Genomic DNA, 142802 nt, shown 5'->3' with positions numbered 1-142802 from the left:
AAGGGGACCACATTTGGAGTGATGGGGCTTGTCTTCCCAAGTCACCATTATGTGTGATGGAGCCCTGCTCTCCTGGAGATGGCTGAACTTCTGCCTGCCCATTCCTTGTTCTGCTTTTCTTGTGTGTACAGCTTTCCCTATTAAACTGTCTTGATCTCAAGCCATGAGTTTTCCAGCTTTTACTCTTCTGATTCTCTCCCAGCCCTGCTGGTGGGGGAGTGAGTGAGTGGCTGCGGGGCTTGGCTGCTGGCTGGGGTTAAACCACGACAGTGAGCTGAAGTCAAAATCTATTAACCAAGTTCTCAGGTAGACTAAAGCCATTTTAAGTCACTATGGCAACAGAAAGGGCTTCATAATTACAGCAAATTATATTTATAGTCACTTCAGGGAAATGTTCTTAGACCTCTCTTCTCCAGTTAATTGATGGGCATTTAACTTTAAATATTGAACACCATTGCAAAGACTACAATAGATCTTCCTTCTTTGCATACTCACAGCTGCCAACTAAGCTGACATCTAGTTTTCTTATCTTCTGGGCCCTTAGATATTTTTCTGTGCGGTTACATTTAAGCTTCCTGAGAATGGACTTGCTCTTTTTAGCAGATCCTTCAGAGCTGCCTGGTGTTTACAGGCAGCAAAACATAGTTGTGGTGCAAAAAAGGAAAAGGTGGCAGTCTTCAGAGGGAAAGGCTAAAGAACACAAGCTTTTCAAGGATACCTTACACAGCAGAGGAACATGGTGTTGGTGTATTTATCCAAATTTATAATGTACTTTCTGTCAAGGTATCTAAGCATTACATAATGGGTTTAAAACAAAAGCAGTGGGACTGTCATTTAAAGCTACTTAGGTTTTGAAGGCTCAGCCTTACCCCGTCCCACTTTGGAGGAGATGAAGCAGTACAGTGTATGCAGTGCAGTGCAGGAGGTGAAGCAGGGATGTTGAAGTGGCATTAAAAAATCAAGGAGCCACTTCTGAGTCATTTGCAGCCAGACGCTGCCCCTGGTTTGCCAAAGCCAGGTTGGCTTGGTGCATGCAGCACCAAGTGGTCACCCCTTCAGCCAGCTAAAAACATCTGCATTTCCTTTGCACTGGTCTCAGGAATCTGCTCTCTGGTAAAGCAAGCCCCAAGTCCAATCCCAAACAGAAACATTAGGCTTTTCTTTTCCCATTCAGTGAAAAATCCTTTCAACATTTGCATCTCCTGAAGGCTCATGCACCACTCACCTCTCTCAATAACTGGAGGAGAAGAAGCTCTCTTTCCTCACAAAGTATCATCTCCAGCTGCTGGCCACGTGTTATTGTCCTTCTCTGGATTTTATCCAGCTTTTCAGCAGCCTTTAAAGAAACACAGGTTTGGGCCTGGCACACAAACTTCTCAGGGCCAGGCTCCTTGGCACAGCTGGGTGGCAATGTCCCTCTTCACCATCAGTCCCATCAATCCCCGTTTACTCTTCCTGGTCCTGTGTCCCTCACTAACACAGGGACCTGGAAAAAAGGCTTTTTTTTTTTTCCCTTCTGAAAATGCTTGCTGATCAAAATGACAGAGACCAAGATTGGAACCAGAGAAAACAGAACATTCTTGTGCAACTGAGAATTTAAGCAAGAAGCAGCTGCCCCTCACCCCAATTCCTCCACCTTTCTCCTTTCGTGTAAATAAAGTTGTATATGGTCTTTTGATTAATCTGAGCAAGAAATTATATTCTTCACGTATATGGTCTTTTGATTAATCTGAGCTTTTGATTAATCTGAGCAAGAAATTATATTCTTCACAAAGAGTGATGTATTCCATAATTCACACCCCCTTACATTATTTAGTTGGTAAAACCACAGCATGACTTTTGCCCATCCATGCCTTTAAGGCAGTTAAAAGAATTTGTGCAGGAGGGGGAATTGATCCTCCAGAAATGATGCTGAAATATTGTTTTTTTCTTTCCGCTTCATAATTAAATTAAACATTGCAGCATTAGCATTTCCTGCATGGTGGATATTGTCTGTCCATCCCTAATTAAAATGCACTTCCTTAAATGGGATATACTTACTGTGTAAGTTAACTAAGTGGCCCATCATTTTCATTAGGCACTCTATTATATGTTTATTATACACAGGTGTACCTAATTGTATGTAGCTCCTGGTAGGTTCCTGCTCATCTGAAGTTGTTATCAGCATTGATAACACCACTGATACTCATCACATTAGCCAGGTTTTAATTACTTTAGCACATGGTCTTTGTGCTCTGTCCTAAACCCACTCTCACACCAAAGCCTCATCACCCCCAGCTCAGCCAGCAGACACCCAGCCTGTTTCAATTTTGGGTTTCAGAGGCCAAATGCTTTTCAGAAGCTTATGCAGAAAAATATTTCAGAGTTGAAAAACTTACCTGAATAATAAAAAAAAAGTCATGAGCTTTGTTTGCCAGTTGTAGGTGCCTCTCCAAGCTGCCACAGCTGGGTGCAAAGGCTCTGAGTGCTTGCTTCGGCTTTTGCCACAGTAATAAAATAATTTTGTGGCATTAATAAAAATTTTCTATGAGAGCAGAGTTTTTTCAGGTGATAATGAACTGCCCTGTAGGAATCCCTCTGTTCACAGGTAGAAATGGAGCTCGCTTTGCTTCCTTGCTCCTTGGCTTTCCTAGCAGAATGGGGCTCGTGACCCTTGGGATCATAGAATCACAGAAGGCTTTGAGTTCAAAGGGAACTTTTAAATGCCATTCAGTCCAACCCCTGCAAGGAGCAGGAGTGTTTTCAACTCGATGTTGCAGTGAGTGTTCTGGCAGGAGTGTCCCCAGGAGCTTACTGCAGGAAAGGCTCCAGCTTTGTCCTGCAATGCCACCATGCTTGAAGTCACATCAAGAAAAGCTTTTCTTTCACTCAATTTTTTTCAGAAATGAATTTGCCAAGAACCAAGGGAAGTAGTTATATCTAATATGGAGAGCCCCCAGGAAGTGGAGGGGCCTTGGGAAATGGGCTCATACTGGGCTTAAATTCCAGCTCTTCCTTGAGAGCCTTTTTTAAAGTCAGCACTGCATTTCAGCCCTGTTCTCCTCTTCTGCTTCCCACCCTGCAGTGCAGCCTTGCTGATGGCACAGTGTCCTGACCTGGCATGTGCTGTGTGACCTGGGCCAGCCCAAGGCACCCTGAGGACAGAGTTTGCCCCATACTTGCCACGCCTCTCCTCTCCCACTGCCCACAGTGTGGTGCCCCAGGAGCTTTGTGCTGCTGGGATAGATCCATGGACCTTCTCTCTAGAGAAAGAAAAAGGTGTTTGGGATCACAATGAAAAAAGCAGAACTAACACAGAGGAAGGAATCAGAGTTCCACATCTGTTCTGCTGTGAACACTAATCAGTTTTAATATAAAGCATCAGTCATAGCCAAGCCCTGCTACACAAAATATTTCTGCATACAGCAACAATTCTTAAATCTTAACAAAGTCTTGCACAGGAAAGCTGTTCTCCTTCTGCCCAGCCAAGAGCAGGGAGGTGGAGATGAACTTTAGATGGCAAGCACCAATAAACTGGAATTTTTGTACAGTCATCCTGCATCAGGCAGGTACATGGCTGTAGCTAAGAGGCTTTCAGCAATCCCTGCACATTTAGAAAGCCTGGAGAAAAGTCAATGGATCCCAACTCAGATACTACTTCTCCCCCTGAATATATCCCTGAAAAATATTCTTTCTTGGATATTATTACAGTTGTGCCAAATATGCATAGCTGGGGGCTAAAATCCATTTTGTGCTTGGTGCTATGCAGATATAGCAGAGCCTCAAGGACCTTGCCTCAAGGAGACTGGGTCGTTTTGGGTACTTCTGTAGCAGGATGATGCCCAAGTAGAGCGAGTGCAGAAGGGCTGTAATTAATGTTAAAACAAAACATTCAGGGTTTTCTAGAGGGCACTCATATTCTGGGGCCTGAAGGACTCAGGCACAGAATCCATAAAGAGAAAACCAATGTTTTCCTACTTCTCCACTGCTCTTGCTTGGCTGCATCTCCATCCCCATGTCAGGGATCTTCCAGGGGCAGTGCTGGGGAGGGGCCCTGGAATTAGTGCAGTGGGAAGCTCTTTTCCACCAAGAGGAAAGAGGCTGATGGGTCTTTATCACAATGAAATGCTGTTTTCAGCCTTCTTTATCACTGATAGTGATTGCACAGGAAAGTCATGTGACAGGAAAGAACCTCTTTTGATCAGCCTGCTAAACTTCTTGGAAATGGCACATGGACACAAGGACTTCTCTATAGACTTTGGTTTTTTTAAAGGGCATCTCACAATGGCATGGCTTTTATGGGGAATATTTTTTTTCTCATTTCCAATTGTAACTTCTCTTTTTATCAACCCTGAAGTACTGAGGCAGCTGGACTAAATGATCATTGTAGGTCCCTTCCAACTGAAATCTCTCCTCTCCTCTCCTCTCCTCTCCTCTCCTCTCCTCTCCTCTCCTCTCCTCTCCTCTCCTCTCTTTTCACATTGATAAGACTTTTCAGACAGGAGAAATATGTCTGCTGCAAACCCCCTGCCATGACTCCTAGCCAGCACCTCATAGGCATCTGCAAGAATGATAATTTTTCTTTTGTGAAGAAATTGGGTTAATATGACCTTTTATGAGGAAAAAGTAAGCATTAAATAATTGTGATGAGAAATGTTTGCAGCGTGGTCAGGTCTGAAATGAGCAGAGCAGTGTGGGAGTCATGGCAAGTGAGTCTCTTCCATCAGTTTGAAACAGAGAAAAGAAGGAAGAGGGAATAGGCAGCACTGGATTCTCTCTGAGCTAAAGGAGTTATTGGTTCAGGTAGTATGATGGCCTAAATTAAAGAGATGATTCACCCCTCTTAGTTGTTTTAAAGTATTATTGGGACTTTGAAGCATTTTTAGAAACCAGATTACCAGCTGTGCCTCCCAGGGAGCTGGGTGAGCTGGAAGATGAATGGTGCTGAGAGATTCATGCACCAACTGGAATGAACTCTGTGCAGAAAGAAGAAATAAAATCACCAGTCATGAATACTGCACAGCAAACAGCATCACATCCCTTCAGGCATTCTCACACCTTCAATTGGCACATTTTGTAAAGCTCACTCAGGTGGAAAAAATTAATGTTTTTTTGTTCTCCACCCAAAGTCACAGTGACAAACTGAATTATCAGTCCTGGGAGCAGCAGGTGAAAAATCATCTTGATTCTTTTTCTGTCTTTGCTTTTGAAACCACCTGTTTCAAAACAATTGGAATTCTGTTCCCACTGGCCTGTGAGGAGCTTTAATGCTCCACTTGCCCTGAAAGAATGCGGCCTCTCTTCCTGTTGAAAGGAGCTGACTGCATCTTCCCAAACTTAGCCCTTAACCGCACTGCCATGGGGTAAAACAGAACTAGGAAATCTCTAGGGGGGAAAAAAAGATTGCTGTTTGAATACTGGTGGACCACTAAGGTTAATTTTAATGCCTTTGTGCCGTGTTTTGGAAGGTACCAGAACATGACAAGCTATGGCACTGAGCTGTTTACACAGCAACACCATGTAATTGTTCAAAAAAGACACAGTGTCAAGTTCCACAAGAATCTGCCCCTTTGTTTAGCAGTTGCTTTCAACAGCAGTATTTTATCTACTACTCTAAGATCAACAGCTAATTTCTCCTGGCCCTCTTAATCAGGATTGATGGGGTCAGGAGATATTTCTGTCAGTCTTCTCTCACCAAGTGTTTCACAAAGTCACGTGTCTTCTCCAGTAGTGTTTTATTTGGAGGGTGATCAGTTAAAAGAAAAAGAAAAATAAAAACCAACCACAACCCCACTCCATATACCAACAAACCACCCCCCCTCCCCCCGCCAAAAAAAAAAAAAACCGGGCAAAGGAGTATCCAATTCTTAACTATGATCCAAGACTGACCTTAGGTAAGTGGACTGAGAGAGGAAAAAACACTCACCTGTTCTGTTCCAGCAGGCTTGCTATTAAGATATTTTGGATATCAGCTTTCATAGTCTCAAAAAAATCCAAAACCACAACCCTCTTCTGGGGTTGACTTTGCAGTTCTGGCAAGTTTTATTTGCAGCCAACTTCAGACTAATTCCCAGGTCTCTTTCTACCCTAAGAGGGAAGTAAAGCTCAGGTGATGGATTGGATGACACAGGGTTTGAAGCTGTGACTTTAGGCTGATTTTAAGAGAGTGTGGATGCAGCTGAACTTGGGGACAGTGCAGCTGGAACCTGCCTGCTCTATCGGGATCCTTCCTGCCCAGATACTGCCCCTGCTCCTTGCTGGTGCTTCACATGGCCCCAAAGGCAGGCAGTAGAGAGCAGCTACCACAGAAATCCTGGTCCCCTTCACCTGGGGAGCAGACAGGCTGCCCTTCCCCACCAAAGGAAGGGAAAGCTTGGTGAAGTAGCCAGGAGCTGGCAGTGCTGGTTTTACACCTGACCTCCCAACCAAGAAGGGCAAGTTGGGAACAAAATATTTCCATTAATTCAGGCAGCACTGAATATATTGAAGGAATTGCACAGTATTCACAGCTTCTGTCAGCTGGGAAAGGGGTTGGATTCATGCAGCAAATTATTCTGAAGAAATTGTTTGCCAGACTCTCATTACGAGCTCTACAGAACAGAGGAGTTGATACATCAAATACAATTAACTTCATGTTATAAAACCCTTTTGGGATGTAAACACTAGACCCTACTGTATTGTAAGGGCCTGGTTGCTCATGATTTTTACAGGAACCTATATCTATTCCTCCTGTGTGTGTCTGCAGGGAGCAAACCCCTGTAAAACCTGGGAGATATTGTCCACTCTTTGTCTGAGGAACAGAGCAACACCCCAGCACAATGCAAGCAGAATCCAAATGTGACATTTGAGTATGACTAAGCATTCCTCCAAGCAGTCAGATATCAAGCTCCCAAGCATCAACACTGAAGAGGATTTTCAATTGTGTTGCAGCCAGCAGGATTTTGCTGAAGGCAAAGCTCCACCAACACCTGTCTGCTTTGTGAATCAGATCCCCAATTACAAGGTCTTTGCTCAGTGCAGTTAATAAATCTCTTCAGGACAGGACACTTACATTCTGCTCACCACAACACGGGGTCTGTGGCCAGAGCGGCAGTCCACAATCTGTGGGATGAAGAAAGTGTAATTGGTTCCCAAAAATGGGAAAGCAGCAAAGCAGATCCAGTTGACACCAAAATGTCCATGGAGTCTATGCTGTTTCACCAGATTGCTCACAGCAGCTCAGAAAATCTTACTCTTGCCTTTTTTAATGCACTATGTTGGACTTTTAATGCAAATTTATATTCTTGTCAACTTCTATTTTTCAGTCATTTTCCAGCTAAACTTCATTGGCCAATGTGAAATGTATTTTTAACTCATAGGGACCTCAGTTAAAAACAAAAATAGCAATGGAAATTGTTTCATTTTCTTAACAGCCAGGGAAATAAACATCAATTAGTTGCACTGCTCTGCACAGAAGCAATGGGAGAATAAAGAGAGATGAGTCCTGCAGCTGAGTGGAAAGCATTTCTTGAAGCAAATTGGAAGGTGAAGTTCATCATAAGTGCTCAGGGGCCAACACTGTGTGCTCCTAACAAAAATATATGTTGGGCTTTTTCAGTATCTATTGCTATCATTTATTCAGAAGGAAGTTTTTAGTGCTTTTAAGGTAAATGCTGATTTTAGAGTAGTGCCATTCAAATAACCGAACCCGAAATGCTGTTTGCATTAGCAACCAGCAAAAGACAGACTCAGATCACTGCCATCATTCCCCGAACTCTCACACAAAGGACACTTAATAACATATCACTTCCTGAGACAGAAAAGAAAAGAGCATTAAAGGAAAGAAAACCAAGAGGCACCCTGCTGAGAGAAGCATCATTCCTCTCAGACTTGCTTTCTTCCTTCCAGAGCAGCAGCTCTGATGGTGACCATTAGAATAACCACAGAGGTGGTTTGGTTGCCCAGCCTGTTAACAGCAGGGATCAGATTTGCTTCACATCTACACACATTGCAAAGAGGGGCAGATGTTCTGTAAAACGCTACTTATAACTATTGGTAATTCACAGCCATCATTTTGTGCTGCCACTGCAGGGCTGGCTCAAGAAATAGCTGAGATTTTGGCTGTGATGTGCCTGCTCAGGAAAAGGAAGGTTCCAAAAGGTATCACTGTGTTCTCTCAAATGTCAGAAGTGCCCAACGTAAGCAACTCATCGAAATAAGAAGTGGAGGGCCAAGCTAAAATAAGGAGAAGGTCAGGGTGCATCCCCAAGCTCTAATGTGATTTAGAATTATTATCAGTCATTAAGAAGCACCCAGTTCTTGCAGCTTTTACAAATGCAAACTTGTAATCACAGAAGCAGAAAGACCATGCAATTGTCAAACTTGAATTACTCACACCAAGTAAAAGCAAAGCAGGGAACAGTCTCCCTTATTGGGCAGGCTGAATAAGCAACTGGGCTTTTCATTTCTCTCATGGGCCAAAGTTCTCTTGCAAAGGAGCTCCTGTGGCTGTGCATGTGGGCTGGTGCATGTTTGGGCAGATATTGAAAAGAAGGCAGAAGAGGAAGTGCTGAAATCCACATCAAGAGGCGGAATAGTTTTGGAACAGGGTCAAAGTGAGCAAAAAAGAGAAAGAGAAATGCTCTGTGAATGCTGGAGAAGTTGAGAGTAGAGAACGTCAAGAATTAAGCTTTCCCCCTAAACTCACTGAGGTACCCTTTTCCCTGTGGGAAGTCACCGTGATACTTTTAAACTGAGAAAAGTGGCCATGGAAGCTTGGTGACTTGCAAGGAGATGCCTGGTGGTGGCAGCTTTTCCTGGGCCTCCTCCTCTCATGATGGCTCAGCTAAATTTAAATTAAGTGCAGTAAATTGAGTACAAGCCTGCACCAGGGTCAGGCAAATGAGCAAGGGAACAGATCCCACCATCCTCTCAGAGGCGCCTGGTGTCAGGCACGCATTAAAATCAGGAGGATGTTTGCTTTAACATCTGCAGAAGTCTTAACTGGCATTGCTATTTGAATCTGAAGGGTTGTTTGTTTTTTTTTTTTTTAATTCAACTAAGTTTAGCACAGAGATTTGCAGGAGAAAGCTGTTGCTTGGCCTTAACAAGTGGGAGGTGCGGTAAGAGCTGGAGTGCAGGTGAGGCAGCGGCTGGTGAGGCAGTGGGTGTCCCAGGAGCCTCACAGGTTCCTTTGCAGGATTTGAGGTCCAGAATTTGGCTCCTCAGTGTCTGTAATTCACTGTGTGGAGTCTCCATCCACATCAGCTTCAACCTGCCCATCAGGCTTGTGCCTTGCTACAAGGAAAGTGGAAGTTTTAAACCATAGTTCAGGTTTTCCAGCCATTCCCAACCTGTCCTAGGGGAAATAACACAGGAGATGGGACCTGTAGGGATTTTTGCCCAGGATAAATTGTGGCTCAAGAAAATGCATAACAGGAAAAGGCATTAAAGGAAAATGTTTGTCACTGTAAAACTCAAGTACCCATGATTTAGCAGGTACCAGATTTAATGCTGCCTGTGAGAACTTTACTCTCCCCCACCCCACAAAAGTGCTTGATTGCAATGTCATGAACTGCTTTTTTTTTCCTACAATGCTTATGTCTCTCTTACAGAGGAAATTTGATTTTCTAACTGCATAATATTTAACTATAATATATTGTTAATGTGAATTCCTTCTAAGCAGCCTGGATGGCAAATGCTGAGAATATGAAAGTGGCTGTGTAATGGTATTTGGGACACTTGAACTGCAAAGGTTTGTGTGCTGCCTAATTTTCTCTGCATGTAGCAGAGCACAGGAAGAAGTATTTACAGTATGGAGTACAGAGTTATTAAGAGAGAGAGAACTAATTCTGGACTGGAGTCTGTTTAAATCAGTGCCTTCAGCAAGGGAATCTGCAAGGGGTAGCCAGAACATGGCACAGCATCAGGATATTCCATGCACATTTCATCCAGAGCCCACCACAGGATGGGTCTGGCAGGTGCCAGAGGGGAAGTGCCAGTGCAGGCAGCTGCTTCCATCTCCTGCTCCAAACCCTGGGAGCATCTCTGCTCCCAAACCACCAGCACTGGGGCCTCAGAGAGGTGGGGATGTCAAGGTGGATGTACTGAAGCACTGAGTAAAGAGGAAATAGAAACTGTTTGAGGGTTACTAACTCTGAAGTTAAAGAATGGCAGCAGAGGCAGCCACAGTCATGAATCTGTCTTTGGACTGGGCCAAAGCACTTAAATCCAAAGCAGTCCCTCCATGTGGAGTGCACTATAAATATCCACTAATTGCCTTTAACATGAAAGAACGGGGACTTGTGGTGACCATCTGCAAAAGCAAAGAATCCTGTTTGGCTCTGTGGAAAAAGCAGCTGGGAAATGCAGAAGAAGGGGAGCTGGTGCTGCTGTCAGTCCCTGCTGTGAGCCTTCCACCCAGCACCGTGAACTTCCAGGCTGGATTGCCTCGTCACAGCGCTGCAGGAGTAGGCCAGGTCCAAGGAGGGCAAATCCTTCAGGTCCCACTTCTGACTGGAGCTGTTTGAAGTTAAACTGAAAAGAAAAAAACTCTGTGTTAAAAGGAAGATCAAATGACCCCACCACCCTTCTGCCAGAGGAGGCAGCGCTATGGAATATTTTTAGGTTTTTGAAATTTAATGGTTTGCACTTCATGATTTTCTGTGGAGAAGAGAGTGAAACGGGAAAAAAAATCTTCCTTAGGCTTTCATTCTCTTGTGTCATAGCAAGCCTCTTCCCATCCTTTGCATCACAGAATAGAGAATAATGTAGGTTGGCTCGGAGGAGTTCAAGTCTGACTCCCTGCTCCGAGCAGGTCCAATTACAAGGGTTTGCTCCAGGCCATGTTCAGCTGAGGTGTGAGTATCTGCAGGGATGGCAATCCCACAGTCACTCTGGTTCCTCTTCCAGCACATTTTGTGAAAAATCCAGTGCCCTGTTAAATGGAGAGTCACAGAAAAAAAGATTTTCGACCATGGTATTTTCCCATAAAAATACTGAATCCATATTTTCTCCCATGATGTCAGAATATTAAAAACAAAATCAAGAAATAACAGCAGATGCAATAAAATATTCCAAAATGAAGTGCAAAACATTTTCACTGTGTGTTTTTTGTCAGAACCACACAGTTCTCACAAGTTTTTTTCCAGCTTTGACAGAAAGGCATGTTCTTAGGGTTTGTTGCCTGGTCTAAATCTTCCCAGTCAGCTCTAACTAGAACTTTGGATAATGTTACTGCGTGATGGGGTCCTGGCATAGAGCCCAGAGCCTCCTCCTCTCTTGGGCTCTGGAATAAGAGCTGGTGATGACATGTTTGATTCTTTAACCCCTGACTGCCTCCTCTGCCACTGGAAGGTCTCTACCCAAACACACTGCTCTGGGAACCCCAGAACTGGGAGTTTGCTCCATGCACTGTGGTTTTCTCTGTTTTGGCAGGCACACATTGGATGTGCAATGCTGCTGTTTCCAGCTCGACATGCGCCATCGCCCTCTTCTTCCATTGTTACACACTTTGATTTTAGTGACTGCATGAAGTTTTCTGGTTTGCTTTCCTTGTTTCCAGGTCTTTCAAAGCGTCTTGGTATTGATTAAAAGATGGGTAAGCTACTTCAAAGGATTCTTAAAGACCTAAGCACAGGTTTTGAGCACCGGTGGAGCTCTGTGGTGAAACCACTGTGGCACATCTGAGCCCAGCTGTGCACAGAACCCCTCACAGGCTGAGGGGAAGGAAGATGCCTCTCCTGGGCATTTTGCAGGTTGTCCCTCTGTGAAAATGTTTTTTTGATCACAGGAAGAGCAAATCATGATGTCAAGGACCCTGATCTTCTTTTGGCCACTGATGTAAGCCTGCCCAAAAGTTCTCTTATGCAGGGCAGAAGTACAAATGCCATATAAATACCACCATAAAAGCACCACCATATAAACTGTACACCTCACCATTTATCTCCCCCTAATTTGGCAAGATTTAATACAGCAAGATGTCAGCTGGAGGAACCCACAGGAAGGGCAGCCTGAGAACTTCTTTTAGAGGCAGGGCAATCTACCAGCCCTCTGCATTCAGAACTTCTGAGCCTTGCCCCTGAAAGCTGGGTTATTTAAATCCTCACACAGATAGAGAGGCCTTCTGTTCTGCCTCCTGGCACTCATTTCACAGTTTCAAGCCTTTTCACTCCATTTCATTAAAGAAGAAGGAAAAGGAGGAGAAGGAGAAAGTGAAGGAGAAGGAGAACTGAGAAGGAGAATAGCAAAAGCTGAGATTCTGGTCCTGCACAGAATCCATTTATTTCTGCACGTCAATATGTGTATGTATGTATACATCCACATATATAAAAAATACACCTATTTGTACATAAATATAGGTACACAAATACATATTTATGTAGACAAATAAATATAGGTAGGTATAAATTCAAAAAAATATATATATAAATATACACATATGACTTAATTCCAAGAACAACTGTCCTTTTTTAAGCTGGTTTGTTTCCACAGAGCAGCTCCTGTACAATTCCAGCACCTGACTTTCTAGCACAGATGTCTGCTTTATAGATGAAGGAGCTGGCTCGACCACAAGTTTTGTCCTGCAGCTGAGAATAAACCTACTTTTTCCAAGTTGTCTCCCAGGGCGTTTTTCTGCTACTCAGCTCTGCCTCCTGGTGTGCTCTTGCTCTGACTTGAATGAACACAATGACACCAGCGTTCCTCTAGGTGGGAAGTAGCCTTGCTGAGGGCTGTCAGCCCCAGGGCTCTTGTTTAGATAGAGACACAAGTGCAAACAGATCAAGTTTTCCCATCTTTTCTCCTTCATGGCATTGGCATTTGGTCAGGACACAGCATCCTAGGCCATGCCTGTGCACATCTTTTACCCATATGGATTTTTCTACCAACAATAAAAATAATGCATCACTTAATGGCTTTACCATTTATTTATTAGGCAGACATTAATGGGTTTTTTCTAATACATGAATAATAAGTGATCAGTTCAGGTGAGATCTTTAATGGCTTTCAGCATTTGTTAGATACAAGTCTCTGGAGAAAAAGAGCTCACAGCTGCCAAATTCAGCTGTTCATGCCATTGGTAACCAAGGAAGCTGCAGGTCATCTCCTATTAAGCATTTATGTGGCTACACAAATGAGAAGAGCACAAAGTAGCAGAGGTCCAGAGTATCTCTAGGAATAAAGGTTATGCAGGAGCCATCCCATATAATTAACAGAATTTACATTTGTGGTTGAGCTGGTAAGGAAACCTGGTCTGACTCTGAGTGTGGGGGGTGTAGCTGAGAAGGGCCTTCAGTCCCAGCTCAGGTGGTGCAAGGGAGACTCCAGAGTGGCTCCTGCATGGTCTGATAGGGAAGTTTCATTAACATGAGAATGGCTCCATGGAGCCTCCAGCCCCTGACCCACAGCTGGGCTGGTGCCACCAGATCATGCCTTTGCCTGTGTCCTGGCAGCCTCCATGGCTGGCAGTCCCCATCTCTGTGGAGATCTGGGCTTGGCTATGCCAGCCTCCCAGGAAGATGCCAAACTGATCATCCCAAACACAAGAGCTGGCGCCTTGGTCAGCTCCTGCTGTCAGAAGAGGCATTTCTCCCCGGGGTCTAAATGGGCAGAGACAGTGGAGAGGTCACAGGACTGTGGCAAAACTCATGGTGAGGCACTGTAAAAGGGGGACAAAGCAGATGTTAAACCGTTTCTGGTTTCTGGAAAGACTCTCTTTCTGTTGCTCTCCCATTCTTCAGCACTCACAAGCATCTAGGCGTGGCTGTCCAGGGTTCCTTGTGGGGACACAGAAGATCAGAAACAACAGATTCCAAGTCTCCTGACAGCACCCATGACACTGTGTCACTGTTACTTGTACAACCCAAACCAGACCTCAGTTGACTTCAGCAACAGAGGGAGAAGTCACATCACTGGTGTTCCGGCACCAACATGCACCAGCAGTGCTCACAATCCCACCTGCTGCCAGCTCCCAGGAATGGTCTGTGCTCCATTCTGGATGGCACAGCTGCTCTCTTGACTTGCTGCATATCTGCCATTCCTTGACTTGTGCCCTGCTGCTTCTTCTGGCACTTCCACATATGTGCTCTCTCACAGGAAACTGTCAATTCCCTTGGCAACCCCCTTCAGGCCTGGAATGTTTTACTTACTTGGACAAGACAGCTCTTCTCTTATTAAAAAAAAAAAAAAAAAAAAAAAAAAAAGACAAAACCAAAAACCCAAGAGAGTCAGAGAAAGTTAAATTAGTGCACGAATCCAACAGACTTGCAGGAATTTGTATGAATGGTGATCCTACATACTGTCACTAGCCAGCTCTTCTCCTTGTTGGCATCTGTTGCACACCTGGAGGAAAATTTCTATGAGTCACAGGCAGAGCAAAGAAAACAAGACTTCTGCACTGGGCAGGAGGGATGAGAACAACTTGTTGTTCCTTTGTGGAACTGATGTTCTCTTTGTCACTTCAGGAGTGCCATGGAAATCCAGGTCCTGGGCTTGTACAGGTTGGTGGCTCAGGGGACAATCCAGGCTTCTCTTGGTTTTCCTCTGTGCTGTCACCTGCTGCAGGAACAGTGCTGGGAGAAAGCAGAAGATGAAGAACTCCCAGATGATATGAAGAACTCCCAGCATCACTTCCAAGGTGTCTGTTGTGAACTTTGGAGCCCTGCACTGTGCTGCTGGCTCACCCTGCACTAGGGGGTGCACAGCCCCTCTGCCTGTCCGTGGCTCTCCTTCTCTCCATAGGACTGATTATGGACACATTCTCATTCTTAATCTCCTTTCAGGTCATAACATTAGATCTGCCCTGACAAAGATTTGGCTGGCCTCAGTTTCTTTGCTGGTTTGGGTTTTTTCTCCAATCCATCTCTCCTTAAAAAAAAAAAAAAAAAAAAAAAAAAAAAAAGAAAAATCAGGTTATTATGAAGGGAACTGTGCCCAGAAGGCAAAATGCTTCAATAAGAGAAAAAAGGGAGAGAAAAATACTCTTCTCTTTAGGCTGGCAGAAGCCAGGAAGAGCTGCAAGTCTCCTGGGAAGTCTTGTTACTGAAGATCAAAGAGGCTCAGAGAAGAATTGCCTGGTTTGGAAAAAATCTCCAGAAAGCTCTTAGCTCCATCCACAAGCCACTTCCCATCCAGCAACTCAGCCAGTTAAATATCTTGTGAGCCTCCTTCAAAGCAGTGATCTAAAAACTGCAGCATGTAAAGTGGGATTTGATGGCCCCATGTATATTCACAAATATGTTTATGTCCTGAGCAGGCTGTAATTCCAAGGGCTGTTGCAAGACAGGGACAGAGGCATCCAGGGGAACAACAGAGTGGGCTGGGAGCATCCACAGCATTCCCTCACTCGTGAGCTATAGCAACCTGAGCAAAGAGTCATCAAGCAGAACGACCCCATAGCAAGAATGTTCATCAAGAGAAGGAGCAAATAGACCTGGCCACTATTGCTGAGCAAGTTAAGGCAAGATTTCCCCAGCACACAGGTGCTTATTTCTTTTTCAGCATAATTCTGCAATAAAAGCTCTCTTTCCCCCAGGCATTAGTGGCAGATGACAAGCTATAAGCATAATTGCACAGCTAAGATATTGCTCTTGCTGCAGCTAATGGTTTCTTTCCTCAATAAATGATACAGGCAAGAATGTTTGCACTTGGTCCTTCAAGTACGCTGAAAATCGGAAAAGACTGAAGCGTTTCCTGAGCTCAAAATAGAGTAATGTATTCACAAATTATATTCAGAACATTGGTACTTTATTCTGAATGAGGCAACAAATAGAGGGCAGACCAAGTACCCACCAGCCTGCTCAAGTGCTCAGCAGAAAGTGCTTCTGACTCTATTTGTAATGCAAGGCAGTCACTACATCGCTACAGTCAAAATATTTGACTTTGTTTATAGATGTCAAAAACAGCACTGAAATTCATCTTTCCCAAGTGACTGTGCTTCTTCCAAGCAAAGATAAACAAATGCTTCTCGCAGTGTTCTCAGATCCCTGAGTGCTCCAGGTTGTCTCAACTCATCACGGTACCCAAAGTCACTCTGAGGCAGCAGAAGACTCCCGGGGAGAGTTCTCAGAAGAAAACTGTCAGCACGCTGCCCTTCCCACCTGCCAGCCAGAGCCATGAACGAGGTGCAGCCCACTGCAGGCTCTGCCTGGGCAGGAGCTTGGCTTGGAGAGCTGCTGAAGTGACCCGAGGCACAGACAGGGACAACTGTGCTGTCCCAGGGAAGGCGTGCTATGGTTGTGTTCGAGGGTGCCAGGACGAGTGAAGAGATGAGAATCTTGACTCTATGTTTCAGAAGGCTGGTTTATTATATTATAATATTATATTAAAATGCTATATTAAAACTATACTAAAAGAATAGAAAGAAAAAATCTATTAGAAGGCTAGAAAAAATAAGAAAAGAATGAATAACAAAATCTTGTGACTCTCAGAGTCTGCCGCAGCTGCATCTTTGATTGGTTATTAAGTAGAAACAACTTACATGAACCAATCACTGATGCACTTGTTAATAAACAATGTTTAAACTACATTCTATAACTATCAGATAGTTAATTATTTACATTTCTGTTTTGAAGCTTCTCAGCTAAAATAAGAGAAAAATCTTAGTAAAAGGCTTTTCATAAAATATCATAACAACAGCATGCCTCGCACTGGGATGTACCACAGGCTTCCTTGCACCTGAGTAATCAATCAGCTGGTTCTTTGCTAATTGGAGCAGGTCAGCTGTGGGCTGGGGAGCTGGGTATGAGCTGTGTCCATTCCTCATGGAGGGGATGTAGGCCTGCTGGAGAGAGTCCCAGGGAAAGCCTGAGGTGGTTCCAGCTCTGCGACCTGGGAAAGGTGAGCTGTGACAGGAAGTGAAAAGGAGGGGTTGGCTTTATTTAACCTATCCTGGAAATTGTCACCACAGGGACTGGGCTTGCAGCCTGCCCAGGCGCTGCACGCTGGTGATAAGCATAAATATTTAACATTTCATGTTAATGAAACAGAGTCCCGTGTGCCCTAAAGATAATAGCTGGCGAGCTGTCACTCAGAACATTTGAGGTGCAAACAGCTGCATTTTCCCCTGCAGCAATTTTCCTCAGTAAGAATACTGATATTATTAAAGTTTGCCCAAAAAGCCTTTCAGCAGCTAATTAAACACAGCTGTGTATTCTGTGTAGCATTAAAGCAATTCACTTAGTAATTAACTAAATGTATGAGAAGACATTTTAACTAATATTGCTTTCCTCATGAGAGTGGTTTTTATTCATCTCAATCCAGTGCCCTCCCAGCTGATAACATGGCAGGGGGGGATCAACATCCAGACAGAATGGGGCATGTTGCCTGTGAAGCCACTGCATGGCCCTGGCAGACTTTTCCATCTCAGCACCTCAGGTCCTCCTGCAAATCAAGCATCTGCTCTGGAATTGACCCCCTTCTCTCTCTCCTGTCTTCACCCTACTCCTCCAGACAGCAATCTTGGGATTTCTTCACATTTTGCTCTCCCCTTTTGGACTTCTGTGTTTCTCCTCCCGTGTTCATAGGTACCAAGTATTTTCACCCTCTTTGCTGCTGCTGCTTCTCTCTTCATCAAGGGCCATTTGCAGCCCTGCGGGTTGACCTTTGTTCCACAGTGCCTCTTCCAGGTACCTTATCTGCAGAGCATCAAAGCCATAATTTCACTTCTGTTATTCATAAATGGTGATATGAATATTTTTTTTCCTAACAATTAATGTGACAGATGGCATCCATTGAAAAAATGAAGTATTTTGTTACACCATAATGTCCAATGCTCCTAAAGATATATGGGACACTCCCTAAATTTAAAAGGGACACACACCCCAACCTCAAGACAGAACTGACTATAATAATATTTTAGCAGCTTTCCTGTATGTTGCTTTGTAACCAGAGAATGGAAGTTAATTGGCATAAATCTTATTTTGGAATATTAGGCCTTGTCCTAGAGTAATTCAAAAAGTTTTGTTTTGTTGACTTCCACCAGTGCATGGTGTTTGTAAGGGAGATGGAAAACTCCTGAATCAATCCACTTTTCCTAACAAATAGTTTGCCATAGACTGGAACCTCTTTGTCTTGTTAGTACAAAACAGCGTGCAAAGCTCAGTGTTAGTCAGAAAACAGAGCAAGATGAGAAACTTGCCTCGTCTTCTGAGAATTTACTGCAAATTTGCTGCCAGGCTTCCCTCCCTGGGTAGGGGAATGGTGTTTTGCCTGTTGGTGATGAGCTGTAATGGGATCCCACAAGAGGTCCCCATTGTCACTACTTAATGTGCTGCTGAGCAGGAATCTGGGGGAACGCTGGTCATTATCTGCTCAGGCACTGGCAGCACCAGGCTGGAGAGAAGTACCACAGACATCACACTCTGAGGCAAAGTCTGACACCCACAAATGAACGGGGCGTTCACAGGATTTTCACTAGCAGCCTCCTTCTGCTACACAGCTAATTTAATTGTGATATAGTCAACAGGGAGCAGTTAAACTGGACTTATTAATAAACACATTTTTTCTTTTTCTTGCACAGTCCCCAAGGTATTATTTTTCCCTCTTGCTTAATGGTGCTGTGTATCTATGGAAACCTCCAAACTCTCTTCACTGAAGTTTGCAGGGGGCAGGGGGAAGCAGGGGCAGAGAAAATGGAGATGTTATTTCTTTGGCAGATTTCCTACAACTCCTAGATCCCACAAAAACAAGACACTCATTCTCTTAGGGGAAAGTATTCCTCTTGTTCTGTGAAATCTAATGATCATTTGAACACAGACAAATTTTCCATCTTGGTCTTTATGTCCTGGATTTTCCACTCATCTGGCTGAGCTCGGGGTTCAATTCCCGGGATGCTGCCCAGCTCATCATCCACGCAGGAAGGAAACAGAGGGAAGAGAATCAGGAAAGCCATGGAGACTTCTAGAAGCTCCCTCAGCCTTCCTGGTGAACTCAAAGCAGAGAAACAGGAATTAGTTTCCTGCTCATCCTCTTAGCCAATACAGCCCTTTGTTCATTCTTGTTTTCATGGAGCTTTTGGTCTTGCCCTGTCCTGGGAGAGTAGTGGGGACTGTGCAGTCCCTGCCTGCTCCTGGGGCAGAGGGGGTGCTGGGAGAAGGTGAGGATGACAGGATGGGCAGAACTTCTGTCCCATGGCAGGGGGAATCTGCCCCTGAAGACTGATCAGCAGTGCATGGAGAAAAGCCTCCCTTGGTTCAGGGGTAAATACTGCAGGTGTTAGTGAGAGCAGAAGTAAAACATCCTGAGAGTACCCCAGGGTCTGGGACATGCTAACACTTTGCACCCTGGTGAGTGTCTCCAGATACAGCAACAACCATGGAGACACCAAGAGGAGATGGGGGAACAGGCATGACATTAGTAATTGAGATTTTCTTTGGCTGAGGGGTGAGAGGCTTGCATGGCAGGCTCAGCCCACTGGGAGCACAGGGAAGGTCTGTGCAGCTCTTGTGCCAGACGTGAGTCAACTCGGCTGCACACCCTGGGTGGGTGAAGTGACACAAAAAAGCCCCAAGGCAGCTCAGTGAGGGTGTCACTTCTGCTCACCATGGGGCATTTACATCCCTCAGCAGCTGATCCAAGCCAGTCTCATGTAGCTGCTGAGACAGCCACAGCTTAAAAAAAAACCCTGAAGCAAAATGGGGAACCTCTGGGGGCTGACAGGGATTACTTACACTGAGTATTTGGGGCAGGAACCTGTTCCCCTTTGATAAGGCAGGGATCACTCCAAGAACTTCCCAAGCTACATGAGGACAGGTCTAGGCAGATGTATGCCCCATCTCTGCCTTGGAGATCCTCTAGGAAGGAGTGCTCAAACTCAAGCAAATCGATGTTACAACTGGACTCGTTTATAATTCTGTGATTCTATGTTGGTTTCAAAATGACAATGAGATGCAATATCTGAAACCTTCACAAAACCACAGACATGTCCTTACCTTTTGCTGGCTTTTGGCTGCAGTGGCAATAGTCTCCATTTCTTCCTGTGGCAACAGTTTAATCATCTAGTTCAAAGGATTTTGGAACAGGATGGTCTGTTTTCCTTACACTGCCCATCCCTGCCAGTTCATGCCTTTCCTCATGTTGTTCTGGGCTTTCATCAGCTTTACAAATGCTCTGCAGTTCTGCATGAGAGCCCTTTAGTTCAGGAGCTCCTTGTGAACCTGTTACAGGTCAACACGTGCCTTTCTCACAATGCCTGGAGCAGGTTTTTGCTAGCAGCTTGGATAACTCACTTTTCTACTCCTCATTGTTCTGGCTGGTCTGATGACTAACCCAGTCTTTAAAATGCATTATTTTCAGGATTTAAACAAAGCAATGGGTTTACCTTCTCAGCATTGTTCTTTTGTTTTTAGTATTACTTCACTCTGGTGATACAGCAGAAGGTGCACTGGTTTGAAGCCAGCAATAAATCTAAGCAACACTTGGAGTCTTCAAGGTTTTAAGTCTCCAGCATTAACATATTTCTGTGTGTTATTTTCTGTGGGTGGAGCAATGGATGTCTCATGTGACTGCCTCATTCAGAGGAATAAAAAGAAGATTCTTGAAACAATTGTCAAGATATATTTTTTGTTGATGGCCAGTAGGGTTGGGACACTTGGTTCCGTCTAAGACCTTTGAAACCTCCACAATCAATCCTGACCTCCACCTCCTGGTAATATTTGCCAGGGGAAAAGCTCAGTCTAAGGGTTTATCCTCTCCCACCCTGAGAGGGAACAGCTATTGCTGCATGTGCCTTTCATTCACGTGCTGAAGACAACATGAAAAAAGGGAAGGGAAGGGAAGGGAAGGCCATTGCTCTTAGTTTCCCTCAGTTTGTTTCCCTTGACAGAGAATTGCTATTTTCTGAAGTCAGGGGTTCAGCTTCATACTCTTGCAAGGATATATCTAAAAACTATATTTTCTCAATGGCCTTCCAAAAAGAGAGAATAAAGCCCCCAGTTGGCTTCTGTAGCATGACCATGCAATGACAAGAACCTTTTATCCATGGTTTCTTCTGGGGATCTTTAAAGATGTCCTGGAGATACAGACTGAGCAGATTTCTCTGCATGGATTTCCTACTGCTTGGAAATAGGATCTTTGGGGACACAATGTGCCTTCACCAAGAAAGACCTCTGTTCTTTGCTGAATGACTTTGTCCCACCATGGGTCATCTGGCATAAAGACCAAATTTTCTTACTAGAGTTTATTCTGCACTTCAGGCCCTGAAGCTCCCAAAATTTTAGCCTCAGTCCATGGTCTTGAACTACTCCATGGCACTTATGGGATTCTTTCCTTGTAAAATGGAGGGGTTTGCACACCCTGAGTGGTTTCAAAGGCCTGCACAGACTGCAGACCATGGACTGGATATATTGCACTTGGTTCAGTTATTAGTAGCTGAGTTCTTCTCTCTGAGGCTGAAGTATCCTTTGTTGGCAAAGCAGACAGGTTTTTCCCAAGGCAGGAGGAGGCAGGGGAAGCAGTGGGGTCAGTGTAACCCGTGGGATTAGTGGGGCTATGCCATTTCCCACCAGTGAAAGGTTTGGACCACTGTGCTAATAGCATTCCACAGGGTGTGTTCTGGAGCAGAGCACCCCAAACACACTGCTAAAAATAATCCCTTTCAATTGCTTACAAGCACTCAAGCAACTTTCTATGCAGTACTTTTTAAAAATTATTCACTGCACGTAATTTAAATGTCATTGCTTTACTTGGGGGGCAGGGAGAAGCTACTGTGAGTAGTTATTTTATTTGTGGCTACAAACACTGGCAAAACCCAGTAACTGAAGTTGGAGTTCAGTGAAATTTCTCAGCATGGAAATTAAACCTCTTTCTTAGGAGGCCATTCTTTTTTGGGCTTCCAAACAGTCTTGCTTTAATTTTTTTCCCAAAGCCCAGTACAAATAAAAGGTTTCTGCCTTGTTCTTTGCCTCTTTTATGTGCAAGAGAGCATTGGCCACAGCAATGATATGCTCCTGTGGGCATCCTTCCAGGTGTGCCCTTGGGAGCTGCTACTGCTGTTGGTGCAGCTGCCTGGACATCACTGTGCACTCCAGGGCCAGACATCAGCCTGACCTCTGGCCCTCAGCAGTGGGTTGGACTGTTCATAGGTCAGGATCTGCTCCAGGAATGCTGAGGAGCAGGACAGGACTTGACTTCAGGAAAATCTAGTGTCCCACATTGCTTTGGTTTCCTTTCCTTCAGCATGTTATCCCAGGCTTCTGCTGAGATCTTCATTTGTTGATGAAATATTTCAACAGCTTCTTTAGAAGGATGCCAAGCAAGCAGAAAGTCAAAACATGCATTATGCATGTGAAGATACTAGTTCTCAATTTTTGTACAATTGCTTAGATCAAATCTTGACAGGATGTGGCTGTGAAGTTGTTCCACTGATTTCCAGTCAGTCTGTAATTGCCTGGAGATCTCAGCCTGTGAAAACACATCACAGCATCAGCCAGGGCCCCTCCAGGGGTAGCCTTGTGCTGTGGGTAAACCAGTATTGGAGAGGAGAACACAGATAAGTAGGGAGCAATAAAAAGAAGGAGGAACATCTCACAGCCTGTGTTAGAAATGATGCAGCTGTCTGTCCCTGCTGTGAATCTTCCCCAGCCTGTTTCAGGTGCCTCATGGAAGCCTGTTCTCACCAGCCTCCCTTCCCAGGGCCACCTGCCAGGCTTTCTGACATCCCTCACAGAATCATTTGAGTTGATAAGCACCTTTTAAAGGTCATCTAGTCAATCCCCCTGCAACTCACAGGGACATCTTCAACTAGACCAGTTTGCTGAGGCCCCATCCAACCTGACCTTGAATGTTTTCAGGGATGGGACCTCCCTGGGCAACCTGTTCCAGCATTTTGTCATTCTCATTATAAAAAACTATATCTTATACTTGGCCTAAATCTACCCTCTTTTTGTTTTAAACCATTATCCCCCATTCTGTTGCAAATAAATAAATAATAAAAAATTGCTCTACTAACTGCTCTACAGTTTGCCCCTGTCTTTCTTCTAAGGCTCCTTTAAGTATTGAAAGGCCACAGTAAATTCTCCCTGGAGCCCCCTCCCTGCTCCAGGCTGAACAGCCCCAGCTCTCTCAGCCTTTCCTCATAGGCAGAGTAGTTTTTCACATCCTTTTTTGACAGTGTGCTCATGCTTACCTATCACACCCAAGAGAGAAGGGGTTGAGATTCCCCCTCAGTATGCTGGGATGTCTGAGGCAGAGTTCAGACCTGTCTGACAGCTATTCTGCCTTTGTTTGTTCTGTGTTTCAGACCCTGACACAAACCAGCTCAGCTGCCCTGGCCCAGGTCACCAGGGCACCAGCTCACAGAATTGGCAGACAGGGAGTTACTTTTTTTTTTTTTTTTTAATTTTTTGAGTGTTGCATTAATTTTAAATTTCTTTAATCTCTGACTTGTCAGGGAGGCAAAAAAGAAAATCTCATCACCTCTGTTCTAGAGATGTAGTTTAAAGAGGAGATGACAGTATGTTTTAATTTTTTTAAAGTTCTCTCAAGCAAAATGAACATTCATTTTGTGCCTGAAAGCATCTATTTTCTAAGCCATAACTCCTCATCTCTGTTATTCACAATGTACCCTTTGGCTTCTTGACATTCTCTAGAGATGTCCCAGTCCCTGGCAACATGTCACTCTTATTAGGACTGATTTCTAGGGACCTTGAGTGACTTCTGGGAAAACACTGGGCTCCTCCTCAGGAAGACAAGGCAGGCTGGTTCTCATTGTTGCTGGGAGAGAAGCAGTCCCCCAGTACCAGCTCTGAGCACTCCAGCCTCCTAATTTTGTGCTACTACTGCGGGCAACCAACATGAGATTTAACTTTTTGCTTGGTGCTTCACTGTATTTGCTATCTCATGAATAAGCCTTTGAGCTGGGTGTGGCTCAGACAAGTCATGCAGATGGGAAACAAGTGAATGTGAGGTGCTGGGCATGGGAAACAAGTGAATGTGAGGTGCTGGGCTGCCAGGGATCAGGACAGTCTGGGAGTGCAGTCCAAAAAAAGGTGAACTTTGTGGCAGGACCGTCCTTGCCACCAGCACAGGAGACAAGCAAACCCAAGTAAGTGCAGAACTGTTTAAGCTATCTTTTCCTGCCAGTTCTGAGTCACCTGAGTTCCCAGCACTGACTGCCGGAGCTTATTTAACAACCCAAGAATATGCACGAGAATGTTGTGCTGAGGGTCCTGTAGTCATTGCAAAAATTGAGATCCTGCAGGTCAATAAGTAACCTGTTATCCTGGCAGATAGCACATAGGTAAGAATTCCTCATGGAGTGACTCCATGACAAACACTGCTCTTATTTCACTCAGTACAAAGTTTTTAGAGAAGGAAAACAAAGACTCCCACACAGTCAAAGGAGAAATTCCAACTTAGAGGTTTGGAGGTTTCAACTTAGAGGTTCCAGCTTGTAGGTTTAGTGCTGGTAGGGAATGCCTTGGTCCTGTACAAAGTTTCTGCCTTCCTTTGTGGTAACTGGTATCCCTCAGGGTGGCCAGTTTCAAAGTATTCTCTTCTGTTTTTTGTTGTCTATACTCATGCTTCAGCCAGAGGCAGGGGTCTGAGCCTGCCAGCAACAGCTTGTAGCTGTATTTCCTGCTGCCATGTGACAGTGGCCCTGGCAAGGAGCCTTTGGAAGAGGAGGTTTGCAGACAGGAGTGTCCAGCCTAACTGCAGCAGCTGTTCCTGCAGGATTCCTCACTGTTCTGTGGGATTCCTGCACCCTCTATTTCACATCAGGTCCTGGGGAAGTCAAGTGTAGAATACCTGAAGCCTGGCGTGACAGACCCCTCTGATTTCCTGTTTTTGGGATCTGCTCATGCCAGCACAACAGTGACAAGGGGACTTGTACAGAGACCCTGGACTGGTCAGGTGTGCTGTCACTGCCACAGCAAGTGTCTGTGTGTCCCAGCTCTGCTGCCAGTGCAGAACTCAGCCAGAGCTTTTGGATGTGCCCACTGTACACCTGAGTGCACAGGTTTTTGGGGACAGCAGCCTTCTGCTCAGCAAATAATGTGTGTGAGACAGGTGGAGTATGGATTGTTCCTGCCAGCAATAGGATGGACAGCACACAAATAATGTGAAGAGCAGATCAGTTGCTTTTTTTACTGCTCCTGTGTGTCTGGCTGCTGCAATACAGAATCCAAGTACAAAGCATTTGGTGCCAGGTAACAATCATATTTACACCTCAGAGGAAATGTGTGGCCAAGCAGGGGTGAGATGAATGTTATCCTGAATGGGAGGTATCTTTGAGCATCCTGCCAGATCCTGCTTTGTTTATTGGTCTGTATAACTGATTGACTATTTTTCTGAGTGCACAGCCTTCAAAACAGGTTAACTGTTACGAGTGACTGATTTTCCTGCGTGACTCCCAGCACAAAGCAGCAGTTGCAAGGCCCAAGCTGACCAGCTGTGTATGAAAAGTGAAGGAGCAGCCAGGCACAGCAACCAGCAAGTGCTTTAGATATGAACATTGATATCATTTTTGGTATCATTTTTTATTGGGAAGAGGCAGCAAGGGTTTCACCTGATGCCACATCACACAGTGCTGTTGGGTGCAGCATCACTACAGCTGCTGCAACTCTGTCATGGATATCCCTGACAATGAAAACACCTGGGATTCACATGTCACCACCACCTCCATAAAACTGAGGCTTATGCTCAAATAATAAGAAAAGTCAAGTACCTGGAACTCCTGAAGAAAACAAGTGATCAGACAAATGTGAGACAAATGGACTGAAAAAAGAGGGGGAGAGACAGAGAGGGGGAGAAAGCACACTGACCAGGGCAGGAATGTTTCTGACCCCAAATCAATGAGCAGGTGTATTATTAAACACCCCCTGAAGATTCCCAATTACTGAAAGCTGCCTGCTTTCAGCAGTTGTACAGCACCTCTCGATTAGCAGAGATTTGTATTGGCTTTGCCACTCTCCTTGGCATCTGATCTTTGGTCCCAGAGATCTTACAGCAGCTCTTGTTGGCTGGGGTTAAACCATGACACAAACAGGCAGGAACTGTAGGGGTAGCATTTGCAAAGGGAATTTTGATTTTGCTGCCACAAAACAAAGGAATGACCACCTAGGAGATGGTGTGCCAGTCACTGCTGCCTGGCTGAGGAGAAACAGGTTTTTGGCAGAAACCCTAAAACCACTTTGGTACTAAAGGCATCTGCACTCTGGCAAGGCACACCCTCATGGCTGCTGTCGATGGCCTTGGTCTGGCATCTTTCATGACACCTCGTTGAAACAGGATTCAGTCATCAGCCCCCAAGATGTACAAAAGCAAATCCCAGGTTTCCATGGAGAATCTATTCTGCTTTCTCCCTGCATATCTGAAGTTCCTACCAAGGAGGAGCCAAAGCAGCGTGAGGCATTTGTTTGATACTGCTTTTATAACGGGAAAATGTACAGTAGGGAGTGACTTTAAAACATTAGAGAGTTACAAGCAATGAGCCAGGCAAAAAAACCCCCAGGGTTTTATGTTATCAGTTGTTTAAAATTATCAGTCTTGCAGATACAAATTAACTAGATTTAAACTTGGCTATTATTCAGAGATGGGGAAATCCCTAATCAAAACCACATCTCCTCTGGAATTTTTGTCTGCTAGCATTAGAGTGTACAATTCCTCCTTTATTGGAGCAGGAAACATGCCCTTGTATGGTCCATTATCAGCCTGCATTGTGCCCCTCCCAGTGGCAGCTGCACCGTTCACAAATCGATGACTAATCCTGATTCAAATCAGTTATCAGATATGATGGAATTGTTTTCTGTGCCATGAGACAGCAAAGAAATAGCTGTTAACATCACCTTGCTGAAAGCATTCCAGTACAGGGCAGACCTGATACGTGTCTCACAGGAGCACAGTGGGATACTAAATGCAGCTTTTGCTCCAAAATAGTTTAGAGCCTTTCAGAAATTCTTTCCTTAAAATGTAGCTTCATTTTTTAGAGGGGGTGGGAAGAAAATAAGTGCAGTATCTCTCAAGAAGGAGGAAATTCACCCTCTTTGAGTTAAATCTTTAAGCTGAACTTTAGGAACTGGCTTTCGGGACTGTGTATTATTTTTTCTCCATCTTTTTTATTCTATGCAGCATTCTGAGAGGCTAGTTAGTGCATAAAGCAATTCCCACTGGCACAAGACAAGAAAACTCAGCTCTGCTCACACTGCTGGCACTGAGCAGCTGTCCCAGTGTAACAAAGTACAGCGACTAAAGAGCCATTTCACTGCCTGGGTAACAAATTTGTACAAGGCAAATTCCTTCTCTTTGGTAAATGATGCGCAGAAAGTGGCATTTCCATTACATCGCCAAATGCATAAATATAAAAGAAGGTTTAATTCTCTACATGACACAATTACTTCCAAAAGGAAGAACTGGAAATAAAGACCTCAGTGAACATATCTGCAGGAATTTATGAGGGACTAATTGGTTTTACCCAGGGTGACACTGCAGGGTCACGTCCTGGCACATGTGATATCTTAACACTGCGACAATGGGCATATTTAAAGTGCCAGAAGGTAAGATAAAAACCCCATTTAAAAGATTATGTCTTGCATCAATTTTCTGCCAGCAGCTAATCTGCCAGAACACTACAGGAAATTCTTCTTTACATCTTCTGGGTGTATTTTTGTCCCATAAGGTACAAAGCAATCATTGTGTTGCATGTTGAATGTATGACAAATACTGAGGACACTGTAGGCTGTGTGCTCCTGCTCACTGATGCCAATGAAGCAATTTGTTTTCCTGTAGTCTTTAATTCTGAAACATCAGGAAGGAGATTGGTAATGCAGTATACGGACATGCCTATATTGTAGAAGATGCTGTTCAGACCAACAACTCCACTGCCTTTGCTGCACAGAAAGGAGAAAATAAGAAGGAAAAAAAAAAAAAAAAGCAAAGCCTGCTGTGAAGCCTCTCCAGAAACATCTTCCCTTCAGAAAAAGGATCTGAAAGAGCAAGAATTAATTTCCTAGCATCTGCCTTCTCATCCTTGGCAGGGTGATGGCCCACAGCCACAGTGGCAGGGACTGGGCAGAGACAGATCCCACTCCAAGAGGACTGCACCCAAGGGGACAAGGTGTGTGCAGCTGGACTGCCAGGCCACCTTCTCACCCTTGCTCTGAGGGACTTTAGGGTCCTGAGCAGCTCCTAAAGCACGTTTGGACTCCCACAGGTCTATGGGACTGGATGAGATCCATCCCAGGGCACTGAGGGGGCTGCTGGAAGGGCTCACCAAGGCACTCCCCATCATTCACCATCAGTCCTGGCTGACCACAGAGGTCCCAGGTGACTGGAGGTTGGTCAGTGTGACACCCATCCACAGGAGGGGTTGGAAGGAGGATCTGGGGAGCTCCAGGCCTGTCAGCCTGACCTCAGTGCCTGAGAAGGTAATGGAGCAGATCTTCAGTGTGATCACAGGGACACACAGGACAGCCAGGGATCAAGGACAGCCAGGATGGGTTTTAGGAAAGGCAGGTCCTGCCTGACCAGCCTGATCTCCTTCCATGACCAAATCACCTAACTAGTGGTTGGGAAAATGGGAAAAGCTGTGGATGTGTCCACCTGGACTTTAGCAAAGCCTTTGACACCATCTCCCACAGGATTCTCTGGGAAAAGCTGGCAGCCCACAGCTTGGGCAGGGTCTCTCTTTGCTGGGGTGAGAACTGCCTGGATGGCAGGGCCCAGGGTGTGGTAGGGAATGGGGAATTCTGCCTCCAGAATGTGTCTGGCCACCAGCAGTGTCCCCAGGACTCCTGCTGGGCCCAGTCCTGTTTAATATCTTTTATCAATGATCTGGATGAGGGGATTGAGAGCAGCCTCAGTAAATGTGTGGATGACACCCAGTTTGGTGGCAGTGTTGATTGCTGGAGGGCAGGAAGGCTCTGCAGAGGGACCAGGGCAGGCTGGATCCATGGGCTGAGGCCAGCTGGTCAGGTTCTACAGGGCCAGGTGCCAGCTCCTGCACTTTGGCCTCAAGAGCCCCGGCAGCAGCACAGGCTGGGGCAGAGGGCTGGGAAGGGGCCCAGGGAGGAGGAGCTGGGCGTGTTGGATGGCAGCACTGAATGGAGCCAGGTGTGCCCAGGGGGCAGGAAGGCCAGTGGCACCTGGCCTGGATCTGGAGTAGTGTGGGCAGCAGGAGCAGGGCAGGGATTGTCCCCTGTACTGGGCACTGGTGAGGGCACACCTCCAGTGCTGTATCCAGTGCTGGGCCCTCAGTTCAGGACAGACACCTCACCTACTATTTATCAATATTTCATGACAAAAACTTTATCTTCAACCCAACAAAAATACCCAAAATCAAAAAAAATTTACACTACAGAGATAACTCAAGGCAGCATCTAAACTAAAAAACATTTTAAAAACTTTTATTCCATTTTCAATCTCATATAAAAAATAAAACAATACAAATATTATAATTCACACCATTACAATCAAAAAACAACTATTTCCTAATTACAACACATTATAAACATTTCTTAGCTTATCAACTTTTACTGCACTATACTATAAATACTTTAAAGCTAATCATCTAAAATTACTCTTGACAAAATTACTCATCTCATTTACAAAACCATCCTTTAATTATTTCTAATTCTATTTCTCTCTCAACCATATCTAGCCTATTCCCTAACATTTCTAAATCAGTATTTCTGATCTCAGAATTTACATACAAATACATACCATATAAACCTTCTATCAGACTTGAAAAATTCTCTACAGACTCATTTCCCACAGGTGACAGCAGACTGAACGTGAGCCAGGGGGCCAGGAAGGCCAGTGGCACCTGGCCTGGATCTGGAGGAGTGCGGGCTGCAGGAGCAGGGCAGGGACTGTCCCCTGTACAGGGCACTGGTGAGGGCACACCTCCAGTGCTGTGTCCAGTGCTGGCTCCTCAGTTCAGGAAGGACAGGGAGGGGCTGGAAAGGCTCCAGAGGAGGACAATGGAGCTGCTGAAAGGTCTGGAGCACAAGTGCTGTGAGGAGCAGCTGAGGGAGCTGGGGGTTAACCTGGAGAAAAGGAGGCTCAGAGGTGACCTCAGCACTCTTCACAGCTTCTCATAGATACACATCATAATATTGGCTTTTTGCAAGAACTAAAATGGATTTTACATGTGTAGTGTTAAAGTAACATTGTTATATAGTTTTTCTTTCTTCTAACCAGGCTTGGGGAGAAGGATGTACCACTGATAGTGGACACAAAGAATGCAGAATTTGTGGGCCCCAGGGACACTGAGCAGAACTCCCAAGACAAGGAAGAAACCAATAAAGACAACTCAGTGACCGTGCTGAATCAGCCCTGCCTGGGTAAAAGGTAATTCCAGCAGGGACAGATCACAGCTATTGGTTTCTCTGGGTCTGCATTGGAGGCCCTTGAGACAGCAGCTCATGTTCAGACTCAGGTGTTTATTATTTCTTATCAGTAAAACAGTCTCACAACCATGAGTTCAGCAGCTTTTCATTAGAAGGCACAAAATGGCCAACAATCTCTTGTTACAAGGTCTTTTAAGACTAAACTGTCCAATTAAGAACTGACACCTAAATTATTTTCCCTTTCAACCCAATAACTGATCCCTGGAAGCCGACAATGCGGACTTTTCTGCCCAATTACAAAATGCCACCCAAACCCATGATGAGGAAGGAAAAAGAAGCATGAAGAACAAACCCAGGACGACACCCTGTGCCTTCCATCTTGCTTCCATCCACAACATACTAAAAATCCCCAAACTTAAATTTCTCACCAAGTGATACACCTGCACTGCTCTCTATAAACTATCTCACACCTTTGTGGATTCTGGTCTGTATGAAGTCTAGGAAACTTTCTCCATGAATGAGGGTCAAAGTCAGTGCTGCCCTGGGGTCAGGGCACGCCAGAGCAGGCAGAGAAATATTCCTGGTGTTCTGGTTTTCCACATCAACCACCAGCCGAGAGCCCACCTCAGAGCAAGGGAAAGCCTGAGCATGCCGACTAATCAGCATGAGAGGCGAGAGAAGTCATTAAACAATAGAGGATACTGATTAACAAGAGCACTGTGTAACTTGTAGCCAATGAACATTCATTCCTTGATTTCTGGAGTATCACCGAGTGCCCAGGTTTGTAAAGCTCTGGATTAAACAATGGATGTCTCTCTCGAGTGTGTACATATCGGCTTGTCCACCGATGTTGGTGGACAACAGCAGAACTGGAATGGGAGCAAAATCCTAAACGCCTCCCCAGTGCCAGTATTTATTGCAAGTATCGGGAAACGAAGCATTAACAGCTTCAAAGGTGTAGTTCGAACTATGAGGCACCAGTGCAGCTGCAACAGAAGCACCTAAAAAGAATCGCTTCCAAAAGAGGCTTCAGTGCCCACAGAACACAAACCCAGGCTCCGCACACACGGGCGGGCCCCGCCATGGCGGCACTGGGGACCTGCCGGGGCTTTCCCTCTGCGGCTGTTCACCGCTTGCCTGCCTGTGGGATTGCTAACGGTGCAGGGCAGAGCGCCAGCAGAGGCTCCACTAGCGCGGCACAAAGGCTCCAGCTGAGCGGCAGCCGCTGCCCTCCGCCTCCCGCCCCGCTTCATTCCCAGCCGCGCTCGCTCGCTGAGCTTTGCCGTCAGGCAGCGTGCGGGGCGCCTCACTACGGTGGCCGGGAGGGGTTGTGGGCCCGTCATGGCGGCGGCGGTGGTGGCGGCCGGGCGGGCGTGTGCCCGCGGCGCGCTGCGAGCGGCCTGGCGAGGTGATGGGGCTGCGAGGGGAGCCGGGGGAGCCTCCGCGGGGAGGGCAGCGGCCACCGGCCCGGGCAGGCCGCGGGAGGCGGGGGGATTCCCTGCAGGGCGAGGGGAGCGCGCTCAGGGTGCACAGCCGGACATCTGCCTATGGGCACACACAGGCATCCATGGGCACATCCGTGGGCACAACCAGGCATCCATGGGCACATCCGTGGGCACATCCATGGGCTCAGCCAGGCATCCATGGGCACAGCCAGGTATCTATGGGCACACACAGACATCCATGGGCACAGCCAGGCATCCATGGGCACACACAGACATCCATGGGCACAGCCAGGCATCCATGGGCACATGGATTGTCTTCAGTCACTTTTCGAAACTCAAATGTATTATTTTTTGAAGTGTACTTAGAAAGAAGGGAAAATGTCTTTGTCTTCTACAGTGCTCTGAAAACTTTCTTGCCTTTCCTTTCTGCAGCAGAATCGAAGCAGTCAATGAATTTCAGGTCTCTTTAGATCCTCAGGGCAATCTATAATGAAGGGGTGCCAAACTGTGATTAGAGCCTGAACATTAAGAAGGGCTGGTGGTTTTTTAAGGCTGGTGTTTTTTCCTTAGTGGAGGGTAACATTTCCACAGCTTAGTCACAAAAATATCCTTCAAAAACCCCAACCATTTCTTGCAGGTAAACCAGGAAAATTAAAAAGCTGCAACTACTTCTTAATAATGTATTAAAATCACTCTATCAGCAAGGTAGAGTGCCTTCTTCTCTTTGTGACATTTTGTGCTGCAAAATTTTCCCTCCCACATTCTGCTTTGCACTTTAAGACAAAAGGTGCAAGTCTGATTCCCTTTGAAAATCACTGACTTCTCTTCCCATGCATGTATTTGCAGAAAACACAGTTTTAAGGAAGGAAATGTGCTATCTATAAACACCTGTCTGTCTTTGTTCCCAGGGTTTGCTTCTGTGCCAGTGAAAGGGAGTTGCAGTTCCTACTCCAGCTTGGCATGGGCTTTCCAGACACGGTGCTCCCTCTGTGCCCCCTGGACTGGGACAGTGGAGCAGTGCAGGAAAAGCAGCTTCTTCAATACCTGTAAGTCCTGAGTTGGATAAAAATTATTAACTGTAACAGTCAGGAGAGGGAAAGAAAACACTGCTTTGGAGGGATACAGTCATGAAAATCTGAGTATACTGACTCTTTTGTGTCTCCTGGGCAGCTGCAGGTGTTGACAGAAGTGTGTGCACAAAATCAGTTTATCATCTTCTAACAGCAAAGAAGGGTTTGCTTTGTGTCACAGTGAATCCATCTAATTATGTCATTGGATGGGAGGAGTAAGCAGCTTCCCCTCTGTTTCCTAGGCCTTTATTCAGAGTATAAATTATGTGTCTATCTCCTAAATTATTTTTGAGCCACGGGCAAGGCCTGCTGTTCAAGCTGTGCTGCCCCAAAAGTGGAATTGCTGCAGTGCAAGAAGGAGTTACACAAAAACTGTTGGTAACAGCACTGCAGATTGTCTGCTCTGGTGCAGTGTTTTCCTCCTGCCCTGAGAGGAGCTTCACCCATGCTTACCACAGCTGAGGAATGATGCTGTTTAAATTGACACTCAGGGCTGTGAACTGAGGTAGCTGGGGGGCTTTTCCACCTGCTTTGTGCTTCCTTGTCCTGTCCCATAGGGGAAGAGAAGAAATGATAAGGATGCAATTTCTGCAGAGATAACTGCAGCAATTAGAGAGTCAAAACTTGATTGTTTCTATTCCATAGAATTTAAGAGCTCTGCAGAATCAGGCTCTCAGAACTGGTGGTCTCTTCCCATTCTCAACATCTGGGTGCAGAATACTGCATTTGTTTTCTTTACATCTGCTCAAAAAAAGGGGTTAAACAGTCAGGCTGGGCTTGCTGCTCATCTTATCCAGTAAATTTTGACCATTGACTGATTCCAAGTAATTGAGGGTGGAGAGTCTCCAAAGGCTTGGGGAAGGCTGCGGTGTGAGCTGCAGGCTCTGCATGGAAAAGGCTTTCTAAGGATGCCACCTGCAGGGAGAACTCGTTTAGACAAGCAGCAACCAGATGAGAATATGTAAGATGCCACCTTCTGTTGTTATTTTGTTTATCTTAAATTAAACGTGTAGCACCACAAGTGATTGCACTGTGATTAGGATTTGTAGGTTAGATTATTTCCTTAATTAGCCTTGTATTTGTATTCACAAGCTCTGGATGAGCTCTGTTTTACCAGGAGCTTTTCCAGACGTCTGGTTAAATGACTGAATTACAAATATTTGCTGTGATGGCATCCGTGTTGTTTAGTAAAATTTGCTACATTTAGGCAAACTACCTAAAACTATTGGCTTATTTAATGAGATGTAACAACCTGGAAAAATGAAAGTGTACCTCCTTTATGTATGAAGCAGAGACAGTAGCCATGAGATTCTGAAGACTCAGGTTTTGTATTTCAAAGTGCAATTATTCTAGGAATAATTGTATTTTGAAATACACTGAAATATACTTTCAATATAATTTGAAATATACTTTCTCTTACAGAAGTAAAAAGCAGAATCTTCACAATTTAAATGAAGTGGATACAAACAGAATACATCACTCAAATCCTTAGCAGTGCAGTTGCCTCAGAAGTGGCAACATTTAAAATGCAGATATGACCATTTTATGTGGAGCAGCTGTCAAGTGAAATGTCAGCCAAATGGCAGAGCTTTGTGCCTGAGAAGGGTGACTGGATTTTTCTCTCTCCTTAGTGAATGCTTAATGATCTTCCATCATTCCTTGGGCAATATTACTGTGCTCTTGTTGCTCTGTACCTTCAGCAGAACTGTTATTTTTAATGGTTTGACTGGTTTAAATAGAAGGAATTCATTTAAATAGGAGGAATTGCAATTACCCTAGGTATTTGTCTCTGATCCTTACCCCGGCAGCTCTCTCCTGCAGCTCTGACACAAAAACATACACAGGGATTTATTCCTGTCCTATGACATATTTCAGTGAGTTTTTAATGAAATAATGTAAACTTACCTTCTTATTCCAGGCTTATTCTTTCTCCTTTCCACCCTCCTGACCATGGGAAGCAGTTCAGTTTTCATTTACTGATTTGACTGTCTCCCAGCCTTAGGAATTATCTTTGACCCCAGGCATCCAAACCAAACCAACATGATTTTCTCAGCATCTGTTATGTATCCAAGTGCATGTGAGATAAAGAGCTTTTATTTGATACTGGGACTCTATAAAAATTAGACTGTCCTAGTCACAGGTCATTCCATTAGCCTTGGGAGCCAGTCATGGGATCATAGAAATGGTTTGGGTAGGAAGGACCTTAAAGAGCATCTTGTTCCAAAGGCACCTCTGTGGCCAGGGACACCTTCCAGTGCTCTTTGAGGCTGCTCCTTAATTACATTTTGTACCATGTTTTTGTAGTCTTATGTGAGTTTTCTTTGGGATAAAGTGTTCATTTTGACAGCCATGTCTAACTCCATGATCAGAATTTAAAAATACCTACTTTTTCAATTTACAAAGAATTTTTCTTGAAGTGTGAGCATTGCAGATAAATAATTACAGAGCTGCCTCTTGTCGTTGTCAGTGGTACCATAAGAAGAGTTTTGATATTTCAGCATTAAGGATGTAAAGAGTTACATCTGAACAACTGCTTTTTAATTTTTTTTTCCTTTTCAAGAGAGTTGTCTGTATGTTGAAAAATAGTTAGTTAATTGCTTTTAGTCAAAAGAAAGGGGACTGAATGCCTTATAGTTAATTGTACCTGGAGAGGTACAATTCTGTTGGGTTTTGATTTGATTAGGGTTTTTTACAGTATTGATTTTGATAGTTTTATGATACTACTTTTCAAAGGCATTTAGAAAGTATGCCTGATTTTCATTTTGTTTTGAGGAACTGAACCAAGCCAAAGGTGTTTAGTTTGCAGAAACCTCACTGAAATTTCTCTTCTCCATATCCATCTGGTGACACTGAGACATGATAGTTACTAAAAATAAAAAATGAAAGCTTTAATAATCAAAGCAACCTTCAAAAGACAGTAGCATTTACAACAACTTATACTAGCCACATTTAAGGTCCTTGGTTTTTCATAAAATGTTATAAAGAAAAAAAAAAAAATACAATTTCTCAGCTGCTGGAATTGTAGCTGGATTTATTCAGGGTTTGAATTGAGACTGACAATCAACCTGACAGTCCCACGTCTACATCTTCTGCTGACATTGTGACAAATTGCCAGTTTTAGAAACTGTGAAATTCTGATCTGAGTGCACTGTGGAAGTGTGCTCAGGGTTTGCAGTTAAGTGGAGTTATTCCCTGTGTCAGTGTAGCAGTGTGAATGCATCTTTTGGAATATTTTCCAGGTTTTATTTTACTATCAGGATGCAAGTTTTGTTTCTGGATTTTGAGGAATATGCCCAGAACTTTCTCCTTTCTATCTTGGGTGGAAAAAAAATTAATTAGACTATAGATGTCTTGCCAACAAATTTGCAGACCCACCTAAACAAAATTTTTATGCAATCCACATAATTGGACATTTGCATATTTAACAATGTTATTAAATTGCTGTGAATAGATAGGTAGCCCCAAGAGCTTCAGACTTGTGTTAACAAAATCAAACAGAGAAAGTTTGGTAGTAGATGAGGGTTTTTTCCTGTTTCACTCTTGTGGAAATCCCTCTAGCAGTGAGAAGTAGAACTGAGCTTAAGTTTTCAGTGGCAACATACCTTTGTATGTGCAGTTCTTATTTTTAATCTGTAAACTTTTATCTAAAACCATTTTTATATCTGTCCCATGGTCAGTGATCTCTTGGATGGCCTCATGTTGGTGTTTGTGGTGTTGCTGTAGCCCTTGTCCTGGTGAGACCTTTCCAGTGCCCAGGTTGTGGCAGTGAGCAGCTGGATTGCAGTTCATGCTGTGTGACTCGGTAGTGGCTGTCTAGACTGAACACTTCAGTCTGCAGGGCTTCCCAGGTTTGTGTAAATGCCCTGGAGAGCTCACAGATAATGCCCTCAGAAGATGACATCTGCAGGGGGTGGAGGCAGAATTGCAAAGAGGAGCATGTATTTTGCTTAAGCAGCCCTGGTATTTAATGGCCTCACCAGGGAGGGGGAGATTTTTGTCTTCTCATTACCTTCCAGCAGAACTCAATATCAGATATGCATCATATGCTGCCATTTAACAAGGCTGAGAGGTCTCTTTTGAGAAATAGTCTCTTTCTTTGAAGAAAACAATGTTTTTGAGTGTGGTGGCTTAACACACTTGAGAATAATCTGGCACTATATTTAATTTTTTATAGATCTTATAGATCCATGCTTTTCTGCTCATGGGCCAGGGTTAGACAGGAAATCAAGAACCTGATGTCCTGTGGTGGCAGACAGTTGCATTTCAGAGGTCAAGTGGTGGGAGCAGTTCTCATTTGGGATGAACACACTGATGTTGATGAATCTGCTGTAGAATCTCACATGTTAAAAGTGATCCCTCTGGTGGTAGAGTGCCATTGCTCCATTTTTTTCTCATTAATAAAATCTCTTTGTATTTTCATCTGCAGAATATTCCCTTCTGAATCATGGAGGAGAGGATTCAACCTAGAGGAGTTAAACATTTTCCATAAGTAACTTTACAAAGCCTGAGTAGGTCTTGGAATTAAAGACTTCCATGTTTAAAGCTAAGAGGAAAATATATTAGAAACATAACTTCTCAGGAATAACAGATGGTATGAACTGAGTTGACAGGTTTTGAGCAGTGTATGAGTTCAGCTGAAGATGATTAAGGTGTATAAAGTCAAACTCCATCTTTGTTTTGGATGGTTCACTGCTGTTGTTTTGGAACTGCTGTTGTTTTAATATAATTGTAAGAATGACTGCAGCCACTCATAAGAATTGAGCTTGAAGTTGAATGTTAATACATGCAATTGGAAATGACATCTAAATTATCTGAGTCATGTTCAGCCACTGTTGTAGATTTTGCTCTTAAGACAGCTGCTCTGTGTATGTTTTTTTTTCCTAGCACCTTTACCCTAAATGCTTTGTAGTTAAGGATATTGTTGTCAGGCACATTTTGTAAGATGGTGGAGAGAGAATCCTAATTTTTGGATCACTCCTTTTCCTAACCTAAGCTACTTAAATTGCAGTTCTTTGCCAAATCCTGGTTAGAGTGGTTGATGTGGCCTGCTCTGTGCCAGCCTCTGTCCTAGGAATCTTTGAAGTACATGAAAGGGAGCTGAAAGCAGAAAGTTATTTTTTGAAATGGTGTTTGTGAAACAACAGAGAGATGTACATTCCTGCAAAAAATGGGAGACCAAGATTGAAGTCCTTCAAATCAGCAAGTGTGTGGGTCTCCAGGTTCCGGATAAGTGTGTTAAACTTCTGGATTAAGTAAAAGGGGTAAGTTAATGAAGTAAAGGACTGCATCCAAGAAGAAATGTCTCACTGTGGTCATTAAGCAGCTGTGTATAGACTGTAATTTATCATTAAATTTGTAGTAGAATATGTAGCAGCACATTCTCTGCTCGTTCATATTCCATATGCACGAAGCATTTTTTTCTAAATCCTGTTTTTGTTTGGAGATGGTGGCAATTGGTGTTTTCTAAGATTTCATCTATTAATAAAAGTGTGTATTCCAGGCTGAAACGTGGGAGAGAATGTAAGTGATTGAAAAGACCTTACTGAGTTCCTTAGGTAGTACAGCTGCACAAATGTAATAGTGTTAGTGGATAACAGTGCACTGAGGCACTGTTTATTATAAGTAGAAGTACGATTATTATAACAAGTTCTTTAGTCTTTTTATTATGTCAATATTAATGTCTTTGTATCTCTGCTGCTGTGCTGCCACAAGCTATTTGTCACCAAAATCCTTAGGGAAAGATTACTAGTATTGGAAAGAAGTGAGCCTACTTAGCTGCTTTACAAAATTGATTCTTTCTTCTCCTTTTACTCCCTTCAGTTTTCCAGCTTACTGCTCTTTGTCTTTCTTTGTATGCTCAGCAAGCTGTGAACTCATCTTGCAGGAGACAAAGAAATCTGATTTTGATCTCAGTTAATGAGTACCTAGGATACTGGTTTCTGATGGGGCTTACAGCAAGTCTTTCAATACTTTTGGTTACTGAGGTGTGGCCAAATATTAATCTGATAATTACCTGTCTCATTCCTGATATTCAGGGATAACATAAAAATACAAAAACCCAAATCCTTTCCAGAGTATTACAAATACCTTTTGTGTAGATTAAGCAAAATGGAGTGATGTCACACAGACTTACTCTTGTTAGTGATCAGCTTGCATAAAGCATGCTTTCAGCTCAGTTCAGTAGTGGATCTTTTTCTAGTCTATAAAATAAAGTCTTAGAGATGACACTTCTTCCCCCCACTCAGTAGCTCTGCGCTTTTGGATAACTGACTAAAAATGTGTAGTGGCTTTTATGACTGGTTTTATTTTAGCTCTTGAGGAATGCATGCAACATCCTATTTTACAAAGGCAAAATAAAATAAGCCCATAAATCTCAAAGACACTGCATATCTGCTGTAGTGTCTTCATTCCAGAGCATCTGCACAAGTGTGAAAGCAGTGCTCTGGTCCTCCTTTCTGTCTGCAGTTACTTCCTCCAAATCAAGACGTTCCTCCTGCCTGCGTGTGTGCTCACTAATCACCTTGGTGCTTTGCTGCCAAGTCAGATTGACCTTTCTTACACACAGATTTTTATTTTCTCCAGTGGTGTCTGTCACAAGCAATGTCCCCACCACTGCAATCTTCCTGATGACAGCCTATCCCTTTCACATCCCATTCTTGTCACTTCATCTTAAAATCAGCGTGATACCTCCATCCTATAAAGAACTGAGCTCTGCAGCCTGCAGGCTTCTGATGTGTTCCATTAAATGCAGCTGCTTTCCAAACACATGATGGGATTATTATAGACTGATGAGATGAACTGCACTTTGGGACCAAATGTGATGTTTTCATCTGGTTCTAATTTTGTCAGAATTTGTGCAGTGCTTGAGGCCAAAGCTTGACTCGGCCTGACCTGTTCTTCATGGATGTGTTGGCATTGAATGTTCTCCTCTGGTGCAAGACAGTGTCCTTACTCTGTGACCTTTGCTACTTTCCTCTGTTGGAATTAAAGTGATCTGATTGTATGTGTATTTGGAGTGCAGCTCAAAGTGCAGGATTTTTTTGGCATATATTACCAGCTCCAGAGCTGGTCTTTTCTCTTAACTGCTCATTGCTGCCCCTCTGCAGCCTCCTTTGTAGCTGTTTGACCCTTTGTAGGGTCACCCAAACTGCAGATTGAAGGACTGTTCCAGCTTAAAAATAGCCTTGCAAAGAAAAATATAAGTACCTTTATTGTGATTCTATGTTTCCAGGCTAGCAGGATTATAATTTTTTAAAAAGAATTGCTGGTTACACAGTGTTTTCTGAATCAACTAAGAGTTAAATCCTTAACAGGATTGATGATCAGCCTTCTACCTAATGGAGCAGCCCCATAGTTCACTTAGCATGAATTTACTGAAAAACACATTAACTACTTTGCTTTTTTTCCCCCTAAAAAAAATTGCAGTAAGGAGGTAATGCATTTTTATATAAGTTTTTGTTAGTTTGGGTGGGGTTTGTTTGTTGGTTTTGTTTCCCCCACACATTTAGCTCACAGCTACATGCATTGGTGTGTTGTAATCAGCTGGAAGGTTTTTAGTGGCTGACAGTTCAGACACTGGTTTTAAGACATCTAATGCAGCTGCTGCTTGTGGGAATTTTTTTTAACTTCCAAACCTCTGGACATTGGGGTTCACTTGAGTGTCTAGAAAAGAGCATGTAATTTCAGACAAAAACTTCTTTTTTACAGGGACTAAAGCCTACCCAGAAGGCTTTTCAATTCTTACCTCACAGCATATAAGAAGTGGGATAAACTTTGGTGTTATCCATGGGCATTTGTGCTGGTCTGTAATACACAGATTTCCACTTGTCTGCAGTAGAGCCAAAATCCCTGTTACATGTTTTGCCTTGATGAGCTGTTCATACACCATGTTTTTTGGGTATGTGGCGACTTTGGAGGCCACTCTGCTCTTGGCTGTCTTGAGGTAATATTTTGTAGCTCCCTGGACTTGCAGAGTTGTGTGTCCTTCCTTGTGTCCTTGCTTTCCAATGTACTGAGCTTTGATTACTGGATTCAGGATTCTCAAAAAGGAACCAGTTATGCTTCCTACTTGGAAAAAGACATTTGAGTGAATAGATGTATGTCAAACTCTTGGAAAAACCACCTTGACACCTTAAACTTAGTGCAAAAATAAACCTGGGCACTTAGTGGCATCCTGGGTTGTTTCTGTCCCTCACTGTGTTGTCAGCATGGCAGAGCTTGCCCAGTTCCAAAACATTTTCCAGTCTGTGGGGCAGGATCTCTCAAGCACGTTATTCTGAAAATAATTAATTGCTGGTGGAAAGTGGAGAAGAGACCCTGAGAGGAACCTCACCAATGTCTGCCAGTGCCTGCAGGGAGGGGCCAGGGCATGGACCAGGCTCTGCTCAGCAGGGCTGGGCAACGGGACAAGAGGCAGTGGGACAATGGGGCAGGAGCTGAGGCTCAGGAAGTTCCTCCTGAGCATGAGGAAGAACTTCCCTGTGCAGTGCCCGAGCACTGGGACAGATTGCCCAGAGGTGGTGGAGTCTCCCTCACTGGGGATATTCAAGAACCATCTGGACACCCTCCTGTGCCATGTGCTCTGGGATGGCCCTGCCTGAGCAGGGAGGTTGGAGCAGATGACCCACGGTGGTCCCTTCCAGCCTGGCCCATCCTCTGGGATTCTGTGAAATATTATCTATGGTGTCTTTTCACATAATCAGTTTCTTTATGGTATAGTTTTTTCTTTTGTTTTTTGGGGGGGGTTTTTTGGTGTTTTGGGGTTTTTTTTTGTCTAAGCTGCTGTGGTGTCCTGTATTGCCATCAGCTGGGTGAGTAGGAGTTTGTAGGTAACTACTGAATGTGTTTCCTAAGTCTTGCTCTCCTGTGCTGGCTGAAGCACCAAGGCAGTCCTGGCCACAGCCACTGCCTGAGGAGGCCTGACAGAGCCAGAGCTCTGTGATGATGCTGTTAAAGTGTTTTGTATTCCTTCTCCTTACATTCCTTTCCACTTACACAGGCAGTAAGGGGGACATTATATTTTCAGAACTTGAGAAAAGCAGCAGGTTTATGTTTTGCTTAATTTTTTGTGTTTTGTGCATTTTAAAGCAGGGTAGCCCTTGGATATTTTTAGGGGTGATTCAAGTTGACTGTCACTGATCAGTGTCCTTGGAAAGTACTGCAAGGTATTGCTGCTCTGAGTTACTAATGAATGGTTTTCTTTTCATGACCTGGAAATGAATACCATACTGGTTACTTGTTAGGTATATTTGTCTTTAAATCGGTCTTGAAAAACCTTGTTAAAAACATGCCTTTGGCTGTGGGCCTCTCTCAGTGCAGTAATCAGGAGTACAAACACATCTTTGCACCAAATACAGATGCACAGAGTAAGAAATTACTTTCTTGGCAAGGCAGTAATGCTACAGTTTAAATTCCAGCAAAGCAAAGATCAAGCAGGTTTCAAGTTTGGTGTTATTTTTTGTTCAACTTCAGTTTCCAGTGTAAGCTGGACTTGAATATAACTTAAGGAAGTTGGTTTTTTTTTTTTTTATTTCAGTGACAGCTGATCAGCTGTGGAAGGGAGCTTTGGCAGAGACTGGCGTGGGAGTAAAGAAAGGAAGAGGAAAGAAAAAGAAGAAAAAGCTAAGGAAGAACCTCAATAGAGGCCAGGAGATTGGTGAAGGTAGATCACAAATACAAAGCTGAAGACATGTCTTGGTGTTTTTGTGTATAGTGTTTCTTGATTTCATAGTGGACAAATTCCTTTTCCTTTCTGTGATGCCAGGACTGCTTGAGATATTTTTGTCTTCAAACAAAAAAATCTTGATATGATTATTTAATGTTGGTTTTGCTTTTCCAGTTATAAATTCTGTATCATAGAATGCATTTGAAATATGTGAGAATTTTCCATTTTGTTGCATTTTTCCTGAGTGCAGAGTTGCAGTTCTACTTTGGAGCAAAGCATAATTTTTCTCTGTTATTTCTAAGGACGTTCTGGTTTCCTCTGGCCTGGTCTTAATGCTCCTGTGCTGCAAACCGGGAAAGTGCAGGAAGTTTCCCAACGAAAAAAAGAAGAGCGAGACAGAATTCAGTCTGAAATCATTCAGCAGAGAGATACATTTGAGAAGAAAAAGAAAATAAAAATTAAGAGAGAGGGAGGATGGAGTGGGAAGTGCTGGGGAGGTGTCATTCTGGATCCTCCTGACCCTGGTCCTAATGGAGGTAAGAAAAACAATTATCTTCTTCATCTCCCTTCAACTTTCTGAGGGGAGACCTGGAGAAAGTGAGATCCAGGCTTGTTCTGTGATTGACAATTGGTTTTGTGCTTTGTTCCAGGCCCACACACAAGCAAGCTAAATCAAAGAGCAGGTGCTGCTTACACCAATGAAATCTGTTAAAACACTGCTTTATTTCCTGCAGCTGTTAGACTGTTCTGTTACATTATAGACTGAATGATTTCATGTGTTACAGAGTACTCTGTTCTGTCACAGCTGCTACAAGTGTCTTGAAGGATGGAAATGTTCTTCTGTGTCCAGTATCAATTGTCTTGAAGTATAGTCATGGTTTTTTTTTAATAGTTTCTTAAAGGATCCTGTGGGATAAATCAATCTTGTTGAAATTCTAGTTCAAATAATGAAAGAGGGTTAAAGATTATGTAGTTTGAATGTAACTTTTAGAAGAAGCTGCAATAAATAACTGCCATAATAACTATAAAAGTTATTTTTTTATTTCCTAAGTAGTTCAATATAGTGAAGCTAGAGCTTTTACGTGTACAGCAGAGAGGTGACTTTTTTACAGTGCTGTTATTCAGACTACCAGAGATTCTATAGTAGCTTTAACATTTAGAAGCCTCATCTTTTTCAACTAATTAGACATAAAAAAGACTTGTCAGCTCCTGTTGGGCTGAGTTTTTGTTGTGAAACTCTGCTTATTGACATCTTTCTGTACACTTTTATAGTAAGGGGAGCTAAGAAACACAGGTGATATTTTCTAGCACTGTTGCGTTTCATTTTGTTTCCCTAAGAGTAAATATTCTGTGGAAGGCAGTGATGGGACAGTGGACTTGGCCGACTGTCACTGAATCTTTCAGTGTAAAAGTAGGAGATCTGAGAGATTAATTGCTCCAAATTCCCCATAAGTCAGTGGTGGAACATGGAGCAAGTCAAGGAAGTGCCATGGTTCTAGTTCCATACTCTGAACACGAAACTGTGTTGAGTGTATTCCACTAAAAGGAGTGACAGCTGTTGTAAACAGTGTTTATGCATTTGTGAACTTTACCTTCTGGTGTTTTCCTTGATTTTGCTTTTGGCTGGTACTGCTGATATGGATTACTTGCATTAAAGTTGGCAGTGTGGAGCCTGTTCTAGTCAGATCAAGTTCTGCCAAAAAGAGGAAAGGGCACTGCAATCAAAATAGGAGAATGAAGCTGTCAGCCTGTACTGTAAATGAGTTTGAGAAAAAGCAGTTTCTGATTAGCATGCGCTGATTTCCTTTTAATCTGCTAAAAACGTTGGGGATCTTCAGGCCCCCACAGTTCTTTCAGTTTCTTTCTTTTTATTCAGAGGATTAATGATTTTGCAGGGGAATTGGGACAATCCCTGTATGCAAAGCAATGTCAAGGTGATTGGAAGAGCAGACCTGAAACTGCCAAACACAATGAATCCTTTTGGCCTAAGATTGTGGCATGACTGGATTCCCTGGTGTCACTTACTGTGCTAGCTAGGAGTAGAGAAAGAACAGTATTTTCCACTTAGAAATCAAATGAGTTTTCTCCCAAGTTTGCAGTGTTTCTTTAGCAACCGAAGAGCTTCAGAGGGAGCAGAGTGCTGCTGGGATAATATCCTTACTGTCAGCTAGAAATCTGCTTTGTGCAGCCTGACACATCTCTAAACTGTGCCAAGATGATCATGTTTATAAACATCTTGGAGGTTTTGTGTAAATAATAAACCAATGTTTGGTCAAGGACTGAGGTCCCAGTTCTACATCATTACAGGCTTTTAAGCTTTCCTCCAAAATCTCACTGTAACTACACCAAGTAAAGGTTTTCTGTGCTGTACTGAAATGCTCTTGTTCATGGGGTAGAAAAATAGTTGGAAAACCAAGAAGTTGTAAGGACTATGTTTATTTGAAGTGGTCATATATTGTTTTGTTTCATGCTCCCCCTCACCTTTCTGGAATTTCACAAAAATGTGGGTAAAGAAGTACTTGCATTTCCATAGAATCATAGAATCAAAGAATAGGTTGAGTTGGAAGAGGCTTTTTACAGGTAATCTAGCCCAAACCCAAATGTCTTTGAATCCCTGTTAATTGTATGATAAAAGCTTCAGAATATTCTGAAAAATATTGGATAATACCTTAGTCATAATGGAAGTGACCCATCTGGTGATTTTAATAATTTACAGCTTTTGCTCTGTATATATGAAACTTGAGGTTTATTTGCACTTTTAGAGGAGTATTTAGGGAAGAAAACAGTTTACACTGCTGGTTCAAATTATTCTTATCTTACCTTTTCTACTTCTTGCTGGGACTGCTTTATAAATTACAGCTTCATAGAAATTGTGTCCTTCTTAATTTGTACACCTACAGGGGGGTGTGCTGATAGACAAATAACACAAGGAAATGTGACACCCTGTTTTTCTCCCTACAGAAACTTACGAAGATTTTGAAGCAAGAGTCATTGAGGTAAGCATTGCAAATCTTTCCAGGGACTTTGAAGAATTATCATTACTTTATATTGACCTTGGAATTATTTAACAAGTCTTTGCCAAGTCAGTATTATAGCAGTAGGAATTAGTCTGGTTTTCTGTTTCAGCTGCACAACCTATGAGAAAGTGATTTGTCTTGTCTCTTCATTTGAGAGAGAAGGGCTAAGAGAAACATTTTCTTAACAAAATAGCCTGATTCACAACAGCTCCTTGTCTGAAAGTTAAAAGAATAATCAGGCAAGTCAGAAGCTGAGCTACCTGACAGCTGTACTTCAGAAAAGCATCTGAGGCTTCTCTTCTGTTCTGGTAAATGTGCAAATGGGTTTCCTTGTCCTTGGTTATCTTTCTGCATTTTGTTGATGACCATCAATTGGAATTCTATCCAGTGGCTTGAGTGTTTTCTAAATAAATCCAAATCTTTGCTTGTGGCAGTGGGTTTGGTACCTCCTGAGACGTGGAAAACAATGATGCTGTATTGTAATCTCAGTCTGGGTAATTTAAAATCATGAGTTGGTTTCTATTTTTTTTTTTTAATCCTGCAGAGGGGAAAGATGTAAACTGTTTTAGATGTTTGCTGTAAGGATAAAAAGCAAAGGGTAAAAAGCAGTGGATATAAATAAAAAGCAAGGTAAATTTAGACATAAAGAATGACTTGCAAATGGGAATTTGGATACTGGAATGGATTGGGAGTATATGGAATGTCTGTCATTGGAGCTTTTTAAAAACAAGTTAGATAATCTGTCAGAAGGGATGGGGAAACAAAATCTGTGACCTGTTAACCCATTTTCATATCTCAGTGGGTTTTTGGAGTGGACTGGGCCACACTATGGGCTTTGACTGATACAGCAAAGACCATTTGGAGCACTTGGCCTTTAGCTGAGTCTGTGTTTGAAGGCCATTTGTAAAAATTGAATTGCACAGGAGCTGTTTCTGAAAGAAGTGATTTTTGTTCCCAAGCCCTGCAGCTGGCAGTGCCTTCTGCTGCCTGAAGGGGCAGATTGCAGAGCAGAGTGTTGGTCTGCTGCTGTGCCATGGCAGAGCTGGCTCTCACTTTGGGTGCCAGAGCAGGGGAGTTTGCCCTTCGCTGCTGGCTGAATTATTTACAAATAGCAAAGCTGAGTTGCTCTGCAGTGGTTCCATGTCCTGTAGAAATCTGTCTCAATGCTTTATTATATTTGAGTAATAAAAAAGCTTTTAGAAGCAGGTTGAGGCTCTGCTGTTGCATGGGATCGCCACGGACGTGAACTGAAAAAGTGGAGTGCTTTTGCAGAAAAATAGCAGCAGCAAAAATTCTCTGTTCAAAATCAGCAGTGAGCTCAAGATAATTGAGTCTTACAATTTTCTGATAACAAGTACGAGTTTTGAAATAAATAGATCATTTTAGCATTCCTGGCTTAAATAGGTGAGAGACATGCTGCTATTTCTGGATGTTTTCCATTCTCTTTACCTTCACAACAGTACAGGAGATTAAAATAACGTTTGCTGGGAAGTTGTGCTTCACAGCAAGAAACTCAGAGCCATTTTTAAAGGACTGCCTTATGAACAAAGGTATAATAGGCCCTTTCTGTTGTGATTATGCTACTGAAAAGGCTGTGCTGTTTTGCTAAACAAAGAAAGAAATTGCTTATTAAAGTGTTTTCTTATAGTGTAGAAACAGAATAGCTGTAATTTGATTTCTCCTGACTGAAAAAATAGAGTATAGACAAGCTCAGATTTTCGTGTCAACTAGAACTAAAGTTGTCAGAGGGAACTTGGGTTAACTGTTTCTTACTTTCCCTGCCAGCCTAAGGCAACGTTTCCTGTTCTGCTCATATATTAGAGATAAGAACAATCTCTTTAAATAGAACTGATGGTAATGCTTAACTGGTGTTCTAACATATATAATCACAGAGGTAATTAAAATCTACAGGTGCAGCTGACATGTGCCATTATTATTTTCACTGGAAGGCTTCATTTCATGTGTCATCAACCCGCAGATGAATTTTTCTTTTATTTTTCTCCAAAATGAACATGGTAACATAGGAAAAAAAAAGTAGCCTACATGACATCCTGTGCTGTAATAGTAATTGCCTTGTAGTGCAATTAAAATTAGAAAGTGAGACCTTGTGCTTAGTAGGGCCTGAAGGCACAGAGCATGAGGTTAGTGGCCCTTGGAGTCTCTCATTAAGGGGAGCTTTCTAAAGGAGAAGATAAAATTATAAATAAAGCCCTTTGCAAAAGACAGATCTCAAAAGGGTTTTGTCCAACACTGAAATTGCCTCCTAGCAGTTGTGAAAGCTGTGCTTGGTGATCACTTGCTGGTTTGTTCATGTTTTTTTGTTTCCATTGCCTGTTTCTGGTGAAGGCAACTTGAAGAATTTTGTGCAAGCACAGCTCCATTTTAGCAGGGTCAGTGCAAGTTTTCCAGTGTCAGAATAAATCCGGTTTTGAGCCAGATGGTTCAGGTGTGGTACTGTCCTTTTTAAATAAACCAACAAAAACACTCAGAGATTTGTGTTTATGAGTGTTGAACTACAGAATGCAAAGTAGCAATAGGTGTTCTTGTCTCAGTCCATTTGGATCATTCAGATTTGCAGAGCAACATAACCTGTAAATGAAAGTTCATTTCAGGAGCTTGCTAGGCAGGAAAACAACCAATGACTCAATCCCCTTTGTAATGACTCATCTAGACAGGAATTCACTAGTTCTTCATTTAATTCATGAGGTTTCTAACTCAACAGTTCCTAGTTCATAACTGATAACTGTGAGGAAAACAATTGCCAAACCAACAGTCAGAGTGTTCCTCCTTCCTCCTGTGTCGCAGTGCAGGTGTGGCACTGGGAGGCACCTCTGTCACTGATGTCATCCAGCTTGGAAATGTGATCTGTGCCATTGCCATCAGTTAGGGGACTCTGAGGAACTGCCAGACACACAGCATGGAAGGATGGTGGCTGCAGGGGACAGAAAGCTCTGGGTGGCAGTGGCTGCATAATGGATCCTATTCCTTCCTGGAAATCTTGTTTGCCTTGTTGCTGTCACTTTGACATGAGGAAGCTGCTTCCCTGCCTACATCAGGCCTCTTCTTGACTCATCTTGGTAGGCTTGCTGCTTGTGACAAAAACAATATTCTTTAATACACAGGCTAAACCCCTTTGTTTCTTTTTATAAGTCATTGGAAGTTGTTGTTGCAAAGAGTGCAAAAAAACAAAAAAAAAGGCTTGTGAAAAAGAAATGCTGCATGAATTACAGTGTCTGAGATCCATTGTTTGACAGCCTTGACTAAAAAATTATATGGTATAAAGGATACTCTTTGAGTAATGATTTACTTCTAATGAGATGTTGCCTCAGAAGTACTTTTGGGGTATTTGTAGGCTCTAGATTTTGCTTTTAGAATACAGGTAAGTCTTCTGTTCCCTAGATGATGCTGACAGTGTCTTTAGACTGGCAGTGAAAATTTCAGACAGTTTTTAACGTAGCACCTGAAGCTGCCTGTTACAGGAAAACATGAGAGGTCAGAGCTCTGCACTATTTCCAATATTCTTGGAGTACTCAAAAGATTTTGGCCTGCCCTACAAATAGAGTTTAGGAATGCTACCCTCAACTGGTTCTGTTTAATAAATACTTGATGATTTTTATCTCTTACCTATCAGGCTGTATGGAAGAAATAACTGGCATTTGGAACACCCAGAAGCTTTTGAGTGACTTCTAATTGGGCATAATTATGGCTCATCCTTTGAAAAGGAAATAAAGCCATTTCAGATGCAGAATGACTTTGAGGATGCAATACTGGGGGCTCAATCCAAAGGATCTGTACTCAGCTGGGAGCTGTAGTACAAGGCCACACTGAGAGAGGAGAGAGAGAGGAGCAGGACAAGGTTATTAGTGCTGCTTGTGTTTGTGTGAGTGTTGCTATTTCTGTTTGTGTTGGCTTGCAGGGCTCAGTGTGGGATTGCATCCCCATCTTTCTGTAAGGGTACTTGGATGGGGAGAGCATCTCCTCCTCTGAGGGTGCAAGGTTAAGAACCAATTCAATGTAAGCATTGCAGCTGGGAGGTGTTCTGCCATTGTGGTACCAATCTGCTCTACCCTTGGTGTACAGAATGCTGATGTAGCTACCATGGGTTTGGGTTTTGTTAGCAAAATTCTTTTAGGTAACTGGATTCCCAAACCTTTTAGCTGTGCCCCTGAGCCTGTCTAGGCTCATTGGCATGGAAGTGCTTTTCTTTCAGCACTGCACCCTGCTCTCATTTTATCTCATTTCCCCTTGTACCTTGGAGAACTACTGGCACCAGAGGCTCTTAGCCCATGAGGGGATCAGCCTGTGCAGACATTTCTCTGCATAACAGCAGCAAAAGAGTGGCAGTGTCAGGAGTGTGGCCTAGAGGTGACAGGTTCCTAGAAATCATGACTAGAATAGGATTTCTAGAAAGGAGGGATTCCCAAAGGCAATCAAGTTGGCCAGTCATTCATTTGGCTCCTACAGAAACAAAACCTTGCAGGAAGTGTTGGATTTTGACCCTTTTTTTAACCAAGTGCAACAGCTGAAAGCATAATAATGTTTAGCAGCCTTTCTTTGAGTGTAACTTGCTTCCACATTGTCATTTCTCTTCTTAATAGATGCTTGAGGTGGTTTCATTTTGGTTTTGAGGTGCTGCTCTTCCCTCAGTTCTAGAAAGAAAGCTGAGTTTGCAGCATTTCACCACTGGATGCTGGATACAAGGAGACAGTTAATTTGGGGTACACTGTGATTTAGGTTGAGCATGTGCTGCATCTGCTTTCAAAGTTTAAAACTTGGCTTTCAGTCTAACTTGAGTGGCAGTCTGATCATAGGGGTGGTTGTGCCTGGGTTTCAGTCACTTTTCAGAGGCTGTGCTCCTTGAAGAGTGGCACTGATGCTCCTTGCATGTGTCTTTATTGCCACATTCTGGAAAGGGAGAGGAATAATCCATGAGGAGATTTCTACAAAATCACATCCTTTATTTTTGGCGTGCTGACTCTATTTTTGTACAGACACCTGCTGAGATTGGCAGCAGAAGATAAAAGTGTGTGCAAAGCAAAAATAGTATTCTCTTGATGCTCCTGGGGAGATGACTCTGCTTCACTCTCTTCTCTTCCATTATTATTTTGCATTTTCTCTAAATAGCCCATTTACACAGGCACTTTCGTCTTATGGGGTGTGGTTTTTAGCTTGTTCTTGTCAGCAGTGAGTTTGAAGAAAAATAGCTCGGAATAAGCAATTGGCAAGGCTGATGTTTCTTCAAAGTGCCCTCTAGAATGTGTGAGCCCCTTGAATTAAGCAGCATCTTTATTGTAATGAAAGCAAGGTGAAATTTTTGAAACCCTAACCATAATCTATACCTACTGAAGACACTGGAATTTTGAGGAGGGTTGTTGGTTTCGGGTTGCTTTTTTTGGTTTGGATTTCTTATGGTGAATTTTAGTAAGAATGTTTAAACCATGACCATGTATTTTCTAATAATCTACTTTCAGATGCATAACACTACAAGCAGAGTAGCTTACTGAAGAATTGCATATAGGGAAAAGGATTTTCCTGTATTACATATAAACTGTATGTCTGTATTTAAATAAACATTTAGTTCAATATATAAACAAAACCAAGGAAACTAGAACAGATGGACAAAGGATCTCAGATTGTTGTCCAGAAATTGGGTTCTCTCACCCAGTGTGCAAGAAATCAATGCACACACAGTGGAGCTATTTGATTTATTTATAGTTCTGCTCCAACAGGAGTGCTGTGGGTAAAGCTAACACACTGAAAGCCAAAAATACAAACATATTTATACAGTTTGATTATTTACAGTTCTCCATCATGAATCTGCATCACTGCTCGGCTAAGCTGCTCCTTGCTTGGCTGTCTCTCACCTGGATTTAAGGGTACAGCACATTCTGAATTCCTGCTTGGTGTTGGGGGTCCCCACTCACAGGCAGGCAGCCTCAGCTTCAGAGCTGTGGTTTGCACATCAAAATGAGCCAGGTTCACCAAAGGACAAACTCTGAAGTATTTCTAAACCCCAGCAGACCAAAGCTGGTTTGGGCTGACATGTAACCGGTCTCTTCCCCTTATCTCATCATTTTAGTGACCTTTTGCCATATTCTGCATTCTCTAGGTCAGGTTGTCCTCCCTTTTCCCAGACCATGCTCTCCCTCCCACCTGTACATCTGTCTCTTGTCCACTCTGGGATGTTGTACACCATGTGTAAGGTGGGGGGCTGTAAGCAGTGACTTGCTGATGGAATCATGCAATATTCTGACTTGGAAGGGACCCTTCAGGATCACTGAGTCCAAGTTCTGGCCCTACAGAGAACAGCCCAAGGGTCACACCAAGTGCCCCAGGTTGTTTTCCAAACACTGCTTGCACTCTGTCAGGCTTGGTGCTGTGACCACTGCCCTGGGGAGCTTGTGCCAGTGCCCAAGCACTCTCTGGGAGAGAAGCTTTTTCCTGATATCCAACCTAAACCTCCCCTGACACAGCTTCAGGCTATTTCCTTCTTCTTCCCCCCTCTTAAATGGAATCTCCTTTTCAGCATCTGTCATCTCTGTAATGAGACTGCCTTCTGCAGCATGCAAGTAGATTTCAACCCTGAATTTTAATTCGTGTAGAGCAACAACAGACCTTGAGCAATTCCTGAGAGTGCTTCTAAATTAGGTTAAAATAAGAGGGGGAGCACTTCAATAATGGTGTCACTTTCTCAATATTAGCATTACTTTCCACTTTTTTCCCATGTTTTTTTCATCATGCTTGAAATCACACGTAAAGCTGGCAGCATTAGAGCATTATATGTTGTGCAGCTGAACACAACAGAGACGTTACTTTCATGAAAGGTAACTTTCATGAGGTAACTTTTTAACCTTTATGTATTTAATGCCTTGAAGCCAGTGTCCCACTGCAGATGCTACCCATTGACAAAGACAGTATAGATATTTTAAGTGTGTACTACAGAACTCTGATACCCTTTTTTTGCAAACTTGACTCTCTTAAAATAAAAAACAAAAGAAAGAAAAACTAACAAAACCCAACCCATTTGGACTGTGTGCAACAACAGGAAACTTTGTGTTGTTTTTTTCTTCAGGTGAGAAACGTGTTTTGTATGAAGGCAAAGGAAGGCAGAAAAAAATCAGTGCGTGCCTTGGTGGCTGTTGGGAATGGCAAAGGGGCTGCAGGTATGTACTGTGTGTATGTATTTATTGTATGTACAAGGTGACATATTTTGTGGCAGCTTTAATAAGACAGCTGTGTTCATGGTTAGCCAGAGTTTTGCTGAACTTTGCTTATGTGAAAGATTCAAGGCCTCGTGTGTTCCTCCAGCTGAATTTTGCTTGCACTTGGGAGTGGAGGCATATTTGTAAAGAGGGGAAGGTGTGGTTCTCTTGCAGAAAGATGTGTTACTCTGAAAAAAAATTCTTCCTGCCTCTTCTCTGAAAAGCTTATTCATGGAATGTGTTATCACTGTAATCCAGATGTCCTAAATGATGGAACTGAAGTTGTCCCAGACTTTTTTTCTTCATTCCCTTCTTTAGTTTTAAACACAGTGGACTATTTCTTTTGTCTGAACCAGTCACCACTATTCAGTTGTTTGAAACAAAGTTTGGTCAAACACAGAAAAACAGCTTAAGCCTTAATTTTTTTTTTCCTTTGACAACAAGCAGTTGGCATCCAGATGTTAGGTGTTCACAACTCCTAAACTGTTTGTCTGTGTGATTTTCTCTGAACCACTTTTTGAGTATGGCCTGTGCAGTGGAGTGGAAATTTAAATGCTAAACATGGCTGTGAAGTTCTTTGGGTTTTTCCAGTTTTCTTTGTGAAGATCATCTGCATCATCTGTGTCTCAGCAATAAAATGCCTCTTTCTGTCTTGCAGGTTTTGCCATAGGGAAGGCAGGTGACAGGACAAATGCTTTAAGGAAAGTATGTTGATTGAATTTTTTTTTAATTTGATGACAATTACAAATAATTCATACCTACACTTACAGGTTTTTCCCTAATAATCAGTATAATTTGTAGTCTTTGCAAAGAAGTAAGTCCATGCATTTGCTTTATCTGTCTTGATCCAGATAATCATAGAATGATTTAGGTTAGAAAAGCCCTTTAAGATCATTCAGTCCAGCTGTTGATCTAACACTGCCAAGTCCTCCACCAGCCTCAGTGCCCTGTCTGCACATCTTTCAAACACCTCCAGGGATGGTCACTGAGCCACTTCACTGGCAGCCTGGTCCAGTGCTTGGTAATGCTTGCAGGAGAGAAATGTTTCCCTGTAAACCTCCACTGGCACAGCCTGAGGCAATTTCCTCTCATCCTATCCCTTGCTACTTGGGAAAAGAGACCGACCCCCACCTCACGTGGGTCTCCTTTCAGGTATCTGTAGGGAGCAGCAAGGTCTCCCCTGAGCCTCCTCTTCTCCAGACCAAACATCTTCATTTCCACAGAGTTTAGGTGTGGCAAATCTGTTTTTCTAAGTTGTTTTTCTCTTTCTTTTTTTTATATCTAATTAACTGAATAATGGTAAATTGCAAATGCTTAGCAGAATAATTCAAGGAGAAAAATGTTTTCTGCTTTCATTCCCTAGGCAAAGAATAAAGCAATAAGCTCCTTACACTTTATAGAGCTGTATCAGAACCACACAAGTAAGTATTATTCTTTCAATGTAAGCACTGAATATGCCAGCAAGAACTGGTTGCAACTACTTGCAAAGCATAAAAAAATGTTAAATCAAGTTTTTCTGGTGTGATGCATTGTATTATAATTCTTGACAACCTGGTCTAGTTGAAGGTTTTCCTGCTCATTGTGGAGGAGTTGGACCAGCTGATCTTTAAAAGGTTCCTTTCAACCCAAACAATTCCATGGTTCTGTGCTTAAAATTTGGATACCTACTGCATACTATTTCAGGCTCTTAATAGCAAGATTAGATCTTTTCTGGCACAGTTTGAGTTAAGGGAGACAGATACTGTCAGGGCATTTTTTTTTTACAACTCCTGTGCTTTTCCCCTTACTGTGTCAGAGGAGATGATTCCCTGTGACTCAGCCCATGTGTGCTGACCCAGCAGCCAGGGAGAACCTGGGCTGGAGGGTCAGCCTGATGTTTCCTGGTAGTTTTTTTGTTAGTATTCTGTATGGAAAATCCAAGAATGCTGATGCCTGTGGGGAAATCTTAGGTTAAAAACTAGACTATTAAAAAAATATGAGTCAAATTGTGTCATGTGAGCTCAGTTCAGAACTAAATGAGGCTCACTGGAGGCACACCTACCTATTTTTCAATAGTAACATAGTATTCACAGGTATTTCAGCATTCATAATCTATTCCAGAAATCTAGCTAGACTAATCATCCTCCTTAAAGAAGTCAGGGGAGAGTAAAACCAACTTCACAGTTCAGAAAAAGAAAGGCACTAACTAAAGCTTTTCTAGAAGGAAGAATTTATCTGTAATGCCTTTTTTTCCCCCCTCCAGTTTACCATGACATTTCTGTGAAATTTAAAAGGACAAAAATCCGCATGAAGAAACAAAACAAAGGTAATTAAAGAAGTTTAAATTTTGAATTTTTCATAATTACTGACTGGTATTTATTTGATTAATTTAACTTATGTAGTGTCTAGTCTACCATGTTTTAAATGTTGAAAATCATCAGTCATTTTTCTTTAAAAATACCTACTGTTGCTGGCATGGCTTTGCTCTGGCAAATTGGGATTTGTCCCTTTTACACTGGTGGGAGCTCTCTCACTCTTCCCAAGTGTAATTCCTTCAGTTCTCAATTACCTAGGTGTGGAGCCTGGTCCTGCTCCAGCCACTGGTGGGTTTGTATAGAACTCCCAAGTTCTCACACCCCTCCCACTCCAGGTCTCCCTTTCTTTACAGCCTTGGTGGTGGTGAAGTCAGTTTGATCTTCCTGGAAGTGGCACCTGAAGTTTCATGAGAGCTCATCAGTTAGGGCAGGGTGGTTTTTTTCTTTTCCTTGTCTCTTCGGGTTTCTTTCAGATCTGTGTCTCTGTATATTTTGTTTCTGGTTTCTCCTTGCTCCCTCAGTTTCCTAATTGACAAGGTCTCCAATCAGATAGCCTCACTAAAATAAACATTCTAGCCCTTTTCTGCAGCTTTCCAGCTATTTGGTCCCCAGAATGTATTTCTTTTTTGTGTCCTTTACTCAGCAGCAGCAAGACTGTCCTGCAGTTTTTAAAGATCACTAGTGTAAGCCATGTGAAACAAACCTCTCTGGAACAAAAGTAGACTCTTCAAAAAAATATCTCCTCCATTAAAACCTGGCAAGTGTAAGAAACCATCTGCAATTAATGCCAGTGTAGTACAGTTATGCATTGGAGCTGATAAAATCTCCATCTCTGTGATGAGAGGGATGCAGGTGACACACAAACCTCTGTTGTGTTTGTGGATTTTGAAATATGTTTGTATGTCCTTCACTGTGTGGCACTAAAATGATGATAAAGTCTAACTCATTCCAACTGCTGGGCCAGGAAAAGGGAAGTGATCCCTCTGCACAGCCCCTGGAGCCATTTTCAACATCTAATGTGTTCTACCGTGCTGGGTAACAAAAACAACAAAGAAGAGATCTCAGTGCTCTCTTCTGAGTAAATTGTGTGCTTACAAATAATCACACAATGCTCATTTATGTTTTTTCCCCCCAGGGTATGGTCTGCACTGCCACCGAGCCATTATCACCATCTGCAGGCTAATTGGCATTAAGGACATGTATGCCAAGGTCACTGGATCCAAAAACTTGATTAACATCACCAGAGCTCTCTTTAGAGGCTTGACCCTGCAGGTGGGTGCACTCCCAGTCCCCATTAGGTATGGACAGGAGGGGATGGATACTGTGATAGTGCGTGGGCAAACAGTTTATATTCCAGGCTTAAAATGAAGTAATCTTACAAAGAGCAAACAAAATCAGCAAAGAGGGTCATTCCTCAGCAGTTTTATGGAGCTGTCCAGTCAGGAAGAGCTGTGTGTAATTCTGCCTGTTCCACAGCCAAGTGTCTGCAGGGGACATTTGAATTCCTTGGCTTTCATTTGGTGGGGTTTTGGTGATTATTGAAAAGTCCTGGGCAGAGGGAATTGTGGGCCAGGTTTGGTTACTGCTGCTTGTTTGTGCTCTAAGTTCTCATTGAGCAAGGACTGAAGCCCCAGCTGCTTCTATTGCTGCTGTAATTGAGATCTCTGAATTCAGTCAGGGAGGTGGTGCTGTTCCCTCCACCTCTAAGTGCTCACAGTGGAGATGTCTCTGTCTGAGCCAGCTGCCTGGAATTGATGGAAAAGCTCCAACATGCAGCATTTCATCCTACTTCCTTTGAACAGCAGCCTCAGGATGAGTCAGCCCTCTGGAAATTCCTGGTTATCTCCTTTGCTTGCAGTTTTGGTGGCTGCCAAGGTTTGGCTGCTTCCATTCCCAATACAGCCCTGCAGAGCTGTAGCTGTCAAGTCTGTCACCCTGTCCTGGCCAATGTCACCAGTTGAGCCTCAGGAGATGAGGGGGTTGTGATCCTCTTTGCCTGATGGGAGTCACAGATCTCCCAGCTTAGCAATACCTCAGGGCAGTCACACTTGGAGAAGTCTGGCATTGTATTTTCAATCAGTGTCTCTGAGAATCTTCCACAGAACAAACAGGAGAAAGGCCTGCTGTATAAATTATTGCTTTTGGAGTTATGCACTTGATAAGTTTTCTTCACTGCCCTGAAAACTTTCCTGTCACCTGTAAACGTTTACTCTGTAAAATCTGAGTGTTATCAAAACACCTTGTAGGCAAGGGACAGGTGTAATTGAAAATAATGTTACATTCATATCTTTATGAATGTATCTTTATGTTAGTTAATGCCACCTGTCTGGACACTAACAGGCACTTTTCTGTTATCAAAGCAAAATTTATATCCACATAAAGACATAAAAATGTTCCTGCCAGCAGGAACACTAACCTGCCAGCAAGCATGTTTATGAGCAGGGTATGTCTTTCCAGAAGGAAGTTCCTCTGGGATGACACTGTAGGGCTGATCAGTGTATCTGAGGTTTGGCTATCAGAATTTTTGCCTAGTAAGATAAGCCTGACAAGTCATTTCATTTACACAGTGCTTAAACTGTTTATTAGGAAATTACTTTTTGGGGCCTTTTTCCCCTGCCCCACATCCTCTGTAGATTTGGCCTGAAGTGAAGCCATCATGGTTTTTGGTTGTCCTTTCCCTGTCCTGCTCCCAGGAGACTCACCAGCAGCTGGCAAACCAGAAGAGCCTCTACGTGGTGGAGTTCCGGGAGGAGCAGGGCCCTCTGCCCATCGTGGTGGCCCTGCCCCAGGGGCCAGTCCGTGAGGAGCCTGAGCCTGAGGAAGAGGTTCCAAACACGAAGCTGGAGTGGAGGGAGGTGAAGGAAGCACAGGGAATGGTGAAATCCCCCTGGGCCAGTGTCAGACGGGCGGCGTGCTGACAGCTTCGGGCCCTCCGCGTCTCCAGCTCAGCGCAGCTGGGAAAGCCTGGCTCAAGGGGGTCTGGGCTTGAGTTTCAGGGGAGGGCAGCAGGAGCTCTCTCGTGCCATCCATGTCACTGCTGCCATCCAGGAGCACTGCTTGCTTTCCCACAATTCCCCTGAGCCTGTCCGAGTGGGAATGTTTAGATGGAAGCAGTCAGAGAATGAGTCTTCGGCTTCGAATGTGCATTTACTCCATTCCAGAGGGTGGTTTGTCCATGTTTCTTTCACAAGCTCGTGGGAAACTGTTGAAAATACAAGATTGTGAAAGCAATAAAGAACCATCAGAGTGGGTTTAATTTGGGTTTGTTTGGGTCTTTTTTTTTTTTTGTTTGTTGTTGTTGTTGCTACATGCTGGTGTCTGGGAGATGCTGAAGCAAGCAGCAGTGGTGGGAGCTCATGTGTGCATGAGCACCCTGTGTCTCACTGCCGGGGCTCAGGAGTTCAGTTCTGTGCCTCTCAGTTGAGAGTGCCTGTCATGGCATTTCCCCAAACGCCAAAAGATGCTTGGGCCACCTCTTTTGTTAGTGTGGGAGAAAATACCTTAGAAATCCTTCAAACCAGCCTGGGAATTTACATTTGGCGTTCTGATGTTAAAGACATTTTACAAGCAAGGTTTTACACTGATTTCAGTGCAGGTTTCTAAAGACAGCAGTTGTGTATATAGAGACAGGCAGGGTGAATTTATTTGAGTTTTATCTCACTCTTGCAATGAAAATTCTATTTCCAAGGCCATGCCTGCTGAGCAGTGGGATGAAGGTTATTTTCCCTGTTTGCTAGGAAAAAAATACCTTCAATACCTCAGTCAAAAGATACCTTCAATAGGGATTTCCAGGTGTTCAGGTTGCAAAGTTTCTTGTCCCAGCACATCAAGCTGCTGTTGGGGAATGTGTGCTCACCTTCAGCTGGCATCTCTGCTGTTGAGCTTAGGTCCCTACGTAAAATCAATCTTCCGTGGCTTTACTGTTCCCACAGGTTTGTTGATAGATGTTTTAGGGCTTGTGTAGATGTTTTACCCAGCACACAGATTGCTCATTGCTCACAGAAAAAGCTGGCTGTAAAATGGGAAATTCCTGCATTTTCCATGGAGCTGGTCATAATTTTCTGTTAAAAATCAAATTATTTTCCTGCAATTCAGAAGAAGATGGAGGTTCTCCTAACTCATTGCATTGCTGGAGGCAAGGTATCCAGTATGCAAATATTTGGAGAATAGTTAACAGGGTGGTTAAACCACTTAGTTAAGCAAGAGCAACCAAGATTACAATCTGGGCATAGTTAATGAATATGTCTGCAATCTTGTTTTTAATAGGAACTGAGGCTTTGCCTGCCTTCAGGTGCACAGATTGGTTTAACTAGGATGTAATTGCCTGCTCTCCAGAGCAGATGCCTGCAGACCTTGTCCTGCCGAGGAAGCTGGAGAAGAGCAGAGATGAGGATTCCACTTACACAATCAGATGAAAGCTGGTGGTGGCTGCAGGGGCACAATAGGCCCAGTGTTTCAACTGTGTGAATGGGTCTTGTAAATGCCCTGAAAAAAGCCCGATTTGTGGCTTTTTAAATGGGCTGCTCCATCCAGTTACATCTGCAAGGGAATCGAAGCGATGGAGGGATACCAGTCTTGAGGGATCTGGGAACTCCTGAGCAAGTACAGGGCATTTAATGTGGGATTTAGTTACTAATCCCCCATTAATGTGGGATTTTGGGCCAGGCTGGGAGCAGCTCTGCAGGCAGGGACTGCGATGTCTGTGTTGAACAAACTGCAGGGCCAGCCATCCCACCTCCTGGGGAGCCCTGCCAGAATGCCATTGGCCCCATGGAAGTGTCCCCAAGGGAAAAGGTTTGCTAGCCTAGTGTCCATCATGCCCCATGTTTCCAGCAGAGTGTCAGCAAATTCTGGGGTCAGTGCTGCCCTCAGGGCTCTCTGTGGGGAAGAGATGTGCTGCACATGTGGTCTGGAGATCCTGGGAGATTCTCTGAGCTCTGGGCAGCATCTTTCCCTTCAGGAAGTGCTGGGGGAGTGCCGTTTTCCAGACAGGTCCCTTGGGCTGCCCAGCTTCCAGGGCATGGATGGCAGTCTTTGGGGCTGTGTTGAGGTGACAGGAAAGCTGGGCACGATGAGCCTCTTTCATGTCATTTTCTTCCCACCTTGCAGGGAAGGTGCACATTGCTGCAGTTCAGCAGCAACGTCCCAGTGTCACTGTCCCATGCTGGCCCTGCAGCCCTGTGCCAAGCAGGGACCCCCCTTCCCCCTGCTCAGCTGCCTGGGGTTGAACTTGGGGTCACACCAGGAGGGTGTCAAAGTTCCAGCTCCATTTCCTGTGAGTGGTGGGGGGAAGTCTCTTCCATATGCCCAGCCCTCCCCAGGCAAAAGCTGGGCCCAGGTGACACTGGGGCCACAGAGCCTCCCTTGGTGTCCCTCCAGCCGCTGGACACTGCCATGGCAGCAGCACCTGGCTGCTTTTCCCTGCTGCTGGATTCCAGCAAGGCTGGGCTGATGCTGTGGGGGAGGCACTCAGCAAACAGGGTGGGACAGAAGGACATGGAGGGAGACTGGTGTGAACTGGTGTGTGGTGGGCAAGGGGAAAGCAAAGGGCAAAGCAAAGCAGAAGGACGGAGATTGGGGCTGTGCCAGGCCGTGGGCTGTAGATGGGATGGCCACAAGGCACAGGCACAGGGATGTGCGGGGACAGGCAGCACTGGGTGCTGGGCACACCTGGGTGCAGGTGGAACAGAGACAGCTCATCCCAAGGCCCAGGCTAGGGCTGCAGATCCCTGCCTTTGTAAACACATCCAAGCAGAAAGGCATCTTTGTGTTCCCTTGTCACATTCAGGGGCGTTAATAGAAACTGGACACCAACACCCCCACACACACCCCATGATGATGGGATGATGGAACCAGTTTCAACAGGTGGATGTTGAGCTTCAGAGCCGTGTGCCATTGTCCAAAGTGGCTTTGAGTTCCCTCCCTGCTCTGAAAAGGGATTTCTCTTTCCACCTCTGTTGCAACCAGTTCCCTGTTGTCACAGTAACACAAGCAAAACAAGTCAGGCTGGTTTTCAGGAGGAGAAAATCTCCACAAATGTTTTCCTTAGTTTGCAATTAAAAAGCTTCAAACCAAACCCATGGTCACAGGTGAAAAGTTTCCCCGGATATGAAGCAACAGAGGAGCCTCCAAGTCAACTTTTATTTCCCTCTTGTCCTCTAGTCCTCATTGTTATTCCAGGAACTTCAGACTTAAAATGGAGGCATTCTTTGCCCCACAAGCTGGAAGAGATAATTTAGCACCACTGTTTTTTAGGCACCTCTAACATGTTGAAAACATCCTTTCCTGGGTCTAAACCCCATTTCAGTTCATTGCTTGTGGAGATTTAACCCCAGCTGGCAATTGAGCTCCACACAGGCACTCACTCAGCGCCCGTGGTGGCACTGCCCTGTCAGGGTGCAGAGCTCCTGGGGCTGTTCCTGGGTGCAGCAAAGGGAAAAAGAGCAGCAAGGACTCACCCATTCTCAAAATCACAGCAAACCCATCTTTATTAGAGACACCGTGGCAGTGTGTGAGAGAGTAGCCATCCACCAAGTGCAGGAGTTGATTGCTTCTGCTTGCTGAGGATTTGATTCTGATCACCCAGGGAATTCTCCTACAGCACACTGGGCCCCTTCCAGGCTGTGCTTTGTAGGGGTGGGATCAAGGGCAGTGGTAATTCCTGGCCTTACAGCTGTGCCTCAAAATTCAGCAGCACCCTTCAGGAGCTGCAGTGATCCACATTGCTCCTGAGCTGAGGTAAATATTCCCATTGCTCATTGCAAGTCAGAGAAGGCATTTTCAGAAACTGCATGAAAATATTAATTTGTGCAGCAGTTTTAGGGGGGGCAACACACTTAAATGGGCACACAGCAATTAAAATGACACAGTTTCACACTTGTGCCTCTTGGTGCTTGTTCACTTTTCCCATGATAGCAGTAACAATCCTGGACACATAAAGGTGAAGTCCAGGGATATTTTAGCCCTTTGAACCCAACTATATTATAATTTTTAAAGCTGGATGGCTTTTTTTTTTTTTTTTTTTTTTTTTGGCCCCAGCATCAAACTGTACCCAGCCTGTAAGCTATTGAAGGGAAACAGATTGTGCCAGGATATTCCTTTCTCTGGCAGGCTCCATGTCTTCATCACCAAGATCCCACATAAAAAGCTGCTTGTTTCTAGGCTATACATTAAAAACCAAAACCCAAACCCAGCCTGGAGATGGCAGCCGTTGTTCCTGGGGTTGTTCAGGCTCTCAGGACGATTTCCACCGCAGGAGCGAGAACACCTTGTGGATCACGTAAAGCAGGGTGGCCACGAATGCAAATACCTGGGATGGAAAAACACACCAGCCCGTCAGTGTTCTGTGGCACGGTGCCACTCCAGCACTGAGCCCACGCCTCGTGACGTGCCACATGTCTGGGGACACCCGTGCATGCTGAGACAGCGACCAGTTTCTCTCCCCCCTCCCCAAACTGTTGGTGCAAATACAGACTTGCACTTGAGGCCACCCCAGAGCCACCTGCTGCCATTCCTTGCCCTCCTGCCAGGCACTCACCACGGCAGCAATGTTCTCCCTGTACTTCTGTGCCAGGGGCAGGAAGAAGCTGAGGGAATAGGTCATGTAGGCTTCCAGCACCGCGGCGCTGAGGTAGAACAGCGCTGCCGTGCCGTGGCAGATGACATCCTAAGGAACAAGGATCACACAGTCACCTCCGAGGGAGTCACACTGCCCCTACAGCCATCCCCGGGCTGCAGTCTGGAGAGCAGCAGCAGCACCCTGCTGGTGACAAACCCACCCCAGGGTTTGTCACAGGCACGTACCAAGGTGACCCAGCAGCTGCCGCCGCCGCCGTGAGCCCCGCAGAGGTAGAGGCACAGGAGGGAGATGGACATGACGAAGCAGAACACGGAGACAAACATCACCCAGCCCTGCAGCATGGGGTCTGGGACCTTCGAGGATGCCACCAGGATCCACACAAGGCCCCCAAAGATCTGCAAGTCAAAGTGGGGGACAGGCTGAGTGTGGGACAAGGTGGCTTGTCCAGAGCAGAGCCAAAAGCCACTCACGCCTCTGGCACTGCACATGGCAGCAGCCCATGAGTTCTTGCCAGCCTCCACTCGAAAATGGGCATTCAGCTGGGAATCTGCCACTGATCCTGACCCAAAAAAATTCCTCACTGGTGCCGCTGCCACTCACACCCTCCCTACACCAGTGTGCTTAGGAGGCTGGCTCAGACCCCCCTGAGGGCTGGCTTTAGTGAACAGGGAGGCTGATTTAGGAGAGGTGTGTTTGCTTCACACCCAGCGTGTCAGATCTCTGCCAGCAGCAGTGTCAAACCCAGCTCACCTGCACGAGCAGCACAGACACCTGCCCTCACAAAGGTCACATGCAACTACCACTCTGAAAGGAGAGAACAGGCTGAGGAGAGGTTTGACTCCCTCAAACCTGGGGAGGGGAAAAGAGCCTGAGGCCCCCAGTTCCTGCTTGGGAAAGGAAGCTTGTGTTGCTGCTCCAGCTCTTTGAGTCATCCTTCATTGCCTACACCAGAGCTGTGCCTGGTCCCAAGTGCTGGTGTGGGAGCAGGTGGGACCTTCTCAGCCAGCCTTGGGAGTTTGCCATGGGTTTCCTGGTGGTACACAGCCATGTCTAGGCTCCATCCCTTCACCAGCAGACTCCTGCACAAGAGGATGGGAGCATTATGTTCAGTGTTGTGGAATGCCTGGAGTGCAAGTGATGCCTTTGCACTGAAATGCCCTCAGGAGCTGTTCTGTGCCACAAATCAGCCCAGCTGCTCCTTGACCTGTGTAAAGTTCAGTCTGTGCAGCATCCTGTGATAAGGAGCTCCACAGCTGAGCCCACACTCTGTGGACCTGTGCTGTTCTGGGGACCTATCCCTCACCACCAGCCACTCTGGGATTCAGGCAAATGTCCAGAGGTAGGACAGCCTTGCTGACTCTAAGGTCATTCTGATCCTTGTATGGCCAGCATATCCCAGACAGCATCCAAGTGCCAGCTTATACTCATTTCCATTTCCATTTCCTTCCAATCATTTTGCAAGTGGAAAGAAAGTCTCTGATTTATGGTAACTCAGAAAATGTTACATCATTTTTGTCAGCCCACAGTTGTAGGAAAGTTTGTTGGTGCCATTATGCAAATTGGCACATTACATCAATTATGTGGTTGAGATGTGGCAAAGACCTGAGTGAAAATGGGTCTTCCAGAGTGCTGCTCTTCTGGGCCCTCTTGTAACAGCCAAAGGCTGAGCCTTGAGCACTAATCCAGTCCTTTTAATCACCCATGTGCTGACACAATGAGTGTGTTGCAGCTAAAAATCCTGGGGAAAAGCGTTATGGCTGCTCCATTAAAATCAAGCACAAATTATGGCGAGATGTGAGGTTGGGGAAAGAAGCACCACAGCTCACTTCCTACCCCTCACCATCTCTCCTTCCTGCAGGCTGTGCTGACCCACTCAGAAAAGTCAGTTTGACGTGGTTTGATTATTGACTTTGGTTTTATGGTAAAGATTCATAAAAAGGAAGGAAGGATTGAGAGGCTTTCAATAACTCACAGCAGGATGTGGACAGCAGTCTAAGAAAAAAATTTCATCCTTTAAACAGCTTTTACAAAGCAAACTTATCTGCTTTCAGCTTGTTTCAGGTTTTCCACACACGTCTGGGTATCCATATATGCAGAAAGTTCTTCAAATTAAATAGATTACAAGAATTAAACTGAGCCTTACAGATTAAAAATGGTAGTTTTTGATCAGCCCATGCAAATGTGGCAATCATCTGAGCTGCAGGCAGGATCTTCTGAAAATTTCACAACCCTCTTAGCGTTTAAAATGCCAATTTTGTTTTGTTTTGTTATGTTACTATCTTGGCCCATGGTAGGCAACCTGAGATTCCACTAAGGAATGAGAAACTCTCTATCCCTCTGATTCAAGGCAGCCGCCTCCTTTGTACACAGCAGAGGTCACACAGCAGCACAGCCCAGAATCTGCCTGGAGATGGAGAAATCCAGTCGTGCAGCATTCCTCCTTCCTGGGCGGTTCCTGGGCCTTCGGGATGCACATTTCCAGATCTTACCCAAACCAAAGGACAGGGCGCTCACTTCAGCAAGCTGCCCTGCCAAATCCCCTGGAGACAGGGATTACAAACAAACAGTTCAAGGGGAATGAGCTCTCTGAGGCCAACAGGGCTGACACGACTCAGTGGCAGGGGCGGCTGGCAATGTCAGCCCAGCCAAAACCTCCACAGGCACTCAGCATCCTCCTTCCTGCGGCTGCAGGAAACCTGGCATTGCTCTCGGGCAGAGACCAGGTCTGCAGAGCGCAGTGGAGCGGCTGAAGCAAAGCCTTTCCTACATCCTCTTTGCTACGGTGTTATCACCAGGAGAACGCTGCAAATCCCAGGAGTGCAGACCAAGCTGGGTGACAGGAAAGGATTTGGTGCCAGATGGCAAAGCTGAAGTTTTTAGCAGGGAATAATCTGTATGCCATCCTACAATACTCAGCCAGAGCTTTCAACGCAGGACCAAAGCGCTGGGAATTTGGAAAAAAGCCTCCCCAGCTCTTGTGAGAGGAGCTCTTTCCAAGAGTGGGGCAGAGGACAGGGGAAGAGTTCAAGCTGAGACTTTTTATCTCATAACCTAAGCTGGGAGCGAACGCTTTCCACCACGTGCGCCAAAGCCACTAAAGATTGTGATCTCCTCCTGCCCAGTGAAGTTACAATGCGGGAAGAAGTAACGAGGTGTTTGCTCACCCTTTGCTCACCTCTCGCTCACCCACACGCCCAGGGTCCGCAGCTCCGCACCTGCGGCTCGGGAATGCCGCGATGGAGCAGCGCAGCCCCGGCCGCTGCACACAATTCCCTCGGCTCGCCCTAAAACCCTGCTCCAAGCGAGCAGCTCATCCTCTGCCTGTGCTATCCGCTAAAATACCGCCGGGTAATTAACCACCCCCGTCTGGCAACCTGCTTAAACCCACCGGCAACCCCTGCTGGTTTTGCAGGCAGGAAATCAAAACCTTTTTCAAAGGCTCCAGAAAATCCCACTGCAGACTAAAGCAGAGTTTCAGAGCCCGTGGTTTTCTCCAAGGATGAGATGCCCTTCAGCCCTTTGTGGCTCAGGGACCCTGAGCCGTGTGTCTGGGGACAAGTGTCACTCACCCCCGGACACCTGCAGCACGACCCGTGCTGAGCGCCCAGCCAGCAGCCACGGCCCTCCCCCAGGGACAAGCCAGCACTCACGATTTCGGGGATGAAGAGCACATCTGGGAAGGTGGTCAGGACGGCCAGGCCGCTGGGCAAAGTGCTGGTGGAAGTTGAGGAGGACATTGGAAGCCTCTGGCACGGCGCTTGTCCGCTCTGCTCCTCACTGCTGAATGCAGCCTCCTTACGTCTCCCTCTCTCTCCCTCCTTTCCTGCCCTTCCTGCTCTCGTTTCTTCCTCTTTTCTCCCCTTCCTGCTCTGGTTCCTTTCCTCCCTGCTTCCTGCTGACAGATGAAGACAGCTGTGAGTGGCACAGGTGTGGCCAAGCCCTGTGACCTGCAGTCACATGGGAGGCGTTCGGGAGATGCAGGGGCAGCCCCGGGGCGCTGGGAGCAGAGTTCGGCTGTCCCCGCATGGCAGGTCCCTGGGCAGGGCCGAGTGGCACTGGGGTGACAGCTGAGGGCAGCAGGGGACACCTGTGCCCATCCACCTGGACAGCCTGGAGTCCCCTTTGCTTTGCACAGCGAGCCAGCCTGGCCCCGCACCCCTGAGGTGGTCACGGCAGAGGACACGAGGGTGGCTGGTGGCCAAGGCAGGCCAGGATGTGACACGGGGCAAGCAGCGGGGTCTAGAAATGTCCCACCGACACCCAGGGATGAGGGCAATCAAACTGCAGGGCAAGCCACCTCCATCAACTCTGAAGGAGATTGGAAATGCCAAGGTAACACAAATGACCTAAAATGATGAGGCTTCCCAGGCAGTTTCACTTTTTAAATTTTATCTTTTTGTCTGTAGTCCATGGGAGCAAGTCATTCCCCCTCTTCTTCATATGGAATATTTACTCCTTTTTAACACACTTGGGCACACAGCAAAAACCACAGAACTCCAGAAGCTGAGGCCAAAAAGTGCAAAGAAAGGACTTTCTTTGAGAAAGGAAGGCAGGATAAAACCTGTCCCTTGGAGAAAGCAGGGGGGCAGATGAGTGGAGGAGGCTGCAACATTGGAAAAACTGGGGAAATGCTTTTAATAAGCAGATTAAGTGAGGGGCAGGGTTACTTGGCAGAGCAAGCACAGAACCACAGAGCTGGTGGGGCAGTGAAGGGGTGGGATGGATGCCTCTTACCCAGACCTTGAACTCTACCATTTCCAGTCTATTGAAGCAAAAACATCTAAGTAGATAATGCCATCTTTCTTTTTCTTCTGGAGGCCTTTTCTCACTTAAATGCAGAGTCCGTGCAGACCTTCATGACTTATTCAAAGGTGGGAGAGTGTTTTTGCTGCATCCATCTGATTTCCCACTTCTCCAGTGAGATTCCATCTGCCCTAAGGTGACACAGCCACATGTAATGGATGAAAACTTGGATATGAGGCAAACCTAGAAACCAGTCAGCAAAGAGGGAGAGCTGAAAGCAGTGGGAATGTAGGGATTGGAGCTGGAGACAGAGACATAGCTCCAGAGGGGTCTCACTGTCTCTGTAAAGGATGGAGATGAAGCTCTCCTGTTCCTGGGACCACAGGACTGGTGTGCGGAACAAGCAACTGCATTATGAGGGGCAGGGGCACTAGAGCTGTTCCATTTGGAAGGGCTGGGACAGCTTTAAAGAACCCCTTCTTTTTCTTATTTACAAATTTTTGGTGATGGATTAAAAACCAGGGGTTTAGTAGAACACTGAGTTCAATGGTGAAGAATGCTGAGACAGCTTGACCAAACTCTCTTAAATGAGGCCACTCCTGAGGCTCCTGAGGGTGCCCCTCTGACTGAGGTGGGCATCAACAGGGACGTGGAAGAGCCTGGTAGGGAAGTGAGAGATGGAAGTTTTGAGCAGAAACCAAAGAGCTGGTAACATCTGACTCAAACATGTTCTGCTGAGAACAACACAGAATCTAAACTTTGCAGGACAATCAACCTCTTCGTACTACAAAAGATCAGTCCCAGTTTTCCCAGCATATCTCCTTGAGATGCAGGAAGATCCTCCCCTTGGGTGGGAACACCCCTCAGGGACAGCTCTGGAGGCTGAGAGGCTTGCCCATGGTCAGTGACATGGATGAGTGACATCAACCCCTATTAGAGAGTAATTAAGCTGGCTCTGTTATTGGTGCAATACCTAGAGCACTGTATTAGCAGCTTTACTGTGCAGTAACTCTGATCAGATTGATGTTTTGCCATTTTGCATTTTTCTCTTTTTATATTTTCATCTAATCATTGTCAATTTAAATAAGGCAGACATTTATTCATCCTTGTCAGCTACTGGCCACCTGAAAGAAAAGGATGACATTACAGGGTTCCCTAGGGAGGTACAAACCAGAGTTTTCTGTTCTGGAAAGGCTTCTCTGAAAGAGATCCCTGGACACACACAGTTTTGGAGCTGGTATCCAAACACTGGAGGTGAGCTCCAGAAAGAGGATGAGGATGTCTTTATCTGCTAAGGAATGCACCTCACCCCATCGTTGGTGGTGCAGGAGATGCTGCCCCGGGGACCTAGAAACCAGCAGCAGCTCCTTGGAGAGAACTTCAGTGTTAGAGCAGTCCCTGGTGGATGTATTCAACACTGGAAGCAGCACTCAAATTTTGGTGCAGGGCTCCTGGGAGGGGATTGCTCCCACACGGGAAGTGCCATGAAAAAAGCAGCTGCTGGCCTTTACCTCCCCTGGGGAGCCTCTTATCTGCACCAGGAACACCTGCTTGCCTTCCAAAATAAATGTATTTCTTTTTGTCCTGGCACATTTTGCCAGTAGGGTCTAGACACTTTTGGCTTCAGGTCTGCCCTTTGGGTTTCTGAGGCAGCATCACAGGACATTTAATTGGCTAGGAAGTGCACAGGGATAGAGGGTGGAGTGCTGAATGGTGACAGTGGGAAGGTAAAAGCCAACATCTTTTTTGTCCTGACACCTTTAGTGGGAGCAAGTAGGGGAGGGCTTCAGGTTTGGATCCTGAAGAAGGGAAAGTGAATCACCTCAGTGCAGTTTATAAGTTACAAAAGAAAGGCGTAGTCCACCACTGGCTCTTTCTTCCAGGACCTTCTCTGAGGGAGCAGCTGCTGGAGTTTTTTCAATTTTGGACATAGATTCTGTGAGAGAATCTGAGGGCACACACAGTGAAAAGAAAGAGCAAAGACCTGCATGTGGTGCAGTTTGCAGGCTGCAAGATGAAGGGGAAGGCCAGGGCTGGGTTTTTTGCCCAGGAACAGCATGGAAGCAGTTGCTGGCTGTTTCAAGCTTCAAAGCTGGGCTCTGGGAGATTGATATGATGGATGCAGCTGAGAAGGAAAGTGCAAAACTCCAGGATGGGGGGTGTAATTCCAGAGGTGTGAGACAAATGTGGGGTCAGCAAGTGTTTCCTCAGCTGGCAGCTGTTGTGACCAAGACTTTTGCTGCATGTTTACAGTTAAGGTACAAGATCTGTGTGACTGAAAATATGTGACTGAAAATATGTGAAGGCCCAGTTATTTGGAGACATTTTGGATGTAGCAGCTAACTGTGTATCATAACACACCAGCTCTGTCATGACCAGCTCCCACACTGTCCAGCTACATACATACATATATAAATATATATCCACACACACAAGTACAGGCATGGTGTGGGAGTGTCATTCAGCAACCAATACTACAGATGTAGAGCCCAGTTTTTGGGTGGGGCAGAAGGAAATGTTCCAAAATCAAAGAGAGAAATTCTGTCTCCCATACTACAGCTCCCACATCTCTGGGTTAAAATTCTGCAGCAGTCCCTTGGCTGGAGCAAAGCCATCTCTGCCCTGGAGCACACTGGTTTCCAACAAGCACTCCAGAGCAGGAGGGGGCACTTTCCCCTGCCAGATCCCAAATTCCTGCTCTCTGGTTCCTTCTATCCCCTCTGCAATGCCAGTGGCTGAGTGACAGCAGCTCAGCGTGCCCAAGCTGTGAGCTCAGCTCCAAGAACTGGCACAGCAGGAGAGCTGTTGAAGCTCCTCAGGTTTGGAGGAAGCTGCTGATACAATTTACTCAGAAGCAAAGGAGTCAGCAAGAAAACACCAATACTAACACTGCTCAAAACTGTCCTGTAAAGTCACCACAGTGGGTGGATTTATTTCCACCCCCACTCCCCTCAAAGAGAACTGGCAAGTGCTATTCCCTGAGCACTGAAGGCTGGGAAACAAGATTTTAAGGGTGCCTGAGCATCTCACCGGGACTAGTCTGAGCAGGCACAGCTTTTAAACCCCCTTTGCACAGAAGAGGTGTCTCAGCATCTCCGAGGATGTGCTGCCCAGCTTTCACACCCAGTGACACAAACTCTGCTAGGAGCTGAGTAACAGCTGGCAAAGCCTTGAAGACCTGTCAAGACGACCCCACAGGGTACACAAATGAGAAAAAAAATTAAGAAAGGAAATTAAAGAATTTATCACATAATGAGGAATATATCAAGTAACAGCCACAGGTTCCTGATGCCAAGATTCTGGTTCAGTGCCCCCTCCCCTTCTGAAAAACACAGCTCACACACTTCCAGTTTTGGTTTAGGGTTGTTTTGCGCTTTCATTTGTTTGTTGTTTTTTGTTTTTTTTTTTTTTAATAAAAGAAGGCTTCCAGATACCTAATACTATTGTGCTGTTTGTGCAGGACAAACAAATTTTAAATACTAAAATGCACAAGTCAAAACAAGCTGTTTCAAACTGCTCAGCAGTGCAGGCTCAAGCACTTATTTGCAATGGCTTTACTCTTTGTACAATCAGTTCTATATGTAGCAATGACTGTATATAAAGAATATAGTACATACTATTGTTTTCATTGTCGATTTACAAGAGAAAAAAAATAAATATTTTCCATTCTTATTATACATTAACATTTCAGTAGAAAGTTACAGCTGTTGTGTTGGCATGACCTGCAACATCAGGAGGAGAAGGGACATGCATACTTATCTACTAAGAACTCTAAACTATGAATTTGTAATAAATTACACAGGATAGATACCAGCCAACAGAATACTGATTATCTGAATCCAGTACATTTGTGATTCTTGCTCCATGGTAAAAGCCAAAAATTTTGCAAAATACAATTGCCAGTAGCTTGCATTATAAGTAAGTAAGACAAACCACGTATGGTATACATACATACCACGTATGGTATAGCCTCTTCTCCAAATGTTTGTGAATAACAGGCTTGTGGTTTCTCAGGCAAAGGAGATTAAGTTGTTGAGTTGGTCCTTGCACCCTTCACACATAACTAGCACCATAAAGATGCAAGGACCTCAGCAAACACCTAAAATTCATGCTTAATAGATAAAGCATGCATTTTGTAGAGTTTGTGCAGGGTACATACTCTTCATTAAGGTTACTGTGCAAAAAAGATTCTCGACCACTGAAGATGTTTCTGTAATTCTGTCATGATTATTAGCAACATTTTTAAAGTTTAGCAGGCGTGTGTGTGATTAATGAAAAACCTGTACTCGTGCTTCCCCCCTGATTGCTGTGCCCCTGAACTGGGGGCTGAGGAAACAAAGGCAGCAGCCTCAATATCCAATGAAATGGGGGAAAAGGAGCTGCAGTTTGCTAAAAAATAAAATATTTTAAAATGGCACAAAGCTTTGTACAGGTGGATCTACCAGTGCAAATACATATACATGAGGTACCAATTTGTTCAGATCTTTTTATAGGCCAGATCTATTTATATGTATCTTAAAACCACTCAATTTCCTGCTGTCAGAAAAATGCTACAGCTTGTCAGCCTGTAAGTAAAATCAAAATCAAAACAAATTTTCAGCATATTCAATATCAGATTATTGTAATTTCTCTACAGTTTAGCTTCTGAGCTTTCACTACTGAGACTACTTAATTTTTGGTTTTTAAAAAAGCAAAATAATATAATAATAATTTTCTTTTTCGAGACTTGATAGGATGTGAGGAAAAAGTTAAAATTGTACATGTAATTTGGAACAATAACTGTTACTGGCTGAATATTTTAACGTTGTTTGAAGTTTCACTCAGTACTGTCAGGAAGGAGGAACACAGTTATTGCTATTTGAAGGCTTAAAATTAAACCAAACCAACCTAAAAGCATAGACAGAACTATTCCAATGGTGAAAATTCTATAGATACAAAACAGCATTCTGCCTACAATTAGTCCTTCTGCATCTGAACACTCTTCAAGTTATCTACAGCCTTCTCTTCCAGGTAACAATGATGGCATTTACATGGAGCTATGGGTTTGAAGTGGCTAACTGAGGGGGACAAACAGCTTTTCAATTCCGGCAGCTCCTTCTTGAGACGTTCCAGCTGCTCCACCTGGAATACATTTGGTTGTTCGGGATTTGTGTCGTATATCCTGAATGAATGAGAAAAGAAAAAAACACTGATCAGTATAAACTAGCAGCCCACAGAAAGGTACACCAGATGAAGCACCTGGGTTTTTTTCCTTAACAGAGCAAAATTAGGTCCCAAAGTCAGTTTGTTTGGGGTTAGTACCCTAATTTTTGCTGCTTATCTCACAATATAAAATGGTATTCCCTTTACACAGACTGGTTAGTGTTTAGTTCATTGGATATGAACTAAAAACCTACTGGCATACACTCACTTAATCTCCTGACAAATGTGATCTGGTTAGTGTTTAGTTCATTGGATATGAACTAAAAACCTACTGGCATACACTCAATCTCCTGGCAAATGTGACTTTACAGGTGGCACAAAGCAGTGAAACAAGAGTAGTGTTCCAGGCTTCCAAGCTCAAAGCACAAGAAATTTCAGAGCCCTGAGATTATTTGAACAGACTGTAATACACTGCTTGCACATAATACTGCATTGAGTGTACACTTACTGTTTCAAGAAGTATTTAATCTCCCCCAGTTCAGAATTTTTTCTTTTTTAAATCACCATCATTACCACAATATTAAGTGAAGAGTGAAAAATAGAAAATGTGACCTCTCTGCACACCTAATGCAGATTAACCATCTGCACTACTTTAAACAGTCTGTCTTCTTTTCACTTTCTTGTTTTCACACATGTAAACAAAGCTGCAGGTTTGAAGTGTCAGCATCATACCAGACTGTCCAAATCCAAACCACACTTGGAGTGACAGTGCAAGCACTGAGCACAACTCAAACACTGTTCTGGTGTAGTTCATTACAAAGAAAAAGCATTGGTGCTCCTGTAACCTAACATTGGTACAACACATATTGTAACAAGGATATACCCTGATTTCCCAACATCCATTTTTAATATCAGCATGTTTATATTCAAAATTTTAATCCTGGTACCCAGCTGCTCTCATTTTTAGTTGCTGCATATACATAGTTCCAGGTATTGCAGGTCTTCAGGTTTTTCTTCTTCAAATGAAAACTTTTGCAAGAAATTATTATGGCTTCTGCCTTAGTCTTTAAGAATGATCATACTTCACTATGATTCCTTCAAGAAAGTAGTTTGTTTTTATTTCATCATCCTTTGTCTCTCACACATTTTCAAGTTATGCCCAAAAGGAACCAATGGCACTAACAAAACAATGTAGTGCTCAAGTGAGAGAGTGCAAGGTGCCCTTTTACCCTGACAATACAACTTGTGGACTGCTGGCAACTCCAAGACACCAAAACCAACATGCAGCTCAAAGATGGGTACAATAATGGCATTCAAGTGAGGAAACACTTCCACAGGAAATATTGATATGGATCACAGCAAGGTCAAGGACAATTTCTGTGAAGGAACTCCTAGAAGTGAGGACAGATGCTGTCCAGTTTGATGAAATCCAGACAGAAGGAATAGGATTTGAATTACTTGCACACCATTTGTAATCCAATACAGGCCTAAGATATGACCCAAATTTGCCCAATGGAAACTTTCTGCAAAATAACAGCTCTACCTTCCTTCCTGTGCTTTCTTCAGTTGAGTCAGCTGACACCTTATGAATTCCCTGTGAATTCCAGACAGAACACAAACTTGAGGATAGTATTCTATATAAAACACATGTTAGAAACTATGAATCTGAAGCCTTTCCCATCAGTTAGATTCTAGAACAGCAAAAGAATGGTTCTTCTAAGCCCCTTGTTCCTAGAACATGGCTAAGCATGTTTCTAAGCAGCTTCTGGCAAGTATTTTATTAGAAGTTCTTTACTACAACAAATATAAACTCTTTAATTCCTGCTCCATTCTAAATTCTTTTCAATTGAGATTCTGGATGAATTCAAGCCTCCAAGCTCCTTTCAAGCTGTCCACTAGAGCCAGTCCACTCCAATGTGGGTATCTGGTTTCTTTTAAACCAAAGGCAGAGAAGACAACTCAAAGCAAAAATTCAGGATTTCTTGACCCTACTTTTTGTGCAAACTAGTGGTGTACTTTTGTGGACCCAAGCATGTTGGGTCCACAAAAATACACCACTAGCTTGCAGCAACAGAGCTCCAGTGCTTATCTAATTATTTCCAACACCACTGTAAAGATAAGGAATAAACTCATCTCCCTATCCTCCATTCTTCAACAGGACAATAATTTCTAAGCAACTACCCACCAAAGTTTCTCCATCCAACCTCCTGCTAACAAGCAAGCCCTGCAGGAGACTGACAAGTCCTTTAAACATTACTTTTTGAAGTAAGCACCTTCTACAAAAGACTCGCAGGATGTTGCAGGGCTCTGCAGTGGGCGTAAAACTGACTCTTGAAAGGTGTTTTGCATGTTTTTTTTTGAATGTTTGGCTCTTGAAAGGTGTTTTGCAACCTCTGACAACATATACAAGACAAGAGGCAGCAGCATTGAAATACTGTTTTCATGCTTAAAAGATTTTCTGAAGCTTTTGAATAAAGCTTTTCACTTTTCTTTAGATCTCCAGAAAAACTTCCAAGTTTACTTTGCAATTCACAAAATAGGGAAAATTTAAACTGTCATTGCACAACATCTTAATTCAGTCACTGAGTAGATTATAAATCAACTCCTACTACACTTCCTCCACATATCCATGCTGTTATTTAAGTAACATGCAGTTTCAGGCAAACAGGGCAGCCCAGATTTCAGCAGTCTTGTGCTTTTGAGAAGTGTTTAAAATGCTTTTGATTTGATTGCCAGCTAAATTTGTGTAAATGTTGGGAAGCTACTAATACCAGTCAAGCACAGCTTTTGCCTGCAAATGCAACATGCAGCCCAAGGAACTGAAGTATTTGAACAAAGCTCTCATGGAAAAGCTCTCAGCATCCATGTTTAGGAAATAGTGATTTAGTATTTTTATGCAGTTCTGTGTATTATTCAACAAACAAAATTCAGATCATGTAAAGTGAATGAGAAAAGATGATGCAAGTGTAAGCTAGCACCCACCCCCTCTCCACATTGGTATTCAATGTACAGCCAGCAGGTGTAAAAACACAAGGCTGCATTGTTCTTACTGAGTTAAGTACCTTTAAATACAGAAATATTTTCTGGACTGTCTCCAAAGCCTATCCAGGAGAAAAACACCAGATAAATCACCTCAGAAATCCTGCTTTAAAAATCAGCGTTTTAATCAAGCCAGTGAATTTCACAATAGGGTGAAATTTCTTCTTTAATTAAAACTGAGACATCAGACTAAAGTATTTTAAGGATGTGATTTCTGTGCAGACAGAAGATACCCAGTCATGCACATAAAGTATTTTCTTGTTTAAGAGCCCAAATAAAAGCCTGAAGGCAGACATGGCACCTTTCTGTAGAGGCTGCCCTTTTAATTAAAATAATTTGGTTAAACCCTGAGATGAATGGTAGTTGAACATAGGAAAATAGGAGAATATCACCCCAGCATCCCAGAACATCTGTTTGGATTAATGACTTTGAGTGTTTGTGATAATTTGCAGCCCAAGTGGAGAAAGGCCTGGATGGGGGGAGGGAGTACCTTTGTGTTCTTTCCTCTGCCCCAGTGAGATCAGCCTTTTAATATTTTTGGCATTTGTAAGCTTCCCAGATTTAGTCTTGCAGTTTTTCTCCATGCAAAGCAAAGCCAGACCCCCTACCTGCATTTTTTTTTTTGCCCAGTGCTTGGTATCACCAACTTTTGGTATTCAGGACACAGTTTTTCTGCCATCTTCACAACTGGCTACAGTGTTTTGGTCAATTCTACATGGATGATTAAAGTTTGAAAAAAAATAGCTTACAAAAATATCTCTATGCACACAGTTCATAATCTCAGAAATAACTACTGCACACAGTAACTCAGGGCCACATACAAGCAACCTAAAATTCACTAAAATTCCTCTATTCACTTCCTAAATTATTCAGATAATTAGCACTTAACACGGTGTAAGTAAAGGCCTAGTAAACAGCAACACAAAATACCATATTTGATAAGTATCTGGACTTGGCCACAAATCCAGAGAACAAAAACACAGAAACCATGGAAGAAGCACCATCTTAATTCAGCCCTGGAAATATTCTGGAATTTGAAGACACAACAACAGCATGAACTGACTTTACACTAAAACAGATTATTGCAGTCCCTACTTATCACTTAGACCTTGGAACAGTCATGTAAATACCTCTCTCTTGAGTTCTGCTTTTTAAATTTAGTTTTAAATTTATTTCTAAATTCCAAACAGCACAGGATATGGATAATGACACCATACCTATTTAAACTCTAAATAACAACTTCAAGTCTCAAGTGATCTGAAAGACTGGCTCTTTACCCAGCAGCTCCAGCTGTGAGTGGAAATGTTTGCTGCCAGGTTTTACATCCTTACATTCCAGGACTTGCAGGTACCACCTGCATTTCAAAATGCCCACCTTGAGACATCTGATGCAACTTTCAGAAACTGTCCTATCCCTAACCTGCATTAAGAGTGAATTTAATTTTACTCACACAATTAGTAAAACTTGAAAAGTAATTAAGAATTGCAAAGGGACATCCCATTGTTTGTTTTGGCCTACAGAAAAAAAAAGGGAAATTACATTTAGAAATTACACTTAACAAGCCTGCAATAACAGCTTTGGAGTTAATACTAATTTTGGGGCTCCTCTCCAAAAAATGGGAAGACGTTGGAGCGGAAGTGACAGAGGAGGCAGCAGCGAGAGGAGAGATGAACACTGTCAAGAATCCAGATCATCTAAACAGCGAAGGAAGGCTCAGAAATTTTTGTTCAGTTAAATCCACAAGGGAATTCAGCCTTCACATGAATTGGCTGGTTATCAGAAAGAGAGATAAAAGGTGTTCTACTGTCCTACTACAACTTAAAACACACCAAACAGTACAACAGGACACATAAGGTGACGAGTAGCTGACTTGCAGCCTCAACATAAATGCCACAACATTTAAGTAGCATGGAGTATCTAAAGCAATAAAAGCAACATGAAGTCAGAAATTAGGCTGTGCCCTGCTTTACTGTTTTACCACAGTAGTGAGTATCTATTGCACAAGGAGTAATTAACAACTCTGGAAGACTGGATTAGTAGACATGAGATGAAGAGACATTTCACAAACGCTTTATGCAGTGGTGTTTGATTAAAACACCCCACCAGTAATGTATCACTTTAGCTTATGCATACCACAGAATAAATTTTCATTACCCTATGACTGCACATTACATAGTTAGAGGATTATTTCGTCTGCATTCTAGTCCAGAGGTATTTTTCAGTGACTAAAGGGGGCCCCAATCCTGAGCTGTAGCAGAGGTGCAGCACACAGCACTGCTGCAGCAGGAAAGAGGACTTATGTGTCCATGTCTTCAGTCTGAAGCTGATCCCCAGTGTAAAAACCTAGTTATTCCTTTTTTTACTGCCAGTGAATGGGAGACATTCTGCACAGCACAAGAAGTGGCACCTCTGGCAAACCTGAGAAGCAATGGACCCACCACCTTGAAAGGAGACTCAGCAGACAACAACAGATTGAAAAGAGTTAACTATTTTTACACTGAGAGCCTAGAACCCTAGAGCAAACATATTTATTTGATTTCTTGCCCCTAGAGGTGATTAAATTGGCTCTCCGTTTTCACTTTATAAAACAGAGCCTTTGACAATTATTGATCCCCCTTTCCTCTGTATTGTTTTTTTTGGGTTTTTTTTTTTTTTAGGTAAAACAATATACAAAGCAATACTCTTGCTAAAGCAGAAGGTTTGAAAGCCTTCTGTAATTTGAAACTTCAGTTACACTTAATGCTTTCCCAATTACTTTCTTATCTATCAGAAATTCTAGTTTAATACAGCTTTTCAAATTAAACTTCATCTCATATTGATGAATTTCTCATCTTCAAAGACAAAAGACCTAAAACTTTGGGTTGTTGTAAGCAACCAAATAACACAACAACTCTTTTGTTAAAATATTTAACACAGTATTCTGATGTTTCTACCTGAATTTTTGGATGTAATAGCTACTTTCTGAAATTACTAATTTGGTAGTTTGCCCTGGAGTCACTCCAAGCTAATTTTAATAGGAAAATGCGAATTCACAGTATTGAAACACAAGAGAATATTGTGTTAACTATTTCCACAGCTCCATGTAGAACGCTCAAACTTCCAGTCAAACAATTCAATAACATTTTCCTCACTACATCACATACGTAACTTAAAAATTACTATCATGAATATTAGTAGCATCTTAAGCATGTATGCCATACACTGATTCTTTAAAGGACCAAATTACATATATGAAAACATTACATATATGAAAACAAAAGTTATTTTGTTTGAGAGATACAACTGAAGGAGTGGGAACTGGTGTTAGACTTATTCTTGGTCCAGATTTATGGGGTCCTTGTACTTTGTGCACACAGTTAACCAAGAAGCAACATGAACTTTCACCAGAATCAATTTACAACAGTTTCTAAGCTTGATGATGGTGGTGATTGTGATTATTCTTTCAAAAAGCCACAGCTAAGTACCTGTCATATATTAACCCATGAACACCATATTCTCTCAACTTCTTCCTGTTATCCGGGTCATTTGCATCATCGCCCCATGAAAAGATAACCAGGCCTTTGGATATGGCCCGTGTAACAAAGGATGGATTCCTCAGCAGGTCTTCAGAATGCACATTAATTCCCTGAAATACAGAATCAATTCAAATCCATGTTTCTGAGACATTTACATCAGCTTTTTTAATCTTTTAACACTGGCAGCTCCTTACTGTTTCATCCATAATAATAAAAAAAATATTTAATAGAATTAGAGAGTTTATTTACAGTGCTATTTTTAAAACATTGTATTAAAAACCATTTCAAACAATGGACTTTTTTTGGCAGTTATCCAATATTAGTGTATTTCTTTTGTGAGGTTAGTTATAATTTAAAGCATTAGTGCCAAAAATGATAGATTTAAAACAAGCAGTAATAATTCAGTTTGATTTTAACTTGTCAGCTTACCAGCAAGTTTTCAAACTGTGCAAAGTTAATGGCAATGGGAGTTGTGCGACATCTGAGATCCATCAGCTCTGGAAAGAGTTGAGATTCCCCTTGGGTGAGAAATAACACGGGATACTTGTTTTGCTTATGTCGGATCCTGCCAGGAAAAAAGTCCACAAGTAACAAATGGGGAAAAAAAAAAAAAAAAGTGAAAAAAACAAAGATTTGATCTCACTGTTTCAAGGGGAATTCCTCTCTTTCCTGCATGTTCTTCTAGCTCCTAGCTGGTACAAGGAGATGGTCTTGCATCAAACTTTAGCATCAAACTGTGCTGACAAACTGCTCAACTGAGTCCTTTTGCCACTACTGGAAATTAACACACATGTTAAGGGAAGCTAGACTTGATGTTGAACTCAGCCTTACATCCTCAGTGTTTATATATAATCCCCAAAGGCCATTTAATTCTGTAATTTTCTTCTGAAATGCACAGATTCATGATGATCATGAAGATCCATGACAGGAATTTATAAACATGGTTAATACACAGCCCCTAACCTTACTAATGCATTTTTCAAGCTGAATACTGTAACAAGATGATTTGTTCCTAAGTTAGGCTTGCACAACCCCCAGGTATGACTGGAAAAGCCTTTGGGATACCAGAAGAAACCCTGACCTTTGTTGTGCTAAGCAAGAGTGATGCATCCAGAAAGGCACTTGACAAAAATATCCGCTATGACTTTGTTCACCTGTTTTTATTTTTCAGGCTCATTCCAGATAGCAAAGTGGTCTCACTTCAGTTCCCAACTATTTTGGGAACTGTATCCAAACTTTATGTCTAAGGAAAACACCTGTTATTTATTTCCTGGTGTGTATTTTTAAATACAAAGTAAATTTTACCAAATAAAAATAAATTTCAGAAACAAAGTGCATTATTTCTCTCTTCTTAACTTACATTGTACAAATATCTGCATGAAAAGAAGAAAACACAATTCTTCTTTTTCCAGCATTCATCAAAACAGTTTTCAGAATAATATCTAGAAAAGTGTTCATATCAAAGTAAGTTGACAAGTTGCCATCCCACTGTCCATCCTGGAAAAAGAAAGCACAAGTTTGAGTCACTTAAATTAATGCTTACTAAAATTATTTTAACCAGCAATGGTCTCTCAATCAACCTGAGCAAAGTCAGAACTCGGCTGGCCGGTTTGAATGCAGAATCAATCCTTCAGTCTGTTCACTGCTGCTTCCAGCTCTCCAGGACTGACAGCCTGAGAGGTGCAGCTGAATTCTTACAGCAATGAAATTCACTGAAAAGCTCCCTGTCTCCCCATCCAAGGAATGCATTCCTAGGCATGCCTATTATAGCTACAAAAACACAAAAGAAATTCCCTGAAGAGCAGTAATCACAGCAGCTACTCTCTGTTGTTATTTCTAGCATACTGACTTCCACCTACCACTCTCCTTAGCCTCCTTCCCCCACTCCAGGCTTCCAATCCCAGCCTTTACAACCATTTCCCTCTGGACTGAGTGCTGCACAATCCAGCTGAATCTGCAGCCCTGCTGACTAGAAGGAAGCAGCTGCTTGCATTACTGCACCATGTTGTAGCTGCTCCTGCACAGGGCCAGGAGAGGCTGAATTTCTTGGCACTTTCCTGCCTGCCCTGTTGTGATCTGTTAACTTTAAAAAGAATCTCCTGCCAAAAGCAGTCTGAACTCAATCCTATAAATTTTAACATTTTAAGAATAAAACTGTTCATTTGTTGGAGTGGTGCTCCTATACTCCCAGCTCAAAAAATAATGCAGTATTTTTTTTTAAAGGCACAAACCCCCACAAAAATTATGCCTTTGCAGCTCATAAATTGTCACATGAAATTACAAGCTTTAGCCATAAGAATGTCAAACAAACAAAGTAAATCACATGTATGTTTACTTACCCTTTGCTGGGAGATCCATTTTATTTCTATGTTGAACCCAACATCTTTAGGAACAGACTCCAGGACCTAAAAAAAATTTTACCATGAAGTGACCCCACAGCAAAGGAGGACCCCAAAACAGAGCACTGTTTAGTTAATTGTTGGGAGAATACATTGGAGTTTAATGCTAATAATGGTGTCTAACACTAAAATTCAAAACCCTAGGTTTTTAACATTTTATACAACACACATATACACCCTTTTCTACTCCAGTTTAAACTTAATGAATACATAAAAGTGGATACAATCTTAAGGACAAGATTTTGACAAACATACAGATGTGAGTCAATTCACCTTAACACATGTAAGAAACACCCCATTTGTACTCCTGAAGAAATTTTATTTTTCTTTCTCCAGGAAGTTATTTTGAATGCAAAATGCATCTTAAGTATGTAAGCCAGGAGCTTGCCATTACCATGATAACAGAAGTTCTTTCATGTGAAATTCCTGTGAAGAATTTTGCAAGGTGATTTCAAAAGGTGGAGCTAACACAAACCAGTCCTAAATGGAAACACACTGGAAATTCACTCAACATTTCTCAGTGTCTGGCTCTGAAAGATGCCCAAGACACTGTGAGGAACTGCCAAAGGCCAGGTGTGGTTTCTTTCACAATTAGAAACAACTGACAATGCATTAACAGGCAATGCCCACATGTTGGGGCAGCTGTAAAACTGAGTGCACCCTGAGCTACACAGCTTGGGCTCACAAATTCAGAAGCTTGAAATACACACAGTTACCTGTAAGCACTGAAAACCCTCCAGTTTAAATAATAAATACTTAAATTTAAACTTAAGTTTAAATAATAAATACTTAAATAAATAATAAAATGCCTGTTCTCAGTTCCAGTATTGACACCAGAGGCCTAAACCCAAAAATCAATATTCCCCCAGCTATGTGTGCAAAGCTGAAAGTAAAACACAGGTTTTCAAGTTCCCCAGTCATTTTGCTCCATATTCACTACTTACTGTTTGCAGAGAAGGAAATGGCTGCATCTCAAAAGCAGAGTTCTCTTCCTCTTTAAAAGATGCTGGAAAGAAAGATAAAATATTGAATTAAAACAAACAGAACATAATCCCAGTAATGCCAACACCAAAAGACTGGCTCAAAATTGTAAGGCCTTTAGGAGTGAATAATGATTACTTACATCTTTTCCTCTAACACTGACATACTCCCGTGATGATGTTGGCAATTCCTGGTTTGGAGTTTAAAACCTTGCCATTATATATATATATGTGTGTGTGTATATATCAGAATGGCTTCTCCCATCCCTCACCACTTCACTCAGAGAATTATATCCACAATAAACCATGGCTATGAAGGCTTATTTGTTTGATTTTTAAAAATTTTATCTTTTCTTATACAGGTAGAATGTGTAAGATAATTTGCTGTCCCTACAAAGGGGGATAATTAAGGCCAAAAATTTACAGCACTGATAAGACATCCTACAGCAGTTACCAAAGTTCTTGCCAGCAAGTCTGAAGAGCTGAAGGTACAGTTGGAGAGGCATAAGATGGAAACATCATTGGCAATTTTGTTATGATTATTCAAAAATATATATTGTTCTATATGTTTGCCTTCTACCCTTCTGTCCCTGCTTCCCAACTTCTGTTCAAATATTTCCTTCCCAGTAAAGACCTCCACAGCATGCACAAAATTAACTACATAAGCACTTAGAAATGTTCAGGACAAATGTGATTACAATAAGCAACTACAACCACAGAATTTATATAATTACATGGCAATAAATCAATCCCAACACTCCTCCAAACTAGTACATACCATTGTGATCTTTTAATTTCAGGGCCGTCACGTGAGCCAGCTGAAGAGCATAAGAGCAACATTAACACTCTACCCACATCTTCCTACATGTAAAACGTAACTAATTTTGCTTGTAAATAATTTTACAATTTAAAAGTCTATTACAGACATAGTTACAGTAATTTGTAAAAGAATAAAAGACCATATTGTATACATCACAATTTTCTTTCAATCTTTGTTTTAACGATTTCAAGAAAAGCTCAAAACCAAACTGAAAACATGCTCACTGAAAATTCAGGAATCGTGTTAAGGGTAAACCCATACAAACTATAATTCAACATCAAGATGTGAAGAAGCCTGAACATTAATCCCTCCTCTGTGTTTCAATCCAGTGCAAAGGGCTGACCTGTTTTACATTACAGTCACACACACTGAGCTAGAATCAGGCCAGACACAGACAACTCCCTTGCTCCATTCAAATGCTCTCTTCACAAAAGGGAGCAGGCCAAGTAATTTTAAGTAAAAGGAATCATATGGTTCTTGGACCAGCCAGATGGTTTCCTTGACTGAGGGCAGGTATCTCAGCAGGGTCTTCAGCAGCCTTCTCATCCCTTTTTTATCTAGACAGGGCACTTCTGTTTGGAAGGCAGAGCAGTTCAACACAGTCCCTTTATCATTTGAAAATTAGATACCATATTTCTAGAGGATAAAAGTAGTAACATTTATCTAAGTTGTAAAAACAGTGCAAAAGTATTTCTCTTGGAATTACCTAATTGTTCTGTTTGTACTATTTTTAAAACTGGACTCTCCCAAACTATCTGTAGTCACTCCCAAAACCTCCAAGCTTCATAAAATTCTACACGCAGCGTATTGTACTAGGCAAGGAAACAATACCTTTAATAACTGCAGCTGATCAAATGTGAGTTCTTTGACTGCAATCTCAAACAGTTCCGAAGGCTCCGTGTCCAGTTTCTTTGAAGAGAACCAACACATAATTAAGCATCACTGAAAACAACAAAAAAGTCTACACACTTTTCATATAGTAGCCATAAAGGCAATTAATGTTTCATATTTTATTGATAAAGATACAAGTGATATCTTATTAATAAGATGATCAGTTTTCACAAAACAACACAGGCACCTAAAAGCACAAAACAATTTGAAAGAAACCCAGTGTTTCATGCAAGTCACAGCTTTAAAGTTCTTGCCTCCCAAAATATTAGCATAATTATTCTGTAAAAACTTGATTGGTTAATGTATTCAGGAAAGATGTTTACAAGTAAAGAAATGCAGTTAAAAATATTCCAAGGCAGTTCACTTTACTGCTGTTTATCCAATGTCTCAGAAACTAATAAAAAAAGATAAATGTCCTGGGGTAAAATTCACACACAAAGACCACTCCCAAAATAAAGATCTGGTGTCAAAAAAATTCTGTCCATTTCTCACTTCCCCTCTTCACTAAGAAATTTTTACTGAGCAAGACAATGCTGAGTGAAGATACACTGAATATTCATTCCCCTCGGTCAAGGTCCATTTCCATAGCTGTTCTAAACCAAGCTTCTTATAAAGTGCAATACTGCCAAGAGTGTGGGAGTTTGAAAACACAAGACCCAGTGCCAAGAAGACAGAGCAGTGTGCTCTGCAATCTCTCTCTGGATTCACTGCCAGCACTAGGAGGGAAGATAAGCAGAACAGGACAGAGTGCAAACATTCAGGCCTCAGTATAAGAGAGCCCCATAGGCACCACAGAATTTAACAGAGTTGTCTGCTTTTTTTCTTCCAAATCGTAGGTCAGAAAGAAACTAAACAGTAATTACAATGTGAGCTTGAAGTGTGCCAAACCATGCACCTGAAATGCTGTTGCTACAACATCAAAAGGAAAAAACTCAATTTCCCTGCTCTATGCACTAAGTAATGCTGCATATTTATTGCCATTCTAGCCCTTGAGAGTCCAGAATTATTTCTATGAGAGCTTAACATTTTAAATTTCTAGAATGGGCATATCTATACATAAAATAGAGCTATTATCTTCTTTACCTTTTTCATGGACATGCAACATGTGAGATCGTGGTATACTATAGGCACATGATCCTTAGAAAGATGTACATCAAATTCCACAAATGCTGCTCCCTACAGAGAATCGAAAATCACAAAGAACAAAACAAAAGCCCATTAACTACTTGTGCACAAGGACTATAGAACTGTATGCAAGTATTGTCAAGTATTCACAGGTCCTGGACATCAAGCAGAAGTTGAATACACCTAGCTGCTACCAGTTAAATCATGTTCAGCAATAGATTATTAAAGATGAAAAAAATATATGGCAAATTATCCTAATTACCATAATACAGACACACACACATATATATGTATCTTGCTTAATCTTGTAAAACCCTCTAATAAGATTCAAGTCTTGTGAACCAGATTACAGAGAAAGGCCAAGACAATATTTTTAGACACAAATGTTTTAAACACAGATAATTTTGAGGCATCTTCCTCCCTCCTTCCCACCACCACAGCAAGAGACAAGTGAGGGCTCCACATTGCCAAGGCTTTAGGGAGATATTCCATACAGGAACAAACTTCTGGAGTCACTAGTGAGTAACACAGCAGCAGTGTGTTATAATCTGTGCAAGAGCAGAAATAGCTGCATCCAGCACTCTCCTGCCCTTTTCAGCTGTAAATGATTTTCTGTTAGGCTTTAAAAAAGGAAGAAAGATCCAAAAGCTCGAAGTACAGCCTTCTGGAAAAGAGGGAGGGCCAGAAATAAAGAGTAAGACAGTAAAAGGTTGGGGTTTTTTACTTATATTGACTGTCTGCAAGTCATTCCTTTGAAGGCCTCCAAGAATGCCACTCATCAAATTACCACCCTGACACCCACTTTTTCAATCAGCACCGAGAGAAAAGAGAACATGGGTTTTTTCAGCCCTTTTCTCAGCAGAAATATTTTTAAAGTGGTGGCTTGTCAGCCTTTTCAATCTGCAAATAGATGAAAGCAATTCTCTGGTGACGCTGCTGATGACTTCACAGGAAATTTCTGCCTCAGTGCATATTTCTTGTGAGCATTCTAAAAGCCTGTCTGTAAACCTGTAGTGTCCACTCAAGGATTAAGAACTACTGTTCAAAAGAGTCATTTAGCAGCTGCGGTTTTATTCAGTGATCAAGATTATTGCAAGGAATAAAAGTGACCACCTCCATCACAGAATTTAGTCACATGGAGCTATTATCTCCCAAACTGAAAGTTCTGTCTTAAGTTTTCAAGTCTTCACTGCAGCAAGCACCAAAACAAGGATTGGTTTATTCTACCAGCTCAGCTCCCAAGTCACATTTTCAGACAGCAAGTTTCAGTACACAGCAGTCCCTGAGCAAGACCTTTGCCACATGAGAGGATGCTGACAGACTCTAGCAGTGGCAAAATTTGATTCATTTGTTCAACTTGCCTGTACAGGGTTGAGATTAAAATTCTCCCTGTATTAGAATACCAGCAGAATATACTAAACGGAAGTTTTGATTTTTTAAAGGGACTTGAGAATGAGAGTCTAACCTACTATTAACTTCCCGTAACTCAGGCCATTTCCACAGTGATTTTATCTAATTTACATCAGTTCCATTACCATTCACTGTATTGAATCATGCAAACTAAGTATACAAGCCAACCTAGTTTGCACTAGACAGGTGCTGTGTGTATGAAAATGTGTGCACATACATGACTGGCAGCGCTCCTCAGGGATGCAATGGTGTTCTCTCGAACTTTAGCAAGCCTGAAACAACAGCCAAGAAAAAGGGTTTGTTAGATGCAGTATAGCACAGAATTAAAACAACAGAAACACAAATCAGAAGTTTTTGTTTTAGGGAATACCCACAACTTGATACTGAAGTAAATGACTATGGGTTGCAGCTTTGTAAACTGTCCGCTTCCTCAACTGATGTCAGTGACACAAATCAATTTCGCCAGTTTAAAATGCAAACAAACTTACTTAGCTGTTGTTGTAGAATTCCCTGCTCCTCTGTGTCCAACATCCAGAGTTGTTCTTGGTTTCCAGTACTTTGCATATGAAGCCTGCATATCACAAGTGTATCCCTGGATGGGTTTGATAATGATGTAGTCCACTGCAAGAACAACAGCAATGCTTCACATGTCAGTAAACAGCAGATAGCTTTGAGGAAAGTTATCTGCATCTGTTGTTGGCATCAACTGTACCTCTAACTTTTCCAATTGTTTTCCTTGGATTTCTGCTCATGATAGCCAGTGTAAGAACTCCAGCACTCCTTCCGAATTCTGCGATTGTGGATGACAGGAGGCAGGCAGAGCCTACGTGACCTGGGAGCACATCGTCTTGTACCACCTTCTCACCTAAATCTTCCTGAAAACAAAAAAAAACAAAACAAAACAAAAAAAAAAAAAACCAAAACCCCCACTGTTAGTTGTGAATGAGAAATCTACACAAACTTTTCTGGCTTGCTCCTCAGGACATAACACAAGTTTCTTGTGTTTTACATAAAACACTAATTTCAGCTAAAATTGTTTAATGTAGCAGTGAGTCACGAATTACTATCAGGAAAATGAAAACTTTAACAGAAATCTACAAAACTCACATTTTTCTTTGACACCCCTTACATCTCATAAGCTTTTCACATCAAAAGAGCATGCATGGAATAGTCTGTCTTCTAAAATGCCCAAGTTCTGTTTAGAACAAAAATTAACTGGAATAATATTTATGCTTAAAATGCTAAAAAAATGGTATGCATTTGCTGGGAAGAACTAATATACAGAATGTGAACTTGACCACAGTCAAGTTCAGGAACTATGTAGACACTTTACAATTATGACTGTAAGTGATCTTGAAGGCATTTTCAGACCAAAAAGAGAATGCTTAAAAAACTTTATTCTGTGTAAGTTGCTTTCTTTTAAAAAGAACTTCAAATACTAAGACCCTTCAGGGGAAAAATAACAGACACAGCAGTGAGAATCCAGTTTTAATCTGCATGAGTTAGTTCAAAGAACTTTTGCTTCTAATATAAAAATTTAGATTTGATAGTTGTGATATAACCAGTCCATACACACATTGTACAGTCTGAAGCAGGAGAAGCATAACCTAGCTCTGATAAAGGATTAATATCAAGCCAACCTAACAGCATGCAATACTGCAGACACACAGATTCAAGTCTAATTTGTACTGACTTCTAAATAAGCAGAACTGAAAAACCTCCTCCACATCTAGAAGGCTCACAAAACCCTTTCTACCAATGGGCTGGGAGTCAAGTCTCACACTTGTGTAAATAAATCCAAAAGATGAAGAACATCAGGCAGTAGCTCTGTTTCAACAGTGGAATCTTCACAACAACTGAGCTCCAAAAGGCAGACTGGAGTTGCTTCTTAGGGGTAAAGAGACATACCTCAAAAAAATCAAATATTAATTCCAAGTTATCAGGCTCCATGGTTTGTATTATGTATTCTATCCATCGGTCTGGCTGCAAAGCATAGCCACAGTCTGGCTGAGAGTGCCGACATTTGTAGTCGTTGTCACTGATCAAGGAGAACTCCACCGTGTTTGCCATTTTCTGAGGGACAGTAGGGGATGTCTTCTCTTGGCCCTCTTCATCATCATCCTTCTCTAGCCCTTCTAGGGTCAATTTTACTCTACTCAACCAGAAACACAAAACAAATGGTTAAGTCACCGCAGTGCCTTTACAAATGACAAAGATTTAGGAAGAAGCCTGAGCAGAAGCTCGTATGACACAAGAATTCTTCTCAACTCCACCACTCACAGAACAGGACTGTATAGTGTCCTCACACGAGCAAGAGTTTGCAGCCATTGTATAAATCCTATTTTAGTCAGATTGCAGTGCTCAAGTCACTGCTAGAAGTTGAACCTGGGTAAATTTGAAAGCTCTACTAGTGGTCTGAAAAGCTGCACTCCACCAGACTATTCGGGCTGCCAAATAGACAGCCTTCCTGTACAGGATGACACCCATAATGCCAACAGGCTAATGAAAAGCACTGAAAACAGCAGTCATCATCAAGATCAAGACTGGAACATTGGTGGCTGCTGCTATGTCTCTCTGATAAGGCAGATAAGTATACTCTAATAGACATAAGTAATATAGGCTGATGCAATTAAGTCCCTTGAAAAATCCTAAATGAGCATGTAAACTGAATGGATTTCTGAAAAATCCTGGACTGAGAAGCATAAGCCTCCATAAGACTCAACGTCCTTTATCATAGAGAGCAAACCTTCCAGATAAAATTAGTTATGTCAGTGAAGTAAGCACACATGAGTAAACCAAATCCCTTCCTGCATCACAGACACAGCAGATGAGATACAGGATTATCATTTATAGATGCCAAGTCACCAGTAAAACTGAAGTCATATCTCAAAGAAATAATTATAATCATGGAAATCTATTACACCAAGTCCACATTGAAATATATCCTCATAAAAAAAAAGAAAAGAAGTTATAACACAGGTACTCCAGAAACTTGAAAAATGACACTGCCATAGCAAGTGACAGTCACAGCAACTACTGGACAGATCCAACATTTTAGGACAGAGTATTTAGTGAATGCATCTAGTTTATCGAGTTTTCTTTCAACCATTTAACTTAGACAAGAAGCTGGCTTCAGAAATTGCTTTTTCTACCTGCTGTAACATGCAAGGTAAACAGGCAAAGCTGTACAGAACACAATGTAAGTATTAAATCTCAGTGAAGAGCATCATATTAAATAAATCTTCCCCTCATCAGCAAATCTGGAACTGGTGGGAGGGGGAATCAAATCAAAACTTGAAGAAAAGAAATAAATCAAGTACGACAGATCCATGGAATGGTTTGGTTTGGAAGGGATCTTAAAGATCATTTAGTTCTAACCCCCCCTACCACAGGCAGGGACACCCACTCAACCAGGTTCCTCCAAGCCCCATTCAACTTTGCCTTGAACACTTCTTGGGTCTCAGCACCTACAAATTTGGACATCTTGTGCCAGTGCCTCACCACCCACACACTAAAGAATGTCTTCCTCATATCTCATCTAACCCTGTCCTCTTTCAGTTTAAAGCAGTTCTCCCTTGTCCTATCACTGCAGGCCCTTGTCCAAAGTCCCTCTTCGGCTCTCTTTAGTGACTGCTGCAAAGGTCTTCCCAGAGTCTTCTCTTCTCTAGGCTGAAGAAGACAGAATTTCTAATCCTATGTCCACAGCAGAAGTGTTCCAGCCCTCCATGGTCTCTCTCCTCTGGACTCACTTTCCCAGCTCCATGTACTTCTTATCCTGGGGGTCCCTGGATGCAGTTCTCCAGCTGGGGTCTCACCAGAGCACAGCAGGGGGACAGAATCCCCTCCCTCACCCTGCTGGCCCCACTGCTGCTGCTGCTGCTGCAGCTCACAATGCACTTGGCCTTCTGGGCTGCCAGCGTGCAGCGCTGGGTCACATCGAGCTTGTCGTCACCAACACTCCCAAGTCCTTCTCCTCAGGGTGCTCTCAATCCATTCTCCACTGGGCCTGCACTTGGGATTGCTCCAATTCAAGTGGAGGACCTTGCACTTGGCCTTGGTGAGATCTGAACTCCTAAGCCTGTGAAGCTTCCTCTGGATGGCATCCCTTTCCTCCAGTGTGACTGCACCCCTCAGGCTGCTGCCATCAGCAAATTACTGAAGGGACACTCAACCCTATTTTCCATGTCACCAACACCACCAAACCCTGAGGGACACCCCTCATCCCTGGTTTTCACTTGGGACATCAAGCTGCTGACCACAACATCCAGGGCAACCACCCAGCCAAATCCTTATCCACTGTGTGCAACAGTGCAGTGCTCTAAACACCAGGGCTAAGATACCCATTTCTGACAATTAACTGTGGAGTTATAAAAATGCCTGCTTTTTGAGGCACCTATGCAGAGAACAGCACCAAACTGATTTGTAAGAAACTAAGAAGAACCTAGAAGAACTAAGAACACTACAGTTCCAGCCAAAAGGCAAGAAATACCAAGACAATTATGGAGTAAATATTTGTGCTTTAGCACTTGGAAATTGGGCTATTAGTAACCCAAAATGAATTTAAAGGTTACATCAATTAAGTAAAAAAATATATATCCCTAGCATTGACAATTAACATGAGGTAAATTGCATACTGAGATGAGCAGGCTCTTACCTAAACCTTGATGTTTTAAATTTCTTCTTAGAAATCAGTACAGGGGGTTTCTCGGAATAATGCAGACGTAGCCTTATTTCTGTCTGACATGTCAGCCACCCAGCATCCACAGTTTCAATACCATCTATCAAAAGCCAAACAAAGAGGAGAAGACATTTTAGTAACTTATTTTAGGGAGATCTAGGCAGGTCCTCTTGCCATCATCTCCCAGATAATCCTCCTTATCACCAGCCTTGATCTACAGTAATGCAAGAAGCTGGGTGCAGCCTTTTCCCAAACTTTCTGAGCTACCCAGAACAGCCACCAAGAACTGCAGTTGTCTGCTGGATTTTAATGGGATTAAACAGGAACAATGATCATGTTTAAACTATCTGCAGGACAGCACTGAGTAACATTCCCTTGTCCTGGGATCTCTCAGCACATGGAATAATACTGACAGGAACTCTGAAGGCTCCAAAGCAGTCAGAGGCTCCCTGTTTCTGATGAGGTACAGGAGTGTCCATTAGCTCATCATAATCAGTGCCAGCAAAGCAGTGCAAGTCTGCAGGACAGGGTACAGCAACAGTTGTGATGAAAAGTGTGGAGAATCCTCACCCTGAACATCAAAACAAAGAAAACCTGCAAGCAGGAGGACCAGAAACACAAGCTGCAAAGCAGGTGCTGAAGCAAACCCCACAGTTTTGAAGAGTTCCTAAAGAGCCAAACCCATCATTTGATGAGGATATGAGGGGGAAATGGAAAAGTTTGAAGACAAGATTTATGAGGTATGATAAGGAGTTACTTTCAGTGTCAGAGGATTGAACATTAAGTGAGAGATGGGTCAGAACTGTCAGAAGTGAGACATTTGTGCACACACAAAAATATGAGGTGTGGGCTTACAAGAACCCTTTGGCAGCTGCATCTCTGACTGAAGAGGCAGAGTGGGTACATTCAGTGAGAGTGATTATGTTTTTCCAGGCATGAGAATTTTTCTAAGGCTAGGTATTAAGAAAAAGCTAAGCCTATTCTGTACTTTCAAAAAATGCATGCTCATGATTTATAGTTCCCAAATTTCAACCTTTAACACCATCAGAGTGACAAGACTTCAACTCTTCCTAGAACTCTTTTATTAACATTAGAAGGGGTAACAGCCTGAGTGTGAATTCACAAATGCTGGATACAAAAATAACTGTAAAAGCATAGAAAACTATCATAGGCAATTCTTTTCAAAACCTATAATTTCAAACATTTTTCAATTACAAGACTTAACCTTGCTTAAATTAAATTCATAGAGAATAAAGGTAAAGAATAATGGTTAATATAGCTCACTTACTACAGATTCCAAAGTTTCCATCATCGACAGTAATTTCATTTTCTAGAATTAAAAGGAATGGAAAAGAATGGAAAAAAGTAATTAGTATTCACATTTAAAAATCATTGCCAAGATAAATTAATTCTACTTCTCCACTTCACTTCTAAAAAGTGTATCTAAAAAAATGCAGGAGAACTGAAACAGATAAAGCAGCATGTTTTTTGCAAACTTCGCTAATGACTGATCTCAAATTATGTTTTTTTCTCAGTTTCTGCACAAAAAAACCCAACCAACACACAAAACACCACATTTCACATCAAATAATCTGAACTGAGTAAAAAGGTTGCACTATTTTCTGGCTTGCTGCAGTATTTTGCTGATAACTATATCCCACTAACATCTAAGATGTTTTACGTGTCAAAATAGTGTCAAAGACATTAAATTTTCTTGCAAACATACAAGAAAGTTGTCCTGCTGCAGATTTAAAGCTCTTAAATTGAGTCAGTCACAATTAAAATGCTTATTCTGCCCGCATGACAGAAACCAACCTAGCATGAAATACTGAAAACGCTCACTTCACACTTACTTTCATCCTTACTCTTTCCAAAGCTTTAAGAACTGAAATCCTAAGGCACTAAGTAAATTCATCAGTATTAACGGAACAGATAGTCTAAACAAACCATCCACTTCTCAAAACATAAAACTTCACATAATTTTGCCTCTACAGTGGTTAATCCCTTTTTTTTCCCTAAGAATCATTTGGCTCCTAATCTAATTTCTTAATAACCACAGGCAACAATTTAGGATCAAAATGACCCAGGGCTAACATACTGTGCATTGCTGCATTTTCTTAAAAACTGCTTATGAAGAATTCAGTATTACCTGGGGTAAAAAAAAAAATCTCTACTTTGAATGAGGTAATCTAAATTTAGAGATAAAGCCTAGGCCCTAGCAGAGGATAGGCTGCTTCTCTTATCAGCTACTGACAAATACAGAAATAACCTTCTTATGTGAATAGAAACACTACTAACTCAACTGAAATGAAAAAAAAACGGCAAAGGGAGAACAGAACATGATCATCGTGCTATTAATGACTAACAGATTCTTTGATACCACCTTCTTTCTAAAAGACATTTTTTCAAATAATTAGAAAGTTTCTTAACAAATGTGAACTTCTAAGTGTGGAGAAAATAGTATTTTTTATGTGCTAGAAAAGACAGTGCATAAAACATGCCATAGCAGCATAAGAGATCTAAACTACAAGCTACATTCAAAGGTTATTTCAGTCACTCTTACAACCCAAACTTTTTCCCTGTTCAGAAAAGCATTAGTAACTCATATGCAAGTCTGCATGCCACCCTTTCTTTCAGCAAAATACATTTCTGCTAAATTGCCGGGTAAATAAGTGCATTCATGTTTCTACTTTCATTAATCCATTGACTTACAGAAGCCTAATTAAACATTTTTTGTTTAAAATTTTACTAATTAAATAGTACTTAAATTAAAAAACACAGTGATTTCATACCCTCCCCACATTTTCTTTAAAGAGATCATATGGATCCTTAGTCTCAAAGAATTAAGCTTACAGAAAATTATTAAAATTTCAAATTAATAAAAAACAACCCACATAATCATCTTAAGGATGACAGCAAAGAATTTCACATCCACTCCCATTTTGAAGCCACTTACATATATATACATATATATTTTGAGTATACATATATATTTTGAGAGTAAGGCCCATGTTTTGCAAAAAAAAAAAAAAAGTCTATACCTCCCACACATTAATAAATTTAAGTATTTTACAACTACAGGTATCAATCCCTCTAAACCAGTGTGCAGCATATCAGCAATCTTATGCATATGCCTCAAACAGATGCAGTTGATGCCCATACCTAAAGGGGTAATTGATCGTGGTTGTAGATGAGTCTCCCACGTGTGAACTATGACTTCGCAGGGACCATCGATAGTCTGTAATTTAAAAGTTAAATGTCTGCAATAATTTCTTTTGTTAGATCTGACTTTGTACCCATGAAGCTGTTTGGGATGGTTGTGAACTAAACTTAGAGATTTAAGGGAGTAAAAGAAGAAGGAGAAGAAGAAAGGGAGAGGAACAGAGAGAGAAAAAGACTGAAGAAGAAAGAAAGAAAACAGATGAGGCTTCTTACCCCTGCAACTGCTGATGACTCTGTTTGATGTGTTGTGAATACATATGACAAAACTTGTGACAGTCTGACATGGCAGAGAGGTTACATGGAATCATTAAACCTTTACTGCTAACAGATACTCTGCTGGACTACTTTAGTTTCCTTCTAATACCAAAAAAAAAAATAAAAAAAAATCTCTGAATTCATTAAGAGTGCTCACTTTGTTCTCAAGCTACAGCAACAGTTTATGAAAAACATACCCCACATCTCTAATTCCAAACAGCACTCAGCACCTACTCATGCACATAGCAGTCACAGGGGTGAGTTCTCCTTCAAAATTTACCTTAGTAACTTCAAAGACTATAAAACACAGTTATTTTAGTTGTGGTACTGGAAAGCAAATTATTTATCATCTAATTAAAACATAAATAATTGACCCAATCAGCCAGCAATGAATACCCCGCAGTCTATTCCAGCTGGAGCAGGATAAATTAGATACTTTCATTAAAAAGAAATATTGTCCACCAAAAGAATACATTTGTTGGCAAACATAGCCAAGACTCAGATAACCAGAAAAGTAACACAAACTCTTCTTTCAGAACAATTTAACTTTGAAATAGCTTTCTAGTTAAAAGCTTTTAGGTAACCAAAATTTAACATCAGAGAACATGCCTGGTTACCACTTCAGTCACCCTGAGAAGTTTCTCCTAGCATGGCACAGTTGTTACAATCAGATGTAAAAACCACTATCAAATAGCTGCAATTTGTCATTTTGAGGTTTTGGAGCCTAAGTAACTTATTTCCAAAAAAATTTGCTACTATTGCCAAAGACATGGAAACTTCAACGCCAGCTCGTCCCAGCAGTTCAGGTTCTTGTTTAAACAGATTTCAGACCCACAGGGACATCCAGACAAGCTCCAAACTCAGCAGTATAATTACACAGCACCATAATGCTTTGTTCCATTACAGCTTTGTTACCTTTGTTACATTACCCAATAAATTCCTTACATGCAGATGGGATTTCTTGACATGCACTGAGCACATTTAATCTCCCAAGCCTTTGGGTGGGTTAACAGCAAGCCAACACCAAACATTTAACAAGTGCTCAGTAGGATGGCTTTGCTCTGTGAGTCTCAGCTAAAGCAATGTTCCTAATGAGTTCAGAGGCGTCCACACTTAAAGGTCATGTCAGAATAAAACACATGTGCTTAGTTATGTTTTAAAGACAGAATGCATACAAAATATAAATAAAATTATATTACTGCTTCCAGTTTATTCCTGTTATGGGGCAGTTTTAGTTCCCCACTTCTCACTACTGTCACAGTGTCCACGCTTAGGATTTCTAGAAAAGTAAATAACGAGAAGTTTCTTTCCCCTCCTTTCACAGCACAGTGACATTTGCCTGTCACAATGACAGTTTCTAAAGCTGCAAACCACGTTTGTCAGCAGGCAGGCTGCCATTTACTCCCACCATGCAGGCATGCAAGATCTCCAACAGCAGCTCCCATGAACACATGTACAGCTTTAGTTTGTGAACCTGGGCAATGCAAATCTTCCTAACATGGACTAAGCTGTTTCCTTCAGAAGGTAAGCAAAGGTTCTTCCTTGTAAAACCCCCAGTGCATTGTATGAAAATACCAATTTATTTCTTACACTACTGTAACTGTCCATTCTAAAGCTAGGTTCTAAAATGATGAATAAATTTGAATAACATTATCCCAACAATAAGGACACCATGCCGGATACATTCAGCACAATTTCCTCTCCTGAAAGGAATACAATGGACTGATTGTGCATTTAATCCCAGGAACCCTCAACACTTTCCATACTAACAAGAGCCAAGCAAAGCTACCTGGAAAAAAAGGGCAACTGATGAGAGAACAGGCACAGACATCACTAAGAACCCCCTCAATTCCTGCTCAGACCCTCTCTGAGTTTACAGGCTTTTAAAAAACATTTTAATTTCACGTAACAGAAGCCATTGTTACAATGAGGTCAAAACAGTAATGTCATTTCTGTGGCATATACTGACCACATCTGAAAAGCAGCCCAGCTGAGCAGCAGAACTAAATGATGTCTCATCAATATTAACAGGATGGCAACGTTGCCTAAAAGGAGTTTCTAGAGGACAGTCTTAAAAGGGCACCCATTCAAATGTCACATCAAGCATCTCATGGGGAGTACACTGAGATAAGTGGCACTGTGGATCTTTTTCTACTAATACAGACACTTCTATTTTTTTTTCAAAGCCAACACGAATATTATGTTGCTTGATCTTGATTAGCTGAACATCTGATTCAATTTTCAAGTTTCTAAAGGACATTCAAGAACTTTCTTTAAAAATCAAGTCTTCTTCCATTATGAGAAGCTGGGGCCTCCCTCCCCAGCAGTCATTAGACACTTTTGAAATGAAGGGGAAAATGCCTATCTAGCATAATGGTTCTGAGGTTGAAAGCAGATGCACCATCTGCACAAAGTGCCTGGGTACTCAGTACAATTAAATAATGAAAACACTTCTGTGGATGTTTAAAATGGTAATTTAGGAGATCAGTTCCCGGGTTCCTGCTTCAAGGCAACACAACAGACAGGCATTAGAGGGGGGGAAAATCCAAACCAAATCTTAAAAACGCCACACAAACACATTTATCCAAGTGCACTTCACTAATTAAAACTATGTTTCAAGAATAATAATCTACTTCAGTAATATGAAACAGCTAAATTAGACTTAATTGCTAAAGCTGTATTTCTGACCAAAATCCCTCTGGATTTCTGTACCATGTAGAAGACAATAATTAAGCACTAAACTGAATAATTAAAGCCATTCAGCCATCGCATCCAACTTGCAAGGCAGCAGCACATAAAAGTCACCTGGCAGGAAATGCTGAGCTCAGGAGAGACTTTCTAGCTCTGGTACCTCCAATAACAGCTTCATACACAATCTGCTATCTCAGCAGATAATAATGCCTTTGTTATTACCAAGACAACCACGGGTTCTTAATCTACAAAAAGCTTTTTTAAGGCAGTAATTACTGAGTCTAGGCCTAAGTTTCAACTTTATTACTAAAGTCCAGACACTAAATGGATTTATTTAATTGCACTTTAAAAAAGTAAATCTAACCCTCATTTGAATCCTCTGTAATTAAGCAGAAAGTGTGAAAAACGTCCTCCAATCCAGTTTTTAAAGTCCTGCTACCTGCACAGACAGCTTAGTTATTTCACACTTGCCTTGAAAGAACTAACCCTGAACTTGCATGCTTATTTATAGTTTTAAAAGCAAGTACAGAACACAGCTGAACAGATTAAGGTGTGTTCCTTACTAAGGTTTTCGAATATGCATCATGCAAACAATGTATGTAAAATTGTTCTTCTAAAACGTAAAATACACAGAAGACAAATTCCAGCCAAGGGAGTTTTGGTGTGCCTCACACAAACCCCCTCACAACCCACTGCCACAAACAGAAAGTGGGTGTAGAATAAAGCCCAGGAAGATCCTCACAGGGAGCTCACTGGTCCCAGACTATGTTCAACAAAAGAACAACCTCAACCAAAATAATTTAAGTTACTGTCTCATTTCATCCAAGTGCGTGTATTCATTTTTCTTTTTAAATGCTTAAGATCAAAATGTCTGAAAACAGTAAAATCTCTTGACATTCAGGAGCCAAGACCTGACACCAATTTTATAGGAAAATGTTCTTTGGATATATATTTATAGTCATGCACCAATTCTACGAATTTCAATATACTGAGTATTAAAAAAACCCTGCTCTTTTTACATAACCACAATTACGTTAACACCAATATGCTTCACTACAAACAAGACTTTCCATTACATCATACTTTCCTTCAAGTAAAAAAAATTAACATCAAATTATGGCCTTCTTAAAGGGAAGTGAGAAAAACACATCACTTTTTTTTTTTTTTACTAAAATGTCCATTATTCTATCTCTTTTCACATCTAGGCTGTAGCACTACTGTGGGTAATCTAGGAACTACCATTTCTCTGTGTAAACATGTATCAGCCCCATCTTTGCCACCACGTCCAACTCGAGCATCTTCACAGGTGCAGTTGCTGTAGAAGTTGCTAACTTCAGATGCACTCAGACTTGAACATATAGTTAAGATTGCACTGTTGTTTCACTACACATAAAATTGATATAAAAAAATTAAGTGTCAGAGATCATATATTGCCAGCTTGTCAAATTTAGGAGATTAATCACATGCAATGCCTAATGAAAAAAATTCTGAAATAAAAATATGCAGAATAATTTAACTTAAAAGTATCTTTTCCTTATCAGCATTTCCTTAATGCTAAAATTCTCCATGTACTCTCTCACTTGCACTATACTGTACATGACATTCCTGTTACTTTTTCATTGTCCTGCAAGAGATTTACAAAAAGAGGAAGAAAACAACATTGTACCTGGATTTCTTTCCTTCAAAAGACTTTATTTTATAAGAAGTAAAGCCACTAAGCTGACAACCCTGCACCCAGGAATTCACATGCCTTTTTTTGTAGGGTGGTTTCCTTTTTTCCTGCTCTTTACACTTAGAAGCCCTTTATGCTGGTATTGCATAAAATTCATACTTACCTTGGCAGACCCTGCATCACACGGTGCAAAAGTGTGCACGACACAGAGCACCTACTCAAAGAAACACACTCACCAACACAGAGGGTAAACTTTTGCAAATGGTAAAACAGAAATTGTATTGTCTTTTAACTCTCAGCCTCTGCTCACTAACTCTGCTTTTTGAGTGTGCTACTTTTGCTTACATCTAAACTTCTAGGCATTTAAACTTCTGGACATTTGCAAAAAAAAAATAAATAAGAGTCCCATCAGAGCTGTTGAGCTGTAAGAATTAATCTACTTTTGACCTCAGTTTGACCACAGCAAAATAAATCTATTACTATTGGCCTTCCCTTCCTTTGCCTCAAAGTACCAATTTAAATACCAGTTTCTGACTAGACTATTTCACATGCTCTAATGAAAAAACCAGAACTGTGTTTCATTTGAAATTAGTATCCTTCACTGAAATGATACCTCCATCAAATTTGACTTTTTTAGTTAAAAAAAGGCTGACAAAAATTTACATGCTCTTGACAGTAATTTGAAATTTTTAAAAGATATTGATGAGATGGTTCTGTAACTCCTTTGCACATTTAGCTACAGCCTTCATAATCCCAGTTTCAATGAGGAACTAAAGCCCAGGGTGAACAGCTACAGGATATTAACAGAATAAGAAATACAGCAAAGGCAGCATTAAATTTCTTAAGGTTATTACTTGTTATCAGGAAAAACAGTTCAAGAGTTCAATTTTCCCAACTTAGCCCAGCTTTCTCCTGGATGAAGTCTCTTCCCATCTGAAGAACTTCCCCCTGCCCTAGTGCAATGTTTACAAACCAGTACACTGCCACATACATTAAACTCTAATTCATTAAAGTCATATGCAGCTTTGACATCAATACCTGTAAAAACACATCTGTCTCAGTCTCTTGGCTCTGTTTTTTCCCTCCAAGTTGTGCAAATTCCTATATACAAACATACACAAAACAATGGGATGCCTCACCCCTTGTTTCACCTTTTCACTTTGAGATTAATTTATGTTAATTATGCAGCACAAAATCTGGTTAATACTTCTCATGCTTCACAAAAACAAATCTGCAGTGATTTTAAAAACTTTTAAAATTTTAATTTTAACCTCCTACACTGACCATTTTTCTCCTACTATCACTTGCTTCTGTCCTATCATATAGGACAGATATCACATAGTATCACATTCCTTCCACGGATCACTTGAGATCCATGCCCTGCTGAAGTCCATATGCAACTATATTGTAACAATGAGAACTTCACCATATTATTTAAGTTTTATAATAATGTCAGGGATTTCTTTACCACTGAAATTTTTAGAACACTAACACTGGTAAAAGAAAGAAGAGAATATAATTCCAGTTAAGAGCATATGGTCATGTATTTCCAGACGTGAACTGTGAGTATTTCCACAAATGTTTTAGTGTTTCACATGTAGCAATTCAAGACCTATTTCTAAAAAAATCTCATGTTTAACTCAGGAAGTATTTTTTTTATTTCAAGTATGGGAATTTTTACTAGGGTTTTTACAAGGTTGTACATACCTTAGGTTCTAGAAAGTATCCTTTAAAATACCGATACTGAACAGGAATTCCTCTAGGAAGCTCTACAGTAGCTTTCCATCTTTTCACAGGCACACTGTGGAGAAAAAAAAGAAAAAAAAACAACCAAAAAAAAAGTTTCGAAATACAGCCTAACAGCCACCTCAGACACATGTCTAAGTAATATTCTAAAATAAAGTCTAGTGTATCATTGCAAGGAAAGTTATTACAAAGTACCTCAGCCAAACATGCACAGAATAGGAGATGTACTTAGAATTGAAACTGAACTTTGTGATCGACAGATCTGAAGTGCTTTAAGAGAGCAAGAATTCTCATCCCCATTGAACAGATGGGGAAAACATGGTGAAGTGATTCAGAGACTCATCCAAGATGACACAGCCAGTCACTGACAGAACTACAGACACAGCCTGCAAACCTTATTTTCCTTCACTACAGAGCTTCCATAAGCTGGCACCATTTTAAGAAAATACTAAATTCTTCCACTGCATTTAAACTTTCTTTATGTACACTCATGCTTATACACACATCCCCTCCTCCTTAAGAATTTCAATGCAACTCTCAGTTTAAATAATCTCCTCCCTATCGCTTTCTATCTAGCACAATAATAACTTGTTCATAGTCTTTACTTTCTTTTTATCCTGTACATCTCCTATAACTTGCTGCACAGCCATGGCACTGAGAATTGCCCCAGAGCAGTTTCTTACTCCAGATATCTAAAGCTAAACTACTGAAATGCCAGCCACAACAGCAGAAGCACCATCTGTAACTGGAAATGCACACCCAAATTTCATATTTTCTTAAACATATTCCTAAGCGTTCAAAGTGCTCAAAGGCAACACAAGAAATTCTGGAGCTCTACTAACAGTACATGCAGCTCAGGACTTTACAGACTCAAAGACAGAATAAATTTGTTGCTCCAGAACTCCAGCTACTTCAAATGGAACAAGTAAAAAAAATTCAAAAGTGAAGAAAAAAATCCCCCTAAAAAAACCAAAAATGAAAACCAACTTACTCATCCGGAGTCTGGAGGACCACTGCAAGCTGGGGATTCCAATTTCCCAAAGCACTGCAGCTCCCACATATTGCAAAAACCTCTCCTAAAAAATCCAAACAGAAAAAACCCCACAATCATCATTACTTCAGACTAGACGGCATTAAAAAGTACAGCCACAGTCAAGCTTTCAAGTATTTTAAATATGTATACCAGAATCACTCACCTAAAATCCCTCCTGTCCAGAAAGGACTCTTACCCCACCCAAAACTAGAACAGCATTTTCTTCACCATCCCAAGGACCTGAGAGAGGGACTAATGCCAACCCCAGCCCTTAAAAGGGTTGGCTTCCAAACCATTCTTAAGGAATAGCGCTCCAAACAGCTCTGGGAATGTGGCAGGCAAATCTTCACAGTAAAATGTTTCATCTCAAGGTAACATGGTTATTTCCCTAGATACTCTGTATTTTTTAATGTATGTCCATATTCCCTCGAAGTCACGCCAACAATTTAGAAGGCACAAACAGGAGGTTTCTAGCATTATTCCCAAGGCAACATACCCAACTAATTTGATTCCCAAGAGAAATAAAGTTCATTTTGCTGCTACACTTTCAGTTTTTACTGGATATCAAAATGTAACATTGTTACACAAAAAACCCACATGAAATTGTCACACTTAATGCATACATACATACAGAACCCAAAAGGTCACAACAGTATATTTAATTTTGGGATATCCCAAGTGACCATTGCAACTTACCCTTGTTTTTAATATAAAACCTGTATCTATCTGACTGTAAGAACAACAATGATAAATACTAATGGAAAGAACAAACTAGTATTTTGTTCTCACAGGGTTTCAACAAGATTTTTAGACATAATAAAAAAACTGTTGCAGAATGAGAAAATATGGAGTTTTAAAGTACAGTTAGGCACCACAAAAGAATGACAGCAGCATCTCTGACTTATTTCCTGTTCTCAAAATGAGCAGTGTGGGGGACACAATAATCCTAAGATACAAAGTAGATCAGCAGTGTACACTACCTGTTCCTAAGCCAGAAATCACAGCTGACACTTCAAAGTATATAGTTACAGTTTTGAGGATGCCCTTTTGTCTCTAAAATTGGGTCCCTTTTCTCCAGTTAAACTAATAAGGGATACCACAGGCCTGCTTATGAAAGAAACCTCTGCAGACCCAGGTGTTGCAAAAAATCTACAGAAGACAAAGAAATATTTCTCTGAAAGCAGCTTATTGAAATAATTTTACATAACACCTTGAACTTCAGCAGTTGGGTTTTTTTTTTTAATCTATTGCTGCAATTCATGAAAAAAAAAAAAAAAAAAAAAAAAACCCAAAGATATTAAAAAAAAAAAAAAAAAAAAAAAAAAGCCAGAGCTTTCTGGATGCTCACTGTAAGCATACAAATGCAGACAAAAATCTACATTTAGTAGGCAATTGCCTATGTTAGCTTTCTCTTTTCCTCCTTATCCTGAGGCAAGTGATGATTTGTTTTGGCAGGGAGGAGATAAAGTGGGGAGGGAAGACCACCTGAACACCACACAGGTAGAATTTCTGAGTAGAGCTATTAAAAAGAAGCTAAAATTCTTTTAACATCCCTTTAAAGCAGTACTTAATGCATCTTCATGTACACACAGCCAAGCTTTGAGGCACCATGTAATTATATTCCTCTTAACAGGTGCCAGCTGGAATAGTTCTCTGGGCTCCTATTTTAAACAGACCTGCGAACATCCAGCGACCACCTCTCACTCAGTAAGGCACCACACACAAAAGGCAATGCCTGAATTGGATGTGCAGCCACTCTGAACTCCCTTCAACAACTGCACTGAGGCCGAATTAGGATTTGTAAAACACTGCCTTAATTATCCCAGTAAAGCCAAAGTGAAACACATGGCAAACTGCCTCTCCATCGGCAATTCTGAACACAGTGGGGTTTGGGTTGGGTTTGCATTTCAAGCTCGGGGGTCCTCAGCTTCTGCCCTCTCCTTGTCATGGAATTCAAGGCTGCCCCTGGCACAGCTCCTTCAGCTACTGCAAAGAAGGTTAATCTAAGCCTTCTGCTCCAACTCAAAGCTTGCAACAGCCTCAGTAATCCAACAATAATAACAAAAACCCCAACAATATCATCGTTGTCATAAGCAGAAGCTCCCTTTTGTGTCATCTCTTGATGCTGTATTTCCAGATAATTCTTTGTGAACAGCCACTGAGGCAGGATCTGGTTCTCACTAATCCTACTTTTCACTGCAGATACTATTAGCACAGGAAGAAGTTACACATCCAAAGTCAGCTTTGCTAGTGACAGCGTTGCTGTGGAAGCAACAGTGTAAGCAGGACAAAGAGCACAGCTTGCACTACTCCATGGTACAAGCTGCACAGGTATTGAGCTAAGGTCAATTTACTCTCAAGTTTTAAAATTTTCTCCAGAATGCTGTAAAAAAACTCTACTCCTTACTAACAGCTTTATGACTACATTGAGGACCAGTTTTCAGTTCCCAAATGCCAAACCACGAGGGAGAAGCACAGGAGAGGTCTAACACAGGGCAGATGTCAAAACCTGTACAGTGTTTTCATCGTTCTCTTCCGCGCCAACTACAGGAGACACTTCTGCCATCTGGTATTGGCCTGGCACAGGAATTTTGCCAATCTCCTCCCACAATCATCTGCTTCTGTTAGGCAACAATCAATTACTTTTTTGGTGTAACTTCTGCGCTGGTTTTTGGCTGGGATAGAGTTAATTTTGTTCACAACAGCTAGCAGGGGCTGTGTTTTGAATTTGTCCTGGAAGCAGCGCTGATAACAGAGGGATATTTCAGTTATTTCTGGGCAGTGCTCACAGCATCAAGGCCTTTTCTGTTCTCTCCCCACCAGAGAGGGGGTTGGGAAGGAAGAAGCTGGGAAGGAACACGGCTGGGAGCAGTTTTGTGGACCTCAGTTACCAGATGTGGTTAAACACAACTCCTTCTTTCCAGGTTCCTGAAGATGAAGGTCAACGTAATATGCACAATTAATCAATACCAGATTTTCATGTTCTACCTGATGTAATGCCTTGTGTTCCTCATTTGGATAACAGAAGTTACTTTACACTTTTTTTTTCTTTTTTTTTTTTTCTTTTTTTTTTGCATGGACAGAATACTGAATTAAGCTGCATATTCTTTCTGTCTGTAACTTCTGACAGAGGTCAAATCCTGTGAGAACTTTCAACAGGGATGCAGAGAGATTAAAAAAAAGAAAAAACACATCAATGTGTGCCTAAGTATCACGGGTCGGAATACAAATGCTTGTTTACATGGAATAAAAAGGTACTAAAGAGAGAAGATTTTAAACTAATGGGAACCATTTCAGTTAGCATCAAAATGCCAAGCACATGATGAAATTTTTGTTTGGAGAAAGAGGTAAAATTTATTTCCCAACTATCATTTTCAAATTCATTGGTGAAATGGCTTAATACATTTTACAATGATTTATCACCTTGATATTTGATCTAATACATTCTTTTGTCTCTGAGGAAAACAGACAAGACAGCCTTTGAACACTCCTCCATTGTTTTCTCCTACACCAATCATACAAAAGTGAGAAAGTATGACTTGAATACCTGGTGCTGATGATCCTTTTACTTCAAAAGTGACTTGACAGGAGGTCATTTCTGCAGAACTTTTGTCTTGGGATCGTTGAAATCTCCTGTAGTGGGAAGAAAGAGAACTAATTTGAGGAACAATCACTACATTTGTTGCTGCTCTAAGTAAGAGGAAACAGAAATCCCACCACTTAGAGGGAAGCAAGCTACTTGTGATATTACTGTTTGAGTGAGCAGTAGAAGTAGAAAGCTCTTTAAAAGCAGCTGCAGACCCAGAAAACAGCATCCAGCTGCAACACTGGCATAACAAAAAGACAACTAAATCAAATACCATATGCAAGTATCAGTATTCTGCAGCATTTATCAGTCTTCAGCAGAGATTTTTCAAAACTATCTTTCTGACTAATTTCACTTCCAAGGAGGCCACTGGAAGGCTTTAAGAGATTTAAGATTAGGATCCTTGGCAAACAGTAACTTCTGCCTCATCAGCGCTATTCTTCAGCATCCTCTACAAAGCACAAGAAAGTTTCCACAGAGAAGCACAACCACCTTGAAGGAAAAGGGGAACAACCCATAAGAGATGACAGCTCTCTGCTGTCACTTGTCCATCCCTGTGGACTCTGCTCCCCTACTTCCAGGCTTTCACAGAGAGCACCAGGAGCCACTGGAAGGAAGCACCAAGCAGTCTTCAAAGCAGCACAGCAGGAAGAGACTGCCTTTAGCCAGGACAGCAGGAAGACTGCCTCAATTTTCTCCTCCAATGCACAACACCTTGACTGAAAAAATAACCTGGCAGAACCCCATTTTCACCATGACAGCAGAAACACTACTGATATATCACATCCTTTTATATTATTTACAAAAGCAGCAGTCATAGTAAAGTCCACATATGGATGTTGCTAGAGGGTCACCACCCAAGTACATCTATCTGGACGTGGGCTACAAAATAATTGCACTAATTATGTGCAGAATAAATTTTGCAATGCTTTCAATTAATCCAGTTCTTTACATCACTGCGGGGGGCTTTTTGTTCTGTGTGTGTTTTGCTTGGCTTTCTTTTTTTTTTTTTTTTTTAACCAAGGAAGTATAATGTTACTATTGCTGTTTTTGAACAGGACAAATAGCACTTTATTTCAGTACAATCTTGGTCAGCAATCTTTTAGTAACAATATCAGAAAGAACTAACAACACTGAAGAAAAATTTGCCTTTCATTAGCTCTACTACTACAAGGGGCAGCCCTTGCCTCCAAAGGGAATAGGACAGTTAAATATGCCCTGAAAGCAAAAGATAGATACTAAATAGGAGGGGAAAAAGAAGCTCATCATCAAACCTCATTCTTTGTGGGCATTTAGAATGTTATTGCAGGTATTGAACCATCAGAACTGTTTCTTCTGGATTTTCTCCTCCTCCTCCTCTCAATTCTAACCCTCCTCCTCTATTGCTACTGTAACTACAGCTGCCTTTACTTTACACTCCTTTTCCTCCTCCCTTATTTTCCCTCTCCCTGTCAAGGAAAATGACTTTTCAGTAATAAAATGAGAGCAAAAAAACCAGTAGACATATAAAGGTTTCCGGTCACATATTCCAATTCTGCATTTGTGTTTCACAAATTCTATCATTCTGCAAATGATAAAATGCCAGACTACTGAAACTAGAAATAAGCACAGCTGATAAGCAGGAATTCCACGAAGGGCATGCCCTTTAGGAACTTTAGAGACTTTCTCACCTGTGTGTCATTAGTCTCTGTGTAAGTTAAGTGACACATTCTAGCACTTGCTTTTAGCAGTTATTTATAGACAGAGAAGCACAGCAAGTTTCAGCGCTGAAACTAAGACTGGACTCACGAAACTGGTCTAAAGTGACAAAAAAAATCTCAATGTAATGCAGAGAATATAAATTACTAGTGTGCATTTATGATGCCACCAAGCAGTCAGGGGCTTGCCTGTGCTCACCAAATGCCTGTTTGGACAGCCTTTAACTGCAAGGGCAGAGGAGCCAAAGAGGAAATGATGTAGGCAAAAATGCCTTGCAAAAGTCAAGCAGGAAAACGAAAGCTGATGTGTGCACCCAGTTCCCCAAAGCAAGAATATGTTTTAGGCTTGCAAAAAAAAAAAAAAAAAAAAAAAAAAAAGCTGTTTCCAGAGCAAATGCAATGACTCAAATTTAAACTTCACAAAAACCAGCATGTGTCCTACTGCAAATTAACTAACTACCCAACTGCTCCTAGAGAATCATCCAAAATCTTCCTAAGTCTATAAAGCTTTTAGCTAATCTTGTCAAAATTCTGTGTACCTACATTCCAGACAGGTGTGGGCTTTTCTAAACTGCCTAGTAATATAATTTTACTTTTCTATATAGGAGTAGTCAGTTTTAAGGAGGTTTTTTGATAAACTGACTTTGCAAAATTGCCAAAATTCTACCCAAAATGCATTTTATCTCAAAAACCTACTCAGCCTACCCAAGGGGTGTATATGAAGAAAAGAAAAATTCCACTTCACTAAGCAAGAGCTTGTTTTCTTCTAGCAGAACTGCAAGTATGGGTATTGCTCTTATATTTAGGGTCAAAGTACCACCCCACATACTGAAAAAAACATCTCTTCTAGCAGAGCACTGAATGCAAACAGACAGCAAGGAAAAACCAGGTCTACTTTTTGTTAAGGAATCAAACCTATGTGATATATTACAGTGCACTTATAAAAGCAGTCTGTGTTTTCAAGACATGAAACAAAAACATTTTACTTCGAGGGGAAGAAAAAAAAACCCAAACAACCTCAGTTTAGCTGTCTAGTTACTGATGGTTCCTGAAAAGAGATAATAATTTAATTCCCAAAGGGGAATGACAAGCTTGAACAATCAAATCCTCTGACCTCTAAGTGTCAGGCATCTTTGAAACAGGATGTTCCTTCCTTCCGATTTTCAGCACTGCTTAGCCAAAGAAGCTGGCAAAGAATTAACAAAATCCTCTTTTCCTCCCCACTCCTGTAATGATGGACTTTTAGGTGAATGCAAAGATTTAGGCTTCAAAAAAAAAAAAAAAAAAAAAAAAAAAAAAAAAAAAAGAAAAAGCTGTTTCCAGAGCCAATGCAATGACTCAAATTTAAACTTCACAAAAACCAGCATGTGTCCTACTGCAAATTAACTAACTACCCAACTGCTCCTAGAGAATCATCCAAAATCTTCCTAAGTCTATAAAGCTTTTAGCTAATCTTGTCAAAATTCTGTGTACCTACATTCCAGACAGGTGTGGGCTTTTCTAAACTGCCTAGTAATATAATTTTACTTTTCTATATAGGAGTAGTCAGTTTTAAGGAGGTTTTTTGATAAACTGACTTTGCAAAATTGCCAAAATTCTACCCAAAATGCATTTTATCTCAAAAACCTACTCAGCCTACCCAAGGGGTGTATATGAAGAAAAGAAAAATTCCACTTCACTAAGCAAGAGCTTGTTTTCTTCTAGCAGAACTGCAAGTATGGGTATTGCTCTTATATTTAGGGTCAAAGTACCACCCCCCATACTGAAAAAAACATCTCTTCTAGCAGAGCACTGAATGCAAACAGACAGCAAGGAAAAACCAGGTCTACTTTTTGTTAAGGAATCAAACCTATGTGATATATTACAGTGCACTTATAAAAGCAGTCTGTGTTTTCAAGACATGAAACAAAAACATTTTACTTCGAGGGGAAGAAAAAAAAACCCAAACAACCTCAGTTTAGCTGTCTAGTTACTGATGGTTCCTGAAAAGAGATAATAATTCCCAAAGGGGAATGACAAGCTTGAACAATCAAATCCTCTGACCTCTAAGTGTCAGGCATCTTTGAAACAGGATGTTCCTTCCTTCCGATTTTCAGCACTGCTTAGCCAAAGAAGCTGGCAAAGAATTAACAAAATCCTCTTTTCCTCCCCACTCCTGTAATGATGGACTTTTAGGTGAATGCAAAGAATTTTCAGCTCAGAGGGCTCATGTCATTACTGCTTAGGGGAACTGAAGCAAATTAGAAGAGCTACATTAAAAATGACAAACATTTCCTAATCAGCAAATATTAATGAAATCGATTGAGCTGATTTACAAACTAGAAATCCTTGTGCAACAACCCTTTTTAAACAACCTCTGAGTCCAAAAGTAATAAAGCTGAATTCACATCTGCTGCAGCAACAGGCATTCAGATGCTAACCTGGCTGCAAACAATTGCTCCTCTTCCTTTGGTTAGCTTTTATAGACTACAACCACATGCAAGGAAGCAGTGAACACTTGAATGTCAGTTCTCCTCATGGGAAAGATGTATCACAGAGGTAGAGACTTATCAGCATTTCACTAAAAAAAAAAAAAAAAACAAAAAAAAAACCCCAAAATTAAACATTAATAGGAAGAAAATAATAGGAAATACAAACTCTCCTCTCTCTGCTTCTAAAAGAGAACGTCTAGAAAATGCAGGTAAGAAAAAAAAAATTACATAATATGATCGACTATTAAAATGTCACAAAGTATCACAGATTTCCCCTAAAATGAGGTAATAAATGTCATCGTGGATGGGGAAGACCAAAATATTTTTTTGTTGTAGCTAGAAATATACCAGGACAGGGACTTGATTTATTAATTCAAATCTTGATGTCCATTTGAACCTAGAAGGCTTACAGGGCTGGTGATATATTAAAGCCCTTCACAAACCTTCAGCTTTAGTGGATTATTCTGCCCCACCCTTAACTTCCCTAACCTTTCCAATATGATTTAAGAGGTGCTGGCTGCTTGCTGTACCATATCTTATATGTTTTTTCAGGATTAGCTAAATACACACCAGGTAATCTGGGGCAATCATGGAATACAACAAACACTGAACAAATTCCAGAGTCATAAAAATTCACAGCAGTCATGCAGCCAGGTTACCTGCTCTCTACCCATTACAGCCAATATTTTTAATAGCAACTTCAAGAGGTTTTGAGGCTTTGATTCTAGTGGTCCAAGGGCAGGCTTGAAGTACAATGGGATTTTTTTTTTAAACTGTGGAGACTTACAAGCCTGAAGGCCTTGAACTTCATTGCATGGACAGAGGGCTTTCAAAATTAGGCAGGGAACACTTCAAGCAACTGCACTGACCTGAATGAAAGGCTGATTTTATCAACTCTAAGTTGACTGTAAAGGATGCAGAAAGGCTGGTTACACTTAGCATATCCATTACGGATAATCAGACTTTGGCAACATGCTGGTAAGAAAGCAAAAATGTATCACTCACATCAAAGTGTCACATTTATCCCCTTCTCTCCGCACAAAAAGCCACCAATCTCTATCTAATAAACTGAAAAGTAAAAAAATTTCTGATGGAAAGCTATCAACCCAAAACTCTCTTGGGTAACATTATATTTAAAAATGACAGGATAATATGCAGCACAGATTTTTACAATGAGATGAAAAAATACAGCTCACAAAGTATCATTTTAATGGGTAGGGTTTTTTTAAACTCATACATTTTATAGGTACTTAATGGGATTTTTCAAAGGTAATTGAACAACTAAGTACACAGGTGCCACAAAATTCCTGGAATGCATTTTAGTACTTTCAGACATCTGATATTTAGTGTCAGATTACTTCTGCCTGCTCTATTACCGAATTTGCTTAGTTAGCTGCAGAAAAATGAAACCCATTGTACTGGGCCTGGCTGAGATGGAGTTAATTTTCCCTACAACAGCCCTCACAGAGCTGTGCTTTGTACCGGCAGCTAGAAAGGTGTGGATAACACCCAGAGTTTCGGCTGTGCTCACACAGCATCACTGCTGTCTCTCCAACATTCCTCACTGTCACCAGGAGGCTGCGGGGCAGGGGGGACAACATCCTGGGAGGAGACACAGCCAGGACAGGTGACCCAAACTGACCAAAGGGACATTCCTTATCATATGACATCAGCTCAGAGATTGAGAAATTAAAAAAAAAAAAAAAAAAAAAGGAAAAAAAAAGCTAAAAGAAAGGAAGGTGTTTGTCATTTAAGACATTTGTCTTCCAGAGCAGCTCCCATCTATATGGAAGCCCTGCTTCCCTAATGGGGAAGCAGAGAATAAAATTATTTTTGCTGTATTAACTGCCTCTACCTTGACCCCTGAGCTTTTTCCACCTTCCTCCCTCTCAGGAGAGGAGTGACAGAGCTGCTTGGTGGGCAACTGGCACACAGCCATGGTCAACCCACCAGCACCTTCTGTGCACAAACAGGATCTTTCATAATGCTAGCACACATTTCATCACAGATTGTGCTGCACAGTCCTGGAAGTGCACAATCCTAAACGTAAATATGCTCAATTATTTGAAAGTATCTCTCCATTTATTGCATATAAAGATAAAATCAGCAAGGACTAGAAAGCTGGAGTATTTTGGGGGTTTTTTGTCATTTTGAGCTGACACTTTCCCCCTTAAGAGAAGAGACTCATGAGCTGTATCAACACCCAGGAGTCCAACTCCACGCTGAAGCAGGGGAAAGGTGCCACAGTCCCAGCCAAGTCATCTGACAGCCGGGAGGACACACTGGCAGCACTGGGGCTGACACAGCCTCTGACCCCTTACAGCCTCCCTCATGAACCATGAATTTGAGCACAGCCCAGCACTGCTGGAGAAGGTACTGTACTCAGATTTTACACCTTCTTAAAAGATGTGCTACACACAGCAACAGAAAATCCAGCATGCATCAGATCTACTGCTGTGCTGAACAAAGGGGCGTGATCCCAAGTCACACACTGTGATATTCCAAAGATACCAAGTGGTATCTGGTTAATCTTGTAGTATGATGAACAGATTTTGTTGCTTGTGGTTGGTCCTAACGAGGTGTCAGATATTACAGCATACATCTAAAGCAACAAATTAGACATGCAAGAAAATTATGTAACAGTAGCTGACGACACCTGGGTTTTAGAACAGCGTCAGAGGATATATTTGTCAGGGCATTCCCTTTAACAACTGGGAGAGAATTTTTAGAAACAGCATTACAGCATCAACTCCTTCACGTTTAACCAAAGGCCAAAGAGGGTTCTTCCTGCCCCCTCCTTTCCCCCCCACGGCACCTTGACTGCAGGAGCAAGGACGAAGTCAGCAGGTCTCTCCTCCTGCATTGCAGTGCTAACACTGGACAGCAAACAAACTTGCACAGAAGATCTGGACGTGCTGTTCTGATTCAAAGGCTGAAATTTTACCAACAGCCTTATACTGACATTTAGAAAACAGCAAAGCCCAAGTGACACCTCTGAAATTGCATCACACTAATACACAGCAAGTGAGAAAAGTATCTTGAGGATTGTATTTTCAGTATCAATTTAGCTCCCCGTGTGCAGGGTCACATCACCCATGATTCTCTCTGTTCACCCACAATGTATCTGCTTGGTTTTAAGTAACAATAAGTTAATTGTTTCAGCATTTGGCAAATACCTGTCCATGTGACAGAGTCTTCCGCCTCAGCTATGCCACAGTTTAGCAAAGTTCTTGAAACAGACAGGAAAAAGCTGGGGCACGCTTGTAAGCGAGACAGAGCAACATCAGTCTGATTCCTCTTTCGTGAATTGTTGCTTATTATTAACGTACGGCTGACAAGATCTTAGGCAGCGAGTAATTTAGCTCTCTGTGATCACACTAACATTCCTCACTTAGGAATGACTTGGACAAATAACATGTATAATGCTTCCCGCAGCTCTCAACAAAACACTTTCTTAACACGTTTCCAAAGCCTGCATCCATTCTGTTGAGGGGCTACGTGCTTTACTGAAAGACTAATTACATGGCAGCTTGGGCTATCAGTATCTATTCAAGACCAATGGCAATCTCATATTTTTTTAACATCTTATATAGCTATTGTACAAGAAACAGTGCTAGAATGGAAATATATGCGATAAAAATAATTCCACTTATCAACTATTTCATCCTACCATTAACATTTAAAATATGTTGAAGGTTAACCTCCATCTAACACTGCGTGCTCTGATAAATTATAACGCTAATACTAACAAGACAAGCTATTAACTTAAAAGGAAAAAGAAAAGGAAAAATGGAAGAACGAATCTGTGCCTGGTTAGGGTGCAGGTAACAGATTAATTTTTAAAGTTCAGCTTAATCTAGAGCTGCCTCACTATTTCCTATGCGATCAATAACATCAAACCTCAAGCCGGCAGCACCACCGCTGTGTTCCTTTAGCGCAGAGCGGAGACAAAGGACGGCAGCACAGCGCACACCCCCACGCCCGGCAGATCCCAGCGGCGCTGCAGCGCGCCCAGCCCGCCGCCCCTCGCTGCCCGCTCCGACACGGACCGAGAGCTCCCGGCGCCCCGCACGGCACCGCCCGCCGCGGGAGCCCGACCGGGAGGCGGCGCGCCACGTCCCCGGCCCGCCCCGGCCCGGCCGCTTGCATAATGCGGCAGCCGCGGGACCGCCCCGGGCCAGGGCTTTAGGCGGCGACGTAAACAAACAGAGCCGCAGGCCCCGCGCTCCCCGGCCCGCCGCCCGCCAAGCCACACACCGGGTGGCGGCCAGGGCCCGGCCGGACAGCGCGGGGAGCGCGATGCGCCCGCAGCCCGCCCGGCACGGCACCGCCGCCCCGGGCCGGGCAGCGGCGCGGCCGCCGCGGGCGCACGGAGCCGCGCTCTCCCCGCCTCTCGGGGAACCCGAGGTGACGTCCCGGTGCCCGGCCGACGCGCTCCTCTCCCGCACGTCCTCTCAGATAACACACCGGTCCTGCGGGGAGCGCGGCACCGCGCCTCAGCGCCCTCTCCGCACAGGGCTCGAACAGACCCCGCTCAGCCGCGCCGACCGCCCCCTCCGCCACCGCGCGGTCCCGCCACGACACGCGGCCGGCGGCGCCGACTAACCTGGCGGAAAGGAGCGGCGCTCCAGGGCTCGCTGGCTTTGTGCGGAGCTGCGGACAGCAAAGCCCGGGCTCCCCGCCCCTCCTGCCGGGGCCGCCGCCCGGGGCCGCCTGACGGGGTGGGGAGGGGGCGGCGCGGCACCAACCGGTTCCAGCTGCCCCCCGCCAACCACGTGACAACTCCCGCGGCCCCGCCCGCCCCGCCGCGGCCAATGGGAGCGCGGGAAGAGCCGGGGGGGCGGGTCCGTCCCTCGGCAGCGGCGGGCAGGGGGCGGGCCCGGGGCGGGGACGAGGGAGGCGTGGGGAGTGCTCGGAGCGGGGGCTCCGAGAGGCACGGCGGGTTCGGGGGCGGCTTGCTGCCGCCTGCGCACGGCGGGGGAGCTCTGCCGTACCCACCTCTGCCGAGAGAGCACCACCGCTTTCCCGCGCCATCCCCCCGGTACCTTCCTCAGAGAGCGCGGCGCCGCTCCCCCAGCGCTCTTCCGACACCGCAGCGCGACCCGACCTCCTCCAGCCTCCAAGATCTCCTCAAGAGCACGCACCGACCGCTCCTTGCCGCTGTCGCCACCATAAGCCCCTACAGCACTCCCGCTAGCCCCGCGCCCCCTCAGCATGCGGCGTGCACTGACCTGGCCGAGCACTGCAGCCGGCTGCTCACCCCTTGGTGCGGGGCTGCGAGCGGCGCTGGCCGGGTGGCTGACAGCGCGGGCGGGGCAGGGGGCGGCGGTGCCGGCTGCCGGATCCCGCAGCCCCCGAGCGCACCGGGGAGGGCGCGGCCACGTGACCCGCCCTGCTGACGCGTCACCCTGCGGCCCGGCCCCGCCCCTCCCGCCGCAGCCAATCAGGGCCGGGCAGGAGAGGCGGGAGGGCGCGCGCCCTTCCCTTGAAAGCCTCGGTGGTGAGGGAGCGCTGTCCTGGTGGCGGCGAGGGCGGGAGAGCGGCCCTGGCCGGGATGGTGAGGGCGGGAGAGCGGCCCTGGCCGGGATGGTGAGGGCGGGAGAGCGGCCCTGGCCGGGATGGTGAGGGCGGGAGAGCGGCCCTGGCCGGGATGGTGGCGGTCAGGGCAGGAGAGCGGCTTTGCTGAGGCGAGTGGGTTTTCTGCTGCCATCCGCACGCTCTCTGAGGTCACCCTTACCTCAGTTTGTGTATTCCGTACCCAGCCTGGGACTAGAACCTTTCCCTAAGGATTAGGGGTTCCGCTTCCTAAAGGTTTACCATGGTCGAAGCTGGCTGTTAGCCTATGGCACCAAGGACACAGCGGAGTTTTTGGTTTTCTGTGGTATAATGGGGCAGGCGCTATGGCTTTCCTCAAGGGCTTTGATCTCACTTGTTTTGATGGTGGCCATCTGTCCCTGTTGTGAAAAATGTGTATTTTATGAATGGCTTTTCGCAAATATTAAAATTAATATTATATGTGTTATGTTAGAAAGTTATGCTGTATTAATTTTCTTAAGTAGTGTGTTAAATGTAATGAATTAATATAATAAATTTAGATTATAACATGGTGTTAAAATAGAAACTGTGCTATGTAAGATACTTTTTTAAAAAAGAAGACTTGCACTGAGATAGCAGCCACAGGACACCTAAATCTTTCAGAGATAAAGAATTTATTGCTGTCTTATGAGAAGAAACTAACTTCTTCCCCCCTTGCTCAGCCCTAAAGATGATGTTAGGATTAAGAGGAAGAAGTTGACACTGACCAGACAAAATCCTTTGTTTGAAAGGAATTTATGCATTATGTGTGAGATGTATGAATATGCAACAGGCTATTGCTTTTAAGGATTAATCCTTTTTTGGGCTTATTTTGCCCAGAAAGAGGTACCCGGACCATCTGTAACTTTGTTCTTATTGTCTCATGTTGTCCTAATCCAAATAGTCCAAATTTTTATTACTCTAATTATATTGCTATTTTTATAACCATTTTATTACTATTAAACTTTTAAAATTTTAAAAACAAGTGATTGGCGTTTTTCACACCGTGAGCTTTTTTTGTGCAGAGAAACCATTTATCCTGTGTTGGGAGTTAGTGCTGTTACAGGAATGCCACTCAACGTTGTCCCTCAATCTGCCTTTTAAATAAAGGACTATTTTCCATTTATTCTTGCCCTGCAGATCTCGCTGTGGTTATAGGTAATTTGTGATGTTCCACTGGGTGTTGTAGGCAAAACTAATGTTAATATCAGATGCTGAGGTCTCTATGTTAGTGTTGCAAGCTTCAAGGAAAGAAAGGTAGGGGGAAGCATGCAATAAAAGGAAATTACAGCTGAAAGCAGCTCATTTTTAAGTGAAAAAGATAAGAGGAATTTCTCTGGGTGAGAAGGACAGAGAGTTGGTGCAAAGTGATTTCCTTGTTAAACACAGATGTGAACTACTCTAATTACAAACCCTTGGTATTTAGGAAAACATTAGGAGCCATCCCTTCTCCAGGTGTATTCACTGCTGAGGGAAGAAAGAGGATAAAGAAACTTTAGAGAAAACGGTATTTAGAAAAGCAATTATCTGCTTGTTTTCTCTTCCCTGTTTTAAAGATTTATTAGTTCAAGGAGTTTGTGGTAAAGCAGGGATAGAACTAAACACTTTCTAGCATGGTTTGGTGTGTTAAACTTTCCAAAATTTGATGTTGTGCCAGAAATTTTATAAAATTGTACCATTAATTTTTTTGTTAAAAACTAGAAATGTAACACTTGGTTTCATTCAGCCCTAGTGTTAATTTCAGTGACTCTGCCCCTCTGCTCTGGTGACACGCCACCTGCAGTGCTGTGGCCAGCTCTGGGGTCCCCAACAGGAGAAGGCAAAGTTCCTGTTGGAACAAGTCTAGAGAAGCCTTGAAGATGCTCAGAGGACTGGAGCACTTCTGCTATGGAGACTGGATAAGGGAGCTGGAGTTACTCAGCCTGGAGAAAAGAAGGTTCCAAGGAGACTTTGGAGTCCCTTTCAGTCCTTTAGGGACTTCAGAGCCTCAAAAGAGGCTACAAGGATAGCTGGAGAGGGATTTTTAAAGGTGTTTTGTGATGGTGGAGTGGTTTGAAACTGAAAGAGAGGAGATTCAGATAAAATGCTGGGAGGGAATGCTTTACCTGGAGGTTAGCATGACACTGGATGCTGGGGGGAGTTGTGGATGCCCTGTCCCTGGAAGGGCTCATGGCCAAAACCATTCTAGGACTGGGATATTGCTTTATGGATTGTTTAGGGGCTTTTCCCCCAGTTTTGGTTCTTCTTCTCTACCCTCCCTCTCATCCTCCCAGTCCCAATTTTTACGTGGAAAGGAAGGCTAAGACATTCTTCTTGAGAATTAATGCTTTTGTCATAGTCTCTAGAGCTTTGTAAGGTGGGTGATGAGCGATTCCAGATTCGCTAAATATAAAGTAACAAAGTATCAAGTATAAAGTATAAATATAAAATGAAACCCTCTTATGGCTACTATGAACAGTAATCAAATTTATATCAGGAAAAAGAAGAGTCTCACTTTCTTTTGTCAAAAATTCAGTCACTTTCAAACACTGTTAATTATTATGTATAATTTGGCATCGGTGATAGACAATGTTACAACAAAAAGTTAAAAAAAAACACAAAACCCCAAGTGCCAATAGAAAAAAAAAAAAAAAAAAAAAAACACAAAACCCCAAGTGTCAATAGAATATTGCAGGCATTAAATTTTTGTTTGAAATGAGACAAGCTATAATTTAGTTTTGAGGGTTCCAGCATTATTTGCTTCTCGATCTGAGCTGGTTTACAGTTTCTGAAATGAAACATATATAATTTGGGGGGTTTTGGTTTTGTGAATTTTTTTTTTGTTTGATGTTGGATCTTTTTTGGTCGGTTGGTTTTGGTGGTGGTGGGTTTGTTTGTGAAACACTTGAAAGACTCAAGTACCACACAGTCACAGCACCACATTTAAACTGGCCACAGTCAGTTGCAAATGGGAAACTTTTTAGGTTTTAATACAACCAGAATAAGTTCTATACCCAAGTTTTTTGTCCATAAATAGAAAACTGAGGCTATATCCATAACTTAATAATAATACAAACATTTACATTAATTTGTAAATGTAATTGTATATGTGGTTTCTGTGAACTCCTAGCTCTGTTTATGTGCCAATTACAAGCTGTTCTCTTGTGTTCTTACACAAAATCTTCTTGTGTTACTATCTCCATCCTGCTATCTCTGGAATTGTACTCCTATGCTAGTTTTCCCAGCAGTACCCATTTTACTATGTAAGAAACAATTAAAATGGTCAGAAAATGAAGAGCAGTTATGGAATATGGCATAGATAATGTTTTTGTTTATTCCTTTTTTTTTTTAATCACAAGAACAGGGAAGAACACCTTAAGATAAGGAGAGACAGAGCTTCCTATGACAGCAGGAAAGTTTGACTCTGCTGTCACTTAAAATCCCATTCCAAAGGTCATGTTTGTGTTTTAAATGAAATGTGAGGCTGACCTTTATGCTCTGCCAGATAACAGCAGTAGTGATGTAAGTGCTTCCTTTGAATTCTGCAGGTAAGGAGTAGCCACAGTGTGGGGTTTGTGGTGTGGTGGTGCCCAGTCTTTGACGGGGAGAAGGAAAATGGTGTTCTCAGTGACTTGTGTGAACACCAAAGGGCCCAACAGTGCCTGAAATTTGCTACTTTTTGTCCGTTGGGTCTCTGTGCTTCCAGACTCAACATTTCTTGAAGTGTGCCTCTACTGAATGTACCAATATGGAGAAAGTAAATGGGACAAATCTAATTGGGGGAAAATGTTAGCTTTTCCTGTCCCCCATCTGCCACACATACTCCTAATGACAGGGAAATGTGGTTTCAGTTATTGACATGAAAGTCCTTAAACATAGACTGAAATATCATCTTCCCTGTTATGGTTATTAAATAGTATCAATTCCCATGTTTACTGCAACACCCAAGGTTACTGTACTGTTGCTCCTGGAAGTGCAGCCACATCACAGAGACAGTTTCTTTCTTGGGAGCAAAGGTCAGCCTGAGGAGAAGTTGAGGGTGTCCCTGCCTTAAGCCAGCCTAACATCTGGCTGCAGCATTTTGGCTCTTCTACACCTCCTCCTGCACTCCTACCTGCCCTTTGTACTTTCTCTAGCCCTTGTCTAACCTGTCACTGAGTCAGAAAGTGGGGGGGTTTGCTTAGGGTTCTGTTCTGTTTTGTTGCTCGTTCGTTTTTAATGAGGTTAGTTCTGTGTTGAGCCAGTGGGCTGAAACAATTCAAATTCAGGTTGGATTTAATGTTGGAGCTGTCTTGGTTTAAGTGGGGACATCAGCAGGCAGAAGCTGAGTTGTCCTTAGCTTTTAGGGAACTGCTTGTGACAAAGAGCAGCTCAAGCAGATTTATCAATTTGTGTTTAAAGGTGCTCACCAATTTTGTTAGCAATTGCCTTGGGCTCAGACTGTGTTACAGAGAGAGGCTGCTCCAGAAACAGCACCCACCTACTCCCAAGGTGAAATAGTATTTGCCTTTAAATTCTGATAGTATTGAATTATGGCCAGTTAGGCACTATACAAAAGGGTGAGCCACCTCAAAGTGGAATTCTGAGGGGAAATGTGAGTACATGTCACTTACTTTATGCTTACTCTGTACTCTTAGCTCTCTCTGTTGTGCTCAGCCAGTAACTCCTGTAAACAAAACATTCCTATTCTGCCCACAGATTTGGAAATATCAAAAAACTTTTTTTTTTTTATTTTTTAATAAGGTTAATAAAATACAAGCCAAGAAAACTTTTCGAATAATTCTGACTCTTATTCTCCTTGCTGGGAAGAACAAAGAACTCTCATTTTCAAACTTGTGGGGATAGATATGGGTATATGTAACTTAAAAGATGTCAGCATCCTTTGCTGAGTCTGACAGTTCTCCATGTGAAGCTGTTCACAAGTTTGCCATTTATCTTTTAGTCAAAGCTTTAACAGTTAAGAGCAACCCCCATGAAAATGCCAAGATCAGTGATAAAAGACATATTGTAGAGCTGAACAATGCATAGCATTTGTGTGACAGCAAAAACTGGTTTATCAGGTTCACTGCAGACAAGTATAGATAAACTCTGGAAACACTAAACACTGCAAAATCTATTGGAGTGTTCAGTGTATATTCTCACCAAAAAAAAAGTACCAGGACCAAAGGCAGCAAAATAAGAGCTGCAAGGTCTAGGCTGTAACTGGTGTGAGGTAGTGAGAACTCAAAGCCAGCCTGTTGGTTGATGTGAACACTCTTATGTGGAAAAAAAAGCCCCACAGAAAAGCACTGAAAATCCTGCCCAGCTGCTCTCAGCCATGGGAGCAAAAGACATCCAAGTGTGCTGGAGTACTGGCCTGGTCCCAAGGCTGTGTGCATGGGCAGCACAGATAAGGCACAGACAGGCCCCAGACAGATAAATGACTGATTAACTGGAGTGTGTGAGCCTCTGTCCTGGAGCTGCTGGCAGCCCTGCCAGTGAGATTGCAGCTGCAAAGCTCAGCTGCTGCTCACAATCCAGGGAAACTGCTTTTTGCTGGAAAAACTGCAGAAGGGCAAAACCTCCGTGCTGTATTGCAGCTCTTCCTCCAGGGACCTGACCCTGCTGAGGAGTTGGGTGGAATAATGATGAAAAGAGTCCGTAGGGAAGGCTCCTGGTGAGGAGGAGCAGTGCTGCAGTCCCAGGCTGAGGGGTCATCCTGAACCCAGAGCAGCACAGAACACAGCAAGTTCCCTGGGGATGCTACTGGCTGGAAAGGGGGCACAGTTTTGAGGTGGCAGAAAGTATCTTTTTGTTGCACCTTGCAGTTCTCTGGGCTGCAAAAAAAAACTTCTCTAGTTTGCAGGGTGGTGACCTGTGGTTCTCACCAATTTTGTTAGCAATTGCCTTGGGCTCAGATTCTGTTACAGGGAGAGGCTACTCCAGAAACAGCACCCACCTACTCCCAAGGTGAAATAGTATTTGCCTTTAAATTCTGATAGTATTGAATTATGGCCAGTTAGGCACTATACAAAACTTTCACATTTCTAAAGAACAGATGAATGGGTAGCATTGAGGAGTAAAATGAGCACAGAAATTATCTCAGTGCTAATGGCATGCCTGTGGTGTTTTCCTGCTCTCTTCTACAACAGCTGTAATTATTTCTGCTGTTTTCATTCAAAGTGTTGATCCACAAATAGTTACAACCCTCAAGAACCAAACCAGTTTTTAACATTATTAAACCAGAATTCCAGTATCCTGTGGGCTCTGAACATAATTTGTGTAAAAGGATAATAAGAAACTCAAAGGACTTTTTTTGGAGACTAAACATTCACCCTTGTTCACTGGAACTAGAATCACAGAATGGTCTGGGTTGGAAGGAAGGCTTTAAAGAACACAGAATTACAGCATGGTTTGTGTTGGAAAGGGCCTTTGGAGACCATCTCATCCTGTCATGGGCAGGGGCACCTTGCACTAGATCAGGGTTCTCAGAGCTCCATCCAGTTTGGTCTTGAACCCTTCCAGGGATGGGGCATCCACAACTTCTCTGGGCAGCTTGCTCCAGTGCCTCACAAATTCTTGATGTCCAATCTACACCCACCCTCCTTCAGCTGAAAACCATTACCCTGTGCCCTGTTATTACAGGCCCTGGTAAAAGGTCTCTCTCCTTGTTTCTTACAAGCCTCCTTCAAGTATTGAAAGGCCACAATAAGGTCTTTCAGGCTAATGAACACTGAGAATCCAAGAGCAGAAGCCTCTTTTTCAGCAGATATCAGGACTGTGCACATGCAGTCAAAATCTGTGGAGATTCTTAGATGCTGCCTGAAATGAGGACTCCTCTGGGGAATGGGTGGATGAGGTACCTGCAAAATCCCAGGGATGGAATTACTGGGAGGATTTTGAGTGGAGCAGGCTGATTCTGAGGCAGGAGACTGCCTCGCCTCAACAAACTGTTAGGTGGGCTTTCTAATTCCTCTGTCCAATGGATCTTCTGCAAAGGATCCTGAAGCACACCAAAGATCAGGCTGAATCAAATCAAAGTGATTAAAAAGGCAGTCAATGAACCAGGGTTTGACGTATTCTGAAGCACAGTTTGTGACTAGTGCATAGGCATTGTCACACCCAGAGTGAAGTAGAAATACAGTTTATTTGTTTTCAAACCCTCTAGAGGACCAAAGGGAATTATTCAATTACAGCAGGAAAGGAAAAGAAAAAAAAAAAAAAAACTAAACAAAAAAAAAGGCAAGAAGAGAGAGAAAATTCCTTGAAAAAAATACACATTGGGAAAGAGTACAACTTCAACCCAAAGCAAGGGGAACTGACCTTAAAATGTTGTGACTACTCGGTCACTTGTTTCCTGTTTATTTCTCTTTGCTTTGTTTTGCAACATGCTCCAGACTTTTAGAACTTTCTAATATAAATAAAGAGGTATGTTTTTTTGGTCAAATAACTTCCCACACAGCAGATGTTTCTACAAAAATAAGTATTCAGAAAATCCTTTCTGTTTCAACAAGGAAAGTATTTTTCAAACTACTGTAGAAATAAAACAAAGATAACTTGTTTTTCCAACTGATGCATTTGCACAAAATGCCTTCACCACTCAGAGATGGTTTTATATTTATCAACTGAGTTGCAGCACCTTTCACAAAATGTTTTAAAATTAAATATTACAGATTCTGGAGTAGAAAAGATTTTGTCAGCATCTTTCTCCCACTTGTGTGTTTTAAAGACTAATTTTGTGCAGCAGGTTTTCCCCCAGAAGTGGCACATGAGCTCTGCCTCTCCTGTCCTGCCTGTGCACCCTCCATCCAACGTGACCCAGATCCTGCTCCGTACCCCTGGGAGGGTAAGTGGGCAAGATGGTGCATGGCTCTTCCAGATCTCAAAAAGAAAACCCCAAGAACAAGTAGCATAATAAAACAGATGTTGTAATACAGTAGAATGAAAATAGGAATAAAGATGGACAGCAGATCCTGCATCCCTTCAGGTGCTGGGAATCTGGCTTGCAAATGACATGGGACAGCCCCATGGTGTATTTTCCCATGGCCTTGTCCCTTTGTCAATATAGTCCAAAACCAGTGTATGGATTCAGAATGTATTGGAAAATATAAACACACTGCCTAGATAACCTTGACTTTTCTCAGGAGACTGGGCAAAAGAAATAAAGCATTTTAAAAACATAAATCAAAATTATCCCTAGCTGAGAGGATAGCAGGGAGAGTGACTTGAACAGAAAACACTGAGCTCTTGTCGAAACTTTACGCCCAGGGTGACATTGTCACCTCCAGTTGCCCAGTCAGAGATAGGTCACAGCCTCAGCTTATGGACAGTAGCTATATTTAAAAATGGCACTCTGGCTTTGCACTAAGAACAGTTTTGTTGATAAGCTCAGGAAGCTCAGGAACCAGTGAAGCTTTGTGACTCATGGTCATTCTGGCTTCATTAGCTGCCTATTAGTACACATTAATTAATAGCTTTAATATCATACTTTGTTTACTCTGCATCTCAGAGTAAACCTTATCTCAGAGTTTCATCCTGCTGTCCTTAACTGTAATCTCTGTGTTCAGTGGGAGTGTTTACACAATGGAGAATTATCCATGGGAATAAATTATTAGTGGGAAAGCATGTGCACAAGTCCCCTACACTCCACTCAGTTGTCCCCAACCCAATAAGTGATTTTTTATTTGCTAAAGGCCTGATCCAGCATCTGTATCCATCAATGATTTAGTGACTTCTCCACTGAATGCCTCTTTAAAGGAGGGCAAGTGTTGGGAACACTGTAGAGACTGGTGTGAGCGAAGGAAAGGAACCAGTCCTCATTGCAGATCAGCAAAGCCTACAGGGCCAATATAAGTGTGTAACCCTTCAAATCCAGAAGATTTGAGATCTTAACTCTATTTTGTGGTGTTTGGCTGCTTTATATCTCAGTGTGCACAGCTACTTTATAAACAGTAAACTACTGTACATTACTTTATGAGCAGTACAAAGCCTCTTTACTGCAACTGGCAGAATTCAAAAGGCAAGAGGAAGTAATTGTCCTTGTTTACATCAGACATTACCTTTCAACTGTTGTGTTAAGAGAACAAATTCTAGGATAAATCAGTGTTTTACAACTCTGCTTTTTCCTTCTGAAGTATGTAATCATTGTGTCTTCTTTATCTCATGGTGTGATTGCATCTTGCACAAACTGCACATAAACTTTAGATAGATGCAGATAAAATCTGGAAGACAAAATTGGAAGACAGATAAAGAGTTCATGAGAGCTGAGGGTTTGGAAGGAGCCTAATTTGTCTTTTATCATACTCAGATTGCAAAGAATAGGCACGACTCTATTATTTTCCCAGACAAAATACTGCACCATATCTGGCACTTCTAACAACAGCAGCATCTTGGATAGAGATAGCAAAGGAGCCATGGGGTATGAAGGGTGGCTTGAAAAAAGCTGCCAACAATTTTCCCTACAGAGAAGAAGGAAAGAATGTTGGCATTAGGGATTCAGTTATCAGTGGGAAAGGTTTTGCAAAGACAAAGACATAGGATTTGCTTGCAAGTTTGTGGCACTCAGTCTCAGAGGTGCTGCACAATGGCATATCCCTATGGATACTGCTGGTGTAATGTGAATAACTGAGAAAATTGTGCTTGGCTTTAGGACTAAAACCTGTATTGCACAAAAACCTGTATTGTCATTGTAAAAGCTGTATTGTCAGCACAAAATGCATGGCTTCAAACACCAGGAGTTTTCTGGTGCAACACAGGCAAGTTCCTTCTGTCCAGGGAAATTATTCTGGTGGCCAGCTAGGGAGAACCTATGTCCTTTTAACCCCTAGTTCAACCTATCTGTTTGCCATGGTCTCTCTGATTTTACTACCTTGGCAATTATCTGGTTTGATTTCTTCAGCTCTTCCTCATATATCCAAAGTATGAAATTGCATTTCTATAGTATAAATTCACCAGTCAGGATATAAGTGACATTTTATTGGCGTCGGATTCTCTTTTAGAGAGCTGGTGAGCATCAGGACTCTTTTGCCAGTTGAGCAGCATAGACCTATCCCAAAACAGGAATCAGATTCTTGTCTAAATATTGCTGCACAGGAGTTTCCCACTGCACACAGGCCAGGTGTGACTGATGGGTGTTATCTGATGTGATAATTCCCATGAAGGATAGGCATCTGGGGCACACCTGTGCAGGCACCTGCAGTAGGTGGCAAGCAAAGCTTCATGAAAAACCCTGCCTGGCTTTCTGTAGGCTGCTCCAGGAATGGAAAGCCCAGCTGATTGCCAGCATGAAGTCAAACTTTTCCAAGGTCCTTGTAAGGTGCTCAGGGAGCCTGTTTCCAGCAAGAAGGCAGGAAGAAACTGCCTCTATTTTAAGGAGATTATCTTCAACAAAGATTTGTCAAGAGGAAGTACAGCAAAGGCTGAAGCCAAGGCACATGTTCCTGTGACCCAGTTACCTTCCAGAAACCCAGGCAGGACAGAAAGGACTCTGGCTTCTAGCTACAGGAGAGCTGCTGAGCATTAACACATAGTAACCTAATTAATTTGTTCCCCCAGTGGATAATTACTAGCTTTTTCTTTTTCTTGCTGCAAAGTAGCAGCCAAATAATGGTGCTGATTTTAATTAACTAGCCAATGGGAGGCTGGATGGGCTGAGGGGAGATTTCATACAAAAATTAATTAATGCTCTGACCTAGTTTAAAGTGTTGCTGAAGTGGAAATTGGGGGGAAGCTGACATCAATCAGTTATGGATCTTTTCACATCCTTTTTACCGGATGTAATGAGTCTTCCCATGTGATCCACAGCACTTCAATTGGCAACCTAAAAGAATTTAGTGAGCATGCCAGAAATAAGTAATTCCCAAGGCAAACATATATTCTTCTTTATTAACACACCTGACTTTGAAAAGGAAAAGGTCACTCTTTCTCAAACCAAGACTCTGGTTTATTGCTGAGCTCAGCTCAGGGCATGTGATGGGTAACACAAGCTCTGCTGTTTTACACCAAACTATAACTATCTCTGTGTTTCTTCCTTTTGTCTTTCCAAATTTGTTTTAATCCTACATGTCTCAGATTAATAACACTCACTTTGATTTATTTTGCCATTACTGAAAATAAGGCACTTCAGGATTTTATTTAATTTTTCTGTATCTTTGGGAAGTAAAAGATGATTTCACTTACTGATCATCTGTAAATTCTTCCTATAAAAGCAGATTTTGCCTCATTTCTGAAAACAAGAGTTCTCTGCAGTTCTTGCCATGGGCCCACAACAATTTATAACCACCAAATCCCTTTTGCAAACCGATGCCAAAAAAATGCATGACATTGATTATTGCTTTAGTATTCTTCATGGGTTGTGCTTTGCTTTGCATTGTCCTCTCTTGAAAAGTTATCATCTAAAAAGGCAGCATAACCACATTGGGGAAGAAATAAGGTTTTAGTTCCCTCCACTTTCACAAGCAGGAATACAAGGCACAAGGTCATTGAATTAATTTACCAAGATCACAGAAGTGCAGTCAAACCATCCTGCCCTTTGCCCATTTGTCAGCATTGTGACATCATCCTCTTAGCTGGCAAAGTACAATTAGGATTATTGCAGTTAGGTCACAGAAAGATACCATTTTTAAATTAGTGTATCAAGTCAACTCCAGTCTCGTAAGAACCTCTTCCTATCCATAAATTACTTCATCAGGGTGGTTGGGAGTCAGGTTCTGCACCCAAATATTGTGAAATGTTGACTCACAAAGCAAGCAGTTCTGTTTAAGTCACTGCAAATCAATGAATCACTGAAGCAAATTCTTATCTGGCAGCTGAGCATCACATCCCTGTTTAGGGATCCAGAGATAAGTGGAGTCTCACAACCTTTTCTAGGTCACTTCACTAAAACCCCATAAAATTCACCCTCTGCAAATCACAATGTAATGTTTTGTTGGAAGCCTGAGACAAATGCTTTCTGGGAGGCAGGAATTACACACCCTTGGGGTCTGACTTCTCCATAAAATGCATCCCAGTCCTATGTGGGGAATATGTTTAAACCTTCCTGAATCCTATTAAAACCTCTTTTTGTCAAGGACACACCAAATACCTATTCTCCCCTTTTTCTGCAGGAACAAGTAAATAAGGCGTCAAGGAACATCAGGGCTGGAAAGGATTCATGAAGTGTGGCCCTGCCTCCAGCACCTGATTTGGGTGGGGAGGCAGGTTGTACATACAGGAGAACGGAGAGCCGGGTACAGCGGTCATTAGGAACTGATCAGTGTTCACGTGTAGCTTTGGGCCTGGGGGAAGCTTTAGCTTCTTGCTGCTGTGATTTTGTCCTAAATAAGGGACCAATGGCTTTCCAAGAAGAGCCTAAAGGACTTAGGTGCTGGCTTGTAGGGAAGCTAGGCTGCCTACCTATAGTGATCTATTTTATTCTTATTTTAAATATTGCTGAAGTTCCCTTTCCCCCTCTGTACTGAATGTAGAATGTACTGGAATTGAGCTTTGCCACTAAAATTGGACAGGACTGTGATGCTTGTTTGGATTTAGCTCCACAGCAATCTCCTTTGGCATGTCCTTGCACAAGATTTCTATGAATATGGCTGAGCCTTGTCTTGGAAATAAACATCCTTCAGTGATTCTTTTTTACACGTTTTGTATGTTTTGTTTACATGGTGGTGCTTGATGAACCTCTGAGCTCAAGGCAATACGATCTCCTATCCCTCCCCTCCACGAGGGATGCAGGGGGACTGAAGGAACAGCTGCTTAGAGATTCCTGGCAGAGAATCTTGCCCTTGGCACTCTGACTCAAGGCACATGATTGTGTAACACACCCACTGGTGTGGATGTTACGTGGCTTGTTTGCAAATACTGGCAACTTCAGCTGAGAGGTGCCGAGAGTGCTCACAACCCTCCAGCAGGATCCTCTTGGAGACTCCTTTGTGAAGAGTGTCACATCTTTAGTGCCAGCAACAAAGTACTGGCATGACCAGGAGGTAAATGTGACAGTAGCCACCAGTCTCTTGAAGAGCAGCTGAAAAGATGGCAGAGCCAAACTCTCCTTGGTGGTGGGAGATGGTGTAACAAGAGGCAAAGATCACAAATTGTGGCTTGGGATGTTGGGTAAAACTTCATCATGGGGAAAATGTGCAGCCCTGGGGCAGATCACCAGAGGGATTGGGAGAATCTCCATCCTTGAAGTGGGTTCAAGTTTCTGCTGGACAAAGCCAGCAGACCTGATTTAGCACTGGCAATCATCCAGGAGGATGGGATCAAGAGTGATTTCCAAAGGTCCCTTCCAGCCAAGTACTCATGGGATGACAATCTCCCTGCTGGCATTTGCTGTGGGAAGATTTAGGGCAGAGCCTGTGGATTTGTAACTGCGGGTCTGACCATGCAGTGGGAGGAAGGAAACCCAAATGGCAGCAGATGACCAGCTGGCTCCCAGGCAGTTCTCAAGCTGTTCCACCACCAAGTGACCCCTCTGGCCCTTCTCCAGACACAGGGCAGCTGCAAGGACAGTCCTGTGGTGTGAAAACACTCCTTGCAGCAGGGGACCCACTAGAGATACAAGCAGACAGACATTTGTCCACTTCTAATGTGGTCATGGGGGGCAGGGGGAGGATGGAGCTGAAGAGCCTTGTGGCTAGTGAGCCTGACTTTCTGTGCTAGTTCAAAATCAGTGTGGAAGCCCAAGTGTTGATTAAAGCCCATATGCTCCCTGGCCATATCTTACCCAAGTCTGCCCAGAACATATGCAGATGTACTTGCTTTAAGCTTGTGCAGAGGTGTGACAATAAGTTCTACAGCTGCTCAAGGCTGCAGTAACTGAGAAGCTGTATTATCTCCAGAAATGGAATGCCATCCCTAGAGCCATGTAGCACAGTATTTAAGGACTATTCAAGAAATGTATTTAAATATGTTTTTAGAAATATCGAATATGTCAGCTTGCTAGCCTCTGGCATTCATTGTGATGAATCAGTGATCAGTTATGTCTTGGCAAGGAAGTAAAAATTACTGTCTTGAGAAATACTGAAAGAAAACAGCACGTACAACCTCAAAGCTAAATGAGCAGGAGAATGTGTAAAGAATATCTCAATTATTTTATGGGGTGGTGGGGAGCAGGGGAAGTGGAATAATTTAGTTTAAAGCACGCTAGGCCTTTGAGGAAGAAATTGGAGCACTACAGAGACTGCATGTGTTACAAGACAGCAGTTGTACTCTAGTCCTTTGTTTGGGCAGTTTGAACCTTATCTGTAATTGTAAAGGCTTACACAACACACACAAAAAAAAAAGTGTTTTCAAGGGGATAATTCAGATTAATCCTTCATCTTGGCAACTGGATGGGTAATTGTTATTAGTGCTAATGTAAAAATTCACTGCACTTGACATGATTCAGGGGCACCTAAATGTACCATTAGCACTAAAAAGTGTCAAATTAATGAATCAGTATCCATGCATATCCTGAGTGAGGTAATGCTTTTCCTGCTCAGAGATAGTGACAGACAACAGGAAAAAGGAGCAATCTTTGCATGGTGAATTTCTGTCCCCCTGATTGTACCCTAGGTGAAAAGGGCAAATTTGGGCTGCTAGGGGTATCAATGGACAGCCTTCAGTGCAAGGGGGTTGCTGGCAGCAGTTTTTGGGCTGTGGAAGTCCATCCTTTGCTCACTTGTGGCCTCTGGAGCGGACACCACTGCCAGCCTGCAGGAGCAGCTTGCCCTTCTTTGGCCTTGTCTGTGCTGTTTCATCCCGAGCCATTTTAGGGCAGAAGGGGCAGATTTGGCTGTGATCTGTCCCCTGTCCTACCTGTGACAGTTCAATTTTGGACATCAGATATAGTCTGGCATTTTTAGTTCAGTGTCTCATAGGCTCTGGATGCTCTACTCAGAACAGGATTTCTAAAGGGAATGTTTTCCCATTATCTCTCAGGGAGTTCCCAGTAGGGGTATTCCAAGGATATTTTGCATTTTTGCGCTGCTTCATGTGTGGTTTGGTTGACTTTCAGTCCTCAGCAGTTCCTTGAATTTGTGATTACAGTCTCATTTAATATCCTTTACTATGGAAACTGGTAGTAGTGCCAGGGAATTGCTAAGCAAATAGCAGTGCAGAGTTTATGAGGGCGAGGGAAGCATCAATAGACATTTACGAGGGAATGTGGAATTCTTCTCATATAAACCCAAAGGAGGAGAAAATGCAGGAAGGGAAGATGCATCTAGTGCCAGAACAATGGTCTCACAAGGATCACGTAGCTGTTTTAATTTCTCTAACATGGAACATGCTGTACTTGAAAGAGACAAGATTTCATTCCAATCTACTTAGGGAACTTGCTATTTAGTAACTCCACGTTCCCTCTGATGGTAAGAGAGCAGCAGATTAGATCCAGCAATATATCCCACTGAAATATTAAATATACCATTGCTTTATTTTCTGATTTAAAAGGTCAAATAGAGGTAACAATATTTGTTTAGTACTTCTAAGCTACAGACATGCACAGTTTGTCTGACAGTTTTGACATAGCAGGTACAGCCACTTGATGCAGCAGGGTGAGGGGCTGACTTGCTTTCTAAACAACCTTTGTGACACTGGGAAGGAAGTCACAGACTTCCATGTGGCCAAAGGAGGAACTGATCAACCTCCCCCAGCTTCAAGGGACTTGAGCTGCTGTGTGTGTATCAAAACTCCAGCTGGAGAGGCAAACAAGAGGAAGGAGGGAGGGAGGGAGGGAGGGAAGGAAGGAAGGAAGGAAGGAAGGAAGGAAGGAAGGAAGGAAGGAAGGAAGGAAGGAAGGAAGGAAGGAAGGAAGGAAGGAAGGAAGGAAGGAAGGACCTCTAGCAACAGGAAACAATGGTATGAAAGTAAAAATAGATACTGTATAGAAACCATTTCAGTCCTTGCTTTTAGCATTAAAAAGAAAAAAAAAAACACCTCTATGCTGTTTACATACAATCTTTGGCAGTGATTTGAAGGCCAAGTGCAGTTACTGGTTAGCTCCTCACTGGTCTTCAAAAATACACTACAAATGTCTTGGCTCATTTGTCTGTACTGATGCTGCTGTTTGGAATGTGCTCCTGGCTTGAATCTTTCAGAGCTGCAGCAAAAATTGCTATGGGCAGCATCTGCTCTGTGATGCTGGGCCCTGAGTGACCTGGGTCAGAGGAACAGGACCAGCTGGAGCTTCTGGGGTAGAATCAAACCTTTTTGGTTTTCTCTTTGGTGTATCTGGGGAATAGGGATTTTTTTACAGAGATTCATTATTGATGCTGTGCTCATGCATCAGAAGCCCTCCTTGTGTACTGTTTTTCCTACAGATGATTAGCCAGAAGCTGCTAAGCTTACCTTTGTCAGGTTGAATATGTATGACTTGTATAGAGAAGTTCATTTACTCTGGTAGCCACTGAAAAGTGATACATTTTCCTCCAAAATGCCTGCATTCCAGGAATTCAATACTTCTTATCAGCTCAGTCATCATGTGACTTGGAAACATTTGACTTCGATCTTCTGGCTTTGGATCTGAAAGCCTTGCAGTGCAAAGCCACAGTGACTGAAAGTGTGGTTTGGTCTCTGTGTAACTTCCAGACAGGGCTGTGGTGCAGAATAGGCAGAAGGCTGCTGCTTTCTCTACTCAAAAGCAGATTTGAATGAATCTGAGCACTTGGGATCCAAGCACAGTTGTCTCCATCAGGAGGAAAAATTGGTAGTAACAGCCTGAAAGGATTTTGTGGGCTTGTAACAAGCCAAGAGAGTATTACATGGGCACACGGATTTCTTTTGCTGAGGTAGCTGAGTAGCAGACATATGTATCCTACTTCTCAGCTGTTTCAGACGCCTCTACACACAAATACCTGCAAACCTCTATTTGTTGTTGGAGAGGAGTTGTAGTTTGACAGGTCCTGGACCTGCTATCGCTTGATTTTGAAGGACTGATCAAAATCAGACACAGGCAGCTCAGGCTCCTCAGACTTCAAGCTATGCTTCATCCATGTCTTTGCTGCATGAGCTTGACCAGGTGGCACAAGAGATGTCCATGCAGAGGCAGGGCTGTGTGGAGCCAGGGAGCTCCTTGCAAGATCTTGTAGGGCCATCCACCTGAGCTGGGAGCAATGGGAATGGCAGTGGTGACAGGAAGGAAAGTCATTTAAGTGGCTTGTGTGATGTTGGCACTGGGAGCTGAGGATGCTTGTCTAGGTCATTGCAGTTGGTAGATGTCCATCAGCAAATTCAGGGGGTTTTTTTCTAAGGAATCAGGGTTCTCTCTGCTCTCCCCTCCCCTGCTTTTTAGGGGGAAAAGTTGAAAGTTTGAAGTCACAATTGAAAATACAAAAGGAATATCCGTCAGTGTAACAGCCCTGAAATACATTGCTAAATTCTATGTATTACATCCTGGTTTGAAAAGTGCTGAGAGGTCAGGACTTGCAGATTGCATAACCCTTGGAAAAGAGGTCTCCACCCTGAGAATGTGCTGTATTCTCAGTGTAATGTGAACCAGTGACTGAGTCATTGCAGCTTTGATTTTTATTTTCTTTTTTTTTTTTTTCTTTTAGTAACTTGGGTTTTTTAATTAGAGGTCTCTGTTCCCATGCCTGCCAAGGTCAAATTCTGTGATCCAGCCAGTAGATAAATAATTGGTGTGATGTAACTGCAAATAAAACAGCATTCAGTAATGAGAAATGTGAGCATCAAAAACCTCTAAGTAGGCAGTAAGCAATCTCTTAAAAATAGCTAATCTAAAAATAAAATATTAGGGAGGGAGCACTCGAGAAGAGCAGTTAAGGAGCTTACATTGGAGACTAAGAACAGCTCTCTGTCTGTGAAGTGTCTTTGCCTTTAGGCAGTAAATAAGCCTTAGGCCAGAGGCTGGGTCTCTTCTGTTTCTGCTCACTCCAGGGCTTAAGGCAGTCTTAGTCTGATGCTTTCATCCAGGGAATTCAAGGCTGGCTTTAGCTGACTCAGGAATACAGTGCATGGAATGGTGCTCCAGCAGGGCAGAGGTCTCCTGGGGTTCTCCTGCCTCAGTGCAAGCCCAAGGCTTCTGTTTTCCTTCTCCTGAGATGTGTGAGCACTGGGAATGGAGAAGCAGTCTGAGTTGCAGCAGTGCCAGCCCTGGAAGCTGCATGGCTCTTCCTGCTCCTAAAGGATGGACTCTCCATAATTGTGGGAGGTCGTGGATAAATTCAACTAGAAGGACACCACCAACAACAGCCAAAAGCCAGCAACAAGGCTACAATCTTTTTAAACAAAAAACATTGTTGGTTTAACCTTCCAGTAGGAGTGGGGGCTTTAGGAGCTGTGAAGAGTGAAGTGGGAGCCAGAATTTTGCTGTTTGCTGTTCCTTCTGCGGTGCTCACATAGATTCATTACATAACAGCATGTTCTCAGTGTTGGTGACACTGGATCAGGGCAGCTCATGTGGATACTCAACGTCCAGTTGAAGGCTGACCAGGCTGAGGGGAAGATCAATTTATGCATTAGTACTTCACTCTGCCAAATTTGGCTTTGCCTCCTTGATCTCCAGCCTGGGGGACAATTTTCATTGTGCTTTTACTCTGCTGACAGCTCAGAAAAGGAAAGCCCAAACCGACTCTCTCACTGCTGATAGCCCCAAGCAGTAACGAGAAGCTTCTTTTTGTTCTGGTATTACTGCCAGGCCCTCCAGAGAAACCAGCAGGACTTTGTGAGCATTTCACAGCTCAGGAAAAAGCCCTGTCTTGCCATGTCCTGCCCTGCCCTGCCGTGCCCAGCTGTGCTCTGCCCTGCCCTGCCCTGCCCAGGTGGATTTCTGGAGAATATCTGGAAGCCAACATCTCTCTGAGCATAATCTCTCCACCTTCCATGAGCAGTGTGTCTCTGCAGAGTTACAGCTCAGCAATGTCCCTCCCGTGTAGGAGCACTGACACAAGCCCAACTTTTGGTGGGCTTTAGTCCTTTAGCTGTGACTCACACAGAAGGCAGGGGTTAGAGGTAGACACACATTGAACAAACCTCACAGAGAGCCAGACTTTATCCAGAAATTATAGGAAAATGTGTAACTACTCCAAAAAAACCCCAAAACCCCCAACGTACCCCACCACAATATATGGGACAGGTAATAAGACTGAAATCAAGAAATGTTGAGTGGCATCAGAATGGAGCCTCCCTTTTAAGTTATAAAGATGCTCTCCTAGAACTGATGGGTGAAATTAACACCAAAGCCATTGTCAAGTCTATGTCCTATGAGTGGAAATTCAATTAGTGTAAAATTATGTGCTCACAACTGCAAAAACTACTCAGAAGTTCCCTGAATCAATACTGCTGAGCTGTGCGAGAGCAGAGGGTGATTTCCCTGGGCACTCTACAATCTCTGCCCTTCAGTTTCACTGTTCATCATCACCCATCTGCAGAACACCAGCCCTTTAGATGACAGACATGACTCTACTTTGTTCTGGCTTCTAGGAAAAACAGGGTCAATGTGGACATTCTTATCTCAGGTTACTTCTGAACTCTTGGATCCAGTCTAACAGATTGTTAGGTAATGAGGTCAGAGCTCACCAGCTGGTGTGCTGCTGGTAACAAAAACCTGCTCCTGGACAGGGGAGACACCCTAGCAGTGTAGAAAGTCAAGGAAGTGAGCTCAGCTCCTACACACAGGAGGTCTTCCAGTGGAGAGAAGTGCATAATTACTGCAATTGACACTTCTTGTTGTACCTCCATGCTGTATCAGGAGCTGGAAGATCCAGGCAAGCAGCCAGACTGTGACAGTTCTGTGTCTGTTTACTTCAAGTGAAACTGGAAGGATCTTTCGGAAATTCCCTGAAGGCTCAACAGCAGGAGAACATGACATATCCCTGATGGGTATTTATGTGTGTATAGACGGAAGAAGGTCCAGCTGTAACAATTTCCATCCAGATCCCAGGAATACAAGAACTGGAAACTCAGACACATGTTCCCTGCCAGAAATAAAGGAGTCCTGTTGCTGGCTGGTGTGTACAGTGACTAAGAAGCTGAAGAGATTGTTGATCACTCGCTTCAAGAGTGCAAGGGGATAAACAGCAGAGGATAACCCAAGGGTTAAAGGGTGATTCTGCCCCAAAGGGAGACGGAGACACGAGTTTAGGAACTCCAAATGTCTCTGCTTTACATGCATTGCCATGGGCAGCAGCAGTGTCACAGCCAGGCTGAGCGATTGGGATGAACAGAACTCCTGGGCAGCAGGAATGCAAGGGTGTGGATGTGGAGATTTAAGCAGGAATGCCTGCAAGAGGAGAAGTCTGGGAGAAGAAAACAGGATGCTAGTTAAGGGAGACCCAACTTGTGCTCTTAAGCATCATGAGAGATAAGTTACAGTGTGCTTCACGCCTACTCCTGAGTCACAGAATGCTTTTGTTTTATTTTAGTCAATTGTGATGCAGAAGAGAGGAAATGAGGCCCCACAGAACCTTACATCAGCATCCACAGATCTAAAATCTTGTACAGAACAAGAATAATAGTGTTAGGTCCTAAAAGGCTGTCATTAAAAGGGTTCAAGCAGCAGCAGATGCCAAGGAGGTAGCCCAAAAAAGAGGGAGGTATTACCACTCAGAGCACTGGAAGGTATGGTTCTGCATCCATTCTAGCAGGGGATCTCAAAGGAGAGAGGTGGAGTTTGGCACAGAAATGTATGGAAAAAAATTCCTGCTCCTGCTTGTACTGAAAGATCCCCAACATTCACATTGTCAAACCTTTGCCACAGTAAACTACTTTTTGAAGAGAAAACCATTTTCTCCTGGAATCACAGAATTCTAAGACATAGTATTTATACATAAACTGGCTACCATGATTTCATGTTTAGTTTAGAAGTGACACCTTAAAAAGTCAGATACCAGAAAAAGCAGGTCACAACCACAACAAGGGATTCATAAAAAAAAAAAAAAAAAAAAAAAAAAAAAAAAAAAAAAAAGTCAATTTACTGGCATGTGGTACAGCAGAAAATAACATTTGGTCTTTGAAACTTCCTGTACCCCAGGGTGTTGACTGCAGCATGCAAAAGGCTTAAACCTCTTGTTACTGAAGGAGGAAACAAAAAGCATTATTTGTCCTATGGCCAGGGAAGAGAAGGCCAAGAATGTTTTTGATTGCCTGGCTGACCCACTTTTTGTAACGCAGATGACTGCTTTCTGCTTATGAACTTCACCTGTCTTGAAGAGAAGTTACCAGAACAGAGTTTCTGAGGTTGGAGCAACTTGGGAAATGCCTGCTTGACTGTGGGTGAGAAAGACAGGTAAAGTAGCTTAAAAATTAGAAAGACAGGTAAAATAGCTTACATGTTAACCATAGAGTTAACCAGGAACCTGAATCAACAATCACAGTTCTCTGTGATAGCTCAGTGGAAACTGAAAGGCATTAGCCCTGCAGTTACCACAGCTTGGAGACAGTAATGACCAGGAGGGGTACTTCAGTTTAAGTGGAACTGACCCTTCAGAGGGAGGTCTGCTGCTTTGAGTGATTGCCTTTGATGCGGCAGAACATGAAACACACAATGTCTTTTTATGTGGGCCTGAAAACTTTGGCAAATTTGGAGGGACTGTAATACTCTTCATCTGATCAAGTAACACATATGGAGAAATCAATGAGTTTTAGGGTAACCAACCTATTTTTTTTCCGAGGTAAGGAAGTATATTCCCAGAAGTATGCTAACCCTGGTGTGGCCTTGGTAGGAATCAGGATGGATAATAGAGCTGTTAATGTGCAGCTGAGCTGCACTCTCAATGCTATACTGTGCACACAAAGGACATGGCTCTAGGTGAAGGAATGATGATCATGCAAAAAGTGACTTGAGAATGGCAGGTGTCTTACATTTTATGGGACAGTGGACTGGTGAAAAAGCTTTTCTTACAGCCTTCCTCTGCTTTTTGCTGCTTGCAGTGTTGTCAGCAAGCCTCACTGGTTTGGAAGGAGTGGAGATGAGCTGCCAGTAGCTGTTTCTCATCTCGTGGGTTTGAAGAGCTGTTTCTCACTGACACTGGCCTGAAGCCTATAAACACTCATTCCTGGGGTAACCACAACAGGATTTTTCAGAGCAAAGGCCACTAAAACACTGTCTGCTGTGCTTGGGGAAAGCTCCAGAATGGAAACTGGGATGGAACCTGATACTCCATCTGTTTTAGTAACAGTGTCTTGAGCTGAGAAGGAAAATGCATGCAATTAACAAATTTAAATATACTGGTATTTTTTCTTGCTTTTAGTTCTGAGAACAAAGGACTAGTTCGTGGTGAGGAGTGAACCCAAAACACTGAAGTATAGGCTACAAACTTTGGTTAAATCATTTCTCTTAATCAACAGAACAATCTTTGTAAATTCAACTGTGTAAGGATCAATCTTGTTCACATCTCCTTAGCATCCCTTCAGCCCACTTCCCGGATTAGCTTCTATTAATTCAGCTCTTCCTCTGCTTTGAGGTACTAAATTAACTTCAAGCTGTTGTGTAAGAAAGAAGGAAGTAGGCAGGCTCCCCTGTGGTGTGACAGTGGGAAAGAACCGAAAAGACATGAATGTGCAAGTTCTGCTGTTTGTGAAGACAAGCTCTTTTTCTTCATGTTATGTATTAAGTATTTAAGATGGTAAGTTGGCAGGTACACATTATCTTCAATGATATGGACCTGTACAGCTTGTACCATCTGGCCCTGAGACTGTCAGCACTGAAAAATCTCATTGTGACAGAGCTGCAATAGTCAGAAAATGCATTTCCTTTTCCCCAACTGACTCTCAGTAGTCTGATCTTTGGTAAATGTCAAGTGTGGGGTTTAATTCTGAGTTTCCTGGCTCTCACGTACCTTCTATTTTAACGAGCTTCAGACATGACTGCCGGTAGAGTTTTATCGTGTGCTAACAACAAGATGCTGATAAAGGGGAGCGTAGTACACACTTAGAGACTTGCCCTAAATACTACAGGCAAACTTAATCTTTTTGCTGATAATGCAGTTCATAAGGAATAAAGATTACAATGTGTAGACTACAATGGTGGTGGTGCCAGCACTGCAGGAGCTCCTCATTCTGGTGAGGGAGAGCAGGGAAATGAAGTTCAAAGATTTGGCTGCCCACCCAGTATGACAAATAGAAACTGGTAGGCTGTGTATGTTTGTTAATGAGTACTACAACTTCCTTGGCAGTTCTGTTTGCTGGAGCTCCTTGCTTTTCCAGGAGCCAGTGGTGCTTCCCACTGCCAGAGCTTTTCTAGTGGCAGAGACCTGGCATGATCCAGTGGGGTGAAATCACAGAGATGGCTGTTTTCTGGATGCTGTAATATTGCATGTGCTCCCAGAGCTACATAAAGCAGATCTGCTGGTGTTTTGAATTCCACAGCTCAGCTCCAATCCCTGCAAGGAAATGAAGGGCTGAGGTGCTGCCTTCCAGGTCACAGAATGCCCCCAGAGAGGGAGGGGTAGTTCTTGGGCACACAGACGACTGGCAAGAGGAAGCCTAGCACTAGAGCAGGGCCCAGGGTTAGCTACAGCTCAGGGTGTAGCTAGGTTTGCATCTCCACTTGGGCAGTGACCCCAAATGCCCAGGCCTGGCTCGAGAGACACTGTAAGGGCGAGGCAGAGTCACTGCTGTGCCCGAAACACAGATCCAAAGGCTCTCCCTGTGGAGACCTTTTCCAGCTCAAACCTGCAAGCAAAACAAAACCCTCTTGGCAGTCACAGGACGTCAAATTGATTTCCCTCCTTTTAGCGACTTCCTCCTAAACACATCAGTTTGCCCTCTGTAGCTCTGATGTCCAAAGGCTCTGGGAAAAAACTCCCATCTCCTTCCCAGCCCCTGTCACAGCAGGTGTGCCAGAGAGCCCAGGCAGCTCTCCCCTGGCAGCATGTCTTCCCGGCAGGCCGGCCGGCAGCTTTCGTCCCGATGCCTGCCCAGACGGTGACAGGGCGGATCCTTGACCTCCGCCCCGGGGTGTCTGGCTGTGCGCTGCACTGCGTTCTCTGTGCTGGAGAAATATCCAGCGCTTGTCCGCGACACTCCCTGCTAAAGAGACTCGGGATGTCCTTGTCACCACGCCTGTTGTGGCTGTGGCAGCACACACCGATCGCGCCCGGTGCCGAAGCGATGGGACGCCCCAAACTGAGCGTGCTTTGTATCCCGCTGCTCAGCGGGGTTTGCGAACCTTCCGCTCCGCCGCCTGCTGAAACTCCTGCTGGGAGCACACGGACGGCCTCGGTGCACATCTCCTCCATGAGCTCCGCAGGCCCTCGGAGGAAGGCTGGCAGCTTATGTTCCGCGTGGAATTGTGTTGGTTTTTTCTCAGGCCTTGTTTGCACCCTGCAGCCCCGCGCTGCTCAGGGCCTGGCCAGGCTGCAGCTTTGCAGGGCGGCGGTGAGCGGCCCGAGACAGCACCCGGGGCGCCAGGCACGGGACAGCGCCATTGCCTAACCTCGCCAAAACCCCTCCCCTCTGAATCCAGAGAGATAAACCCGAGCTAAACGCCTTGCGAGGAAAAACTGGCTTGGAACATTTTGAAATCCACCCGCCCCCTTCCCACCCGCAGCCCCGCGGGGGCGGGCCGGGGCCTGCGCAGCCGCTCTGGGCTCGGGGAGTGCCGCTGCCGCCGCTGCCCGGCTGCATTTCAGCGCGGGTCCTCCTCGCCCAGCAGCGCCGTGCTTGGGGCCCTCCGGTCACGCCTGCCCCCAGCCGTGAGGCTTCTGCCTGTTTCCCCTCGCCCTCCGGCGGCCTCGGGGCAGGAGGGCCCTCGCTGGCCCGACAGCAGCGTGGAGGGCCCGAGGCGCGGCTGTGCGAGTGCGGCCCGGCCCAGGGCAGCCGTGCCGCGCTTTTGACTTTCCCCGTGTTTCCGCTCCCTCCTTCCCCGAGCTCTGGCTGCTCTTGGGCTGCTGCGGTGGCATTTCCCCTCAGAAGGTGGCGAGGCAGTGGTGCAGCAGCCATGGCCATGCCGCGGAGTGCTCCGGCTTTGGCCCACGCCATTCTCCTGGCTCGCACCATGCCCTGTGTCAGTCTCGGTGCGCTTCACTGCCAAGGGAGTGGTTTGTGAAATAACGCGTGAATATTGCCTGAAGGAAAAGGGGAAAGAAACGAGGCCGGGAGGAGGAGAACCCCCCTCACCTGCTGAGCAGGGCAGCTGGTAAGGCCAGTGCTTCACATCCTCCTGTATCCATCACATTCTGCAGCAATGCTGCCAGCCAGGCGAGCCTGTGCGGGACAGGCCTTTGGGACGTTCCTGGTAGCTGTGCAGTGCCACAGAAAGGTAGCCCAGAAAAACATCCCGTTTCTGCCTGAAAGTATGCCTGTCCTGGTAACTCACTGAGAATAATCAAGGTAATGGCAAAGAAAACAGGATCTGCATTTTGTGAGCCTGTGTTGGATGGGTTTTGTGGCCCTCTTAAAACACCTTTCCTGGTTTATGTTTGACAGAAAAGGTTGTTGATTTCAAGACACCCTTAGATAAACCTGTTGGGGAAATAGCTGCTTTCCACAGGAGGGAGGGAAGGTTGCCAGCTATTACTTGCTTCTCTGCTTGATGGGTTTTGAACATGGGTTTTGTCAGCCCATCTGGCAGCTTCTTGTAAGGTAAATCTTGCCTTTACTTCTAGGATGTACGAGTCCCTTTCTGGATGTACCATTCCAGTGGAGGTCTCCACTGCTGTCAAAATGTTCAAGGGCATAACTAGATGTGCTCTTTCTGATTCCTAGAAGAAACTTTTCCTCTGTACCAGACCCAACAAACAGTGGCATATGTGATGACTGGCTGTTGACATTGGCTAGCATATGCACTTTGAAAGGTCACCCTGTCCCTCTGCCAGATCAGCTGGCCCAAAGCATCTGACTGACCTGTTTGTTTCATTCCAGCAGTCTGGGGCTGACAAACCATGAAGGAAGAATAAGGGAATCCTGAAGCAGCAAGAGACTGTTTGCTCCTGGGCTTTGTCCAAAGGGACTGTTTGCACATCAGTGCTCTCTCTTACCAGGTATGGCACAGAGGAAATAGGGAGTCTCTTTCACTTGTGTGAAGGCCCAGGGCTGAGCCTTTTCTCACAAACACCATGAGTTGTGGTCTCACCATCAGCTTTGGGGGTAGGACTACAGGGAGCTAATCCAGAGGAAAACAGTTTGTTTTAAAGCTGGTTTGTTTTATCTAAGCCTGATCAAAACATGGTTGCACATGTTGTTAGTCCTGTTGTGGCAAGACAAAGAAGGGGAGCAGCACAGGCAGCTGGCAGAGACATCCAGGGCCACTGCAGCTGCCATCAGTGACAGCCTTAAGCTGCTGTGGTATCACACCAACAGCTCCTATTGCTGTAATTTGCCATTTGCCCTTGGAGGGATAGAATCCATTGGGCTTGTGTGTTTTTGGGGAATTTCCAGACCAGTGAAGGGTATAGGTAGTTTAGTTCTTTAAAATACCATTCTTCTTTAAAGTAGCACACAACATAAACACAATATTTGAGGAAAGTTTTCCCTTCTCTGTCTTCCTTCTGTACAGATCATTTATATTTTGGTGCCTGAAAAGCAGTAGAGGAGAAGTTTCCTTCTGTTGGGGAAGATGGTTGTGTACTTTGTTTTGTTTTTAACCTTCCACTGCCTTTTTCCTGGAATTCCTATTTCTGTGAGTGCACAGACCTTTTTCCTCCAAGGCAAGGCACCTGTTCTCTGGTATTACAGCCATCATCTCCCCTCTCTTCATTAGTGAGTTGGCCAGCATTTTGCAAAGGTCAGAGGTGTATCTTAGATAAAAGTTTACTCAGCACAGAAGCACCTAAGGAATTATGTTATTTTTTTTTAAATCTGCCACTAATGCATTCTGGGGATTTCCTTTCCCACTGTGGCTGTCACATTCTTTACTGATAATATGCCCAAAACAAGAATTTGTTGTCTTAATTTATAGAAAAGAAGATAAATGTAGGCCTGCAGGGCCACAGGCCATTGCCTGACCACCAGATCTGGATCCTCTATCATGTTACTCTTACCCCCACCAAGTTTTACTTACTTCACTGCTCTTCTGCCCCAGATGCTCTGTGACTGTGCTTGGAGCTGCTGGACTGGAACACTTTAGATCCATCCTCTCCAAAGGAGCTGCCCATTCACCGTAACTCTTGGTGTGGAGCTGGTGGCACCAGCCCTGTCTTGCTGTGTGTTCTTTCCCTCTGTGGTGGTGGACTGGTTGAAGAAGCTTGATAAAAAGGTGTTGGGATGAGGGGATGCTTCAACCAAAGCTTTCAAAATGTTGAGCACCGATTACATAACACAGCTGCCCTGCTGTCTCCATGCCAGGAAGTCTTTGCCATCCCTGTGAGATTGTGGCTACCAAGTTGTAAGATGCTTTTTCTTTCTGTCAGTGAACATAAGCCAGGAGGGATGGGTTTAACCTGAGACTTGTAGCAGCATCTGTGAAAAGGGACCCTGTAGAACGTGTTTCCTTTTAAATGGCACACAGAGGATACCCTGAAGGGAGTATGCTCCATGGCTTCCTAGTTTTGGGGCCTGAGGCTGTACTTCTGGGAAGCCTCTAAGAAAGCCAGATTTATTGTGGTCTCTTGCTTATCCTGCTTAAGGCTGAGGGCTGTTATCCATGGGGCTTGCTGTTGTTTCTTCTTTACATCTTTAAATTTGTTTTTATTTTCTTAATTGAGTTGTGATTATACTAGAACAGCTCCTGTCATCTCATAAAGCAGTACAGAAATGCCGGATTATTTGTGTTGA

General features: G+C 43.0%; 4 protein-coding genes across 18 annotated transcripts in view; 2 read left to right on the top strand and 2 right to left on the bottom strand.

The window, feature by feature from the left end:
• The first annotated feature begins 31565 nt into the window (after positions 1–31565).
• MRPS5 (mitochondrial ribosomal protein S5) lies at positions 31566–58190 on the top strand. The gene is made up of 11 exons (XM_041477244.1): positions 31566–31650; positions 32596–32733; positions 42293–42418; positions 42724–42957; positions 45383–45417; positions 52511–52601; positions 53299–53345; positions 54004–54061; positions 54883–54945; positions 56070–56206; positions 57628–58190. Exons 1-11 carry the CDS (start codon positions 31584–31586, stop codon positions 57850–57852), a joined length of 1221 nt encoding a protein of 406 aa, XP_041333178.1. The 5' UTR covers positions 31566–31583; the 3' UTR covers positions 57853–58190.
• A 2930-nt stretch (positions 58191–61120) lies between these two features.
• Positions 61121–70368, bottom strand: MAL (mal, T cell differentiation protein). Of its 2 annotated transcripts, XM_041477026.1 has the most exons (5): positions 70287–70368; positions 66164–67447; positions 62738–62908; positions 62472–62600; positions 61130–62243 (listed from the first exon to the last, which is right to left on the bottom strand). In XM_041477026.1, exons 2-5 carry the CDS (start codon positions 66248–66250, stop codon positions 62169–62171), a joined length of 462 nt encoding a protein of 153 aa, XP_041332960.1. In that variant the 5' UTR covers positions 66251–67447; positions 70287–70368; the 3' UTR covers positions 61130–62168. The 2 variants fall into 2 exon arrangements, with proteins under 2 accessions (XP_041332959.1, XP_041332960.1); XM_041477025.1 differs by lacking the exons at positions 66164–67447; positions 70287–70368 and having other exon boundaries at positions 61121–62243; positions 62738–66155.
• Positions 70369–70606: 238 nt separating this feature from the next.
• On the bottom strand, positions 70607–114991 carry GPCPD1 (glycerophosphocholine phosphodiesterase 1). 9 transcript variants are annotated; one of them, XR_005955919.1, is made up of 22 exons: positions 114235–114815; positions 105422–105507; positions 101833–101917; positions 100803–100896; positions 94418–94493; positions 92544–92585; positions 91232–91355; positions 88486–88729; positions 87290–87452; positions 87066–87198; positions 86795–86849; positions 85126–85218; positions 83983–84060; positions 83110–83149; positions 82296–82357; positions 81292–81357; positions 80313–80449; positions 79382–79517; positions 78902–79062; positions 76046–76148; positions 73942–73992; positions 72282–72417 (listed from the first exon to the last, which is right to left on the bottom strand). XR_005955919.1 is itself a non-coding variant. In XM_041477020.1 (21 exons), exons 2-21 carry the CDS (start codon positions 112810–112812, stop codon positions 72213–72215), a joined length of 2088 nt encoding a protein of 695 aa, XP_041332954.1. In that variant the 5' UTR covers positions 112813–112888; positions 113529–113671; the 3' UTR covers positions 70607–72212. The 9 variants fall into 9 exon arrangements, 8 of the variants coding, with proteins under 8 accessions (XP_041332954.1, XP_041332957.1, XP_041332956.1 ...); XM_041477020.1 differs by lacking the exons at positions 73942–73992; positions 76046–76148; positions 114235–114815 and adding exons at positions 112805–112888; positions 113529–113671 and having other exon boundaries at positions 70607–72417; XM_041477023.1 differs by lacking the exons at positions 73942–73992; positions 76046–76148; positions 114235–114815 and adding exons at positions 109578–109717; positions 113529–113671 and having other exon boundaries at positions 70607–72417.
• Positions 114992–139602: 24611 nt separating this feature from the next.
• SHLD1 (shieldin complex subunit 1) overlaps positions 139603–142802 on the top strand; it is a 33897-nt gene continuing 30697 nt past the window's right edge. The window contains exons 1-3 of one of the 6 annotated variants that reach the window (XM_041476873.1): positions 139603–140226; positions 140955–141070; positions 142111–142413. In XM_041476873.1, coding sequence (XP_041332807.1) covers positions 142293–142413 — 121 coding nt within the window. In that variant the 5' untranslated portion in view covers positions 139603–140226; positions 140955–141070; positions 142111–142292. The other 5 variants (XM_041476872.1, XM_041476877.1, XM_041476876.1 and 2 more) reach the window with 5 other exon arrangements.

Source organism: Pyrgilauda ruficollis, unplaced genomic scaffold (genome assembly GCF_017590135.1).
Source record: "Pyrgilauda ruficollis isolate IOZ18807 unplaced genomic scaffold, ASM1759013v1 scaffold4, whole genome shotgun sequence".
Lineage (NCBI taxonomy): Eukaryota > Metazoa > Chordata > Aves > Passeriformes > Passeridae > Pyrgilauda > Pyrgilauda ruficollis.
The sequence above is the reverse complement of the archived record's forward strand: the minus strand, read 5'-3'. Positions and strand labels throughout refer to the sequence as shown.

What these genes read in the sequence shown, in the direction of transcription:
- MRPS5 (XM_041477244.1), top strand. Translation starts at nt 31,584, where the DNA reads ATGGCGGCGGCGGTGGTGGCGGCCGGGCGGGCGTGTGCCCGCGGCGCG. An exon ending in AAGCAGCTTCTTCAATACCT is followed by an intron (nt 32,734 to 42,292) that starts GTAAGTCCTGAG and finishes TTTTTATTTCAG; the next exon opens with TGACAGCTGATCAGCTGTGG. An exon ending in GGACAAATGCTTTAAGGAAA is followed by an intron (nt 53,346 to 54,003) that starts GTATGTTGATTG and finishes TTCATTCCCTAG; the next exon opens with GCAAAGAATAAAGCAATAAG.
- MAL (XM_041477025.1), bottom strand. Translation starts at nt 63,001, where the DNA reads ATGTGCAGTGCCAGAGGCGTGAGTGGCTTTTGGCTCTGCTCTGGACAA. An exon ending in GCAGCTGCTGGGTCACCTTG is followed by an intron (nt 62,601 to 62,737) that starts GTACGTGCCTGT and finishes CTTGTTCCTTAG; the next exon opens with GATGTCATCTGCCACGGCAC. An exon ending in GGGAGAACATTGCTGCCGTG is followed by an intron (nt 62,244 to 62,471) that starts GTGAGTGCCTGG and finishes TTTCCATCCCAG; the next exon opens with GTATTTGCATTCGTGGCCAC.
- GPCPD1 (XM_041477017.1), bottom strand. Translation starts at nt 114,662, where the DNA reads ATGGCGCGGGAAAGCGGTGGTGCTCTCTCGGCAGAGGTGGGTACGGCA. An exon ending in TAATATTTGATTTTTTTGAG is followed by an intron (nt 87,453 to 88,485) that starts GTATGTCTCTTT and finishes TTTTGTTTTCAG; the next exon opens with GAAGATTTAGGTGAGAAGGT. An exon ending in AACAATTGGAAAAGTTAGAG is followed by an intron (nt 87,199 to 87,289) that starts GTACAGTTGATG and finishes TTGTTCTTGCAG; the next exon opens with TGGACTACATCATTATCAAA.